This window comes from Lygodium microphyllum, chromosome 17 (assembly GCF_053477565.2).
Source record: "Lygodium microphyllum isolate KBCC chromosome 17, Lygodium_microphyllum_v1.1.10, whole genome shotgun sequence".
NCBI lineage: Eukaryota > Viridiplantae > Streptophyta > Polypodiopsida > Schizaeales > Lygodiaceae > Lygodium > Lygodium microphyllum.
Genome location: NC_141151.1, coordinates 56,862,478 through 57,006,656, shown reverse-complemented (window position 1 = coordinate 57,006,656; position 144,179 = coordinate 56,862,478). Strand labels below are relative to the sequence as shown.

Genomic DNA, 144,179 nt, shown 5'->3' with positions numbered 1-144,179 from the left:
TCTCCACATAGCTTGGAGATTTTGAAAATTCATGTGATTAGAGGTACTTGAGTCTTACGATCATTTTTAGATGAACCATCAATAGTCCTAGTATTCATAAAGTACTACATGACAAGTAGTTGTTCACTTCTATTATTATTGTTTTAGCTACTAGTTGATGCATAATACCTTGTTGCTTTTTTCAATTTCTAATTTTAGCATTCTTTTTGAAGTAGCTCTTAGAAATGTGGCCTTCCTCACCACAATGCTAATATTCCTTGTTATTACGAGAATTTTGTTGTCTATTAGAATCTAAAACTTGCCATCTTTGCAGCCTCCTTTAAGATTGTCCTCCTCTAGTTTCTTTGCATCATAACCTTGATCATGATCACCATCTTGACCTTGACTATGATCTCTATTTGGTGCATAAATCACATGTTGGATGCGTACATAGCGAGTGCCGAAAGGTCCCCAAGAATAAAACTCTACTAAAGCTCATAAAACAAGAATGAAGATTTGCACTACATGAAGAAAAGAGACAAATTGAGTACAATCTTCCCCCATGCCTTGTGTGAGTGCTTTACAAGGCATGTATTTATAAGTTTATTCATCTCAAGCTAAAAAATAGCCCAATTTACAATTAGCACGCTTTGGCTTTTGTGTTTGGTTTTGTCCAAATAAAGAATAAAGCGGTTGGGCGTCCCAAAAGTCAAGCTGTGCCCAAATACAATGTCTAATAATGAAATATTTAAACCGAGCGCCCATGCACATACAAAATAATAAATGTTTGTCAAGAACTTCAATAAATAAGTGACCTAAATAAATATTAGCACCATGCCTTTAATGATAAGACACACGCCCATAAAAATGATAGTTTTTTCTAGATAATTTGAATACATGCTATCGCCCAGTGCTTCCTAACGCTACCACCGCTTGCTCTACACATCAACTGAAGCATTCACAATTGTTAGAAAATAATAAAATTAAATCGACAAAAGTGAATACCTAGTAGTCTTCAGCTACAAAATAAATAAATAGGTTGGAACTCTGTCCTAACCTTAATTTAATACAAGTGCACTCGAAACTTATAAACATCCATTAATTTAAATATGTATTTTGTAGAATCACTCGTTATGGAATCACCTACGTGCACATTAAATTAACATGACACACAAAAAGGATAGTCGTCCCCGTCAACTTCTTGCACAAGGAATCCATCTTGTGTACGAGCCCCGACAAATAAATATAGTTTTACGGAATCCATCGCAAAACCTCACGAAATCCATCGTGAAATAAAAAACTCATGGAATCTACTGTGGTCTCACGCAATCCATCGTGGAATATGCCTCCTGCCATCATATGCCTGGGGTGGGATAGCAATTGTCCTCAATTGCTATTAGCTCAATGTGGAGTGAGCAGTGAGGGGTAAGCACTTAGGTCACGAGCGTGCATTCATTGGGCCTCTTCAACATGATGATTTTTAAACTTAACCAAATATCTAGAGTATCTACGACCAATTCTAGTGGTCATAAAGTCAGTGCTTGCCTAGAATAGTTTTAGGTTCAAGGATTTCAGTTTCTTCTTTTAACAAAGGAGGGTTTTCATAGACAGGGTGAACATGTAATTGGCCTCTAAAAGGTTGTAACAAACTAATATGAAAAGAATTGTGGATTTCTTAGTGTTGGGGTAGTTCTAATTTAAATGCATTGTCATTGACTTTGTGAATGATCTTGAAAGGTTCATAAAATATAGGGGCTAACTTTACAAGAGGGTGTTTCTCAACACTTTGTAATCTTCTCTTTTCAATGCATAACCAAACATAATCATCAACTTTGAAACTCATAGCTTTTCTTTTCTTGTTAGCTTGTTTAGTGTATGATTGTTGGGCTTTCGCAATCATGTATTTTACTTCAGCAAAAATAGTAGCATGCATATTGGCAATATCATCAGTAGCTTTAACTTTGTTTGACAATGATGTAATAGGTGTAGGTTATCTATGTCCATAAATGATTTCAAAAGGTGCCTTTTGTGTAGTTGTATGTGGTGTATTAGTATGCAAATTGAAGTAGATGTAAATGTGTATCCCATGTTTGTGGTTTTGAAATTGTGTATGCACACAACAGATCTAGAATTGTACTGTTAGTAGCTTCAGTTTGCCCATCTGTTTCAGGATGAAATACATATGAAAAATAAATCTTAGTACCTAAATCAGCAAACATAGTAGTCCAAAAATTATTACAGAATCTAGAATCACGATTTGAAATAATAACTTTTGGCAAACCATGGTTAGTGATAACAGTCTTAAAAAATAATTGTGCAGCTTGAGATACAGTTAATGTTTTCTTGCATGGAATGAAATATGCTTGTTTGCTAAATCGATCTACAATAGTCCAAATCATATCATGATTAGCTTGGGTTTTAGGCTTAACTCTTTGAATAAGATTCCATTTAACTATTTGAGTTAAGCCTAACACCCAATTGTGTCACTTAATTCAGAAACAAAGTTAGAAACATCAGATTCCATTTAAGTCTTTGAGTTAAGCCTAACACCCAATTGTGTCACTTAACTCTTTGATAAATTTAACATTCAGAAACAAAGTTAGAAACATCAGATTCCATTTGTAGCCAGTACAAATCTTCAACCAATGTACGTAAAGTAGAAATAATACCTCTATGGCCTTGATATGGGGGACAATGAATTTCGTGCAACACAAATGATCTAAATGGAACAGTTACACACAACCTTTTCTCATAAAACATAAATCCATAAGAATAAGACAATGAATCAATTGAAATCCAATTATTAGTAACTAATTTATTCCAATTAGCTTGAAAACTGGGGTCTTGGTCCTATCTTTCATAGGGATAAGGGAATCAAAAGATATAACAGAGATATTATGGATACTTGGTCTTCTACTTAAGGCATCGGCAACAACATTCTCTTTTCTAGGTTGATATTGGATAAGTGGATGAAAACTTTGAATAAAAGTATCCTATTTGATATGATGGTCAGAGATTTGTGTGGCTAACTAAGGAGATGTTTAATACTTTTTTGGTCAGTTTTGATCATGAATTCAGATCCCATTAGATAGTGTTTCCATTAACGTAAGGCCTATACTATAGCTAGCAATTCCTTATCATAGGTAGAATACTTCAGTTCAGAGGGTTTAAGTTTGCAGCTAGAATAGGCTATGGGATATGAATCTTGCATAAGGGCAGCTCCTATTCCTGATCCGCTAGCATTAGTGACTACTAGAAAGAATGATCGATTAAAATCAGGTAATTACAAAATAGGTGCATGTGTTAAAGCATGTTTCAATAAATCAAAAGACTTTTGCTAATTATCAAACCAATGACACGCAACACCTTTCTTTAACATTTTTGTCAAAAGCAATGCAAGTAATGAAAAATTTCTCACAAATTTTCTGTAAAAGCTAGCAAGACCTAAGAAAGAACATAATTCATGCACATTTCTAGGAATCGGCCAATTCAAAATTGCTTCTATCTTTTTAGGATCAACTTGAATATCATTAGATGAGACAATATGTCATAAGTATTCAATTTGGATTTGGAAAAATTCACTCTTTTGAGGATTAGCATATAATTGATTCTCTTTCAATAATTTGAAGACCAAAGATAAATGTTCATAATTACTAAAAACCAATATGTCATCAAAGAAAATAATTACGCAATACTGATGCTTTAAAAATATGCGATTCATCATTTGGCTAAATGTAGCTGGTGCATTAGTCAAATCAAAAGGCATAACAAGGAATTCATGAGGAATTCATAATGACCAAATTGAGTTCTAAATGTAGTTTTGAAAATGTCTAGTGTATCCAATCGTACTTGATGATATCCAAATTTGAGATCTATTTTGCTAAAATTAGTGGCTCCTTGTAGTTTATCCATGAGGTCGTCTACCCTAGGGATCAGATATCTATTTTTGATAGTGATTTTATTTAGGGCACGATAGTCAATGCACATCCTATAGGTATTATTTTTCTTCTTAACTAATATGACAGGTGTACCAAAAGAAGAACTACTGAGCCTAATGAGTCCTCGGGTTAACAATTCTTCAACTTGGGCTTGGATTTCTTTCTGTTCAATTTGATTGTGTCTATAAGGTGCTTTACATGGTGGTTGAGAACCATGAATTAAATCTATTTTATGATCTTCAGGATGATATGTAGGTGATAAACCATGTGGTAAGTCAGCAGGAAAACAATCTTTAAATTGTGAAATAAATTGTGCGTGCCTAAGATGCATCTGATTTTTCTTAGCTTCAATTTCATTCACCCATATTAAGTATGATTTGATACCTTTTCTTAATGCACGTTTAGCCTGTGTGTGACTAAGCAATGGAAAATTATCAAAGGCGTACATACCATGTAATGTGATTTGTTTTCTGTTAGAATGAATTTTCATTGAATGTGTGGAATAATCTATATCGGGATTATATTTGTGATGCCAAGGCATTCCTAAGATAATGTTACTAGCTTGCAAAGGTAAAACTAAGAAGTTTTTGCAATCAATATGACCACCAATTTTAATTTTTAAATCATGAACTTCTTGTGTACCATTATATCTAGTGCCTAAGAATGCAGCTTTTATGTAATAATGAGTTGGAACAGTATGTAAATTCAATTATGTGACCAATTTTACAGAAATAAAATCACATGCACTCCCATCATCATGTAAAACAATCTTTTCTTTACCATGTACAAGACATTTCATTGTTAATAATGAATGAGGATTTGGCATACTTGGTAGAGTATCTGAAGTAGTATCGATATCATCATCATCTTTAAAAATTTTGGCATTTATTCATGGTCTTCGTCTTCAGTCACTCCCAAGTAGTTGATGTGAACAATTGGCTTTTTGGATTGACAATTCATTGCTAGGTGTCTAGGTTGGTAGCACTTGTAGCAATTTATAGACTTAGCTTTGGAAACATTATTGGTAATAGCTGGGAGTTTAGGCATGTTGGGATTTGGTTGGAAATATGGCTTAGGATTTGAATTTGTGTTTGATGGTAAAGCAAGAGGTCGTGTTTAGGATTTACGAAAAGAAGAAGGAACAAAACAAATTTGATTGAATCTTCAAAAGTTAGAATTGAATTGCTTTATACCGAAGTTACCGTTAGTTGGAAATTGTTGTGGTCGCTTCTCTTGTCCACAAATTTTGTCTTCAGCATCATGGGCCAAAGAAATCGCATCCTCTAGAGTCGTTGGCTTGAACATGTTCACTTCCGCATAGAAGTGACCAAGCAAACTAGACATATACTTGCACTTGTGGATCGCCTCATGTACATCTTGAAGCATTTAAAGTTGCAATAAGGCGTTCTAGAAACGCTCAATGTATTGTGGAATAGGCTCACGATCTCTTTGTTGTAGAAGATCCCACTATTGAGTATACCCAAGTTGTACTTGTAAGCAACTTAGTAAACAAGATGTTGTTCTTGTACTTTGAGCTCTCTCCTTCCTCTTGTGCACACATTCCAATGTTGTAACTTTGATTTCTCACATCCTTTAGGTTTATTCTAGCAACCTTCCCCCTGGCATCTTGGCTTTGCATGTGAAACTGACCTTGGTGGATGTTTGGGCTAAGATTCGGGCATTGGCTCTTGAAATGTCCTGGTTCCTTGCAATAGAAGCACCTTGGAGTCTCATTGCTCTTTCATATGGGTACAAAGTTTCCCAATGCATTTGATTTGGCTTTCTTTATCCTGTTTGGTTGGTACTGTGCCCTTGGGCTCTTTTTGCATAACCTTGAAAGTTGCCCTTATTCTGAATGTTTTTGTTCCAAATTTTGCATTTCTTGGCCTTTGTTCGATCTCTTGAACTATTGGAATACATTATTTGAGTAGTTCGGGAGCTCATATTATTCTTGGTAAAGATTTTTCTACCACAAGCTAGGCATGGTATTGCGATACATCCATTGCATAGTAATTAGGATTTTGGGAATGGATATCCAGAAATCTGTATTTTAGGGAAAGATCAGGTAATCTATCTTCCTTGTAGTTGCGGCAACTAGAGAGATCTTACAACCATGACTCGATTAGCTGGTAGAACCTTTGTAGCCTCCTCATAGATGTACCGGTTTAATTTGACCTGTCCTCCTCTAATGAGCATGTTTGAGTTTACTCTAGCCTCATAGAAGAGATAAATCTTGGCAACCTAAAGGTTTTCCATCTACCTTAGCCTCTTTAAATTATTCTGGAGGTAAGCAAGATGGTTTGCATCAATGTAATAATACCCTCTGCTTAACATCCATCATCTTTCGTAATACAAAGGTGAAGGATTGTATATCATCTGGTTTCTCTAGCTAAAATTAGAGGAGTGCATTGCTGACATAAATATAACTTGGAAAATCAAGAATCATTTCCCAAGTTTGTCTTTCTGCTAGAAATCAAGAACATATATAAAAAAGAGAAGATTTTCACTACTTAAGGGAAAGATATTTTATGTTGTAATTATAACTAGTTTTATTTACTTGTGTCATGTCCAATATCAATGTACGCTTTGATACCAACTGTAATGTGCCTGCCCGAGCTGCTTCCTTGGCAGTACATTCTTAGTATCCCATCAAGAGATGTCTTAGAAAATGCCATCCGAAACTTTTGATGAGAACCCTCGAAGTTTGCTAACTAGGCTTGCTTGAGTCTACCCCATAGTGGAAGTTTCGGCTGTTATCACAAGGATCAACATGAGTCTTTTTGGTCAAATTAAGTACTAATAATTGATTAGTGTCAGTGGTCCGAGTTTCCATTATTTATTGAGTGTTGAAATGACTTGTTTTTTGGCTGATTTTTGTTGTTTTTGAGAGCTGAATGGTTGATTTTATGAGATGATTGATTGGTTTGGAAGTGGTTTGAGAGTGTTTTGGATGATATTGATGGTGTTTTGGAAGTTCATGATGTTTATTGGTGGTTCTGTGATGTTCTGATAGGTTCTGATTGGTTCTGTATACCTTCTGTTTTGCTCTGTTTTGGTCTGTTTTGTTCTGATTGTCTTCTGTAAAGAGGGATGGAGTATTGATTGATGAAGATTGAGATATTGAGAAAGCTTATTGAATGGTTTGTGAGAGTTTGGAATGATTTGAGAGTGAGTTATGTGGTTTTGATGACCTTCTGTAACCTTCTGTAGGTCTTCTGTAGAGCTTCTGTCTCTGTTCTGTTCTGTTCTGTACTGTAGCTGTTCTGGTACTGTTCTGTAACTGTTCTGTATGCTTCTGTATGTGTTCTGATGGATGAGAGTGTAGCTTGGGAAAGTTTTCTAGCCTTGGAAAGAGGTGAATACAAGTGCAAAAGAGCTGAAAGAAGTAGCTGCTGAAGACTCAAGTGAAGACTAGAGTGAAGTGACAGTAGTGAGCTATGAAAGGACACTGTAGTGGCTCTGGTGACTCTTCATATCAGACATACCTCTTGGGAGGGGTATCCACGACCTAAGAGGGATTATTGAGAGTGATTTTGAGAGATTGTAGTGAGGATATGATGTATTATTGATGGAGAGAGAGAGAGAGAGTCAGAGATAGCCAATTCTACTGAAACAGAGTGATTGTATATGAGAGATTGAGAGAGAAGACTATGAAGATATTGAAGATGAATACTATGTGATGTATTTCCATTCAAAGATGGTGTATTCTTTTGCTTTCTTTGTTCTATCGATGGATTTTGTGAAGATATTGAAGAATATGGTTGATTCTATCAAATCCGTGGGAGATCTACATGATGCTGCATGAAGATTTGTTGTGCCTGGCGTTCTTTTCTTCATTGTGATCATATGAAACATGATAAACAAGCTTGTTGATGTTACAAGATAGATTTTCTTGCAAGAGAATTCCCTTTTCCTTGGTGTTTCTCTTGGGGCTCCATTATTTATAAAAATTACTGACTGAAATGGGCTTGCGTTGTGCTAGGTTCAAAGAGAACCACAGATGAAGGGGAGTCTTGCACTTTGATCCCTTCTGCCCATGGTTCTAAAGTGATGCAAGTCAGGCTTACTGATCTCTAACGGTCCATAAAAAATGTGATTTTTATTTCTTCTTAGGAAAGCTCTTGGGTTACTGAGACCACTCAATAGGTCTAGATCTATTAAGGGTCCATCCTCCCCCTTCCCTTGACAGAATATTTTTAATTACCTAATTACCTACCACCTTAGATTCAACATATATAAAAAACTTCTTTGACTAGGTATTTCCACTGTAATGAGTCGGACCACTTTAAAAGACAATGCCCAAGCTTGGCCAAATTCCTCACCAAGGACAATACAACCAAGCTTCAATTGCAAAAGGAAATGCATCAACTGTAATTCTTAAAGAGCTTGAAGAAGAGGGAAACCCAACTATGGAAGCTGGTAAGGAGAGTGCATCAGTTCACGCCACCCTCCATATGAAAGGCCCAAATTGCTAGTTTTCAGTGATTCAAACACCAATAGAATATCAGGGTAAGTCCTTTAAAATTTTGATTGACTATGGAAGCACACACTTGTTCATGTCACCAAAGTGTGCCAAGAAGTTAGGTATAGATACTATAAAGGGAGCTCTTGCTCAACCACCAAGACCCATGGACCGCTTATTCCTTCAAGCGTTTCAAGTGAGCACTAATGGCTACCTCTCACATAGTCGATGTGCTATCCCTCTCTATGAATGTATTGAGCTTACCTTGATGCCTGATTGAGTTGCTTTCTCTCTCAAGCACTTTGATAGCTCCATGATTCGTGATGCAAGCTTAAGCATCCTCAATCCTCTTTCTCAAAGCTCCATCCTCCATAGCCATGTGCAAGACAAGAGAAGAGAAGAGAAGAGAAGAAGAAGAGAGGAAATGGTAGAGGGCTTCATCTCCAAGATCCCTCACCCTCACACACACACACTCCCTCACTCACTCACACTTTCTCCCTCAAGCACTCACAAGCAAGCAAGCAAGAGAAGAGAAGGAGAGAAGAAGAAGAGTCCACTTTGCCACACATCAAAGAATGAGCTCTTCATTCACTTTTCAACTTTATATACAAAACCCTAAATCCCTTTTGGTGGGGAGTCATCCCCTTATCCCCTTTTTTACATGATCGACCATTGTGGCAAGGTCCTTTTTCCATTTCCTTCTATGTGCCTTCTATTTTCCTTCTTTCTTACCTATGCCCACCTACCTTTTACAATTTGCACAGGAGGAAGCCTGGCACTCTTTTACAACTGTTTTAGGGACACCTTGCATTTAAAAATGCAATTTTGCCTTTGACTTGATTTTAGAGACTGCCCTTGCACTTTTAGTCATTTTTCATCCTACCTCTTCCATTGCATCTGGGCTACCTCTTTTAGGTGACCCAACTTGTACTTTCCACTTTTTCCACTTTCTTCTTGTGCTGAGGTTAATACTACCCCCTCCTAGTTTAGTGCTAGTTCCATGGCAATGATGTGTAGTGGTTGGAAGGTGGGATGGATATAGCTGGAGGGCTTTTTTGAGTTTGTATACAAGCTATTGTGGGGGTTGGGGTTGGATGGACTGACCTTTGAAATTTGAGATGGTGTGGGGGATAGTCCTATTTGTGACACTGACAATGGGTGGACATGTCCTTTGAAATCCAATATCATATTGGATGGATTCCTACTTGGAGAATGGCGGGTGGACAGATCTGTCCTTGAAATTGATGATGGTGTTGGACGGATCTATCTTTCTACCCTCTGTGATTGTTTTCTCATGTACTGTCCCCCAAATGAGCTTCTTCATTTACTTTTGATTGGGGTTACCTAGGTTTGCCCTTGTCTTGTTTTGTCTACTTGGTGACATTGTCACATGAGATGAACTCTTTCTTAGGCAGGGGCTAATTCTAGGGCACTTGTGATTTTGAGTTGATGAAGGTTTGATGATTTAAAAGGGCGGATGTGTGAGTGTAAGATGATGGGGTCTTGGGGGAATTGGTCTTGGGAAGAAATGGATCACTCAGTTAAGGTGGTGGAGGCTAGGAGCACATTGCATGGATGATGGGGCCTTCGAAGTTGGGAGTTGGAGTCTTTGTTTGTACCTAAAAAGAAAAGAAGGTGCACTACCTGGGGGTGTATTGGCTTTGCCGTGTGGTGCATTGTGCTTGCGCTAGTGGGAAGACTGGGAGTTGGGTCTTGGGGGTGTTGCCCCACACTTGAGGACCCAGTTTGTGCATAAGGGAGGTGCGGTGCGTGTAGCTTAGGGTGACAGGTCTAACCATAGGTGACTGTTACCTCCCTAGGTATGTTTGGCCTTGACGTGTTCGAAGCATGACGTGGGGAATCAAAATGAGGCTATGGGTTTAGGGATGGAGCCAACTGATCGAAGTCCCTTGGGTGCACCTAACTTGAGAACCCCTAGGTGCAGTGGTTGTGACCTATGTAGAGTTAAGTACTTTTCTTGTGTTTGCATCTCTTTCATCCAAATTAGTTTCTTCCTTTTCTTTCTCTCTCTTTTTATTTTATTTTTCTTCATTTATTTTCTTTTCTTTTCTCCTTTTATTTTGTTGGATTCTTTCTTTGTTTTGGATTTACATAGTTATGACGGAAGCTAAGCTTTATCCTCAGAGTTATGATGAGGTGGAGGAGGAGGGACTAAGAGATTTATTGAGGAATGGGTGGCCTTGGATATATCCCTTCACATTGAGGCGGACTTGGAGAGTGGTGGTGGAGAGGAATGGATGATTGCAGTGGGTGAACTGGTTATTATTCATGTCCTCCAAGAGAGCTAAGCAAAATGAAGGAAGTAGTGTAGCTCGCATCATTAATCGAGCCATTGCATAGCTATCTTGTAGGGTCAAATAGAGGGTCGGAAGACCGCACTCTTGTGGGGTGGGGGCTTGCCTAAGTAGTATTCTAAGTAATCTAATATAATTACAAGTGGTGATAAAGGCGAGGTCGGGGCATGAAGAGAATTCTTCATGGAAGCAGACTAAGGAATCATAGAGGTCTTTTGAGGTGAAGATAAGGGCGTCTTCAGGCTTAGTGCAATACACATTGTAGATTACAGGGAAGTTGTATCGGATGTGGACATTGGGGTCGAAATCCACTCCTATCCTTCAAGGGTATGGCATGAATGTATGATTATTTTGCTCTTAGGGCATGATGTGACAAAAAGCTATCCAAGTGTCCATATTTACATCACAAATATGCCTTCTCCACGTAGGCTATGGCACTGATCTTAGGACTTCAAAAACCTTGTTTTGCCAAAATTCCACATCCTCAGTGCCTTAGAGGATGGGGTTCTTCTCTCTCTCCATTAGCCATTTGTCTCCTAGCCTGCTTCCAATGGCAATTACCTCTTCCACCACCTTAATGGATAGGACTCGGCGCAAGTTGGTGGGGAAGTGGAAATTAAGATCAAAGGACTGCCCTGCATTCTCCTGTTGCTCTCAGGTGATGAGATCTGCGTGGAAGCTTACTCGGAGTTTATATGAGGTTGGTGGAATGGGTGCAGTTGGCCCTATTACTGGTCCAGCATTCAATCTTCTCCTAGGTTCCTCCACCATATGTTTCCTCTTTTCTTTTAGTGCTGCTCTCCTCTCGGTGGAGGTGTCCCACTGGTCTTCTGGGGGTGGAGAAGGAGGTGGTGGGACTAATTCCTCTTCATGAGGTCCCATCTCAAAGTTTAGTCTAGACTCTTCCTCTTGCTAGGCTTCCTGCTATGCCCCTTCGGCAAACCCTAATGTGTCCACCTCTTGTGGGGTCATGCCTGCTTGCAACAGATACTTTCTTTGTTCTTCAGAGCTTAGGTGGACTCCCATTGGTTGCATTGGCATCTGCAAGCCTACCTTCAGGGCCCTATGTGCAATCCCAAGCTTCTTTTCCTGATTGTTTCAATGGCCACCCTTTCCTCTGTCTGAGTGACATCAAGTAGCGTATTGAGGAAGGCGCATTGCTGGCCCTTGAAACTCATGTGGATGGCCACTGCTCTACTTTTAGCCAACACTTTATCTTTCTCCACCTGAGCTAGACGGTGCACCAAGGTTTGAACTCTTCTTTTATTCTAATTGGCCCATTCTTTTGCTCTCTTCTTCATGTCTTTGAGGCTTTCCCCTGCCTCTCCGCCAACATTGTGAGCCTTTGCTCCTAATCCTCCATTTCTCTTTTTAGCCTTTATTGCTCCTCCTGCTTCGAGGCTACTTCTTTTTTCAATGTCTCCACCTCTTCTTCATATGTGTGTGCTCTTTCCTCTCTCACAACTTCTAGTTCTTCTAAGGCTTTCTGGAGCTTTTTCGTCTGTGCTTTCAGATCTTCATAGAACCCTATAAGCTCATCATTATGACTTCATAGGATCACTAAGGCTTCCATTTCTTCATCTAATCTTGCCTACCATTCAGCTTATGTCTTCTCTTTAGCCTATAGTTTCTCTTTCATCTCATTAATTTCCCTTTGGGCCATGGCTATTTGGCGTGTTTTCTCCAACTGGAATGTAGCCATGGCCTCCTTTTTAGCTTCCTCGAGCTTTGTTGCTACTATTTTCTTTTCTTCCCTAGCTTTTTCCAACTACAATAGCAGCTATTTTACATATTCATCATACTCCTTTAGCTAGTAGCTCTATCATGGGTACAGAGCTGATAGAGGCTTCCACCTTCTACCTCTTTGAATCTTGCTTGGAATTGGCATCATCTCTTGGTCCCTGTCATTGGGGTACCCTCTTCGGTCCCTTGGGTCATCTTCTTATCTACAAGGTACTGCACCCAAGCTAAGACATTGCTAGAGTCTACTTTTGGCATGGAGCCCTGGGTGGTTGTGACTATGGGCTTGGTTGGCACCAGGAGGGTAGGAATGGACACAATTGGTTCCTTGCCCTTGCCTTCTTTTGGAGGAGGTGGCGTGACTTTCAGCACATGGGTGCTCGAGCCTAGCCCTTCCTCTCTTGGTGGGCTCATGGTATTGAGCTCATCTCTCTTGCTCTGCTACTTTAGTGATGGACGCATAGCTAGAGCCAGATCCTCATCCTCCTTTCTTTTCATTTCTACCTCTTCTTTGGCTACCTTCCTTTTTCTCTCCTCCTTAGACCTTCTCAATTCTTCTCTCAACCTTTCTGCCTCTTCTTCTACTTTCTTCTTCCTTTCTTCTTCGATCTTTTTAGACTCCATGTGAGCCCTATACAAATCTACTTTTTCTTTTTTCCTCCTTTCTTCTTCTATCATTCCCTGTGAAGCTTTCCTCCTTTTCTCCCTATGCCTTTGTCGGCTATAGTCGGCTATAGTCTACCTCTGTAGCTCTCCTTCCCCTTCATCATCAGTCTTCGTCTCCTCACTTGTTTGCACCTACTGCTCTTGTTGAGGAGGTGATGTTAGTGGTGTCTCTCCAACTCCTTCTTCTTCTCCTTCTCTCTGCCCTTGCCCCAAGGCTTCTCTGATAATGGCCATAAGGACCCCACCAAATGTTGAGAAATAAGCCAAAGTCTAAGGCATACTCTAAGCCTTATCATATTGTTGTATGTTGAAAAATAAGCCAAAGTCTAAGGCATAGTCTAATCCTTATCATATTGTTGTATGTAAAGTGTCCTTAAGTTTGGGGTATCTATCTTTTGAGGATACCATTTTAGTGTGTGGACTGTTGGAGATATGGTTGGAGAATAATAGAGAAGAAAGTCGACATTGAGCTCTAAAAATCTGTTCTTGTTTCATCTTAGTCTCCCTCTACTTGCAGTTTTGTCATTTGGTATCAGAGCTCCAGTTTCTATCCTTGCTAGTTTTTTCACCTCCGTTGATGAATGGAGAGGGCTTGGTGCTTGGAGAAGAGGGGTACCACACAAACCACTGTTTCCTTGGAATGATGATATAGAAAAGGATGACAAGGAGCTTGGAATGGGACCTGAAACTTGGTTTCCAGAGACATTGAAATCTTGTAGCTTTGGCAAAGTGAGATTTGGGAGGAGCCCTATGAACCTGTTGTTCTGTAGCTCCAAAGTCAAGAGCTTGGTGATGCGGTTGATTGAAGAGGGAATGAACCCATTGAGCATGTTATTCGATAGATCCAATCTCCATAGACGCTTGAGGGTGGAGATAGAGGCTGGGATTGAACTTGTGAAGTGATTTCCCGACAAATAGAGAGCCTTCATGTATTTCCAATTGGCGAAATTTGGCAGAGAGCCATTGAATGCATTGTTGTCCAAGCTCAAGACCCGCAGTCCATCGAGCTGAGTGAGTAAACCAATGTTGCCCATGGTACATCGAAGTTGGTCGAAGAATTCTTCTACTGGAATGTTCTCTAGATCAATAGTTTCCTTGTTGATGGCATCGAGACTGGCTTGTTTGCCCCCCATTCTGTCAGTGCTTAGAACCATGCTCTGCTGACCCAGCACAGGACGAAGAGAGGAGGTTTGTGGCGCAGCTTCGTGAACTCAGGCGAGCCACTGAGTTGTTGATGGGCAGGCGGTTCCAACTGGCGGAGCTGGATCACAAGTTCCTTCAACAGAGGTTGGGCAGTGTGTATGTGTGTAGGAGAGATCAAGGGAATGAGAGGGATGAGAGAGAGTGCCTCCTTCTTCTTGTGGCCAGTATAGTCATTGTCGTCATCATCATCCTCATTCTAATAGCTCAAACCTGCCACACACCCTCTAGAACAATGTGGGTCACCCTGCCGTTCTCGCATTTCACTCCTTGCCAAGCCCCAAAGCAGTGGTCCATGCCAGTCCAGCTTCCAAGCTTCTGAGACGCATCAATAGAGGACTTGAATGCCAGTAGAGCAATGTGGTCAGTGGTGGCATTCTGAGCTGTAGCGAGAAGTGGCAAACAGAGAAGCAGGGGCAGCCACATTGTGCAGCTACCTGCATCCATAGCCATCGAAACTTAGCCTGCAGAGTTAGCGAAGTTAAGGCGCTCTCTGTTCCAGGGCATGTGAATCAGAGAGACATGCAATGTTAGAGGCTTTACAGCTCAAATTCCTGCAGAGTGCAAGAGTTATGAAAGAGATGGTGTGATTCAAGTGCCATAAATATAGTCCAGGACTCCAGACTATGCCACAATCTACAGGAAAAATCAAATACCTTGCTTGACAGACTTGAGTCAAAAGAAATTTAAAAATTGCAGGAAAAGTGGTCAACTTTAGACCCATGTTTTAATGCATTTTGGGTCATACAGACATTGTGTGGAATCCGATTTGGATGTTTCTTGCTGGGAACTGAATGTATGACATGTTGGCATCATGGATGGATGTATATGATAGTTTTTGGACATATGTATGACAGTCATATTGCTGAATACCATTTCTAGACAAATTGTATCGTTGTTTTCTTCTGAATTTGCAGCAGTCATAATGGCTGACACGGCACAGATCACTCAGATCGTGGGGGACAAATTGACCAAAGACAACTATAGTGTTTGGTCCTACAAGATGGAGAATTTTTTGATGGGTAGAGGTCTATGGGATCTCATAACAGGTGATGATGAATGTCTAGAAGTTCCCGAACATCCAACTAAAGAGCAAAAGAAAGCGTACAAGGATTGGACTGGGAAGAATAGGAAGGTTTTGCATTGGATCTCCATATATATTTCAAAAACATCTATTCCTCATATAAAAAAGGCAAGTACTTGTAAGGAGGCATGGGAAATCATAGAAAAAATGTATTGAACATGCACAGAGGCTCGTAAGATACAACTTAAGCAGAGATTACATGGTGCATGGAGAGGCAATCGCAGTATCAGTGACTATGTGGCAGAAATCAAGCAAATTTCAAAAAGACCTTGCATCCATTAATGCACTTGTTGATGATCATGATTTAGTGTTAGTGACACTAAATGGGCTTCGACTAGCTTTCAAATCTTTGGATACCTCTATTTCCGTTAGGGGAGGCTCTATGCTTGACTTTGAGGAGCTTATTGGATTGCTACTTACAAAAGAAATCAAGTTGGGATTGAATGCATCTAGCAGTGGCAAAAATGCAGGTGGAGATAGTGTTTTCTATCACCAGAGAGGTTGTGGCAGCTCATCTAGAGCTAGAGGCTCTTCACTTGGTCGTAGTAATTATGGTTTTGCTTGTGGAAGAGCCAACTTTGGTCATGGGGACTTCATGCATAGAGGCAGGGGGAGATCTTTCCCTAGAGGTAGAGGACGGTCTAGTCCTTCTTCACAAAGAGATGGCACTTGTCATTATTGTGGGAAGTTTGGTCACTTTGAGAGGGATTGTTATCAGAAATAGAATGCTATGTCTAGGGGTCGTGGAAGGACCCAATATGGCCACTATGCAGGCACTTATGGTGGTACAGGTTATGGACCTAGAGGTGGATCGCCTAGAGGTCACCTATTTGCTATGGAGCATGTGCTTGGGAGCATGACTCATCCTCTTCGTGACAATGACTGGTTTTTGGATTCAGGAGCTACAAACCACATGACTCATCATGCTGAGTGGTTTGATAGCAAGGAGCAAATGCAGAATGATGAATATGTTGCCACTGGTGATGATACTTTACACAAAATTACTCATATTGGTAGTGTGCCACTTGTTACTAAAGATGGGATTGAGAACAAGCTTGCTGATGTACTTTATGTGCCCACAATAACTAAGAACCTAGCATCGGTTGGTGGTCAAATGACAGATCAAGGATTGCAGGTGAGATTCAATAATTTTGGATGTTTTATTGAAGAGTTCCATAATGGGAGAACTGGTAGGGTGATTGCTCATGGTAGAAAGAAAGGGAGATTGTTTGCTTTGGATGCAGGTACCCCAGTGATTCAAAACTCTATGTATGTTGAGAGAGGACATGGGCAAGATAAGGATGTGGAATTATGGCATAGACGGATTGGTCATGTTAATTTGCAAAGATTGAAGCAAATGCAATCAAAACAAATAGTCCGTGGTCTACCGCATTTGGGATATGTGAATTTTGATCATGTATGTGAGGCTTGTCAATTTGGCAAGCAGTCTAGATTGCCATTTCCAAAGAGGGGGAGAATAAGCAGCTATCCTTTGGAAATAATACACTCAGATATCTGGGGCCCATGTCAGAATGTTTCCATGAGTGAAAAATGTAGATTCTATATTACTTTCATTGATGATTTCAGTAGGATGACTTGGGTGTACTTTATGCAACATAAAAGTGAAGCATTTGAAAAGTTTTGCTATGATCCAGTGAGTAAGGAAGTATACATAAGCAGGGATGTCAAATTCAGTGAATATGAATCATGGTACAAGCCCAAAATTGCAGTGGATGTAGATTCCTATGAAAGCAATGATGATAATGGCTATGGAAGGGAAAATTCAGCAAATAGCAAAACTGAAAATCAGCATGTGGAAGATGCTTCAGGACCTCAAGAGAATGTGGAAAGCAGTGGCAGCTACAGTCCATGGAGTGGTAGATTGAGAAATGCACAAAGGAGTGCAAAAGTTGCAAAAGGTAAGGGACCAATGACTGAAAGTTTAGAAGATGAATCTATAGATGACGAGTATGGCATTCCGCATGTTAAAACACCTGGCACTAGAAGTGCAGGAAAGTATGTGCCACCACATGCTAGATCATATGAGACACACGATAGTGCACCTCAATTGAGAAGGTCAGAAAGGGTAAGGTATCCAATTGATAGATTGACTTATAATGGGTTCATGAAGATGCATTATGCATACATGGTTTCTTATGTACAACATGTGGAGCCTACTTGCTTTGAAGAAGTAGTAGAGAGCAAAGAGTGGAGACAAGCAATGGATGAAGAGATGAATGCACTAAGGAAAAACAAGACTTGGGATTTGGTGAAACTACCTTATGGCAAGAAGTCCATTGGATGTAAATGGGTTTACAAGGTCAAATGTAAGTCGGATGGTTCTCTTGAAAGGTATAAAGCAAGGCTAGTTGCAAAAGGATATGCACAAACTTATGGTTTGGACTATGAAGAAACATTCAATCCAGTAGCTAAAATGACGACAGTAAGATCGATAATTGCTTTGGCTTCTATCTATGGTTGGAGGCTTTATCAAATGAATGTGAAAAATGCATTTTTGAATGGCAACTTAGAATAGGAAGTGTACATGGATCAACCAGAGGGCTATGTGGATCCAAAATACCCACATTATGTATGCAGGTTGAAGAAGGCTTTATATGGACTGAAGCAAGCACCAAGAGCATGGTGTGATAGAATCAGCAAATTCTTATGCAGTATGGGATTTCAGTAGAGCAAAGCTGATTATTCACTTTATGTGAGGCATACAGAAGATGGTATGGTTGTTGTGGTCATCTATGTTGATGATCTCATTATTACAGGTACACTTGAGAAGGAGATTACTGAAGTCAAGCATGGGTTACATAAAGAGTTTGATATAAAGTACCTTGGTTTGTTGAGATACTTCTTGGGTATTGAGGTTATTGACACACCTCATGGTATATGGCTGATACAAAGGCAATATGCATTGGAGATGTTGGAAAAATATGGCATGACAGGATGCAAACCGGTTGATACACCATTGGATCAAAATGCTAAGTTGATGGATGATGGATCTTATGTTGAGGATGTTACTATGTTCAGAAAGATGGTTGGTAGTCTTATCTACTTGACCATTACAAGACCAGACTTGAGTTACGTTGTTGGATTGGTAGGTCAATTTATGCAGAAACCATGCAAATCACATTTGGATGTAGTGAGAAGAGTTCTTAGATATGTGAAGAAGACAGCTGGATTTGGGTTGTTTTATGAAAAAGGAATCAAGCCTACATTGTTTGGATACTCAGATGCAGATTGGGCAGGTAGCTCTATGGATAGAAGATCTACTAGTGGCTATGCATTCTCATTTGGATTAGCCATGGTAAGTTGGAGCAATAAGAAGCAACATACAGTTGCTTTATCAAGCACTGAAGCAGAGTATAGAGGCATTGCATTGGCAGCATGTGAGCAGACATGGCTGAGATTGATCTTATATGACATGGGCATAGAGATTGATGGTGGAGTCATTATGTATTGTGATAATGTTAGCAGCATTATGTTGGCGAAGAACCCAATCTACCATGCAAGAACAAAACACATAGAAGTGCACTATCATTTCATTAGAGAAAAAGTCATTGATGGAGAGATTGACTTGGTCCATGTGAAGACCAATGACCAAGTTGCTGATATCTTTACCAAAGCATTAGGTAAAGATAAGTTTGAATACTTCAGGAGTGCACTTGGAGTATTACCTTTGCAAGCTCATTCTGAGCTTGAGGGGGAGTGTTGAGAAATAAGCCAAAGTCTAAGGCATAGTCTAAGCCTTATCATATTGTTGTATGTAAAGTGTCCTTAAGTTTGGGTTATCTATCTTTTGAGGATACCATTTTAGTGTGTGGACTGTTGGAGATATGGTTGGAGAATAATGGAGGAAAAGTCGACATTGAGCTCCAAAAATCTGTGCTTGTTTCATCTTAGTCTCCCTCTACTTGCAGTTTTGTCACCAAATCCAATGGTTGAGGCCTTAGAAGATGAGGCTTTTCTTTTGGCCTTGGTAGCTGGGGACTCTCCTCTTGCTGGCCTTCCTCTTGTTGCCAAGGCCTTAGCCGGTCTTTCTCATGAAACCATTGAGATTCACCTCATCTAGTGATCGTGCTGCGATGCTCTCCAGCAAAGGGACATTAATGTGGCTCTCTAGCCGGTCTTTCTCATGAAACCATTGAGATTCACCTCATCTAGTGATCGTGGTGCGATGCTCTCTAGCAAAGGGACATTAATGCGGCTCATGATGGTGTTGTACCTCTGACTAGAGAACAACACGTGCACTATTTTTGCTTGGAGTTGAATCTTAGGGTCGGGGATGTCTGCCAAGCTGATGCCATCGTTGGTATGGACCTTCACCTTGTCCACTCCCAGCATGGCATACACATCTCTCTTTGGCTTCCGTTCCACCTTATTGGCCAATCCCAGGGCTCTTTCTACTAGGTCTGGGGTTAGCTCAATCTGTACTTGGCGAGTCTCTTCCCCCTCTTGCATGGTGACGGCACCACGGTTCCTATTAAAAGTTCTTAGAAATTATGCACAATGGGTATAATCCACTCTTTGGCTCACTACTTCCATATATTTCTACAAATGGCATTGGTCTATGATCTGCCTCACAACGTGTTACTCGATGGCCATGTCTTCTAGGTTGAAGACATGCCGGAACTTAAACTACCCGTGTTTCCATCAAAAAGCCGTGTTTTACCTGCTCTTCTTCTGAAAAAGGAAAATTGCCAACCTTTTCTTGGCCTGCCATGATGGGTGCCTGTCATGAAGCCATATTCACCATTAGTGTCTTTTAGAACAATTACAAGTAGAAGGAAATGACTACATGCTAAACTAAAATGATTGAGTATAGAAGTAGACTTTTCCTTAAAGTAGTCTATTGATTTCAAATTTTATTGACATTTTCCTCAATTAGAAGTTGTTTCATCCTTTCATTTTTGTTTTTAGGCATTGATTGAGGTTTCTAATGTGTGTTTTTCTTTTATTGTTTTCATTATGTGTTTGGTTTGATTCACCTTATCCCTTTTCCCCTCTAAAATGAGAAGAATCCTTCCTAGGATTAAAGGGTTAGAGGATGAAGGGCCTTCCACACATAATCTTAGTGTTTAACTTTTGCATGAGTCAAGCATAGAAAATCAGATTATATTCTAAATTAACATAGTTGTCCATGTCGAAAGGACAGATGCCTACATGCGTAATGTAAGTGAGGACATCAAGCAAGAAGTCACCAGAGTCCAATTCGCTAGCAATGCGTAGCTCCTCCTCGGTGAAGATGCAATCTAAATAGGGATGTCCCCTAATGTGTTCTTCTAGGGGTCGATTATGGATGGTAGTCAACACCCTATAGGAAGTTGGAGCTACATAGGTTGGGTCGTATTCCGATACCTTGATTGCGCATCACTGCGCAGTGTTGGTCATTATTTGGCATCCCTCTAGCTCCGATTGCAATCAAAGAGTGTCGCATTTCCACAAGAAAGATGAGTTATTGTTGTTACTAAGCTATTTCAACTCCTTGATTTCTTGGTTTGTGGCCATGATTGTGTTCTTGTTGTATGACGTAATGAGACGTTGTTTGATTGTCTGTTCTTTAGATATCTCAGTGGCAATTCACTCCTCAGCTACTTCAAAAGCCTTAACGAATATAAATTCGGACTCCTCCCAAGAGCAAGGGAGTGTATACACTTCTGTTGCTATAGGCTCTTCCAAAAGACCTAAGTCTAGTTGATTGTAGCTTTTAGCTAGTGTCATGAAAGTAGCATCCAAGAATCTAAGGCAAGCAACCAAGTCATCCCTCGTATTTTTAGCTAAGTCTGTGGCCAAGGTTAGAATTGATTGCCACTCATAAGAGGGTCTAAGGCTGGCAGCATGTGGTTGACGTTTGACAGAACTAGAGAGTTCAATAGCACAGTTGATGGTTGTTGCTTGGTTTGCTCTTGAGGTTGTGGCTTGGCCTCATGTTCGATGGGTTTGGTTGGAGCTGTGGGTATCGCACTACTAGGTGCTTTTGAGGTCTGAGGGGCAGTAGCGGGACAAAATTTAGGTGGTTTGTTTAGTAGTAGCAGGCTACGGTTTTGGGTGATAGATTGCTTTAGGCCCTTCTGGTCTAAGCTTTGGAGGTTCTACGGACTTAGCAGCTTGATTCTCTTGTGGCCTGAGTGCTTGACTTTTTTGGATATTTCGTATGGTCAAGTTTGAGGGTGGCTTTTGAGGAGTACCTTTGGCCGTCTTGGCTTAGGTAACCTAGATACGGGTGTTACCCTCATAGTAGCCTTGCGCTTGCAATAAGGTATTTGGGACCCATCGCGGGTTGACCGTTCGTTTGATATCAATAGCTTCTTCTATGCCTCTTAGGTTTCGAGTGTGGATCCTTAGCCTTGCAAGGGTGTGGGTGTCTGCTCCTAGGAGACGATCCTTGATGTTTAGGTACCCATTTGAGCTGGGGTTCATGGGCTTCAACTTTGGGTTCAGCATGTTGTTGACATTGAGGCTTGGCAGGTTGTGATGAGTCATGGCCCCCCTCCTTAGACTTGACGGTGGGTTTCTCTACCGGTGGCTTTGGCAGACTTTGATGGAGTTACGCAGCCCTTGCTAAAAGCTGTGACAATATGTATGTTGCCTATGGCGAGGTGAATTCACTGAGACTTGTAGTCGACATTGCAATGAGCTTTCTTTTTAAAGGCGCATCCTAACACCAATTCCATACCTGCATCTTTAATGTTTGTCAACACATAGAAGATCATTGACATACTTTTAGATTTGCTAGAGATGGAAACCTTGCACTTTCCCAAGAGTGCATATGATCAGCTTCCATACGAGCTGAGTTTGGCATTAGTGGGCTGTAGTTGTGGTTTGCTGATTTGAAGCCAATGATCGTGAGTCAGGACATTAAAGCCAGGACATTGAAGCCAATTGATCAATGCATTGAAGGTGTGTGTTTTCATAGCAGTGACTGTTATGCTTAGGTAGGCTGGTTCTACAACTTCCTCATCCTCATCTCTATCTCGGTGATAGTGGCTACTCATACATTGGCAGGGGACTCTAGCATTGGAGGCTCATATAGCGGGTGCGTGGGAGGGTACTCGACCCTAGCACTTCCTTTCTCTACCATCTTTGGAGTTGACATTTCTGCCTCTGCATCGGCTACTTTCTTTTTAGTAGGCAGTGTCGTGGCACTCTCAGTTTTCAGTGTGACCTTTGTATTTGGTCTCTTCTTTCTTCGTCTCCGACTCTTTTTCCCTATTGAGGCTGTGCCTAAGTTGTTAGGCCCTGGCAATGATATGCTGACCTGCTTGGTTTGTGCGTGGGTCATGACATCGAACAACCCCAATGGAACTGATGGCTCGTTTACCGAAGTAGAAGATAGCTTTCATTTAGGAAAATCAGCAAAGAGATGAGTGATTTTGCATTCAATGCATCTAAGATCAGCCTTGTCTCGACTTGCTTGCTCCCTTTTGGAGCAGCACAAAGAAACATGCCTTAGGTGACCGCAAGTCCAAACACGTGATTGGTTCTTAGATCTTACCCCCTAGGCCTCTACCTAATGCCATCACTGCTACTAGTTGGTAGTCCATAAGGGCTACATTGCCTTCTTCGTCATACGATACGTAAGGGTGCACATAAGGCTCTTCATTGTTCGTCTCATCCACATAGTGGACTGGAGTGTCACTAGGTGGATGGGTCATGTAGGGTCCAGGTGGTCTAGGGATGCCTATAGTAGGGTTTACTTCCATCCTTGGAATGGTTGGCTGGTGTCATTGGGTGTCAGGAGAGCCAATGGGGCTTCCCTTCCAAAGAAGTTTGGCGATATGGGAGTCTCCTCGACAGTCTGCAATGTATGGCATCATGGCTGAACCTACCGCAATTCACGCAAGGTCGAGACCTAGGGTCTTGACACTTAGCTGGCAAGTGGTTTCTGCCACAATACATGCACTGGACATGAGGACGTGTCGGTCATCTCATCATCTCCTGTAATTTGGCTAGCTCTATCTTCATCTCCACTAGCTCTTGACTTGAGTCCATGCCCTTTCCTTTATTCTGAGTACTTGTGCCTCATCTCTCACTCAATGCTGGAGCTCTTTTTGAAGTTCTAGCATTAGGCTTATCTCGATTTGATCTCTTGGAGCTTCGTTTCTTAAGTTGGTCATCCACTTTGATTGCCTCTTCAAAGACCCTAGTCAGTACATCTCGCTGCAAGCTTGAGTTGCCTGCCAAGTAGAGCTCTTCTCTTCATATCCCATTAATGAATACTGTGGATACCACTCTTTCAGTTGGTCGCTCACTAGTTGGGATTCTCTTGAAGAGGTTGTCATGTAATCCTAGATATCTTCCTTCTCTCTGTGTTTGACGTTGATGAGTCGCACTAGTAGGTTGTTGAAGTATCCTGGCTCAAAAAATCTCTTAATGAAGAGACTCTTGAGGTTGTTAAAGCTAGTTTGCTCGGCAACATCTAGAATCGTGTACCAAGTCCTACCCTTATCTCCTAAGTACAGACCAAAAGCTTTTGAGCACAAAGCAAGATCGGTGAGGCCATTGGCCTTGTAGACTTGCTCAAACTGCTTCTTCACGAAGCTATATGGGTCATCGTTAGGCTGGTACTTGTCTAGTTGCTTCATGATTATTGAGATTTTAGACTGGCTCTTGGGGCCCTGAGTAAGTCCTAATCCTACAAGCAACGAGGTTGCCATTGCAATGGCACTTTACTCGGCGAAAGCGTTGTCTAACATGAGAAGCTCACTTAGCATAAGATCTCCCTCTAGCGCTCTTTCCCTCTCGACATCATGACCCATCCTATTTTGCTTGCTAGTGCTAGCATCTGTTGAATTTCACGCACTTCCATGTTTTGTTGCAAGCTCCTGGCTTGCTATTTCTGATTGTAGGTCACTAGGCTTTGCAAAGCTTTGTGTGCTAGTCTCCTCTCCTCTCCTAGATATGCTATGACATCCTCAAAAATCTTGTCGTGGTGGTCTATTCGGGCCTGTAGGTCATAATTGGAGACCAGCCCATTGAATTTTCGTCGCGTGAGACTTCCTAGGTTGAGCTCCTTATGGTTAGTGCTTGTCTCTTCCATGTCCGCGGTTTTGTGCTCCACCAAGTTATTGATGAGATTGACTAGATCGGGTAGATCCACGTCTCTGATGGGATCTATCCTTGTTGCTCTTGCCTTCTTTTTTGTGTTTTCAGCTGGGTTCTACACTTGGGGTTTCAATCACCCAGCCAAGTCTCAGGGTCCTTTCCTATTGGTGGGTTCCTTCAGGTTATTGCATTTGAGTGTGTTCCTTGTTACTTACAAGCAATTCTCAATTTACAGTCACTTAGTGCATGTGTGTGTACTCTTTTCCGTGCACTATGCGCAATCATGCTTTCAACTCTTATTAAGTGTACTTCAGGTGTGCTGGAAAATAGTACAAGTGCGAAGACAACATGACTATTTAGCTTCCACACTCTTGCTTGTGCTTGTGGCCTGATGGGGCTCTAAGCTCCATTCATGGATTTCCTTACCGCTTGTTAGGGTGGTCTACATTGTGTCGTTCAGCTTGTTCAGGGTCAATTTGGGATCTTACAATTAGCCTACATCACACTAAGCATGTCAAGTTTATTGAAATGTGTGTCAACATGGTTCCTAGTTGTTCGGCTATGATCTTAGGTCTGTAAACTATCTGTAAGGTGTTTGGTGAGTTCTCCTAGTGCAGGTCATGCACATCGTCGATTGGGGTTTGTTAAATTTCTAGATTTTGTCTCTCAAGCTGTGTTCGATTTACCAGAGTCCAATTTTGAGAATTGGACGTTTGAATTACCAGTGTTCGATTTAGGATGTGTCTGATTTTAGGAATCGGATAGGGGCACTTGGTCTGATTCGGGTTGGTGTCCGATTGGACATGTCATTGGGTCCGATTCTATGGTTTGATTATCACAATCAGACGGGATTGAATGAGGTGGTGTGTCTGATTCCTGCCTATCCGATTCTCAAGATCAGATAGGGGTGGGTTGTCCAAGTGGTGTCATGGCATGTCCAATCCTAATTTTGAAAATCGGACAAGGTGGTCCAAGTGTTTGATTCTAGGAATCGGACACTATTACAACCATTTGATTTTGACGGCTAAAATGACATACTCCAGTATGTTCAATTAAAAGCTAGTGATACAAGTAATGCTAGCACTCTAGGTTTTCCATAATACAACTACAGATGTAGAGGAAGGGTTTGATATACTTGGATGTCACAAAAACCTCTAATCTAGCTTGATTGATCGGTTGCTACAAGTAAGGGCCTTCAAGCTCTCTCTCTTTCTCTCCTGCACACACACACTCTCTCTCAATGCCAGGTCACGAATGAGGCTTTCCCTTGCCTCTCAGGGTCTTAAACCCTTGTTGGGCACAACCTTAAGCTCACCGATCACTCCCCTTGCTATTCCAACACATCTAATCACACATTTTTTCCATGTTTATGCCCTATTTGGGCTTGTTTTATAGCAGCAAACCACCCTAAGCTTTTCGCTTTGATTTCTCGATCCTAACCTACTCTAAATGCAACAAAAATCAAAAGCAAAGTATTGAAATGATTTCTCCTACTCAACTAATAATCAAAAATCAAAAATACTTGTAGCACGGATTAAAAACCCAAAACCTCCTATCTATCTCAAGCTCTATTTCGGGGATGAAACTCTTACTTTAATGCTTGATTTGAGGCGCACAAGCGCACAAGCTTGAATCTGTTGGTCCCGACAATGGAACCAAAATGTAAAGAGAGCTCTTGCTCAACCGCCAAGACCCACAGACTACTTATTCCTTTAAGCATTTCAAGTGAGCACTAATGGCTACCTCTCACATAGTTGACACACTGTCCCTCTCTATGAGTGTAGTGAGCTTACCTTGATGCCCGATTGAGTTGCTTCCTCTCTCAAGCACTGCGATAGCTCCACGATTCGTAATACAAGCTCAAGCATCCTCTAGCCTCTTTCTCCAAGCTCCATCCTCCATAGCCACGTGTGAGACGAGAGAAGAGAAGAGAAGAGAAGAAGAAGAGAGGAGATGGTGGCGGGCTTCACCTCTAAGATCCCTCACCCTCACACACACACTCCCTCACTCACTCACACACCCTTCCTCAAACACTCACAAGAAAGCAAGAAAGAGAAGAGAAGGAGAGAATAAGAAGAGTCCACTTTGCCACACACCAAAGAATGAGTTCTTTATTCACATTTCAACTTTATATAAAAAAACCCTAAATTCCTTTAGGGCAGTCATCTCCTTATCCCCTTTTTTACATGACCGACTGTTGTGGTAAGGTCCTTTTTCCATTTTCTTCTATGTGCTTTCTATTTTCCTTCTTTCTTACCTATGCCCACCTACCTTTTACAATTTGCACACGAGGGAGCATGGCGCTCTTTTACGACCATTTTAGGGGTGCCTTGCATTTAAAAATGTACTTTTTCCTTTGACTTGATTTTAAAGGCCGCCCTTGTGCTTTTAGTCATTTTCCATCCTGTCTCTTCCGTTGCGTGCAATTCCTTCCTTGGCTACCTCTTTTAGGTGACCCAACTTGCGCTTTTCCACTTTTTCTGCTTTCTTCTTGTGTTGAGGTTAACGGACACAATACCTACATCTAGGTTGGTTGTGGAACTTGCCAATGGAAATGAAACCTTGTCTACTTACCAAACTTGCAAAGTGAAATTTAGCCTGGGAAGCAATCTCTCTTAAATGGGATTTAGGATCATGAATTTAGGGGCGTACGAATGTCTATTAGGTATGACTGGCTAATCTCCAATGATACACATATTCAGAGATCCCCGTCACAACAAAACTAACAGAGATAACATCTCGTTGGTTTGGAAAAATTAATATTTTATGAGCTTATCGCTTTATTTGGCTTTAAACGATTATAAACGCATTCTAATGAAAATGCATATGAACTACTGCTTAGGAAAATAATCTAAGTAATATCATAATTAAATATTCAGTAAAAAGACTCTTTCACTTGGAAAATGATTATATGCCTATCATTAATAAAATATTTTAGTTATGGTTTGTTTTGTGATATTTATTGTTATTTAGTTAAAAACACATGTGATCATAATAATAGAAAAATGGTAGACATTGTTAAGGAAGGGAATATTTTATAATTTCCCCCTGAAAGTGACTATCTCTATTTTATTTTTCTTATGATAAACATACGTATATAAATTTTATAGTAATTTATAAAAATTATTTAGATAATATCGTGAAATAATCAATGCGTTAAATCAACGAAAAACTATATAGGAAAATATATACTAGACACACATAAATTATCTACATGGAAATATAATTTGATGTGTAAAAGATGAAAGAAAAACTGCACTTATGATTTTTGCATTGCTTGGAATAAAATTTTCAGAAAAACAATCAGTATTGCACTTAGGACATGGCTAAAAGAAAATTAATCTTTCTAGATAACGTTGAAAGTTTGGCAAATGGTCAAACATCGTCGATTAAACCATACAATATGAGTAGAATAAAATAAAATTTATTTTCTTGCTGAAGACACATGTAATGTTAATATTAATGATTATACTAGCAAGAGCGTCAATATCATGATTTGACCCACGTATGAATCAGCGCAAGATTACCTAACCTAAAATATCGAGAATGTTGAAGTGAAAACAAGCACACCTTGATATGCCTTGATCCTTCTTAGATTTGATCCCTTTGATGACTCAAGGAATGGCCATTGAGACTAGTGAACAGTATTGGATAGCAATATGTATAGATGATTTCTTCATCTCTAGCCCAGTGGTCCAAACATTAAGGGTTAGAATATATATAAGATAAGGATCATTCACAGAAATGAGAAAGTTTGGGTGAAGCTCAAAGAAGATGGGACCATTGGAAAGAGGAGATATGGTAGCACCAACAATCATATCCTAGAGTTATTTGTGCCTAGTATCCAGAACTCCTATAACACAACACATAGGAAGGCCTTTGCAAAAAAGAGGGACAATGTCAAATGGAAGTATCAAGAACTCCTATAACACAAGACATATGAAGGCCTTTGCAAAAAAAGAGGGACAATGCCAAATGGATGTAAGGGAAACCATTTTTTGGATTTTTGGATTTTATCATAAGGAAGACTAAGGAGAGGGATGAGCTAGTTGTGGGAAGAGTCTCCAATGGAGATACACCCATGGTCTTCAATAAAGATGGTAGAAGCTCATAATTTGAAAAGATAGTGTTTCCCATAAACTTTTGTAGGACTAATGGATGGTAACACTCATTTGCCGGATGGATTAGTTTCATCTACTATGATAGTATAATTAGCTAAAGATTGATACTTTTGGGATAAGTTCCTAGCCAAAGAAGATAATTTGTTCTGGGGGGGATAATAGTGCCATAGCTACTAGCAGAGAGAAATAGAGGGCTTATTGGGGATTTGTATAGCCTCTAACCCCAAATGGTGTATTACCATTTTCCATACTCTCGCTTAATTGAGCGACTTCTCCAGTGGTGGCGAGTACAAACTCTCATTTAGTAGGCTCTAATACCATTAATATTAGGATGTGTAGACTTGAGAGGACTCTGATGGACTTAGGTGGTGGACTAATATCAGGATGTGTAGACTAGAGCCACCTTGGATAGACTTGGATGAATGGATCACTCAAAATCTACAACAAAGGAAAATTAGGTATTACAAATCATTACTATGTTTGGTAATGAAGTAGAGTCCTAAATTGGATGCATTAACATCATAGATAACAAGATAAGTTCTAGTATGATCAATGAAAGAGGATCCAATAATGATCAACATACTTGTTTAGAAGGAAATAACTAAACAATATTAATACAATGTTTGATAAAAGAACTCAAAATGAAAAAATCCTAGATACTCAATTATGATAACATGTGTTACATAGAAGATGTGGATGACTATAAATAGGTGAGTATCAGCTACATCCTCAAGATTAAGTTAATATTGAGGCATAATATAACCAAAATATATCGTCGAAAGAGGTTTTACAGAGAGATAGAGATAGACCGAGGGACTTACTTTGTGTATGGGCTCTTGGGGTGGCAGAGATAGGGAAGTAAGATAAAGGCTAAGTTGAGACTCTCTCTCTTAACTCACTCACTCAAAACTCGATGATCAAAATGAGAGAGTGAACCTCCTTTGATAGATCCAAGGAGGAAGAGATTGTGGAGGATACATCTCTATGAGATATATGAAAAGGAGAAGGCCACATCTCCCTTATTTTTATGGTAGAGAAGAAAATGAGATATGACACGTGTGTATTATTTACAAGAAGGAGAGAAATACATGTCTCCTTTATTTATATGGTAGAGAAGAAAACGAAATAGGACACATATCTATTCTTTATAAGAAGGAGAGAAGGTTTAGGGATGATAGGAAAGGTAATGCATACAAATATTTTCTTTTCCTTTGATATATTGGAATGTGATATCAAGCTTATCAAACTAGATAGCCCATCAAAGAAGTTTTTTGTTTCCAATAGCTTTTCCTTGTAAATAGCTAGTGACATGGTTGAGGTCACTTTTAATAGTGAAGGATACAAATTAGACAAAACACATAAGCTTTGGATGGTTTTTTTAATCAGTAGAATTCTCAATGGGATGAATGATAATTATGTTCAGTGTTAGAAAAGTTCCACTTGTAAATTGGCAAAGTTCATCATGACCATCATCTTGTTGTTCACAAAGGATCACTATCCATCCAAGATCATTGGCATTCATATAGATAATTAGGGGTTTTCTAGTAGGTAGTTGAAATGGAGGTAGATCTTGGATTAACTGATTAAGCCCTTGTATAGCAAGTCTTTGAGGCTCACCTCCCAGTGGAATTTGTCCTTTCAGAGTAGAGGATAAATAAGAGAAGTATAAAAGATCACGTAAGACATAGATTCATAGATCAAGCTTAAACATCTAAGGGATTGTTGGAGTTGGGTTATAGAAGGAAATGCATCTAGAAATGCTTTCAAGCCTTTCAAGTCGTGATCTTATAGCACACAATTTTGCCATTAGTAATTTGCAAGCCTTAAATAATCCAGAGTAAGGGTGAAGAGGGAGCCTTTTAAGAGGAGAGAACCATGCTTGCTTCTTCAATTCAGAAAAGAAAGAGTTGAAGGTGCTTGATGTGTTGCTCCGTAGAGAGAGAGAGAGAGAGAGTGAGTGTGTGTGTGTGTTAGAAATGTGATTACTAATTTAGTTATATATATATATATATATATATATATATATATATAGTTAGTTAGTTAGTTAGTTAGTTGGTTAGTTAGTTAGTTAGTAAATTAGCTCATTGATTAATTAGTAATTTAGATAGTGAGATAGAAGAGAGGGGCTTAGAAATTAGTAGTTTGGTTAGAAGACTTAGTTAGTCATATTAGCTACCAATTTAGTTAGAGAGAGAGAGAGAGAGAGAGAGAGAGAGAGAGAGAGAGAGAGAGAGAGAGAGAGAGAGAGAGAGAGAGAGAGAGAGAGAGAGAGAGAGAGAGAGAGAGAGAGAGAGAGAGAGAGAGAGAGAGAGAGAGAGAGAGAGAGAGAGAGAGAGAGAGAGAGAGAGAAGGAAAGAGAGCGAGCAATCTTTGGAAGGAGAGGAAGGGTGATTCCCTTGACATTGGCATAGGTTAGATGTAACATATGTGTAGAAAGTGAAGGATGTCATATGTTTGAGTATATTAGTGCCAATGATAATATCATAGCATACATTGAGCATTATTTGTGTCTCAATAGGAAGTTTTATATCTCCAAGGTGAAGCCAAGTCTTGACTTTGGTGGTGATAGAGATTTTGTAATTATTCAAGAGCTCTACTAGGAGAGGAGCTCCTTTTTTCTAGCTTGCATGATCGAATAATTCTTATGGGGCAATAGTCATTGTAGAGACTATATCAATAAGTGTGTCAACAAATATCTTGAAGTATCTAGAATCTTTGAAGATTATAGATACAACTGGGATTGGACCATTACTGTTCCAAGGCATTGATTTTGAGAGAGGGAAGGCATTCTTTGCCCTTGATAATAGGTGGTATGGACTCCTTGGTATGGGTCGTCTTCTATTGAATGGAAGTATGTAGGGTAGAATGATTTTTTTTGTACTGTGTCAAATTTTGATGTAGTATAGTCACTAAGGATTGGAGAGCAATAGTGACTTGCTTTATTTCCAAGATAATTTGTTGGAGATGAGTTTCGATAATTTGGAGTTGTTTATGACTTAGCGTCATTGTAGAAGATCGTGGTCTGGTCATCTCATTTAAAATTGGGGAGAGAAACTGATTTCCTCTTCTAAGAGTATTCCTACTCAATGTTCCAAGACTACTTTGTGGTTTTGGCAGGTCATAGGGAGTTTATAAGAATTCTTCTTATAGTTTTTCTCTTTCTTGCCTTTTGTTTTGCTAGTATTCGAAGAGGTATGAAGTATGGTCACATTGGATGAAGTGTTTGATTCTTCAAATGATTGTGGGGAAAAACTAGAAGGTCCAAGGTCTTGGGTGTCAAATCTTTTCTTATAAAATAAGGTTGATGCATTGTGACCAAAGAAGAAAGAGGAGAAACCACGATCTCGTTCGAGGCAAGGGAAATGGTGAGCATTGAGATTATATTGGCCAAGAGAAGAAGAAGAAGAAAAAGAAGATTGGAGGTATTTTGATTTAGAATCTAAATCATAAGAATTATTCTTAGAGTAGTTAGCCTCAATATCAGAAAAGTGAGAAAGAGACCTTTTGGATTTGTGAACTTGATGATCACTAAGTTTCTTTCGACGAGAATGAGGGCATTGGTTGTCTAGATAGTGAGAGCTTCTACATATATAGTATTTCAGTATTCTCTTTTTCTAGGAGTGAGTCTTTTTGTGGGTTGGCTTCTTCTTATGGTGAGAAGAATGGCTTTTATAATGGGCATAAGAATGTGGACAAGAGCAATGATTATATCTCTCGTAGCCAAAATCTTTTTGAAATTTTCATTCATACTTATATATGGAATCATGGATTTGGTGATGCAACTTGGCCGCCATTTATTGATTGCAAACATCATTGATCACCTTTTCCATAATCTAACTAGGCTGCTCAAAATTGTCAAAGTAGTAATAACCTTCTTTATTCATTTCGCTTTTGCCCAATGCAAGGAAAGGATCAATTCACAAAATGCTCTTTTTAAGTGTGGTATCATGTGTCCCCTAACATTCATACAATAGGTCTCTCATATAAATTAGGTATTCTCGGTATCTTTTGAGATCACAAAGCTAAGCTGCTTAGAATGTTGAGATTTGGAGCTCTACATGGGCTCGCATCAACTATACACCTTGGTGATGTGGCAAGTTATTATTCATTGGCATGTTAGGTGATCAATATGAGGATATGCTAGTGATTTTACAATTGGACTACACGCAGTAGTCCATCCTTGGTTATGGCATATCCATTATACCACGCCTTCTTTCCTTATTGAGTTCACAATTAGATACTTGTATACATATGTTGTGGTACTTTTATATTAGTCTTTTATCATATTGTAGATTTAGTTCTTTTGTGTGGAAGGAGAAAAAGAAAGAAGAAGAAGAAGATTTCAGCCCTATCTCTTTGTGTGCTGAAGTCTCCATTATTTTGTCTGTGTGCTCTTGGTTTCTTCATCTCTCTTCCCTCTTATATGTTTTCATGGTATTAGAGCCACCCCAAGGTTATATGGATCACGATTGAAGGCTGAGGTGAAGGCATTGGAGCACAAAAGCAAGAAAGGGGCAGGTTCTTATGCGTTACTCACCCGTCCGCCACAAGAAATGGGTAAGAAACTCTTTTACCTTGCTCAAATTTCCTTAAGTTATAGCCATAGGAGGCTCTTGAGAGGGTAGTAGGGCTATAGTTTCTGATTGCAGTGAAACTTGATGAGTAGGAATAATAGTATATGCACTATAGCTAAACCATTTTTGGCTTATCACCACTATGATTTTTGAAATTTGAGGTCATTTCGGCCTCCATTCTAAATTTGCAAGTGGTCTCGATAGCTTGATGAGTAGGAATAATAGTATATGTACTATAGCTAAGCCCTTTTGGGCTTATGACCACTATGATTTTTGAAATTTGAGGTCATTTCGGCCTTCGTTCTAGACTTACAAGTGGTCTCGATAGCATTTTTTGGATAAATTGTAGTTTCAATTATGTCGATAGCCATTTACTGATGGATAGGTTACAAATTTTGAATCCGTAAGGTTTTGGATCTTGCTAGATTAGAGACATAGAAGGCATCTGCATATAAATTGCAAATTGTGGTTATTGTTACGCAGTTAGTGAAAAAGGTTGCGTGTTTAGTTATTGTGGTTATTGTTACGCAGTTAGTGAAAAAGGTTGCTTGTACATTGTAGTTTTTGCAAGTTATTTGTTTTGTCAAAATATCCAACAACTTCAACGAGATTGTCAGCGAGAAGCTTGATAAGAACAATTATCATGCATGGAAGTTTAGGATGAAAAATTTCTTGAAGGGCAAATGTGTTTGGACTTATATTGAAGGAGACATGGTAGTAGCACATGCAAAATTGTAATATTTCCATGCAATTAAACGTTAGTTGGTTCGTTCAAAAGTTAGTTAGTCAATTAATAAGTTAGTAAGGTTACTAACTAAAGCGTAACTAAAGTAAAAACTAACTAACATTAATAACTAATAATTTTTATTTAATTAAAAATATATTTTGAAAAAGCTGAGAGTCGTAATCTGACATTTTTCTTAGATTGACAAGGGCCTTAGACACCCTTCACGGAAGTTACAATGTGAATGAGAGTTATGAGCCATATTAATTAGTGTTAATGTGTATAGTATGGATGGCCCAAAAATATTAGATTTTTGGGTAAAACTAGCATATCTTAGATATTTTAGATATTACTTATTGTAAATATCCTAAAGAGATATGAAAATTTCTAGAACTAGATGTCGTGTAAAAAAAAAATTGTGTGTTTTTTTAGCTACTTTTGGAGATTTAATACAAAAAACGAAGGATTGGCGAAATCGCGCGTACCATGATCACAGTTTAAGGCAATAAACAACACTTCGAACATGGAGAAAAAGGAGTGATCTGAAAGATTTCTAACCAAGTGTCTCAAGTGTCTTAGGGTTTTACCCCCTTTCGGAGCCAATGGAACCATCCAATATATGATTTGGGCATCAGATCATTGATTTTTCCAAGATTCTCTCCACAAAGAGCTCTTCTTCTCAGCTATAATCCCTCTTCTCTAATTCACTATAAATAAGAGACAAGGGGAGCAATTTAGGGAACACAAAGAAGCACAAGGAGACCCCAAGAGGTTGAGAGAGAGAGAGAGAGAGAGAGAGAGAGAGAGAGAGAGAGAGAGAGAGAGAGAGAGAGAGAGAGGAGTTATCCCGAGAGGCTGCGAGGGAGAGAGTTAGCTCAATTCCCCTATCTCGATCAGTCTTCGACTAAGCCATCTTCTTACGCTCTCCCATCTCGAATCTATTCCGCCTTCTTTATCTCTCAAATCTACTTGTGGACAATGGCTCCCAAGCAAAGAATATCGCATGTGGATGGCAATCCCACAACCAACAACAAAGCTTCAAACGAGGGTATCATCGCCAATACAACTATGGTATCGGATATAAATAATACATTTCTAAGTTGTTAAGCTGCTTGCTTTAGTTTCGCATGAGACACATCAGGCCCGTACTATGCCGCACAAGAATGGGTTATTGAAAATGATAAATTCATCTCAAATATTCGAAAGATGGAGTTTGTGAAGTGCATGTATCAAGGAAAGTTAATTGCACCTAGTTGTATATGGCTTATTCGTTGAAAGAGCAATTACAACAAAGAATCGGTCAGGGGTTGTGAATGGCTTAATCGTAAAAAGAATAACATTAACAATTGTGCATAGAAATGTTAAGTAAAATTTGCATAGAATCACTCTTTGATCCCAAGGGGGAGAGCAAATATGTGATGGAATTGTTATCACGTCTATTCTTGTATTGTTTGGGAAAAATACAATTGGTTTTGTTGGTTGATCGAACAACACCCTAAATGCTTTTACATTCAATTGATTGTTGGATTGTGGTTTGGATGATTATTCCAAATGCTTGTAATTGATAGTAAATTCATGGCAGGGGTCTATGATGACAAATTTCTATGAGGATAAATGAATGTTTTCCTAGAAGATGATAATAGGGCTGATTGCCTTGACTGTGCTTGATTCTTAAATGAATTAATTAAGGAAATGATATTTTGCGTGGGTGGATCATCTCCAAGATCACACCATGGATTAACATGAGAAGGGCACTACTTGATTCATGGGCCGAAGGTCGAGTGGTGAAAAGGCCAACCATAGAAATGATGTTTCACTCCTAGGCAGCTTGTGGGTCAGGTGGGGCCCTTGGCACCCCTTGCCTGTCCAGAAACGGAGTTGAGGATTCCCGTGGCCCCAACGTCTGTGGCATTGGAAGACCCTATTCTAGATAAAAGATGAAAATTATGGTGCCATGTGATTTGGATCGGGTACTTCTGTAGGGCAGAAGGGACATATAATTTCTCCTATATGGGCAGGAGACAAAGATTAGCTTGAAGATAAGTTAAGAAACTTGTTTGTCAAAAGGATTGCTTGCTCTATTTTCATGTTTGTGCCGTAAATTACGTGAACGAACCCTGTCTCTAAAAGGTTTAATAGAGAAAACTGATTTTAAATGTCACATATAAATGTGATAGGACCTAATTAGATAACTAAAGAACATCCATTGAGGGAAGTAGGTGGGTGGAACCTCCCACGGGTCTGTTCTATGGCAGGGTGGTTCGAGAGAACTGTGAGGCTTCTCGCAAGGTTTACCATCGTTCGACCCTTAGGTATTGTTAGGTTAGAACCTTGATTCATGCTGTTTTAGGGGACCGAAATAGGACTATGCCCTATGGGTAGAGAGGTTGAGCGGTGCATCCCTCTCATTCCCCATTCTCTTTGAACCAAGTGCGATATGGATCTGCTTCGGCTTGGTATCTTTGCATAAAGTAGGATGTCCAAGACTGATACTAGAATGTTTTCAGGAGACCTTAATCACTAGGAACCCAAATTTCAGGTCGATCCTAGTGGGTTCAGCTTGTGAACGTTCCGTTGAATGGTCAAACTCGAGAATCCCTAGGTGAAAAACCCCATAACATTCCATGGGAGTGCTAGGTAGCATCGCTTAGATTCATCTCTCGATGGACCACTAAAAACGTGCCTAGACAGCCATGCACGTTACAAAATACTACTGTAGAACATATAAAGGCTAGGAAAGATTAAGAACAAACACAGAGTAAATTCATGTATTGGTTGTATGTCAGTATCACAGATATCATGAATTCGATATCCTCACTATTAGCAATAATTTGATACCCTCCCTATTGCATGGAAGAATTTTTCAAGGCTATTTGAAGTAAACGCACATGCCAAAAAGCTACAACTCAAGTCAAATCTGAACCAAGTGAAAAGGGAGAACATGTCCATTAATGATTATGCCTTGATCACAGATTCAAGCGACAACTTACAAAGACACATGGATGTTGAGATATCGAGCTCCACTCGTGATACGCTAGGGTGACGGTTGTGTATTTATGTCACCGACTTATCAGTTGCAAATGCGGTTGGTACACCGCCCATGAATAATAGCTAGATGACAGCTATTCTTATCTACTCTAGTTCGTGGCTCAGTTAGCATGCCACCTTAGTTAGTTGAGTTTGGTTTGAGACCCATATATAGGATTATTCTATTTTCTTTGTATGAGAGTTCTTTTTGGCTTACACAACTAAGAAGAGGAAAATTGTTTTCAGCCTCCACCTCTGTGTGTATTCCCCCATTGTGCAAGCAAGAAAGCTACAAGTGAGACTCCTTCCTTCTCTCCCACAATCTTGACATGGTATCAGAGCCTTGTTCGTGGTAAGGAGCTCAAGAAAGCAAGCCAAGCTCGCGGTGTTCTGGTAAGAGGAGCAGTGTTGCTTTCATTTTCTGTTTTGGGAGCAGATCTCTGCAGGTAGCACAGCCGGAAAGTGCAGGAGCGCATTGTCTCAGGTTGAGACGCCCTTCGCGGTGAAGCAAGAGGGCAGTATATGCTGTGGGGAAGGCCTTTAGCCCTCCGTGACCTTGTTTTTTTTATTTGAGGCCATTTCGGGGCCTGTTTTGGAGGCGGAAATTTTCTGCACGCACTCAGGAAAAGGCCCAATTTTATGCTGTGCAGGCACTATTCTACAGGTCGGTGAAAAGTTACTGTAGAAATTGCATCGTATGCTTATGCGCAGAGACATTGGGAGTTACAAAATCATCACTGTTGCCTGTTGATGCAAAATCGTCACTAGGAAGTGACTGTGTGGTCAAATACCACTCTCGTCAGCTTTGCAGATTTGCCTTTGTGAGGCTGAAGCTGTGTTTTTTGTAGTGACAGAATTTTTTGCAGTGTTCTGTAATGGCATCTGATTCTCTTTCACAGATTGTCACTGAAAAGCTTGACAAGAACAACTTCCAAGCATGGAAGTTTAGAATGACGAATTTCCTTATGGGAAAAGGATATTGGGAATTTGTTGCAGAAATGAAGAAGAACCAGTTCTTCCTGATGTTCCCAATCAACAGCAAATGCAGGCATTTAAAGCATGACATGAGAGAGCCAGGAAAGTTATGTACTGGCTATCTATCAGCATTTCAGACTCTATGATTGTGCATATTCAAGATGCAAGTACGCCAAAGGAGGCATGGGATACTTTGTCAAAAATATATAGCACAAATACGCAAGCCAGGAAAATGCAGCTCAAGCAAGAGTTGCACAATGTGCAAAGAGAAAGTATGAGCATCAATGACTACCACATGAAGGTGAAGAAGATTATAGATGCACTTGCTTCCATTGGGTCGCCAGTGGAAGATGATGATTTAGTCTCAGTGACCTTGAATGGTCTAGGAAAGGATTATGCACAGTTCCGAACATCCATTTCCATCCGTGAAAGATTTCCTGATTTTGAGGAGTTGATTGCTCTTCTAATTTCTGAGGAGCAGAGAAATGGTGGTGCATCTTCTTCAGGAGGAACTTCAAAAGAAGCTGTCTTTTACTCAAATGCTGGAAGAGGTAGAGGCAGAGGTAGAGGAGGCCGATATGGAGGCCGTGGTAGAAATCAGAATATGTAGCAAACTCAAGAAAACCAGTCCTATGGAGAAGGACGTGGTAACTCTAGAGGCAGGGGGAGCCAAAGAGGTCGTGGTGGATGGCAAAGAGGCCAAAATACAAACAGTAATGTTGAATGCTACTACTGTGGTAAAATGGGTCATATGGCTAAAGACTGCTATAAAAAGCAGAATGACATCATGAATGGAAAACTGCAACAAGGGAATTATGCATCTTCTAGTAGACAGGGTGATGACAGAAATGAGCATTTGTTTATGGTGCAGCACATGAACAATTCTGTGACAAGTACAAAAGAAAGCAATGATGTATGGTATGTTGACTCAGGTGCATCAAACCACATGACAAGTCACAAAGAATGGATGGAGGATGCAAGGAAAATGGAAAAACCAGGATTTGTGGAGACTGGTGATGATACTGCACATCCTATTGTGCAGATTGGAAAAATTCCTTTGTCTATGCAGGATGGGAAAAAGAAATACCTGTCCAATGTATTTCATGTCCCGAATATCACCAAGAATCTGGTTTCTGTTGGTCAAATGGTTGAGCAGGGCTTGCAGGTCAGATTTAATCCTCATGGATGCTTTGTTGAGGATATGAAAAATAAAGGTCGCTTGATAGCAAAAGGAAAGAAGAAGGGCAGAATGTTTACGTAGGATGCAGACATGCCTGAATTGAGTGCAGCAATGTTTGCACATGGGACCGGTGTAGTTGCAGATATTGATATCTGGCATAAACGCATTGGTCATGTTAATGTACAGTGACTTAAATCAATGCAGGCCCAAAATATTGTTGCAGGATTGCCCAAATTCAAGGTTGCAGAAATACATAAGGTATGTGAAGCCTGTCAGTTTGGAAAACAGGCAAGGAAACCATTTCCTAGACATGTTCAAGAGAGTGAGAAGCCATTGGAATTAATCCACTCTGATGTGTGGACTACTAAAGCTGCATCTCTTGGAGGCTGTCATTATTTTGTCACTTTTATTGATGACTATAGTAGAAAAGTTTGGGTGTATTTTATGAAAAAGAAAAGTGAAGTTTTTGGGCATTTCAAAACTCTTAAAGCTATGGTTGAAAAAGAAACAGGCCTGCAAATAAAATGCCTAAGGTCAGATGGAGGGGGAGAGTACCTCTCAAATGAGTTTGCAAGGTTCCTACAGGAGCATGGCATAAAGCAGCAATATTCATGCAGTCATACCCCACAACAAAATGGAATTGCAGAAAGGAAAAACAGGCATATTGCAGAGGTATCTCGTGCCATGCTCAACGAAAAAGACCTGCCAGATTTTTATTGGGCTGAAGCAGTTGCTACAGCAGTCTACATAATGAACAGGACTCCCACTGCAGTAATACATGGGATGACTCCAGAGGAGAGGTATACTGGTAGGAAACCAGATATTTCTCATTTGAAATTTTTTGGTTGCATTGCCTATGTACATGTGCCAGATGAGTTGAGATCCAAGTTGGATCCAAAAGCTGAGAAGTGCATCTTTATTGGTTATTCTCTGCAGCAAAAAGGGTATAGATGCTATAACCCTTCTACTCGTAAGTTTACAGTGAGTAGAGATGTTGTTTTTGATGAGATGAGTAGCTGGTATAAACCAGTAAATGTGATTGATAATGTAGATGCACAAAATGGTAATGTTGCACAGAATTCACAGCAGCAGTCACAAGATATTAGTGGACCTGGAGCGTCCTCTAGCAGTGGTTCACATTCTTCGCCATGGACAGGCAGATTGAGATCAGGAGAATCTTCTGAAGGCAGTGCAAATAGTGGTATGAAGGTATCACAAAAAGGAAAAGAGAAGGTAGATCAGCCCATGTTTGATGTGAATGCAGGTCACTCTTATGTGGATGGTGAATCCAGTGGCTCAGAACAGAGCATTGATGATGAGTTGGGTATTCCTTCTATTGTTACACCTGGAGTAAGGAAGACTAGGGATGTTTTGAGAGCACCTGGGAGTAAACCTATTTTGCGTAGGTCTACGAGAGCTAGGTATCCTGTGGATAGGCTGAAATATGATGGATTTACAGCCATTCACTATGCATATATGGTCAAAGTGATACAAGAACCAGAACCCACTTCTTTTGAGCAAGCCATGGGAAAAGAAAAATGGGAGAAAGCCATGGATGAAGAAATGGATGACTTGGAAGCAAATGCTACATGGGAATTGGTACCTTTTCCTAAAGGTAAGAATGCAATTGGTTGTAAGTGGGTTTATAAGGTGAAGCACAATGCAGATGGTTCTGTGAACAGATACAAGGCAAGATTAGTAGTCAAGGGGTATGCACAAACATATGGCATTGACTATGATGAAACATTCAGTCCGGTTGCAAGGATGGCACCGTAAGAGCAGTCATTGCTATGGCTGCATCAAAGGGATGGTCTTTACATCAGATGGATGTAAAGAATGCCTTCTTGCATGGTGATTTGCAAGAAGAGGTCTATATGGAGCAGCCACCAGGTTATGTGCATGCTGTTCATCCTGAGTTTGTTTGCAGGTTGAAGAAAGCCTTATATGGCTTGAAGCAAGCACCTAGAGCATGGTCTGACAAGATAGGACAGTATCTTGTCACTATTGGCTTTTGGATTTCCAAGGCAGATTTCTCACTTTATGTGAGAAAAACAGAGAAAGGTATTATGCTACTTGTCATTTATGTTGATGATTTGATTATGACAGGTGACAGTGATGAAGATATCCTTCATGTGAAAATGCTATTGAAGCAGAAGTTTGAGATGAAGGATTTGGGAGAGCTGCGTTATTTCTTGGGCATTGAGGTGATTAGATCACCAAGTGGGATACAGCTCTTGCAGAGGCAGTATGGATTGGACATGCTGTCCAAATATGGGATGACAGGCTGTAAGCCTATTTCAGTTCCTTTGGAGCAGAATGTGAAGCTGAGCACAGATGCAGGTGAGCTTCTGGAAGATCCTACTATGTACAGACGCATAGTAGGAAGTTTGATTTATATGACTATTACCAGGCCAGATTTGAGCTATGCTATTGGATTGGTAAGTCAGCTTATGCAGGCTCCAAGGAAACCGCATTTGGATGCGGCTAGATGCATACTCAGGTATGTGAAGTCCACATTGCAGTATGGACTATTTTATGAGACTGGGGTTCAGATACAGTTGCATGGATACACTGATGCTGATTGGGCTAGTAGCATTTCTGATAGACGATCTACCAGTGGATATGTGTTCTCTTTTGGGAGTGCTACAGTCACTTGGAGCAGCAAGAAACAGCCTACAGTTGCCTTGTCCAGCACAGAGGCTGAGTACAGGGGTGCAGCAATGGCTGCATGTGATGTAGCTTGGTTGCATAAGCTACTTTATGATATGCATCAGCCTATAGATGGGCCAGTTGTCATTTATTGTGACAACATGAGTAGTATACACTTGGCAAATAATCTAGTCTATCATGCTAGAACAAAGCACATTGAGGTGCATTATCACTATGTGCGGGAGAGGGTTTTACTAGGTCTTATTGATCTAGTTTATGTCAGCACAGAGGATCATGTAGCTGACATATTTATGAAGGCATTGGGAGCAGAGAAGCTGCGCAAGTTCAGAGACCTGCTTGGTGTGCAGGAATTGGGATTGAGCTTGAGGGGGAGTGTTGAGATATCGAGCTCCACTCGTGATACGCCAGGGTGACCGTTGTGTATTTATGTCACCGACTTGTCAGTTGCAAATGCGGTTGGTACACCGCCCATGAATGATAGCTAGATGACAGCTATTTTTATCTACTCTAGTTCGTGGCTCAGTTAGCATGCCACCTTAGTTAGTTGAGTTTGGTTTGAGACCCATATATAGGGTTATTCTATTTTCTTTGTATGAGAGTTCTTTTTGGCTTACACAACTAAGAAGAGGAAAACTATTTTCAGCCTCCACCTCTGTGTGTATTCCCCCATTGTGCAAGCAAGAAAGCTACAAGTGAGACTCCTTCCTTCTCTCCCACAATCTTGACAATGGATACATTGCAAGCAGTTTGCAAGTAAGGGATTGGCAATGAACCTTTGGAAGACAAAGGTGATTGATTGTGTAACCCTAAGCACGACATTGATATACACTTGGTAAGAATATGGATTAGTATGCTAGATTCTAGGTATTTCTTGGAGTCACATTTATGTGATCTATATTTTCATTGCAATATGTAGTAACTGCTAGTTTTGATAGAGGTTATATATCACTTGCAACATATGTTTAATTTCACTAATTATGGCTATTTGATTCATTGATTACCTTGGCCTTGCATATGCGCCTCAATATGGAGACCAAGTCTTTTTCCAAAAAGACTTGTCGGTGTATCAAGAGGCCACTAGTGACGTTTGTTGGCATGATATGAAGCAAATCATTAGTATTTCATGAGATTATTAGAGCAAAGATTGGAGCAACACTTATGGTGAGGCAATCTTTCACGATGTGCCTTACAAAGATTACGAAGCTTCCTAGATATAGATATTTGTGATTGGCGTTCTCTTTCTCCAAATGGTTAACATAGATTGGGGATACACATTGTTGGTATGGAGAGGTAGTCATTGTTTAGGACACATCGATTAAAGATTGATGTACTCTCACCACTCCTGTGCACATGGATTAGAGATGAATGTACTCCTATCACTCAAGTACATATGGATTAGAGATGGATATACACATGGGCTTTCCATACTCAGATATTATGTGTATAGAGTGAAATGAAGTTATCATGGTAGATATTGTGAAGATTGGTACAAATCATACAATGGTGCATTCCCAAGAGCCTCTTGGTATAAAGATGATGGTTTGGATTATTCTCAAGCATATAGAGTGGAATCAAGTTATCAAGTCATATATAGTGAATATTGATATAAATCATATATGGGTGCATATCTTGAAGCCCCTTAGTAGGAAGAGGGCACACCATCAATGTCATTTTCTACATGTGTCAACAAAAGATTTCATTTTCAAGCCAATATACATGGACATCCATCTCTCTCATGGGAGATGCAGTGCTATTGGATGGATATGAATATTATCACACTAGATTAGGATTGTGACATGATGATGTGTGTATTAACATGTTTGAGGATGCATATATTTGAAAGTTATGCCACTAGGTTGTCTAAGAAGCACTTTGCTTGCATATGTATATTATGATATCAAAGAATGATTTGATTACCTTTTATAGGAGAGGTTTGGGCCTAGGAGTATTCTTATTAGAGATTTGTGCATACAAAGAGAAGCTTTTGAGGAGTAAGACAAAAATAACAGTAGAGTCAATGAGATAGTAGATTCTTACAGAGTTTTTCAATACTAGCTTCAAAAGCTAGCTCACTACATGCTACTATTATAAATGCTCCTGTTACAGCAGCACTATCACCTTGTCTTTGTGCTCACATCCTTACCTCTAAAAGATCCATGAAGGAGAGATGTCACAACACACAAGGCAACCACACTCCATAAAGAATAACACCCAAGACCTTGTTGACCTACTTGACATCCTTACCTTTGAAAGATTTAGGCCGTCATCGGTCACCATTAGATGACGAGTACGTCCCCTTAGTGGATTTCATATGTTGGACCACCCTATGGTAGATGGTTTTACCTGGAAGAGAATACATTGTCTCTAGAGAGTTGTATCGATTAGGGTGGGATCCTATAGATTGGATGAAATATCATTGAGAGATTGGTTTATACATGATGGTAGCCTATACTTGTTGTAGTCATGGTTACTTGTCTTTTATCTTGTTATTCTCTAATCAAGATGATATGGTTAGATGTACTCGTTTCTTTGTGTCATAGGACATTTTGGCTTTTTGGAGACAAATACATCTTTCTTTTTTTCTTCTCTTTCTTTCTCTCTTATTATATACACATGGTAGGACCATAGCCAATTCTTAGCTCTACATATGTGGGATTGAATGATTAATGTTATATAATGCAAGGATAAGAGAAAAATGTAGTTAATGCTTGAGCATGTGTACGTCCAACAAAGTGATGTAAAAAAGTAATGGCTTCCTAAGTGGAATTGATGTTGAAGCTTCCTACTTAGTTTCAAGAAACGCATCCTCATTAACTTTATTCAACAAGGCAATATATGAATTTTGTTTTGAATGCTATGACTATGGATATGTTTTCTATAAAGTAAGCCCCATAGATAAAATTTTATAATTACCAAACTTGGTTCTAATACATGTGCCATGGGGATGTCATTGTAATTGTAATATTGTTTGTTTGTTTAATCCACTTATCACCTATTGCTTTACAAACTCCAAAGATAGAATGGTTCAAGAAGTGGCCTTATTATAGTGATACTTTTGGGTAGGATCATCTTAAAGTGGTAGTGGATACAAAAACACAAAAATTTTCCAACGAAAGAAGGAGGTGTGATTGGATTTACAAATTGTTCACTTTCTTTTGGAATGCCATACTTGGAAAATCAGTGCTACTTGGTAACTATGAATTAATCAAGCTCTTCTCAGTTTCATTATGGTCTCATTTACGTTCTTCTTCTTGCCTCCTTAATCTCCTATTTCTCTTGTGCTCTACCATGTTTTGTAACTTGGTATCAAAGCCTCTCTCCAAAAGGTTGTGAGGTTGTGGGAAGTTTCCATAACTGCATCTCAAGGTTCATGAGTCCAAGTATTGGAGATTCTACTAGCCTTTGGAGTGGATTTTGAAGCTTGGTTCACATTGAAGGCCTTAACTATTAACTAAAAAGAGGTTTCTTAAGGGCCTTGATTGTGGCCAAGAGCTAGGGGCTTGCTTGCATCAAGCACAGGGGTAGCTTGAAGCTATAAGATGAGGAATTGCTCTCTTGAGAAGCTCAAGGGGCAACTTCCAAAAGCTTGAGTGGGCTAGAGAAGAGAAAAAAGAAAGCTGATTGGCCTTAAGGAAGATCTTGGCTAGGCTAGAGAAGAGAAGAAATCGGTCACACGTTGTGGAAGGACATGTTGCCCACAATCGATGCCGTCACGACACATTTGAAACTTGGCGCATTTAACGCCATCCAACGATGGCTTGCACCACAATTTTCTTCTTTTCTTAATCTTCATAAAGGTTTTATTTTAAACCTTAGCTTTCATTTAACCCCTTTTACATCTTCCTTTTTAAACTGGTTCAATGTAAAGCCATGTTCACACATACTCCTTTGAACTAGCTCACTTAAGTCCTAGTTCACACTAGTTGACTGGACTAAATTAGAAAATTTGGAAATTGTACGTCCGTTGCAAATGTGTTGAGCCAACCTATGTATAAAAGACCGTTTGCAGTATCTAAGGTCAAATTTGAGTAGCAAAAATACAAAAATGTATTCCTTTGTGAGATTTTTGAAATTGATAAATTCCATTATTCTTTGTAAGGAGTTAGATATTATCGTGTGAGTCATTGGTAAGACCTCTCCATTCCCAAAAGGTTTGAAATTGAAATAATGGAAAAATTCAATGGTAATGGTTTCCACACCCAGAAAATGAAAACCATGTATCATCTAATGAGGAAAGACCTTTGGGAGCCAATGTGGAAGAGGGAAAATAATAAGGCCCTAAGGATAATATATTGGGGTTTATCTCATGATGTTCTACACCACATTTCTAGGTTTAAAAGTGCAAAGGAGGCTTGGAAAGAGCTTGATAAGATCTTCAACTCTCAAGTAAAGAACTCTAAAATCAATCTATTAACGAAAATTTTAGGCTTAGTCTAAACTAGTATGATTCCTTGACATGTTTAAAAAACAAATTTAAAAGTCTGAAAGTGCAGTTGTCTTCAATAAGCCAAGATATAGAAGAGGATGAAGCAATCACATTATTACTCAACATTGTGAATAAATCTAACAAATGCTTTGGACAGGTGGTAGCAACACTAAGAAATGTACCTAATAGAAAACTCAATGCACTTGAAGTTGCCTTACATGAACAAGAAGGTAAACTTAAGGAGAAATCCCAAGACTCTACACCAAGCTCTGTAGCAAGTGCATGAACTAGAGGCCTTGCAAGAATTCAGGGGAGGAACCTGCATCCATAGGTGTAATTATTTAGAGGGTAAGCTATCATTGTAGGGAGGGGTGTTAAAATGCATGTGGTACTAGAGGGCACATATGCTATAGACACATGTAACCAAATCCTATAAGCAAAGAGAGCGGTGTGTACCCAATGTGAAAACCTATAAAGAGATGTAGTTGCTCAACTATGAATCAATGAAGTTCTTCTCCATTTTATTATGGTCTCATTTCCATTCTTCTTCTTTCCTCCTTAATCTCTTATTTTTCTTGTGCTCTACCATATTTTGAAACAAATATGATGATAAAATTAAAGTTAAAGAAGTAGTCAATGAAAACAGACAAGAGTGGAGAGAGGTGACGAAACCAAGAGCACATACACAAAACAATGGAGACTTGAGTACAAAGAGATAGGGTTGAAATCTTCTTTTCTTCTTTCTTATTCTTCTTCCATACAAAATAACTAAGTCTATAACATAAGAAAATACTAATATGAAAGTACCATGATGTATATATACGTAGTCACTAAGTGTGAACCCACTAAGGAAAAAAGATGTGGTACGTTTAATATGCCATGACCAAGCATGGATACATGGGTGTAGTCCAGCTATAGAATCATTGGCATATCCTCATGTCACAATCACCTAACAAGCTAGTGAATAATATCCTGCCATATTACCAAGGCATGTAATGGATGATAGCTCATGTGGAGCTCAACATATGAACACTCCCCTTGAGCTAAATATGAGCTCGTGAACTTCAAGCATAGCTTTAAGGGTTAAAGCTTCTTAGCTCCCAAGGCCTTGGTGAAAATTTCAGCAACTTAATCCTTTGTGCTAATGTAGACCAAATCAATATCACCTGTTAGAACCTACTCCCAAAGAAAACGATGATGGACCTCTATGTGTTTGGTCTGCGTGTGATACACTAGGTTTAGTAGCTTATGTAACCAAGCTACTAAGGTTATCCTAGTAGATGATAACCTTCTTATTCACATGTATCCCTAAATCACCAAGTAGCTTGTGTAACCAAGCTATCTCACTTAGTGCAATTTTAGCACCTCTGTACTAGACAAGGGAGCTATCAGTTGTTTCTTGTTGCTCCAAGTAACAACAACACTGCCACAATGGAAAACATAAAATCACTAGTGACACAGATGCTAGAGACACATGTAACCAAATCCTATAAGCAAAGAGAGCGGTTTGTACCCAAGGTGAAAACCTATAAAGAGATGTACTTGCTCAAATATGAATCAATGAAGTTCTTCTCCATTTTATTATGGTCTCATTTCGATTCTTCTTCTTTCCTCCTTGATCTCTTATTTTTCTTGTTCTCTACCATATTTTGTAACAAATATGATGATAAAATTAAAGTTAAAGACGCAGTCCATGAAAATAGACAAGAGTGGAGAGAGGTGAAGAAACTAAGAGCACACACACAAAACAATGGAGACTTGAGTACAAACAGATAGGATTGAAATCTTCTTTTTCTTCTTTCTTCTTCTTCTTCTTTCTTCTTCTTCTTCTTCCATAAAAAATAACTAAGTCTATAACATAAGAAAATACTAATATGAAAGTACCATAATGTATGTATACGTAGTCGCTATGTGTGAACCCACTAAGGAAAAAATACATGATACAATGAATATGCCATGACCAAGCATGGATACATGGGTGTAGTCCAGCTATAGAATCATTGGCATATCCTCATGTCACAATCACCTAACATGCTAGTGAATAATGTCCTGCCATATTATCAAGGCATGTAGTGGATGATAGTTCATGTGGAGCTCAACATATGAACACTCCCCTTTGAGCTAAATATGAGCTCATGAACTTCAAGCATAGCTTGAAGGGTTAAAGCTTCTCAGCTCCCAAGTCCTTGGTGAAAATTTCAAAAAATTAATCCTCTGTGCTACTGTAGACCAAGTCAATATCACTTGTTAGAACCTACTCCCAAAGAAAATGATGATGGACCTCTATGTGTTTGGTCTGCATGTGATACACTAGGTTTAGTAGCTTATGTAACCAAGCTACTAAGGTTATCATAGTAGATGATAACCTTCTTATTCACATGTATCCTTAAATCACCAAGTAGCTTGTGTAACCAAGCTATCTCACATAGTGCAATTTCAGCACCTCTCTACTAGACAAGGGAGCTATCAATTGTTTCTTGTTGCTCTAAGTAACAACATTGCCACAATGGAAAACATAAAATCACTAGTAGACCTCCTATATGATATATTACTAACGCAATTTGCAATTGTGTAAGCATGTAAGTCGAATGGTATGTCTACACCATAGAATAAGGCATAATCCAATGTGGACTTGAGATAGCACAATGTGTATCTCATTGCATCCAAATGTGGCGTACATGGAAGTTGCATAAAATGACTCTCTAAACCAACTATGTGGTTTAGGTTTGCCCTAGTGATCACCAAATAGATAAGGTTGCACATAAGCTTCCAATACATAATGACATCTTTAATCAAGTCACCCTCTTACTTTTAGGTAAAGCCACCAACTCCCATGTGTCACTATCCCTAATGTAGCAATTTTTTCATCCATAGTATGACCCCAATACTCATAACCTATTGCATCCTCAAAACAAGTGGGTTTCACATTCTACACAATCTGAGCCTTGTATGCATAGTGATGAGCTACATAGCTATCATGTGTCAACTATTGCATTGTTTTTCTTACTCTACTTGACCTACGTGGACATAAATCATTACCAAGTGCTTTAATATTGTATTATGCCTTTCGCATACAAGGTGTCTTAATAGAAAGAATCCCAAAATCCTCATCCAAGCTCTACTTACAGCCACATGAATCAATATCAATGTGATAGAAACCTAATGATAGGTCTATCACATAGGTGAGTCCCCAACTTTCTCTTTATCTTTTCTTGATCTATGATGTACTTGGTGGTAACTTATTACCTCAATCTACCACTCCAAGGTTTATCAATAGAACGATGACTAAGAGAATCTTGTGGTCCACTCAATGTATGTGACTATTGACCTATGTTGTGGACAACCACACTCTCATGCTCATCAACCCCACACTACATTCTACAAATTACTATCACAGCTACTCAGTTCATCAAAAATAATATCCCTACTAAGTCTTCACTCACATGTAACAGGGTTATAACATCAATATCCCTTTTGTTGAAGAGAATATCCCACCAATACATATTTTTTTATTTTGGGTTTCAATTTATTGCACAACTCATTAGGAATATGCATATAAGCAATACATCCAAATACTTTTAGATGGGATAGATTTGGCTTTCTACCTATAAAATTTTCTTCGAGTGACATACTATGTACATTAGTAGTGGTTGTCATGTTCATAATATATATACCATAAGCAAATGTTTTCGCCAAATATTAATGAGGCAAGTTTCTTTCTAACATCAATGTATGAGCCACCTCTACAATATACATGTTTTTCCACTCAGCAACTCCATTTTTCTATGGAGTATATCTACATGTGGTACTACCTCTGTATACCATGTTTTGGCAAAAATTTAGAAAAACTCATTGGAGATATATGTTTTCTCCTATTCGACCTTAGGCATTTAAAATGAAACCATGTCTCCTTCTCAACCAAAGCATTTTAAAGTCAGTAAACACTTTACTTTTCTCATGCAAAAAAATGTAAACCCATACTTTGCACAAGTATGACCATCAATGAAGGAAAAATAATACTTGGAGTCACTCAAAGTTGTAGTCTTTGTAGGACCCCACACATCAAAATGTATCAATTCAAGTGGCTTCTTACATACATACTTTTCATGTGGAAATGCATGCCATGCTTTCTTTTCAAATTGATATGCTTCATATACTTTATGTATTCCATCAACTCTAAACTAAGGCAAACCATCCACAACATGTTTTGAGTGCATATATTTCAGTTGTTGCAACACATTAACATGACCAATTCTCTTATGCCAAATTTCAATATCAACCACAATGCTTGCACCTTGTGCAAACATAGTAGCATCCATTTTAGGTAGACTTATGTCAAGAGTAAACAATATTCCAATATGTTTTTCTTTTGCAATCAACTTACAATTGTTTTTTAGGTCTTCTACATAGTAACCATCAAACATCAACCAAACTTGTAATCCGTGTTCTACCATCTAACCAATAGAAACTAAGTTTTTTATAATATTTAGTACATGTAGCACATCAACCAAGTACTTAGTTTGACCATCTTGCATACTCAAAGGAACATTATCTGGAGACTCTAAACTAGACATCTCTCTAAACCACTCTCTCTGAGAAGTCATGTGGTTAGAGACACGTGAGTTTACATACCATACATCATTCTTTGATGAACCCTCAATAATCAAAGTATTCATAAAGTTTTGCATAACAAACAATTGTTCACTTCTATCATCACATTGTTTTGCTACTAGATGCATAATTACCTTACTTCTTTTTTCCATTTCTAATGTTTGCCTTCTTTTTAAAGCACTTATTAGAAATGTGACCTTTCTGACCACAATGTTAGCACTCCTTGCTATCACCAAAATTCCATTGCCTATTAGAATCTACGACTTGGTCTCTTTGACTCCCCCTTCCTCCTTGGGACTATCCTCTATTTTGTTGTGCATCATAAGTTTGACCACAACCACCACCTTGGCCTCTTCCATGACCTCTAGCTCTGCTAGTAGAGTAAAACACTTATTCATAGTTGTTCTTGCTTTGAAAAGAAGAGAAATCCAAGCCAAGGTTCTTCTTCTCAAGTATCAACATAGAAATCAAGTTTGCAAAATCAGGGATATCATCCCTCATATCCATAGATGACCTAAAGATCTTATGTTCATCTCCAAGTTCATCTAAGCATGCACACACCTAATCCCCCTAATCCATCCATATGATCTAAGAGCTTATCTACATAAACACCAAAGAGAGTAGATGAAAGTGGGCTTTCTTGCTTCACCCTCATGATATTGCCCATCACATAAAAAAGACCTCCTAGATCCCACCCCCTCCCTGTCACTCACTCATACCAACCATATACATTGCCCAAGTTGGAACAATCATGGTTGCCTATAATTCTTTGGTATAATAGGTTTCATGCTTTTAAAGAATGATACAATTGTAAACTTAACCCAACTAACCAAAAATCCCTCATACAAGGCTTGAATGAAAATGTGCATCGACAAGGGAGCAAGAACTTTATATGCATGTATCAAATGTCTCTCAACAAGGCCATTATAGCCTTGTGCCTTTGCATTCTCCAATCTACAAATTGTGTATATGACCATCCCTATAGTAAAGTATGAATTGCAAGTGGATGAGGCCCTTGCACGAAGGACATAGGGGATTGACTTTCTACATCATAGAAATTCTTTGAATACCCATACCATGCCTCTAGTGATGTGATCATCATGTTGAGTTCCCTTTCTTGGAACATCTCCCAAGCCCTCTTGATATCTCACCCCAAAAATAACAGATATATTTCTACCTCCAATTTAGCTAAATATGCTTGTTTCTTTCTTGGTACTAAGTCGTTGAAATATCAATCAAGCTTTTCTGTGTAGTGTCTTTGATAGCTATTTCATGCTTTAACTTTGTACTAATTGTTTTTTGGAAAGAGAGAGAGAGAGAGAGAGAGAGAGAGAGAGAGAGAGAGAGTATTATTTCAATGACCCTTCCAAAAACAAGAAGTCAAAAGTAGAATGTAAGTAGTAAAAATTAGTAAATGTCGAATGTAAGAGAAGTAAAAAGCATCGAATGAAAAATAAAATTAAGAAAAAATTATCAAAGCCTTACATGTAAGAGTAATCATTACAATTCTACATGTAAAAGCATTCAATGATAAACCATACATATAAGTGTAATAATTACCATATTATTAATTATGTAGGGATTTACCATTGGATGATTACAACACTCTAAGGTCTGTAAGACCATTCACACAGTCTAAAGTCACCAACTGATTTAATGTTCCACACTTGCTGATACAACTAGATATAGCTAAGACTCTATCAGTAACACATACGAGCTTGAAGTCTCAACACTCCCCCTTAAGCTCAAGACAGCCTCTACACACCAAGTAGCTATAGAAAAACACTGAACTTATTCTTACCCAAAGACTTGGTAAAGATATCTGCAACTTGCTCATCCGTCTTCATATGCATAAGGTCTACTTTCCCTGCAAGAACCATCTCTCTAATAAAATGGTAGTGTACTTCAATGTGTTTAGTCCTGGCATGATACACTGGATTTTTTGCTAGTAGTACATTACTAAGATTATCGCATAACAAGGTCACTAGAGCATCCACCTAAATGTCCAAATCAGTCATAAGCTTGAGAAGCCATGCAATCTCACATGCTACTAGTGCAACACCTCTATACTCTGTCTCAGTGCTAGACAATGCAATTGTTGGTTGTTTCTTGCTGCTCCAGCTGATTGTTCCACTTCCAAAGCCAAAAGCATAACCACTCGTAGATCTGTGATCATATGAGCATCCTGCCCAATTTGCATCTATGTATCCAACTAGTGTCAAAAGGGCTTATCTTTCACATAGAACAACCCATAATATACAGAGAGGACTTAACATATCTCATAATCTGCCTAACATCATCCAAATGTGGCTTTTTGGGCTTCTTCATGAACTAACTTATAAGCCCAATAGCATAACTCAAGTCTGGCCTAGTGATAGTCAAGTAGATCAGACTACCAACCATCTGCATGTACATAATCACATCATCAATTTTAGCTCTAGTGCTAATGGCCAACTTGACATTCTGATCAAGAGGTGTATCGAGTGGTTTACATTCAACCATGCTATATTTCTTTAGCATTTTCATGGCATAGTATTTCTACATTAGCCATAAATCATTTTCAGCTTTGATCACCTCAATACCCAAGAAATACTTCAATTCACCCAAGTCTTTCATGTCAAATTTAGATTTCAGCATCTGCATAACATGCTGTATCCCCAAGTCATCATCACCTATGATTATCAAGTCATCAGCATAGATGACCAACACTACCAAGCCTTTGTCTGTCTTTTTTGTAAATAGACTGTGATCAGCCCTACTAACAGTAAATCCCAAACTCCACAAGTAATTATTGATCCTTGCATGCCAGGCTCTCAGAGCCTACTTCAGCCCATATAATGCTTTTTTCATCTTATATACATAATGCTGAAAATCATGTGTACATACCCTTCAGGATGATCCATATAAACATCCTTTGCCAAATCATCATTGAGAAATGCATTCTTAACATCCATCTGCTACAATTTCTAGCCTTTAGCAGCAACCAATGCGATCACTGTTCTTATGGTTGCCATCTTGGCAATAAGATTGAATGTTTCCTCATATTCTAACTCATACTGCTAAGCATATCCTTTAGCAACTAGCCTGGCTTTGTACCTCTCTACACTGCCATCTAACTTGCATTTAATCTTATAGACCCATTTGTAGCCAATGGTCTTCTTTCCTTCTGGCAATGGCACAAGATCCCAAGTACTATTTTCAGCTAAGGCATCTATCTCCTCATCCATAGCTATGCACCAATTTTTATCCATCATTGCTTCAGCAAATGTAGCTGGCTCTTTGACCTCTGTCACCAAATATATCATCAATGAATTTTTCTTTTCCTTTGCTGTCCACCACATCATATCTCCCCCTCATTGATATAGTGGTGTCAGTGTGGACGGTGAGCCAGAGCTCCGCAATCTCCCTATCCATGGAGATATCGTCATACCACTAGGGCCTGTCACTGCAGTACTATGCTGCGAATCAATTGTAGAAACATGTGTACAAGGCGTATCCGATGGCACTGTAGCTGATGATGCATACCAAGAGGCCATATCATCAAAGATGACATCTCTACTCACTAATGTATCCCGAGTAGAGGGATCATAACATTTGTATGCCTTCTTCTCCTGCGAATATCCAATAAAGATACACTTATGTGCTTTTGAATCTAGCTTCTTACTCTTCTCATTAGGTATATGCACATAAGCAAGACAACCAAATTCTTTCACGTGATTGACATCAGGCTTGTAGTCATACAGTTTCTCAAATGGTGTCATCTCATGAATACCTGCAGTGGGAGTCTTGTTCAAGATATACATGGCTGTCATAACAGCCTCAACCCAATAATAGAGCGGCATACTCTTCTCATTCATCATTACCCGAGCAGCTTCCATCAATACCCTATTCTTCCATTCAGCTACCCCATTTTGCTGAGGAGTGGAGTTGTAGCAGGTAAGCTACCTATGTATGCCATTTTCAGCCAAAGAATTGTCAAACTCAAACTCATTTGACACATACTCCCCACCACTGTTAGATCTCAAGCAAGAGATGTAACAATCAAATTTCTTTTCAACCTGCTTCTTGAATTGCTAAAAAACAACAAACACCTCATCTCTGTTTTTAGTATATAAACCCAAGCATAGCGACTGTAATCATCAATAAATGTCACATAGTACCTCGAGCCTCCCGTGGATGCATTATGGGTTGGCCCCCACATGAAGGGGAGCTACGAAGCTCTACCTCGAGACCTACGGACCACTTATTGATCAAGCGTTTCAAGCCGAATGGCCATGGCTACCTCTCACATAGCCGACGCGCAATGCCTACCTTACGGGTGTAGTGAGCTTACCTTGATGCTCGATCGAGTTTCCTCCTCTCTGTTGCACTCTAGTAGCTCCACGATCCTTGCGGCAAGCTCAAGAAACCTCAAGCCCTCTCACTCAAGCTCCATCCTCCATAGCCGTGTGAGAAAAGAGAAGAGAAGAGAAGAAGAGAAGATGGGGAGCTTCTTCTCCACGATCCCTCACTCTCACACACTCACTCCCTCACTCCCTCACACTCCCTCAATCCCTCACTCAAGCACAAGCAAGAAGGCAAGAAACAAGAGAAGAAGAAGAAGAAGAAGCTTTGGCCACACACAAGAATGATCTTCTCATTCACTTTTGAACTTTATATACATGCCCTATTTTTTGGGCGGTCATCCCCACTTTTTACATGGCCGGCCATTAGCCTAGGCCCTCTTTTCCTATTTCCCACCGTTCTAACTTATCCCATTTTCCAACTAGTGTATAGAATTTGCACAGGAGTGAGCCTAGCACTCTTTTACAAGGATTTGGGAGTGCTTTCACAAATAATGGCGCGCTTTTACTATTTTCTTTTCTCGTGGAGACATTGAGGCCTTCTGGAGAGGTCGTCATTCAAAATTTTCAGGGTGTGACTTCCATCCGGGGTGCCTTTTCCTTCCTTTGTCCTGTGCCCTTTTGGTTATCTCCTTTTTCCATTTTCCTGCTCCTCTACTCCATTTTCTCGCTCCTCTGTGCTGCGGTAAACATTACCCCCCTCCTAGCTGAGTGCCAGTCCCATGGCGCTGTGGTGGGGAGTAGTGGGGTAGTTGGGGTTGTTGCTAAGTGGAATGGGTAGATGACCACAATCAAAAGGTGTTGTTATGAATGAGAGGTGATGGATTTTGATTAACGATGATCGGGAGAGATTTCGGCATGCTTTAGACTTCATGAAGATGCTCAGCATTTCTCACACAGTTGTAGCTCCCATTCTGCGACGGCTGATAAAGGTTTTGCATGGGCATCTCTAATCATTTGGAGAATATGAGGTTCCAAAATCTATGCCAATGGTGGGTCCATCACAGAGTTTTCCTTCTGCTTGATTTGGTTCAGTCACGGTAGCCATCAATAGGCAGATGGTCGGCTACATCAAGCATGTTGGTCCATCCAACCATTGGAGTATGCAAAAGCTCCTGAAGCTGCTGTAGTAGTATCCTGTTCCACTCAGGAAAAAATTCATGGTTATTAGCGGATGTCGTGGATGATCTTCTTTAGCTGGGTAGCCATTCACTGAGTCATGATCATAGCCTGCAAGAGAAAGTTGTGCACTCCCTAAGGGGTGTGTCTGTCTCACGGTGTGGTGTAAGTGCATGTGTAGTGGAACTGGGAGATGTGTCTAACCTTGGGTAAGCCCTTGGTAATGTCCCACACTTGAGGACCCAGTTCGTGTGTTGTTGGAGGTGCAGTGCAAAACTTAGGGCGACAAGTCTGAAAGTCCTGCCCTTGATGTGCCCTAAGCGTGAAGTGGGGGAGGGGCTAGGTGTAAACCCTAGGTGTAGTGAGTGAAGTGAGCCCTCGTGCTTTTTTCTTTTCTCTTTTTCTTTTTCTTCTCTTTTTTTTTTGAAGAATTGCATACAAGAAAGATGTCTTGGCTAATGCCTATCACCTTCAGCTGGATTACGAGGCAATCGCAAGCATTGGGATAGGAATGCGTAACTTTGTAGATATTCTTTAATACTAGTTCGGGCCTTCAGAGGTGTGGATGACAAGAAATGATGATTGCACCTCGTGAAGCGGGTATCACTCATATCCTCTAATATTTCTAGGCAAAAGGAGGGAAGTAGGGTTGCCCTCATCATTAGTCTAGTCATGGCTCTATTATCTATCCCTAGGTTGATGTTAAAAAAGAGTGGAAGGAGGTGGGCTTTCTGAGCTGTGGGTCTCTGCATTAGTAGGAACTTGATAAGCCCAAGATAATTATAGGTAGTTAAGAAGGATGGATATGGGCAAGAAGAAAAATCTGCGACGAGGAAGCGGTTGATAGATGGGAGGAGATCCTCTAACCTAAAGACTAGGCATTCCTTGGGGCTCCGGGCATTAACATTATATATCTTAAGAAAGTCAAAATCCCCATGAATATTTCGATCATAGTCAACTCCATGCCTACGGGGTAGGGCATGGAGATGGGGTCGTTGCGTTCATAAGGGAGGAGTGACCTGTAGAAGGCAGTCCAAGCATCAAAATTGGTATCCCAAATCCTTCTCCGCCACTTCGGCTGTGCCTCGCAGCCTTGGACGATTTTGGGAACCCTGTTTACCTCAGCATCCTGCTCAAAGTCTCGACCCTCTTCGATATTCTGCTCGACAACACTGGAGAGGATGGCACGACGTAGGTAGTGAAATTGCTGCTCTTTTGTGATTCCTATGCATGTTGGAAGCTCCCGTTCTTGAAGGCCATACTTTAGTGCTCGGGTGGTCAGTTCTAGCTTCCTTCTTACCTTCTCCACTGAATCATTGCCCTCCGCCTGGGTGACGTGTAGTACTGTGCTAAGGAAGGCTTGCCTTTGTGTGTTGGCACATAAATTAGTAGCTTCTGCCCTGGACTTCGCAAGCACTCTCTCGTACTCAGCCACTACCAAGTGTTCTGTTAAATTCCTAACTCTTTCAAAATTGTTTCTTTCCCACTCACTAGCTCTCTCGTCCATCTTCTTTCTTCCCTCCTCCAGCTCACTTGCCAAGGTTGTCACAACCTGCTACTGCTCATTCAGAGTTGGTTCCTTTCCCTAGATTTTCAAGCCAACTATTCTTCAGCAATTTATTTTACTTGATTTGCAATGTTGAATCTTTCTTTTGCCTCAGCAAATAGCTTTGACTTTTCTTGCACAAGTTGCTCATGACTTTGGATCTCTGTGAAGTGCAATCTTCTTTGGGTGAAGGCCATGGCCATGAGGGCCTCTATGTCTCCCTTCGTAATCTTTAGTGCATCTTGTAGTCATTGTATCTCATTCTACAGCCTTTGTGCTTCTGCTACAGGAACTCCCGGCCTTTCCCGTTCTAGGACCTCTATTTCCCTCTCCAATCCGTCCTGTTCTTCAAGTTCATACCATAGCCGGAAAGCTATGGCATCTTCTTGTTTCTCATTTGGCTCGCTCTCCTGAGCTTCTATCTATCTATAGCTTTCCACCAGTTCGGCAACTCTCTATTGCAAGTCAGCATACTGCTGCACTAGTAACTTCAAGCTTCGTTATTCTGCCACTAGGTTTTGCTCTTCATCTTCCAACCTTTGTCTTAGGCGGCTCTCATTGTCTTGGGCTTCCTTGGTCTTTGCTTCCAGCTGATCTTGTAGAGTTTTCACTTCCCCTTCGATCGGCTCCTTGCTTTGAAACTTCCATCCTTAAGGCTATCAAAGTTTCCTTTTCTTTCTCTAACTCCACCAGGGCTATCTTCTTTTCTTATTTTGCCTTGTCCAATTGTGCTAGAAGCTCAGTCACATAAGCATCATAGTTGGCACCAAATGGCATGGGAGTAGGGGCTGTAGTGGTTGATGCCTCTAGCTTATGTCCTTTTGGATCTTGCCTAGACTCGGCATCTGCGGCAGTGGGCCCTTTTGCTTCGGCTTTTGGTACAATTTTAGCCACTTTACTGACAAGTAGCTGCATCATGTTCATCAATTGGGCCGTCTCTAGAGAGGGCGTGGGTTGCGGGGTGGTTGTGGTTGTAGTGTCGGTTGGTATTGGCACAAAGGAGGAAGGCAGGGGGTGCAGTAGGGACTTACCCTTACCTACAACTACTGGGGCCGTTTCCACACTGCTACTTGCTTCAGCTTCATGGCGGGGACTCAAAGGATCGATCTCTCCTCCCCCATGGGTTTCTTTGATAGATCTATGAGTGGCCTCTGCCAACTAAGCAAGTTCTTTCATTCTTAGTTCTTCGGCTTCCTCATCTACCCTTCTTTGCCTCTCTTCTTCTCCCCTCTTTGATTCTTCTCTAATTTTTTTGAGTTCTTCCTCTTCTTTTTTCCTTCGTTCCTCCTCCACCCTTCTTGACTCTCTTTGGGCCCTCTTCATCTTGGCTCGCTCTTCTTTGCTCAATATTTCTTTCTTCTCCTTTTGGCTCTTGTCACTCTTATTTTGCTCCCGTGGTTTAGCCACTTGAGTAGGTGGTACCTCTGGCTCTCCTTTGTCACTTATTGTCCTTTCACTTGAGCCTTCTTTCTCGCGGTGAGGTGAGCTTTGATGCACAACTTGCTCTTCATCTACACCAGCATCCTTGATAGCCTCATGGACGATTGCCGTCAGGACACCGTCATATCTGATTATGGAGGCTTTTGAGGTGCGCTTTTTCCTTGTGGATCGTGCAGTAGAAGCAGGAGACTCCCCACCGGCTGGTGCTACGTTGGAGCCAGGAGCGTAGCTGAACTCTTGATAGTTTTCTGCACAAAACCGTTCCAATCCACCTCCTCTGGAACTCCTACAGTGATGCTCTCTAGTAATGGCACCCTAATTCTGTTCATTAAAGCGTTGTATCTCTGTCCTGAGAAAAGGGCGTGGACCATTTTAGCTTGCATCTTTGTTGCGGGGTCTGGAATATCAGCCAAACTGATTGCATCCACTGTGTGCACGTCATCTTTTTTTACTTTCATCATGGTATATACATCTCTTCTTGGGCGCCTCTCCTTCTTGGACACAAGCCCCAGGGCTTTCTCGATGATAACTGCATTAAGGGGCACTTGCATCCTTCTTTCCCGGTCACCAGTCCTTACTGTGACTGTGCCACAACTCCTACCTTCATCAAAGCTCCTTAAAAAGTCAGCGCACATGCTGTAATCTACAGCCTATCCAACCAGGTTGCATTTATCCACCAATTCCTTCACTGCCGGCTCTTCCAGGATGGCATCATCTAAATTCAGGGTATGTTTGAACGTGAACTGGCTAAATCCATGTGTCTCAGCACTGACCCATACTTTGTCATCTCCTCTTCAGTGAATAGAAGTTTACCCCCCTTTTCTTGTCTTGCCATGGTAGGTGCATGTCATTACACCATGCCAATATTAGCGTTATGAATTGACTCATCACTAACAAAAACCCAAGAAAGAATGCGTGTGACAATTTGCCGTGATGCTTCAAAGGTATGAAACTTGGAAATAATTCAAAAGCAACATCTATTTCCTCCTTGCTTTCTTTCCTATTTAAATTTAGTTGCTCATTTTCATCCATCAGTACACCTTGCTACATCACTTGGCTCTCACTTTGCTCCACTCCCCCTCCCCCCTTCCTTAATTTTTAAAGGAATCCTTCCTAGGATTAGCAAGGGAAGAAGGAATCACATGGACTTTGTGGGGCGAGTTACTTGGCCAACAGCTAAGTATAGATTTTAGGGTCATATTCAAGTTGGGCATGATGATCAAGTTCACATGGTCGTATGGACGCTTGGGTGATATAGGTCAAGACATCATGAAAGATGTCCCCGGAGTTGAGGCGGCTAGCAACGTGCAGTTCCTCTTCCATAAGGAATTGATCAATGCAAGGGTGGGCTAACACATGGTCATCTAAGTGTATGTTGCATGTAATGGCCAAAACCCTAAATGAAAGAGGTGCCACATAAGTAGGGTCGTCTTCAATTGTTTTGATTGCCCTTCTTTGCTCGGCATTGGTCATGATGCGGCAGCCTTTTTTCTCCCATTGGAGTTGCAAGACATGCCACAGTTGTAAGAATGAAGAATCAGAGCTGGCAAGCTATGTGAGCTCCTCCAGTTCTTGTTCAGGTGCAGAGCGAGCATGCTTGCAGTACGAGGTAATTAGTCTTCTTAGAATGGCTTGCTCCTTTGAGATTTCTCCATTAGCGATTAATTTGGCGGCAATTTTGAAGAATTTGACGGTCATAAATTCATAGTCTTCCCAAGTGCATGGCAACGCACGAACATCAGAAGCAAGGGGTTCATTGAGAAGTCCTAGGTCAAGCCTCTCATAGCTCGTAGCGAATGTGGTGAAGGTGTTATCTAACACCTTGATGCATGACACTACATCATCTCCTGAGGTCTCAGCAAGATCCTTGGCCACTGAAAGGAAAGATCGTCTTTCATACGAAGGCCTAAGACCTGCTGGTGGTGATGGTGCAATTGGACTGGATAGTGGTGACTCCATTGATGGCATCACAGATGGAACTTGCACTTAGAAGCACTTTGAGATGTTGTAGGGGGCTCCAGTGGCATAGGAGGTGTGTTGCATTCTATCTGAGCCAGCATGGGGGTGCTCAACTTCTCTGACTTGGATAATTCTGGGGCATCTAGTTTTGGACGATAAATGCGTTGGGATTCATTAATCACAATCGGTGCTAGTCCAGCTTGCTTTGTAGCCTGGGCTCCGTATGTGCAAGCCTCTCTAGCTGGAGTAAGATTGCTTAGAGTTGAGCCTCTTGAATGTCCACTCTTAGGCACCCATATCCAGGGGTTTCCCTCATAGTATCCTTGGGCTGCAAGAGATCTTTGGGGATCCATCGTGGCATGGTCGTGCTCCTATGTCGATAGTGTTTGAGCTGCCTCTTAGGCTGTGACTGATAGTTTTTGCATTTAGAAGTACGTTTCTACGGTTTACAAGGAGGTGGCCCTTGTCATTTTGGCACCCATATGAGCGTGGACTCCTTGGCCTTGTGAATGGTCTTGGTGGGCTTGGTTCTAGCAGTTTGAGCATGGGGTGAGATATCACATCCCTTCTCCCTAGGCTTGGTCATAGGCATGGTCGTAGGGGTCTCTATCGGTGGCTTTGCAATTGTAGAAGGATCAAGATAACCCTTGCTGAAAGTAGTCACTAAGCGCACATTGCCTATGGCAAGATGGATGTGATCTAGGTTATAGTCCATATTGCAGTTCGTCTACTTTTTAAAAGTACGACCTAGTAGTGACTTATTACCGGCCCCTTTAGTGTTTGGCAACACATAAAAGAAGACTGGTATACTTTTAGACTCGATAGAGACAGCCACTTGCATTTTCCTAAGAGTGAGTAAGTGTTGCCTCCAAATGGGCTGAGTTTAGCGTTTGTGGGCTGTAATTTAGGTTGACCAATGCGTGTCCAATGGTCATGCATCAAGATATTATAGTCGGCACCTTCGTCGATCAAGGCATCAAAAGAATACGTCCGTTCTGCAATGACCGTGATTCCTAGGTAGGCAGGTGCCACTGCTTCTTCATCTTGATCTGTCAGTTCAGTAATAGTGGCCACACAGATGTTGATAGGGGCTTCAAGCATAGGTGGCTCGTGCAATGGATGGGAAGGAGGATAGTACTTTTTCATGCGACTGCCACCATTGAAAAAGCCTATTCCTTCACCTTCAAGCATCTCCAATTCAACATTGCCTGTTCTACTAATTGTACATACTCGGAAAGATCCTAGTCCTCGAAATTTCATTTTCTGTTTGTGACCCTTCACATACTATAGTAGAACGAGGTCCCCCTAATCAAAGTTACACTGTTTGACATGCTTGTCAAACCACATCTTTCTTCGTACCTTCTCGCAAATCAGAGAGTGGGTGGCTAAGAGTCGAGTCTCTGTGAGACGCTCTAACTCCACTAAGTGGTTGGTCCAAGCCTCTCTTCCCTCCCAACGCTCCTGGGCTGCTATCCTTAAGCTAGGGACAAAGAACTCTAAGGGTAGAATGGCCTCCGTTCCATAAGTCAGCCTAAAGGGCGTCTGTCCTATAATCGTCTTATAAGCTGTACGATAGGCCCACAAGGCTACCATTAATTTGTTATCCCAGTCACTTCGTGATGTGGATACCACCTTCGTAAGCACGTTGACTAGGATTTTATTTGTGGATTCTACTTGGCCATTTGCTTGAGGGTAGTAGGGCGAGGACCTTCTATGAATGATTAGGAAGGTTGAGAGCAGGTGGGATATCACTTCATTAATGAAGTGCGTGCCCTAATCACTTACTAGTTCCATTGGACAACCAAAACGTGAAAGGACCTACTCCCACAAGAACTTCGCAGTGGTTCTAGCATCATTCTTCCTAGTGGCTCTTGCCTCTACCCACTTCGTCAGGTAATCAGTTGCCACAATGATGTAGCATGCCTAGAGTATTGTGCCGCGGGACTGATATCCTTGCGCACAGGCATCTTAGTCCTCTGGCACTCATCATAGTGTTTTACAAATTTAGCAGCATCACGGAATAGGGTGGGCCACCATAGTTGGGATTGTAGCACCTTACGAGCTATTGTATCCCCACTAAAGTGTCCTCCAGCTATTCCACCATGCGCTTCTCTCAATACATCCTGCATCTTGTGCTCACACACACATCTACGCAACAAACTGTCTTATCCTAGCCTATAGAGTTGGCCGACGATCAGTTGGTATGGTTGGATCTTTAAGATAAGTCTCCTTAGCCTGGCTTTCTTAATAGGTCTCTCAGGTAGACCATTCTCTAGCACTTGAACTACATCATCGGCCCAATATGGCATCAGATCGGCTCTAAACAAGTCTCTTTTGCTAGACAGGGCCAAAGAGATGAGTGTCCGATAGGTCGTCAGGTATGCCTTGTCCAGCAGCTTCTCCTATGGGTATGCGGGACATGTGATCAGCCATGTAGTGCTGCTTTCCCTTACGTACAACCACAAAGAAATCGAATTTCAACAAGAGAAGTAACCATCAAGCTATGTGACCTGTAGCGCACGGCTTGTTCACGAGATAAAGCAAGGCTTGATGGTCAACGGATGGTCAACGAAAAAAACGAAGGGGGTGGCAAACGCATAATCCCTAAATTTCTTTACAGCAAACACCATGGCTAACCCTTCCCTTTCTGTAGTGGAATAGTTCATCTCTGTTTCAATGAGCTGCCTGTTGGCAAAACTCACAGGGTAATCTACATTATGTTCACCAGGCTGGCATAGAACAGCTCCAATAGCAAACTTAGAGGCATCTATGTATACATGAAACATTATGCTCCAGTCTGGGGCTCGTAAGATTGGTGCAATGGTGAGAGCCTTCTTCAACACTTCATATGCATGTTGGCATTCCTCAGTCCACTTGAATACGATCAGCAGCTTGTACAATGGTCTAGCAATCAGTGCGTAATTCAGTACAAAGCGTTGATAGTATCCCGTATGGCCTAAGAAACACTGAATGCCCTTGTATTTAATGGGTGGTGGTAGGTCGATAATGACCCAGACTTTTGAGAAGTCAGTGGCAATGCCGTTCCTTGACACTACGTGCCCTAGGATACATCCATGCTTCACCCAGAACTGGCACTTTAAGGGGTTCAACGAGAGGTTGTATAACCGACACCATTCAAAGATAGCTCTCAACTTTTCTAAGTGTTCGGCCCAACTAGAGTGTACGCATAAGTCGTCTACGAACACCTCTAGCTCGCGTCTAAGCATATCCTTGAAGATGGTGCACATTAATCATTGAAAGGTCACAGGCGCATTCATTAGCCCAAAGGGCATAAAGATGTAGGCAAATACATCCCACTCCATGGCGAAGGCAGTCTTGTGCCTGTCGTCAGGGTGCACTTGCACTTGATTATAGCTAGAGAAGCCATCCAAGAAGCTGTAGGCTTCTTTGCCTGCTACCCTTTCCAGCATGTGCTCGGTATACGGTAAGGGGTAGTTGTCCCTCTTCGTAGCGGCATTAACTTTCTTGTAATTCATGCACACTTGAATTTTACCATTCTTTTTCATAATGATCACTATAGGTGATACCCAATCCGTGTGCTCAATCTCATATATAAATCCCGCCTTCAGGAGCTTATTGATTTCCTCCTTCACTGCATAGGCGTGTTTGGGATTCATAGGGTAAGGTTGTTGCTTTGTTGGCACCGCATCTAGAACCATTGGGATATAATGGGTCACAACCCTAGGATCGACTCCTTTAAGTTCCTCCAAGGACCAGGCAAACACGTCGACATACTCTCGTAGAAGAGCAACAAGTTGATCCTCCTCATCCTTGGTCAAGTCGTCAGCAATGAACACAAGTCGAGGCTTCTTGCCTTCCCCTGCCAAGTTGACTTCCTTGACCTTGGCAGTCCCTCAATTGGCTCACTGGTTTGCCCTTGTCTCTTTGCTCCTAGCAGAATCACCACTCTATCACCCTTCTTAAACTTTGTGAAGCATTTGGGGAGATCCTGCAGCTTCATTTGCCTCTTTGCTTATGAGTCCTTATTTCACTTCATGGCCTACTCCTTTAGCTGTCTATGCCTTAGGTGGACTGGCAAGTCCCCTTTGGTGCGTCTAACATTAGAGGGTTGGGATATTTCGGGATCACTCTTCGTACGGACTTCTGACTCCGAGTTAAACTCACATCCCTCGCTTGAGGAAGGATTTTCGCCAGGGGGTCATAATTCAGTAGGTGTATCTATCTTAAGCACTGGAACTACCAATGGTTGTGCCACTCCTACCTACTCGTAATCCATGGCTCCTATGTGCTCCAACTAGGATCTATCGCACTCCATCTGCATGACTCCTCTTTCATTCCAGCTTGCCCTTTCTCTTCTAGGCCTAGATTCTGCCTTGATCTGTTCGATTATTCTCCCTTCAGTGTCATATTCTATCGTGTCTAACTCTTCTTCACTCTCATCTCCAATAGAGCGGCAGCCCTCATACTCCTCATCAGAGTCTTGCCCCTTTGACTGCTCGTCATCCCCCAGGCTTTTCTCTCCAATCTCCTTTTCGTCAGTGACTAAAGCCCAATTGTATAATAGGTTCACATCGTGAATTTTGGTCCATTTCCACTCAGGCTTAGCCAAAAGATCACTTAGGGGTTTTAGATTGGCAGCCATGTTGCCCTTCAGTTTATCGGTCAGGTACTCTATGATTTTCTGAAGCTCGAGCTTGTTGGTGGGGATATGGAACGAGACTGGTTTCCCTCGGTTACGTGAGCTTCCTGCCATCATGCAGAGTGGCACGATGGGCTTCCTTGCTAGCATGCTTGGGGATTTAGCAGCTTGTCTATATAGCTCTTCCTCATCTGAGAATGGTAGGTCAATGGTTGCTAAGACGTGCATCCAATCCCACTCGTCCTCAGGGCAAGGGATGTACTTGGTCAATGACCCATAGGGTTTGCTTGCCTGTGCATCACCTTTTAGCATGGTTGAGATAGCATCAAGGTCGGATGGGATAGTCTTCCAAGTATCCATCTCAACCCTTACCGCTTCTGTTCTATTCCCCAAGAAGATGAGATTGTTACCCCAATCTTCAATAACTCGAGTCGGCCTAGCAGTATGTCGTAGTCCACTCCCTTCATGACAATGAAGTTCACGGAAAACTACACCCCAGCGACCTTCACTGGCCAGCTCTTTAGGACCCCGAATGGTCTGACCTTCATTCCATTGGCCAATGTGACATTGAGCCTAGCCGTTTCCACGGGTGGGTTTCCCCAGGCCTGTAGAACTATGTGGCTCAAGACACTAACACCGGTGCTTGTGTCTACGATTCCTTTTCGTGTTACATCCCCCAAGGCTAAGAAGGTAAGACTGCATGCATCTCAGTGCCTTCCCAGAAAGCATTGACGTGTAGTGACCTTGGAACTGAGTGTAGCGTTAGGCTTGGAATCTGCATGACTACGTCCTGCTCTTGCAAGTCAGCGGCAGTGTGCTCCTCTTTTTTCTCCACCTAGTGCTTTAATTCTTGCCATAAGGAAGCATGTTGTCGAAGCAGATCTCCTAGGCTCAAGGTTACTGGCGTGGTTACTAAAGTGGTGAGGAGGTTGCTGGGTGGTTGCCTTTCTCCTTGGTCAGCACTCTTTGGCCATATGTCTTGGTTAGCTTGCTGACATGCTTCTTCCTGGTCTTGCTTCTGTGGCATCTCATGTGGTGTGGGTGCGTTCCCTGATTGAGGTCGCAATGGTGAAACGGGTGTACTCACACTAGAGAAGTCTTCAATTTGGTCTTCCAGTATGGGCTCTACATCCTTAAGGTGTTCCTAGGCATCCTTGATCCACTCCTTGACTTTGGCTATATCCTCAAGTTGCCGTTTGGGGTGGGGGTATTCCCCTACCTTGGCACTCCCTAGTTCTGCTGTCTTAGGACCTGAGGTCTCTGCCTCTACATTAGTGACCCTCTTTCCTGTCACTAGCGTTGTAGCTTCCTCAGTCTTAAGGGTAATCTTTGCATCTGTTCTCTTTCTCCTTCTCCTCCGGCTTTTCTTTCCCAATGAGGTTGCATCCAAGTTACTTGGTCCACGCAATGAGATGCCTACCTGTTTTGTCTGTGCTCGCATCATGACATGTAGTGGGATGGGCGTATCCTCAATGTCAAAGGTCTCCACACCGAACAGCCCCAAGGATACTGAGGGCACATTGGCAGAACTAGTTGATGGCTTCTTTCTAGGACAGTCAGGAAATAGGTGTGTGATTCCACACTTGGTGCATCAAAGGTCAGCTTTGTCCTTGTTTGCCTGTTTCCTTTCCGGCTAGCGTGATGAAATATGGCCTGGATGACTGCAAGTCCAGCATGAGATTGGATCTTGGCTTGGTCCTCCAAAGCCTCTGCCTCTTCCTCTACCTAGTGCCATCACCGCTACTAGTCGGTAGCCCATCAGGACTGGATTGCCTTCCTCATCATAGGATATGTATGGGTTCACATAGGTCTCCTCTTCACTAGGTTCTTCCACATAGTGAACAGGAGCGTCACTCGGTGGATGGGTTACATAGGGCCCTAGTGGTCAGGGTATGCATGTTGGGTTCATCTCTAGCCTAGAAATGGCCGATCTTGCGTCATTTGGTGCTGGAAGCACCAACTGGGCTCCCATGCCAAATAGGTTAGGTGGCCTGTTGCCTAAGTATGGAGGGTTGTATTGCTGCACATATGGGAATCTCCTTGGAAATCTGCAATGTAATGCGTCATGACCAAACCTACCACAGTTTGAGCACGGCCTAGATCTAGGATCTTGGCACTCGGCTGGGAGGTGGTTACCGCCACAGTGTATACACTGCACATGCGACCACACAGGTTTCCTCATTTGGTCTTGCAATCGTGCAAGCTCCATTCTCACCTTAGCCAGCTCCTGGCCTTGGTCAACACTCTTTCCCTTATCCTGTATGCTAGAGTTCTCTCTCTCTGTTGAAACTGTTGACCGCTCTGGAGCTCTCTAACTTGTACTGTCCCGACTAGTGTTCCTCATGCTTCGCTCCCTAAGCTGATCGTCCACCCTTATTGCCTCTTCAAAGACTCTAGCTAGCACGTCTCAGTGTAGAGTGGAGTTACTAGCCAAAGCCTTGTAGAGCTCCTCGCTTTGAATTCCATTTATAAATACGGTAGACACAGCCTTCTCGTTAGGTCGCTCATTTGCAGGGATCTTCTTGAAGAGGCTATGCACATGAGTGACATAGTCCCTTACGTCTTCCTTTTCCCTCTAATTGGCATTCATCAAACGGACAATGAGATTGTCAGAGTACCTTGCCTCAGAGAATCTCTTGATAAAGAGATCCTTAAGACGGGCAAAGTTTGTACGCTCAGCTGCATCTAGACTAGTGTACCAAATTCTCCCCTTATCACCTAAGCACAGACCGAAAGCTTGAGAGCGTTGTGCAAGGTCTGTGAGACCGTTTGCTTTGCAAACTTGTTCAAATTTCTCCACAAAGCTATATGGGTCATTGCTAGGTTCATACTTGTCTAGCTGCTTTGCTACAATAGGGATTCTAGATTGCCCCTTGCGTGACCCCTAATTCCGAGAGTAATGCAGTGGCTAAGGTTGTTGCGCTCTGCTCGGTGGACGTATTGTCAATGAGCCCTTGGCTACGAGTTCACTCAACGATAAGTCAGCCTCTGCCGCTCGTTCTCTCTCTGCATTTGGCCCTGCTTTGGCTGCACCAGCCAAGGCACACACACTGGGCCTCGTACATGTCTACATCTTGTTGGAGTTTCCTAGCCTTTTGCTCGTGGTTATAGGCAATTATGCTCTCTAGCGCCTTTCTAATCGCCTTTCTTTCCTCTTCTAGGCTTGCTACCACTTCCTCTACTAGTCTGCCTTGAACTACCGTCCTAGTCAACAAGTCGTACTCATTGACTAACTCCTGCACTAAGACTGGGAATTCTCCCAAGTCTAGTCGGTCCTCTCCTTGTCTGCCTCGTAATCCTGACATTGCTCCCACTTCTAGCTCCACAAGGTCGTCGATCAATTTGAGTAGCTCCGGCAGCGTCCGATCCTCTATGTTGTCGCCTTCTGGATATTCAAGGTCCTACTGATGGGGCTCTCAGGCACCCAACTATGGTTTGGGATCTTCTGCTAATAGTGGGTTCCTTGATGTTATTATATCTCTTGATGAGTTCCTTGTTATTGAAAGCAATTGTCAATCTTATTCACAAGTTGTGCTTCGTGCTTTCTAGTGCTCAGTGGGAAAACAGGCTTTTTCTTTTCTTGTAGTGCACCTTTGGTGAAAAAATCAAAAGTGAGGTGCAGATGCAGGAAATGCTCAATGCAAACTTCACTCTTTCCCTCACGTTTGTAGCCTGATATGGCTCTAAGCATAGGTTCTGGTTGATCTAAGGTCTTACTGAAAGTCCATGCTGCGTTCTCTATTCTGCTTCAGGGTTGGTTGGTTGGTTACCGAAAGTCAAGTCAAGTTTTAAATTTGGTCCGCTTAGTGTCTAGTTGTTTGGGGTGAATCCTCAATTATCCTGTCTGGTCTGTGGCTTCTAAGGGCTAAATTGGGTTTCCAGGGGGGGTCAGAGATGTGAACAGGGTGGTTAGGACTGTCAGACAGGTTCAAAAACCCTCTATTTTAAGTTCTGGTGAAGTGGTCCGATCCTCAGAATCAGACCGTTCGATTCTAGGAATCGGACGAGCTGGTCCGATTTTGAGACTCGGACAGGGTAGTCCGATTGTGGTGCTAGGATCAATGGTCCGATTCGCACACTAGGAAAAGTGGTCCAATCCTTGCAATTGGTCCGATTTTTAAGACTAGAACACGTGGTCTGATTTTGGCACTGGGTCTGATTCTCGCAGTCGGACGATCTGACTCCAGAAATCGGGTGGTCCGATTCTCACAGTCGAACAGGATGGTCCAATTCTCGCAATCAGACGGAGTGGTCTAATTCTCGTAGTCGAACGGTCCGACTCCAGAAATCGGGTGGTCCAATTCTCGTAGTCGGACGAGGTGGTCCGAATCTCATAGTCGGACGAAGTGGTCCGAATCTCATAGTCGGACGAAGTGGTCCGATTCTCACAGTTGGACGGTCTAACTCCAAAAATTGGGTGGTCCGATTCTGGGAATCGGACGGGCTGGTCCGACTGCACAGACGACAGTCCGCAGATTGCATGCGATGACTCAAGCTCAACGCCTACTCCATGGAATCATCCAGTGCCTTCTAGATAGGTGCAAAACACTACAAGGAAATACCAAACATACCTGGAATCACTGTGGTGCTCGAATCGAATGGCACTTCCAAGGATCTCCCTGCAGCTCTCTCTCTCTCCCTGGCTCTCAAACTCACTCTCTTTCACAAAGTAGAATGTCAAGTGTGGTCTTTCCTGGTTCCCTGGCCCTCTTATTGCCCCATCCCAGCCTGCTATAACCTCAGAAGCTAATTCCTCATACTCTTCCAACCAGAAATTTGAATTTATGTCTCTATTTCCCTGTTTCCAGCAACAGCTGAACCCTTTCTGTTTTCCTTCTTTTTCCTCTCCTAATCTTAACCTAATGCAACAAAAATAAAAAACAGAGATGGAGATGGATTGTCCTACTCTAATATTCAACAACAAATCAAAATACTTCCTCACACTCTTCCAACCAGAAATTTGAATTTGTACCCCTATTTCCCTGTTTCCAATAGCAGCTGAACCCTTTCTGTTTTCCTTCTTTTTCCTCTCCTAATCTTAACCTAATGCAACAAAAATAAAAAACAAAGATGGAGATTTATGGTCCTACTCTAATATTCAATAACAAATCAAAATACTTACTTGCTCCAAGGATTAAAACCTCTTAAATCTCCGAACTATCTCGAGCACCGGTTCGGGCTGCAAACCTTACTTCTATGCTCGATTTGATGTGCACGACGCTCGAGGCTCGATTCTGTCGGTCCCGGCAACGGAACCAAAATGAAGGGAAGCTACGGAGCTCTACCCCGAGACCTACGGACCGCTTATTGATCAAGCATTTCAAGCCGAGCGGCCATGGCTACCTCTCACATAGCCGATGCGCAATGCCTACCTTATGGGTATAGTGAGCTTACCTTGATGCTCGATCGAGTTCCCTCCTCTCTCTTGCACTCCGGTAGCTCCACAATCCTTGCGGCAAGCTCAAGCAACCTCAAGCCCTCTCCGTCAAGCTCCATCCTCCATAGCCGAGCGAGAAAAGAGAAGAGAATAGAAGAAGAGAAGATGAAGAGAGAAGATGGGGAGCTTCTTCTCCACGATCCCTCACTCTTACACACTCACTCCCTTACACTCCCTCAATCCCTCACTCAAGCACAAGCAAGAAGGTAAGAAACAAGAGAAGAAGAAGAAGAAGCTTTGGCCACACACAAGAATGATCTTCTCATTCACTTTTGAGCTTTATATACATGCCCTACTTTTTAGGCGGTCATCCCCACTTTTTACATGGCCGACCATTAGCCTAGGCTCTCTTTTCCTATTTCCCACCGTTCTAACTTATCCCATTCTCAACTAGTGCATACAATTTGCACAGGAATGAGCCTGGCACTCTTTTACAACTATCTCATTGACTCTACCGCTATTTTTGTCTTACTCCTCAAAAGCTTCTATTTGTATGCACAAATCTCCAATAAGAATACTCCTAGGCCCAAACCTCTCCTATAAAAGGTAATCAAATCATTCTTTAATCTCATAATATACATGTACAAGCAAAGTACTTCTTAGACAACCTAACGACATAACTTTCAAATGTATGCATATCCTCAAACATGTTTGTACACACATCATGATGTCACAATCCTAATCGAGTGTGATAATATTCATATCCATCCAATAGCACTACATCTCCCATGAGAGAGATGGATGTCCATGTATGTTGGCTTGAAAATGGAATCTTTTGTTGACTCATGTAGAAAATGACATTGATGTTGTCTCCTCTTTCTACTAAGGGGCTTCAAGATATACACCCCTATATGATTTATACCAATATTCACTATATATGCCTTGATAACTTGATTCCAGTCTACACGCTTCAAAATAATCCAAACCATCATCTTTATACCAAGAGGCTCTAGGGAATGCACCATTGTATGATTTGTACCAATCTTCACAATATCCACCATGATAACTTCATTTCACTCTATGCATAATATTTGAGTATGGAAAACCAATGTGTATATCCATCTCTAATCCATATGTACTTGAGTGATAGGAGTACATTCATCTCTAATCCATGTGCACAAGAGTGGTGAAAGTCCATCAATCTTTAATCGATGTGTCCTAAACAATGACTACCTCTCCATACCAACAATGTGTATCCCCAATCTATGTCAACCATTTGGAGAAAGAGAATGCCAATCACAAATATCTATATCCCAGAAGCCTCGTAATCTTTGTAAGGCACATCGTGAAAGAATGCCTCACCATAGCTGTTGCTCCAATCTTTGCTCTAATAATCTCACGAAATACTAATGATTTGCTTCATATCATGCCAACAAGCATCACTAATAACCTCTTAATACACCGACAAGTCTTTTTGGAAAAAGACTCGATCTCCATATTGAGGTGCATATGCAAGGCCAAGGTAATCAATGAATCAAATAGCCATAATTAGTATAAGGTTCTTGAAATTAAACATATGTTGCAAGTGTTATATAACCTCTATCAAACCTAGCAATTACTACATATTGCAATGAAAATGTAGATCACATAAATGTCACTCCGAGATATACTTGGAATCTAGCAAACTAATCCACATTCCTAACAAGAGTATATCAATGTCATGCTTAGGGTTACACACAATCAATCACCTTGGTATTCCAAAGGTTCCCTATCACTCACTCATACCAACCATATACATTGGCCAAGTTGGACCAATCACAGTTGCCTATAATTCTCTGGTATAATAGGCTCCGTGCTCTTAAAGAATGATACAATTGTACACTTTACCCAACTAACCGAAAACCCTTAATACAAGGCTCGAACGAAAATGTGCATTGACAAGGGAGCAAGAACTTTATATGCATGTGTCAAATGTCTCCCAACAAGGCCATTATAGCCTTGTGCCTTTGCATTCTCCAATCTACAAATTGTGTCTATGGCCATCCCTATAGTAAAGTATGAATTGGAAGTGGATGAGGCCCTTGCAAGAGGGACATAGGGGATTGACTTTCTACGTCATAGAAATTCTTCACATACCCATACCATGCCTCTAGTGCTATGATCATCATGCTGAGTTCCCTTTCTTGGAATAACTCCTAGGCCCTCTTACTGTCTTACCCCAGAAATAACAAATATATATCTACTTCCAATTTAGCTAAATATGCTTGTTTCTTTCTTGGTACCAAGTCGTTGAAATATCAATCAAGCTTTTCTATGTGTAGTGTCTTTGATAGCTATTTCATGCTTTAACTTTGTACCAATTGTTTTGTGGAGAGAGAGAGAGAGAGAGAGAGAGAGAGAGAGAAAGAGATTATTATGTCAACAAGCAATATGACCCTTCCAAAAACAAGAAATTAAAAGTAGAATGTAAGTAGTAAAAATTAGTAAACGTCGAATGTAAGATTAGTAAAAAGCATTGAATGAAAAAGAAAAATAAGAAAACATTATCAAAGCCTTACAAGTAAGAGTAATGATTACAATTCTACATGTAAAAGCATTCAATGATAAACCATACATATAAGTGTAATAATTACCATATTCTTAATTATGTAAGGATTTACCATTGGATGATAAGACATTTAAGGCCTCTACTTGTAGCAGCATCTAATGGTAAATCCTTACATGTAAGAGCAATCATTGCAATTCTCTTAAATATTCAACATAAAAATTTCAAAACTCAAGCAATAACCCGCAAAAGGACCAATAATATTAAGAATGTTAATATTTGTCATACAATTAACCAAATATTGCCATGATGAGTGTTGAAAGGCTAATTTCTATTAGTGTTAATGACTGGATTATTAAAAGGCATATTGTGCCTCTGTCCTGCCTTTTTGGACAGGGCCAAGAATGATAGCTTTCCAGGCTATGCTTTGCTTTTATGGCAAATCTTCAGAGCTTAAGCGATTTCAGGATTCATGTGCATTCCATGCATGTGAGATGTGAGATAATCAGCCAAGCCAGAGGGGACCAGCCTTCCCAATAGTGAGCAGAGACCACCTTGCAGAACATTTGCACAGAGGGACCCTTGCATCAATAGGGATGTGCAGGCATCTGAACCTGAGATACACACAAATGAAACTGCAGCATTCATAGACCACTGCTTCGCAAACTAGTACAGGATGCCTTTAAATTGGAGAGAGCTGCTGGGTGGTTGCGGAGTCCCTTAAGAAGCTATTTTCAGAGGTCAGCCGGGAAAAGGCTAGAAAGAACCGTATCTGCGAACAGCATGATATTAAGATCTATATATATTGAGTAATAGAAAACAAAATTTAAAATTAACACACGCAAAGTCCCTCACTGTCTGAAAGAGAGCCATCGTGCACCAGATCCCCAGAAGGCCAAAACCCACCTTCGTACACGTCTGTCCCATGAAAACATCAAAATATTAGGGAATATCTCACAAACAACACTCAAAACGTGAGAGGTCATACTGGTAGTAGCAGACCATCAGTAAAGTCGAACCGCATAAAAAGCAAAGGACCATGCTCAGACTAAGGAACTTCAGGTCCCTCCCTGCCTGCACAATCACACGTCTCGAGACAGTTGGATTTTTCTTGTGACACATTTGTGGTTTATAAGCTAAATTAAGAACGGCTTTCATATTTGCCAACGTAGAAACCCCAAAAGCTGCATTGATTGTATTCTATTCTTCCATAAACACTATTTATCATTTGATTACTAATGTTCTACAGGTAAGGCATCCAAACCACTTGTTGCCTAGTCACATGTCCCACTAATCAGAAACTTGATTCCACGAGTTTAAGATATACTCCTACTAACATTGTGTCTCGCAATCAAAAACTTTAGGACATATTGTGCCATGTATGTAACACCTACTAAGATTGTATGAACCATCTTTTGGGCTGGAATAATGTCACCCTTAACATCTCATTGCATTATATGTAGGTCAAGATGTTAAGATTTGACATTTGACCTATTTAAGGTCTTAGCTTGTGCTTTGAGACGTCAGTCTACTGTCTCTCCCTTTCAGACGCTAGAAGAAAAAACATTGACTTTGCATCGGGCATTATGGCCAACCAACTAAAGTCAAAGAGACAACTAGAAAACAACCTAAGAAGCCACACAGCTACTATAAAAGAGAACACTCACAACGGATGCACAATCACAGTGGAGATGATCTCCATCCATGGAGCAGCTACCTCATGCTGGAGTCAATGGCATTTCACCTAAGACCCATGAACACTGGGTGGTGTGTTTTGTCACAGGAGTCCACATGCAAGAAATAAGCCCCAACAAGCCACTCAATGGGAAATAAAAACATAAAGAGTCTCCTTTCTTCAGCATTCAATCTGTTTTGCATAGCAACCTCCCTAGTTCTCTTATTAGTAAGTTATCCACTTGCTTGCCATCAATTAATATGCCCTGGACCTGATTCCCTGCTCCATTACCTCAAGTGTTGTCAGGGCAATAGCAACCTCTTTCTCTACATATTCCACAAAGGATACATAAATCCCCTCTCAGATTCAATGTGATCACTTTTCTCCACAAGTGAAACAAAACCATGAGGCCGCCTTGGTCTTCTACAACACCTGCATGACATCCCTATCCATAAGACCAATCTTCAACTGCTATAGGTGATGAGTAAGTGTTTCCCTCAAACGAGCTCAAGGCACAATGGGACTAGATGGGACAGTTATTCCTTCAAGCGCTCCAGGATCAAAGACTCAAGCTAGCTCCCACCTAGCCAGCTCCTACTCGTATGCTTTCAACCCACTAGTGCACACCCTATTCTCTACCAAGCTATGGGTGCACACAAGAAAGCTCAATGAGCAATGTGTACTAGACTTACCATTCTCTCCTCTTTTGTTGTATTCAAGGCTACCAAGATGAAGTAAGGAGTGGTCTCACAATCCTTTGGTAGACTCCTTGAATGCAGTAGCCTCCTATCTTTCAATCCAGCAGCAGTTAGTCACCACAAGCAAAACGAGGAAAGGAAAAAGAATGAAGCAAGAAGAGCAGGGAATCCTCTTTTTTTCTTTTCTTTCATGATGAAGTTTAAATTTATGTCTAGAAATATTTAGATCAGGCCTTCAGGCCAGCCAAGCCCACCAACAAAAGATTGGCAGCAAACACTCATGAATCCTCTCTTTCTTTCCATAATGAGTAGTTATATTATATCAAAAGACTAAAAAAGAACAAAATTCACATGACTAAAAGACCACAAAATTCACAGCAAAGAAGTAGCAGAAATCACCATATCCCATAGCTTTTTCGAATGCATACACATATGGGTGCAAGTATAAAAAAAGTATGTTTCACTGGTACTGTTTGAACCATACGTGACCTGAAAATTTAACATACTTTTCTACTAGTACACATTTAATTAACCACATTTTCCCATGACACACATTTTAAAACACACTTTGTAATGTGAAAACTTGACAAAATTTGAACCATACATGACCTGAAATTTTAACATACTTTTCTACTAGCATACATTCAATTAACCACATTTTCCCATGACACATCTACATTTTAACACACACATTACAATGTGAAAACTTGACATACCTGAGCCACATTGTGTAGACATTGTGTAAGCCTATAGACTCACCGTAGACATCAGATCCTAAGAACAGAGAAAAATTAACCTAAAACAGTCCAAAACAGTATGTTGATCCAGAGAAGTGGGCTGAAGTACTCAACAAAGTCTTAAGTACACCAAAAGGGTTGCTAGATAAGAAGTCGATTTTGCTAGATAACAAGTCGCCTGGGCCCTATGAACTTAAATCGCAGCAGATTCGGGGACACCAAGATATAATCATTAAATTTTGGGCACTTCGGACTGTTTTCTTGAAACATTTTGAGACAAGTATGTTATTCAGGACATACTTTCATACTTTTCATATGTTTGCAAAGTATGTTATCCGCAACATCCTTGGCAAGTTTTTAAAGACGTTTGCAAATGTTTGTTTGCTCAAACATACAAGTATGAAAAAAACTATGTTGTATGCCAAGGAGCCAAACCCGGTCTTCTAGGAACAAGTGAGCAATAAAGACCTTGGGGTGCCGATCAATGCACATAGCACCACACTTGTCTCAGTATGTAGAACGGACTGCTCCCTATGGTACCATATGTTATGTATCAATACGATTTGGTATGAAAAAATAGGGCATTTTGATTGTTAGCTTTCCTATTTTCCTCAATATTGTAAAGACAAACAAGAAATCATTTATTATCGAGTCAGGAGCATTCCCATTGTTTGTAGCTAATGCAGATAGGAAGTTCGCCACAATTAAGGCCATATTGAGTTGACATTTGCGCACAAAATGGTATTTCCAAAACTCTTTGACACTCTACCATATGAATGTTGATTATTCCATAAATGTAACCACATTCAATTTTGCTTTTGGTAAAACACCGTGAGATACATGGACTACCACCTTTCACATTCTCTAAGTGGCTTGAGTATCAATACTGCTTGACTTGGTCGCTCTTAATAAACAAAGTAATTCAACAGAAATGCCTAACTTGTTGCTTCAAAATATAGTCCAGGATCGTGGAGACAATAATAAATCGAGATGTGTGTACGCACGCGCACGCGCGTGTGCGCATGCGTGCACACTTAAGCCTTTTCCTAGAACCACTTGGGGTGGATCCACACATAGCCTGATTAGACATCTAGAAGTGCACCTCTTGAACACGAACCTAGTCTCTTGGACAGCAGTGCTAAGAACTCTTCTTCACCCGACTTGGCTCCATGTACTTAATGTTCATCATCTCATGCGCTCGTGCAATAGGTGCAGCAATCATCTCCTCTTCTTCTTCACATCATCCTGCTATATCCTCTCTGCTTGGCTGTCCAAAGAACAGCCCCTTAGGCCTGGTAAAACAGTCCTATAAAGGACTAAATAGTTATGATGGAAAATTTGATGTGTACAATCACAGTGGCACAGGCGGTCAGCGCGCTGGGCTCATAACCTAGAGACCCATGATCAAAACCTGGCTCTGATCATGAGCGTGATCATCCGAATGGAAGCAGTTACAAGGTACTGTCTTAAATAGTACTGCGGTAAGCCAATAATTTAAAGGAATCTGTTTTTCCTTTTCCTTTTTTCTCCCCCACGAAATCCAATGGCTTTGTTGTGGGCCGGTTTTTCTACCCAATTTGTAGCTCCAATTAACATTCGGAGAAGTCATATTAAGTGCATGCCTTTGCAGCGCTTCGATTTAAAAATATTGGGTGCTATACATCCCAGTAACATAAACGCATCGCATTATGAAAGCAGAGGAGTATTGTTAGCTGCAAAAACTTCACATATAAGCATCATATATCATTTCCTCTCGTATAGGTTGTTACTCACGTAGTATCGTTACGTATTACTATTCTTATCTTTTATTAATAATATTAATATGATATGTTGTAAATGTGATAATGTATTAATAGTAATAGATATATATTCTTATATTACGTTCTTAATTTCACCTCTAGTTAGCAGTAGTTCATTCACAGCTGGGGTAGGCATGGCCTGTTTTCCATGTTACAGGTGCGCTGCCCTTGGTGGTGCTACATTCTCCCCTCTACGACTTCTATCCCCCATCCCCACCAGATTTCCTTGATAGGCCTGCATATAAGAGTAATTTCTGATTTACAGACAGCTCCAGCTAGACTGTTAAGCACATGTACTTTGTAAAACTTCACATTTTAGTCCTCATCCACTTACACCTCCAGTCTTGCATGGCTCCATGGCCACCTATCCACTCTTATCCCTTCATGAAGGTTAACCTCACACTCATCTCTTTCGCTTAAGGCCCTCTAAGGTATGTGTTACTGACTTACACCTACCTTGGTCTATTCTAGGCATCATAGACCCTACTACTAGCAAGGTTTGTTTTGGCTCCATCAAGGGCACTCAAGAAGACGACCTTCCATCTACACAATTTTCCATGATTTAGGACCCCAAACCACCAAAACCACCAAACTGATGATTTTGCTACCCCATGCAATAGGCATTCTCCGTGAGATTGGCCAAACTGGCAGATGTCTATTCCCTATGCTTATGCTTGTCTAATGTATCTGGATTTTGTATTATTTTTATCTTATTGATGATTATTGCTTAGAGTTTTTTCATAAATTCCCTTTTCTGGAAGAAAAAGCCCTTCATTTAAAGTGATTGTGGGCTGTAGTAATTTGTCTAGCAACCTCTAAAACAGCCGAGTTGCTAAATTATAAATATATGGTGGTACATCTCAAACAGTTTTAACATTTATGCTGACTCATGGATCTAAATGTTTTGTGTTTCTCCATTTCGTGCAGTGTATAACCTTTTTGGCTGCAACCCCTTTTTCATTCAAAGCTGTAGCACAACTATCTATATTTAAGGCATGCAACAGTTCTAAGAATGCAATGACATTAATTAAGAACAGACTGTAAATAAGGGTAGTCAATTTTCATTGCTGATCACATTCTACAGCATCCAAATGTTCTAAGAACACAAGACATGGATCCCTAGGTAGACATAATTAGCCTATGAGACTTCAGTGCTTCTCCTTCACTCACACTGTAGTTTTTCTCAAAATCAAGCCTTATAAGCTTTTCACTTTGATAAGCATGCCTTACCAGTAAAGTTCCTTCGAGGGAAAGCAAAGGTGGACTAGCTACGAGACCCCAAAAAAGTGGCATGCTGACAGTCCGCATCTGAAATTTTGAGATAAATCAGTATGACATTGACAAAGCCTTTATTCACACATTCTAGATGCAACTGCACATCTAAGATCTAGAAATATTTTAAACTGCAAAAAGCTACATCAACATGCAACCATTTCCTCTTGATTGATTGATAGTTATCAGCATGACATTGAAAAAGTCTTTATTCACACATTCTGGGTGGAAATGCATATCTGCAGGTCTATAAATATTCCAAACAGGAAACAACTTCCTCAACATGCAATCATTTCCTCAAGTCCATTAATCAACCTTTTAGTTTCCCTCTATGAAATCCCCCTTCAAAGGAAGAAAAGCCAAGTTATACTGTATCATGGATTTTTTGTGAATACTCCAAACAGCATCCTTCAAGTAATAAATGTGAAGCATGCTAGAGGTAAGTTACCTGACTGACAACTGCTCTGTCATTCGTAAAGAGTTGAGGAAGAAACCAGGGAAAACACATTCCAAAACATGCCAGCAACAATCCAGACACAGCTCCTATCAAGAGAAGTGACCGTAAGAGTGTTTGAGCCTAAAATAATGCCACATGAGAGCTTTAGAATGTAGATCTAAGAAAACAAGCGTTTTCAAACTGTAGTATACTCTTAGCAATCTATCTTACTGTATCCAACTAAATATGGTAATCTGCACTTTAGCTTCCTTGCTGCTATTAATGGTCTATGTTCTATTGTCAAGTAAGCAACATTTTACCTTTCTTAAATTTCGAGTAGGCCCTTGAATAAGTGAGGGCATGAATGACTGAGCAGTTTGTGCCAGTGGTTCTGCAGCAACAGAGCATGTTGCATATAGTCCTAGCATGACCTGATGTTGACAATCACTCGAGATTACATGCAACACATTGCCATAGTCTTTCACAGGCTTCTGACAGTGCAAATACCTGATGAGCAGCTAGAGTCACAGTGCCCAAGGACGTTGACAGGTATGTAGCAAAAGAATAAAATAATACCTGCCAATATATAGCAGGTATGTTTGGTTTTGCAAATAATGAATGAAAGTATTACAGTCTTCAACCTATGCTCACACCTTGAGGAGTCTCAGCAGGTTCATACCTTTGAAAGCATTGTTAGGAGAACCGGACCAGCTAGATTTATCATGTACACTAACTCTTTAAATGATGGAACAGCCAATGCAAGTCCATTGTAACCTTTTGCGTTCAGTGACCTCAGCATTAAATACCCACCAATGTACTGGAGTAAAGACCAAAATTTTAGTAGGCAAATCTAGTTTATCAATAATACACAACTTTAGCCATGACAATTATGATGGTATTTGAAGTTGCAGCACTTTATTATGACTACTTCAGAGCACAGACAATAATTCTTTAATGTATCCTTTGCTAACACTGTTATCCCTCCAAAAGCTGTGAACTCAAAATGTATACCTGAGAGATTGTCGTTGCCCAAGCAGCACCAGCTATACCATACTTAAAGACAGAACAAAGCAAAATATCCCCTGACGCATTCACAAAACTTGCCACAGCTAGAACTTTCAAAGGACTCCATGAGTCCTGCATGCCAAGGCTGCAAGCAACAAAAAACAAGAAATCAGCAAAAACAATGAAGTACTTGAAAAATGATGATGATAATAGTACTATACTACATTTCCTCCACATGGCCTTTAGCATTATCTTGAAACATATGTACAAAATCAGAATTCAGATCACTTCATGGAAAGGAATTCTGATCCACACAGCCACATTCCAGTAGCAAACTATTGTCACCCACCTTTGCCCATGATATGTCAAATTATTAGTTGTCAATTGTTTTCCTTGAAGAACTCATTTATTAGCTTTTCTTTTTTCTTTTTGTAATTGCTGTGTCTGAGTCTGATGCAAATAGCTGTCAATTCTTCAACTTACCACACTTTTAAACCTCCCACCATTTGACCTTTTCTCTGGCCACTAGCATCAACAACCAGCTGACAGCATCATAAATGTATAAAATAATCAGCGCTGACTAGCCTGCCTGCCACATGGCATAGTCACTTGCCCGAAAAAGGTGCCAGTACACTGACTGCTAGTAATGCCCTCCAAGAATACCTTTGAGAGAACTAACTGCACCAATAGTAACCTGAGAAATGCTAGTCGAGGAGATGACTAATCTCTAAAACCCCTCTCAGATCATCCTCGACACGACATAAGGCTCAAGGATCTAGAGTGCTATCAGAGAACAACCTAGGGAAGCGTCTTTGTAAACAAATCTACAAGATTATCCTCTGTCTTCTAGTAAACCACATCAACGGTCTCATCCAAGATCTTCTCACAAATAAAATGGTACTAAAACTCAATGTGCTTCAACCTAGCATGAAACACACGATCCAATGCCAAAGCAATGCAACTCTCATTGTCCCAATGAAGTATCATAGGACCTGTATGTGAATAGCCCAGCTCTCCTAGTAACCTCCAAGGCTACACCAACTCACATGTGGTAGAAGACACCGCTCTATACTCTGCCTCTATGGAAGAAGGGAAATAGTGAGTTGCTTCTTGCTACTCCACGAGATAACACCTACACCCAAAGTAAAGCAATATCCTGCCATTGACTTCTAGTGGTCAACATCTCCGACTCAATCTAAATCCGTCTAGCCTATAAGAACCAAAGGTGAATCTCTACTACCTATCAGATGATGAATACCAAGATCGGGGACCCCCTTAAGAACCACAAAATTCTCATCGCATCCTTCCAATGTACCATCTTGGATTCAGTCATGAACCTAGGCAATAAACCTATAGGAAAGCACAAATCAACAAGAGTGTTAAGAAGCCAAATCAAGGACCCAATCAACTACCTAGTAGGTAGCATCCCCCGCCAAAGAATCTACATGAGTTGTAGCCTTCGAATTTGGATCCATAGGAGTAGAAATCGCCTTACATTCTGCCATCTCAAACGTGGCTAAAAGCTCTTGCACATATTGCTACTAGGAGATAAAAATCCCCCTCGAAGTCTAGTATATCTCATGGCCTAAAAAGAAATGGAGAAGGCCCATATCCATCATCTCGAACACCTCATGTGGTGCCGCCTTACTCTCCTTGACCTTCTCGGCATGGGCACTTGTCAAAATAAGATCATCCACACAAGGCACGAACAATGCATGCCCTCCAGATTTAGAAACACACACCTCACATCAAGCTAATAAACCATCCATCTCCTATAGCTACCTAAGGCAAGAATTGTTCTAATGGTGGCCATCCGAGCTATAGGTGCAAAGGTGTCATGGAAATCCACCCCTGACCGTTATGCTAAGTCCTTTACACCAAGCCATATCTTGTGTTTATCCGAAGTACCATCATTGTGATATTTGGTCTTAAAGACCCATTTGACACCAATCACCTTCTTATGAACGCACCTAGCCACAAGATCCCAAGTGCCATTCCGCTCAATAGCATTCAACTCTTGCCCCATAGCTTTCTTCCAATGCTATGACTGGCAGAGGTAAGCTCTATATCCTATATGGCACAGGTTATCAAACAATAGATAGTACAAATAAGCTCAATGGTATGTGTCTGGTTTCTCCAAGACCACCACTAACCATCTTGCGGCTCCCACTCCTCACAAACTCCCTTGATCCCTAAATCACGAAGTGTGTCTTGTGCCCAACGAGGAGGCGGCCGATACTCCCTCCACTACTCATCAACATTTGCTAAACTCTTTGAAATATCCATCCAGGCCAACTTAACGGGTGTATTCAGTGGTGAAGCAATCTTCTCCAAGCTTCTCCACTGAGAGTGGAGCCTCAATAGGCAAAGGCTCCATAGGTACCCGAGCAGGTGCCCAACTATCACCTAGATCTCCAAGAATGAGATGCTCAACACTCCCCTCTACAACTAGAAACTCCATGAACCAAACATCTCAACTCATGTACATGGGAAACATAATCATAAAGCTGATACCCTTAGGACTTTGAGCTATTTCCCACGAACACCTCTCTCTTGGAAGCCAGCTCAAACTTGACTCTCTTCTTCAAGTCGTGAATATAAGCATCACACCTAAACACCCTAAAATAAGAGACATCTGGCTTCTCTCCAAAATAAGCCTCAAAGGAGCCACACCAACCACGGCCGAAGTAGAAATTGATCAAGAATGTGCACAGCGGTGGTCATTGCTTCAGCCCAAAGGCATTGAGTCTAGCGATGCTCTTGTCAAAAGATGACGTACTAGCGAGACAGTAGGGTTTGCTGGGAGGAACACAGAGTGAACTCAGCAAACACTGAGAAGAGAAGAGAAGAGAGAAGAAACTTTGATTAATGGAATGATGAAGATCTCAATCATGGAGTGAATGTGATACAAGGGAATAAGGGTGCCGTAGCACAAGGAAAATGATGAAGACAGCCACAAACCACGAGCTGCAATGTCCTCCTGAACGGATGTAAGGGTAGTGGAGATGCTGGAGAGAAGAGGTGACAGACTGAATGAATCAACCGTAAAGAATGAGTGACAGAGGCAGTCTATAAATAGGCAAGAGACTGTCTAGGGTGGCCCCCGGAGGGAGGGGGCCGACTGTCTAGGATGGCGCCCCACTCTGGGTGCCCAGCCCATTTTTGGGACTGTCCACTGTGAAATCCTAAGCGCAAAATGCAAAACACAAAACTGCAAGTGAAGGGTTTCTCAGGTCAGCTAAGAAAAACAGAACAAACACAAATCAAGGCGAAAGGCTACCAAGACCCTAACACACAAATATCACACAAAAAAAACAACTAGAGTGAAGCAAACAATATCCAGCCAAGAAGCAACAATGTTAGGAAGAACCAAATCAGCTAAAACCATAGAGGAGATCTGCCATAACACTAAACCACGAACACGGGCCACATGACCATGGATGAATGAGGCAAAATAAAAAATAAACGCATTCCGAGTACGCCAAATATGCCACAGAGCTGTCTATGCAAGGCAAACATAGAAGGGATCCTTCCCATAATCCACAAGCGAGCTGATATCCATTGCTAAGTCGCCGAGGACCACACATAGGAAACAAAACTCCAAATCTATTGAGCAACAATGCAAAAGACAAAGAGATGAAACAATGTCTCATCACATGTAGTCCAAAATACACAACGACCATGGGAGATCTTGCGAGCATGTAACAAATCCCCAGTTGAAAGACCCCCAATAAGCAACCTCCACAGAACACTTTGAACCAGTTCCAAAAGAGATTTCTTAGTCCAAGGAAGTAAGGGTAGAAAAAACGAGACCATACTGATCATGATGCATTGAGCACCTTTAAGTCTGACATGAAGAGGCCAGCCTTGAGATTTCCAATAGATGAACCGATCATGTATATAGGATGACATCCAATCAAGCAAGCCACACGGAGCTACATCCACACCAATAGGATAACCCAAGTGACGGGTAATATCTCCTTTAGAAATCACAACTCCTTACCAATCCAAAGCTTGCAAATCACTCTCCGTACAAGAAATTAGGGTAGATGTCTAAGCATTAACATGAAGCCCCAACGCTAAAGCAAAAAGATTCCACATAACCATTTCCCTATTAATATTAGTGCGATCAGCCTCAAGAAACATAAAGAAATCATCAGCCAAACATTGACCCAAAAGATGGGCACCACTGGCAAGAGACAAACCAACAATCTCGCCTTGATCAACCAACTTATCCAACAATGAGAGCATTGGGTGAGTGACCAAAGCAAATAGCGAAAAACTAAGAGGGCAACCTTGCCGAAGAGAACAAGACAAGGCAATTTCATATGTGATTCCCCCCATTAATTGCAATACGAGCCACAGCACCCTGACTAATGGTATCAACAAGAGAAGGCATGCGAGGATCAAATCCCATGGTAGACATCACCTGCCGCAAGAAAGACCAGCTGACATGATCAAATACCTTTTCAAGATCAAGCTGAAGCATAACAACCTGCTCGCCTGAGGCTTTGGCATAATCAATCCCCAGTTGAACATTCAAAATGCTATGCATTATATTCCGTCCCTTACTGAAACTATATTGACGTGGATGAACCAAGTGTGGGAATACTTTCTACAATCTATTGCAATGATTTTAGAAAAGATTTTATACAAATAACTTATAACAAAAATGGGTCTCCATTGTTTCAAAGAAGTCGGAGAAGGAACCTTAGGCAACAACCGAATCACAATAATCTTCCAATATGAAGGCATCCTACTAGAATTCCAAACTTGCTGACACAAGCAAGTTAATGGGTCCTTAAGCTGCTCAACATGGGCAAAAAACAGCTCATTAGGAAGCCTATCCTAGCCAAGGCTTTTCCTTCAAGACAAATGGAATAGTACATCTTCCACTTCATCCTCTGCAATATCAGCCTCCATCAAATCAACTCATTCTGGCTTAACCTAAGTACTAACCAAATCACAAATGTATCAGCAAGTAGAGTGAACTGTGAACCCAACAAAGATTTATAAAAGTCAACACACATGTAAATCATGGAAGCAAGTTTGGTCACCATAACACCTTGCTCATCCATCAAACGCACAATATTTTCCCGGGCATATTTCTAGTGTAAACGACCAAAGAATTAATGAGATTGACAGTTATTATCATGTAAAGATGCCGCTCTGGCTAGCAATTTGTATTTAGCATATTCCTCTTCTTGAAGAGATTGAACTCTACATTTCAACCATTCAATGCATGTAAGTAAGTCATCAGTAGTATCCCCTGATAGATACAGAGACAACGAGTGAGCCAACAAAGTTTGTGAATGCTGCTATTCAGCTCAAAAAGAAAAAGCATGCTAAATACCATACTCTCTACACAAAGCTTGTGCATTATCCCTAAACACAAACCATGCTTCCATCCCTCCAAATAGGACCCTCGAGCTAAAAGAAGCAATCAATTGTTGAATACATTCCAAAAACTCATTTTGCAGAAGAAAAGATTGGTTGAAATGAAGAGGCAAATGAGCACGGAGAGCCTTAAAGGCATGAACAAGTCTATGGGTCAATTCCAAAACCAAAGGATAGTCATCTGGCAAGACATGCTGTCGCTCCACTCATATATCATTCACTGCAAGAATAAAGAATTGCTCTAACAAATGTAGATCCTATCAAATCTGACCCAGGTGTTTGGATGCTGAAGAGAACAATAAGTATATCCAAACTATGAAGGATGCATCCAAGGCCACGTGCCTTGTTTCAAAGACACAGCTGCCAATGCATCCCAAGCCTGCCGCTCAGGACCATCCATGACCAAGTGCAGTAAAGTCGCCTAATCCGCAGATACACACGCATTTAAATCACCCATAACAAAACCTTGACAAACAAGGCAGTGCAAGTAATCCCAAAGCTGACGGCATTCTCGATCAATAGAAGAAGCATACACGCCCACCAGTCACAAAACCTCACTCTCATATATGATTTCTAGCATCAAAACTCTACCGCAAGGGTCCTGAGAAACCAAGGATTTTGCAAGGAAGATCTAACAACCAACATAACTCCAAATTTATGTGGACCCTAACCACTAAAAAACATTGTATAATCCTTGTATACATAAGAAGAACCTACCAAAGCATGTTGTTTGTGCTCCACAGCACAAAAAACATCAAAATTACCAACTAACACAATTTTTCACAACCGATACTGCTTACTGCCAAAAGAAATGCCTTTAACATTCCATAAAGCAAGTCTCATGATAAACCACAAGAGAGAAAACGATTGAATCACCACTTTCCCTTTCCCTTTAACATTCGTAGCTTTAGAAGCTTGAAATCTCTCCATCTCACTATGGATCACATCTACAAATCTGTCCTTTGCAAACTAGCAATCGAAGCACAAGAAGGGAACTGTTGTTGCTGAGAACTGAAAACATTCCAACCAAGGAAAAGCCTCCCACACGCATCAAAGTGCAAAGCAGAATGAGAAGCACTTTTATCATCCACACCAACTGTAGGCACGCACGAAGATTGAGGTTTCGCATAAAAACCACTACCTCTAAGTTGAAAAGTCTAAGTAATAGAGTGAGGAAATGGGTGAGCAGGAATCGAACGAGATTCCTATCTAGCACTACGCCTAACCACAGTGATCCAAGAATCATCCTAAGGAGGCAAATCCTAACCAACTGAATGCAATACACGCTCAATACCAACTTGGGAAACATCCTTATTTCTATCATCATGTCCATGCCAAGAGGCACAAGAGTAGCATCTTGTTGCTGAGTCATCAACTAGCGATCATGTTCTTGCATATCCATGTTAGGATCGAAAGACCATTGCAATACCTCAAGGCTTCTATCACATTCGGAAATAAAATGGCCCAATTGGCCACATCTAAAGCAGTGTCCAGCAAATGTGCCCCATTTAAGCTCAAAAACCAATGTTTGCAACCCAAGGACGACAAAGCGAATTTTGGTTGGCTGAGATTTCCCTATGTCCCTAAATATACAAGCCATGTTCCTATTGCAGGATGGCAAACCGGGCTCCACCAACACCTCACCAAGGGTTCTCAAAACCAAAGAAAGAAGTCGCCAAAGATGTGCAGTAAAATAAAGTATGGCTGCCCTCTCATGAAAGGCAGCAATCTGCTGTTAAACCAGGTCAGTTCCCATGACAGTAACCACATGATCCCCTTTTGGTAAAGAGCTCGCTTTCCCCTCATTGGCATGAACATAATTTGGCATAAGATTGTTGGCAGTGGCAAGCATAAACTGAAAAGACCCATCAGTCTGTGAGCAAGAAACACGAACATCTTGCTAAGGCAAATTCAAAGCACATAAAACCGGTTCATCAACCATCATCTTACAACGTTTTCCCATCTCATCCCCTTCCATCAACTTCCCAGAATCCTCGGCCAAAGAGTCACCATCCAACTCCACCGAATCTTTCTCATCCCCATTCCCAATATGCCGGTCAAGAAAAGCCACATCAATACCATTTCACGCCTGCATATTCCCCAAATCAAAGCTCATTGTTGGGATAAAGGTAAAGGCCCGGTTTTAACCCCCCCTGTATAGTACATGTGAATGCACCCTTTACATGCCCTAAGTATCAATACAATTTATTCTTTGTGTAGCAACACATTGTTGGTACACTCTTATCAACTTCGTACTTTCACTTTGCTCACTCACTCTTCAACCGTCAAACTCTCTCTCGCTCACGCTTGCTCAACCTTCATCTCTCTCAGTTGTGCTCTTCACTTTGTTCCCCACTCAACAACTAGTATTAGAGCTTAAGGTTTTGTGCACGCTTCCCAATGTCTTACCGGTCGAACACGACCAACAAGCAGGTGACCTTCAGCAGGCAAGCAACAAGCAGAGTCGATTGGTAGCAAACATGCAGACAACAAGCAAGTGATAGGCAGGCGACTTTCTGTAACTGACGACCAGAGCAATAGTTCCAGCAGACGCGCGTGACGGTTCCTACAGGCGGGCGACTGGGTAACGGCTACAACACAACGGGTATGCATTGACTAACCAGCGGATCATGTCAATCGTCATGCGACAGTCAACGACCTCCCGTCAGTCTTCTAAAATCAAAAAAAAAATTAATTTTTCAATTACTTGCCTTGGTGGGTGTTCACACGCCGGAGGCACAAATCTCAAATCTGTGAAGATTCGAGCAAGAAATTTGGGGCTTTTCCTAGATTTGACATCATTCATGCTTATCAATGATTTTCGAGTCAGAAATTGCACATATTGCGAGTGGTGACCTCAATTAAATTGGGCATTTTGCCAAATTTGTCGAAATTTTGCTCTTTTGAGTAAAACTTCCTGACATTGGATCCCAGAAATTTAGGGCTTTTCATGTATTGACAAAGTTTTGCTCAGCTAGGTCAGATTGACTGACATTTATGTAATTTTGGACTTGAAATTTTGGGGATTTACGCAAAATTTGATAAATTTCTGCATTTTTGCCCGTGTGGTGGTTGTTTCATGTACAAACAGCAAAGATTTATTTTTGGTTGAGAAAGAACAGTAGTGTATTTTGCTGGTTCAGCTTGTGCTTCTGCAGATTAGTGCATTTACTCTTGTGTTCGTGATATAATGGTTGCAACTTCTTCCAGTTCACACATCAAGAGTTTGATAGAGATCAAACGGTTTGATGGACATGGCTTTGACCTTTGGAAAGACAATATGCAAGGCATTTTGTTCCTAAAGGATTGTGAGGATGCTTTGCAGGAAGATAAACCCGCACTAATGTCTGATGCAAATTGGGCCAGAGTAAATAAAAAGGTTGTGGCTTACATAAATATCAGTGTCACTGATGACATTCTGACAAACATTAAGGGTTTAGATACAGGTTATGCAATATGGGAGAAGCTGAAAACCACTTATGAGATCACCACACCTGTTAATCAAGTGCATTTAATGCGCAAGTTTGTGAATATGCGACTGGATGAGTCAAAGCCTGCAGCTAAGCACTTGACTACATTTACAGGGATTCTAAATCAGCTCAAAGATGCAAATTTGGACTTTGATGATAAGTTGAGGGCGATCTTTTTGATCATGACACTGCCTAACTCTTGGGAGACCTTGGTGGTTTCACTCAGCAATAACCCCAATCTCTAACATGATGGAGTGAGGGGTTCTATCTTGAATGAAGAAATTAGACGTATGTCTATTGAAGAAGGCAGCAACTCATCTTACAATGTAAGAGGCAGGACTGAAAAGAAAAATGCAAATGCAGGACACAGAAACAGGAGCAAGAGCAAAGGAAAGGAAAAGAGTGACATTACTTGCTATCACTGTGGTCGGAAGGGCCACAAGAAACCTGATTGCAAGTATTACAAGAAGGAACAAGAGAGAAAGAAAAATGCAGGAGATAAAAAGAAGAAGGAAGAAAAGACAGATGCATCTGAGACAACCAAAGGCAAGGAAAAGGCCAATGTGGCCTCTAGTGTAGTCATAGAGGAGCTTTCAGATACAGAGGCCGGTGTATTATGTGCACTTGATTATGATGCCCTTATATGTCACATGCAAGATATGCAGATTACCAAGGCTAATGTGATTGATGCACTCTTGTCAGTTGATGATGGTGTCACTCAGACTTGGATTATAGACTCTAGTGCCTCTTTCCATGTGACTCCTTGCTTGGAGTGTTTTGCTATGTTCAATGCAGACAGTTATGGAAAGGTGTATCTTGGAAATAAACATGCTTGCAGTATTGATGGGATTGGCACAATATACTTGTCTTTAGGCAATGGTCAAGAGCTTGTGCTAAAAGATGTCAGATATGTGCCTGGCATTAAACAGAGTTTACTATCTGTTGATCAGCTTGACTTGCATGACTACACCACATTGGTTGGTGGTGGTTTGTGGAAAGTGAAAAAGGGATCCATGCTGATTGCAAAAGGAACCAAGAAGGGCACATTGTATTGTTTGCACTGCAAAGCCTTAAATGGCAAGTTTCTTGCAGTTGCTGAAATTTGCAGCACCTTGGAGTTATGGCATAAGAGATTAGGCCATATGAACCAAAAAGGACTTGATGTTGTCATGAGGACATGTATTTTTGAAACCTCACTTAACATGTGGATTAATTTTTAATCACATGATTAAGTAAATGATACACATGTGAGGTGCAACTGGGGTTAAAGTAAATTTACGAGCCCGAGTCTCGAAGAAATCACGGGATATCAAAGGAAAAAGTTGTTATAAGTTATGCCGCACAAGTACTTGGTGGTATCTGGTACCAATTGTTGGCCTAGGTCATCCATTTGGCCATAAGTGTCAGTTGGTGACACTAGACAAGTGGTGTTTAATGATACCTAACGCCAATCTAATGGTCAAAGATGGTGTAGAGACACTCAGGAATGGAAGTTGCCTAGCCAATTTAATTATTGGGCAGTCAGATTATTTTTTAGGACGACGAAATAATTATTAGATTAATTTTCAGTATTTTAAGGCTGAAAATTAATATTTAATTATGAAAAATGTTGGAAAAACCATTTGAGAAGGTTGCCACTTATGAAAAATGCCCATGCAAGACTGAAAAATGTCTTTAGAGCTTGGAGAGAGACATTTCTATAAATTCAGCCTGCAAGAGAGAGAGAGAGAGAGAGGAGGCTGCTCGTCTGATTTGCAGCCATTGGAGGACCTTCTGAGGTAGCCAAGGGACAAAAGAAGACCAATCAACAGCAGGAAACAGCATCTACAGGCTGTTGAGGCAGGGCAGCAACAGTAAATGACTGATTTTATTCAAATCTTTGCATCTACATGCTGTTGTGGCATGGCAACAGTTGCACTTGACTGATTTTCAGCCATTCTTTGCAACAAAACTCTGAATTGTCTCTCTCTACAGCTTTCCCTCTCATCTCCCAACTATTTCACAGCCTCGCTCCAAAGATCTCAACATTTGGACCCTTGGAGATTGAGAAATTACAAATTTCTCTGCTTTAAACCCTAGTTTGCAATAGAAATTAGGGTTTAGCAACAGCCTTGGGAAGCGTGCCAAAAATTGGAAGCTCCAAAACTTGGATTCAACAAGGCTGAAGGTGAATTTCACTTGAATTCAGATGGAGGACTATACCACCCTATCCAAGGAGAAAGCCTGGTTTCAGATCTCCTTACCTCTCTGAAGAGGATTGATGGAAAAGACTCTAAACTTGACTTTTGTAATGAGTGTCAGTTTGGAAAGCAAATAAAAATTTCCTTTTACTCTCATGTTTCTCACAAGTCCACTGTCTTCGACTTAGTGCATTCTGATATATATAGTATACCCGTGAAATCGTTGGGTGGTGCTGCATATTTTGTCTCCTTTATTGATGACTGTTCCAAGAAGATTTGGGTATACTTTCTGAAAAAGAAAAGTGAAGTGTTTGTTGTTTTTAAAACTTTTCATGCATTTGTGACCACTAAGACAGGTAGAAAGTTGAAATGCTTGAGAACTGATAATGGGGGTGAGTTCACATTGACTGAATTCAAGTCCTTTTCTGACTTGCATGGTATTAAGAGGGAGCTTACAACCCCTCACATCCCTTCTTCAATTGGGATGGCTGAAAGATATAACAGGACTTTATGTGAAAGAGTGTGATGCATGTTGTCCACTGCTAGTCTCCCTCATGCATTTTGGGGAGAGGCAATCAAAACCACGGTTCACATTTGCAACCGCTCTCGAAATAGGTCCTTAAATAATGGCGTCCCTGAGGAGGTTTGGTCTGGCGAATCGGCCTCATATGACCATTTACACATATTTAGCTATGATGCTTCTGTGCATGTTAGGGATGAGCTGAGGAACAAACTTGACCCAAAATCCACCAAAAGCATTTTCATGGGCTATGGTGATGAGGATGAATTTGGCTACAAAGTGTGGTTATCTCAGTCCAAGAAAATTATTCGCAACCATAATGTTGTGTTTAATGAGGCAAAATTGCTACAAGGCACTTTAGCCTCTAATGAAGATCTGAAAAAAGTGAAATTTCAGAGTTTGCAGCCACCTATTACTTCAAAAAATGAGCTTCATGGTGCTGTACCATAGGCTAAAACTAATGATCAACCGGTTATTTTTGAGCCAGATGATGATGGACAGCAAATAGAAGCACAAGGAGGTCATGGCAGCAAGATAGACTTGTTGATTATGCAAATGCAGGAGCTAGAAATGAAAACAAAGGTGTTGTATAGCATGAACAGCATGCTGGAAATGGTTTATAGCAATCAATAAATGCTGAAAATAATATATCTCTAGATGTAGACCCAATTCCTGAAAATGTTGATCATTGGGTATGCATGTCTATGCACGTAAGAAGGCAACCACGTAGATTTAACCCCTCCTTGCATTATGTGATGCTTACATATGAGGGTGAGCCTCTTACATACAAAAAGGCTAAGTCATGTGAGTTCAGCAGTAAGTGGGAGCTAGCTATGCAGGAAGAGATTAAATCTCTATATGCAAATGATACTTGGGATCTTGTGTCATTGCCCAAGGGAAGGAAGCCACTTCTAAACAAATGGGTGTACAAAGTAAAGACAGTTGATGGGAAACCCAAGTACAAGGCAAGGCTAGTTGGCCAAAGGGTACACACAAAAGAAAGGATTGACTTCCAAGAGGTCTTCTCACATGTTGTGAACATGGCCACTTTACGTGCACTTTTTGCTCTTACTGTTGTTTTGGATTTAGAGCTGTATCAAATGGATGTAAAAACAGCTTTCTTGCATGATGACATTGATGAGGAAATCTACATGAAACAGCCCGAGGGCTTTGTAGTTCCTGGAAAAGAGCAGATGGTGTGTAAGCTAAAACGCAGCCTGTATGTGCTGAAGCAAGCACCACGGCAATGGTACAAAAAGTTTGACACTTTTATGCTAGCTCATGAGTTTACACACAGCCATGCAGATCATTGCTTGTACATGAAAAAGGATACAAATGGCAGCCCCATCATACTTGTTTTGTATGTGCATGATATGTTACTAGCTAGGAAAATAAAGACTAGCTTGGATGCTCTCAAAAATCAGCTGAAATCAGCTTTCTCCATGAAAGATGTGGGGAATGTAGAGCGCATTTTGGGCATAATGATTTGTAGAGATAGAATGCAGAAATTGTTGTTTTTATCTCAAGAAAAGTACATTGGAAAGGTACTGGGCAGATTTAACATGGCTGAAGTTAAGCCTTTTGGGATACCTTTACCTCCTCCTTATCTCAAGCTCAGTAAAGCCAACAGCCCAAAAGATGACATGGAAGCAAATGCTATGAAGGGGGTTCCTTATGCATCAGCTTGTGGCTCTCTTATGTATGCTATGGTTGCTACTTGTCCAAACATTGCTCATGCATTGGGAGTTGTTAGTGGATTTATATCAAATCCTAGCAAAGCGCATTGGGAGGCTATCAAGTGTATTCTTCGATACCTTAAGGATACACAAAGAAAAAGTATTTGCTATGGGCAGGGTGCACTTAGTTTGCATGGTTATTGTGATGCAGACATGGCAGGTGACTTGGACACTCGTAGGTCCACCAGCAGGTATGTCTTTACAGTTGCTAGTGGGGCTGTTTCTTGGTGTTCAAGGTTACAGAACATTGTTGCACTGAGTACCACTGAAGTTGAATACATATCAACTACTACTGAAGCTTCTAAGGAAGCTATCTGGTTTAGCAGACTTGCAGATGATCTCGGCATATCTATGGGTACTGCAGTTTTGGGATGTGATAGCCAGAGTGTTGTGTATCTGGCTAAGAATGCCATGTATCATTCACGCACAAAGCATATAGATGTGCAATATCACTTCATCAGACACATTCTGGAAGATGGTCAAATCACATTGACCAAGATTAAAACACAAGATAACCTTGCAGATGTTCTCACTAAAAGTCTAAGCAAAGCTCAGCACGAGCATTGCATTCGACTAGTGGGAGTTGGTTAGCTAGAGGTTCACATCAGACCTTTAAGTGGGAGGTTATTGGGATAAAGGTAAAGGCCCGGTTTAAACCCCCCCCCCCCCCCCCTTTTTAGTACTTGTGAATGCACCCTTTACATGCCCCAAGTATAAATACAATTTATTCTTTGTGTACCAACACATTGTTGGTACACTCTTATCGACTTCGTACTTTCACTCTGCTCACTGACTCTTCAGCCGTCACACTCTCTCACTCACGATTGCTCAACCTCCATCTCTCTCAGCTGTGCTCTTCGCTCTACTCCCCGCTCAACAAGCTCAACCTTTGAGTGCTGCGCTCTCTCTTTTTTTTCGTAAAAGGTAATTGTATTAATTACGAAAAAGAGGTACAAGTTTACATGATTACAAGATACACGATGGCTCTAAGCCATCGTGAGTCAAATCTCAGTACCAGACAAACCAAAAGTTACAAATCTCTCTCTCTCTCTCTCTCTCTCTCTCTCTCGCTGAACTCAGTCTTCCCAGAGTTTGTGCCCTGGTTTAGGCCTCAACCTGCAAGCCTGTTTCTTTTCACTCACAGGGAATCTACCCTGATGCAGAGCACTACATGGACTGCATCCATGCCTTCATATCTCCAGCCTGTTCTTGCAACCTGCCTGAGTGAAATAGGGCTGTGCAAACCCTGACTGAGTAGCGCGATAGTCTACCTGTTTTGTGGCTCCTGTCTGCTGAGTACTGACTCCTGCCTGCTGTATACTGACTGTCTGCCCAGGTTAAAGAACCCTGCCCTTGACTGCGTACTGACTGACCGTTATAGAACAGCTCGCCTGACTGTAAGCATGAACCTGGACCTGAATTGCTGCTGCTGCATCACTCCACAACAGTTCAGAGTCTGTAGCACCTGTCCCTGACTGTGGATGGGCAGATCGCACAGGTCACTTAGTGTTGCAGCTGACAGTCGAATGCACTAAGACCATTCTCTCTCTCTCTCTCTCTCTCTCTCTCTCTCTCTCTCTCTCTCTCTCTCTGCGTGAGCGCGTGCACACATGCCGATAAACATTCATGTTATTAATTACCAAAACGTGATCTCAAAATAATGCATAGAAATATTTGCATCCAGCCTTCAGGCCAACCAAGCACAATCATAGCCTTCTTGGAATACATCATGCCTTCAAGCCAACAAGACAAAATGGTAAAAGTTGTCACGAAGCCAAAAGGCTAACAAAAGAACACAATGCATGAACAAAACTCTCTAAAAAGCTATCAAGCAAAGATCTACAGGAGCGAAGGAAGGGGATCATGAAGATGGTACAACAAGGCTGGAGTGAATAGTGTCCATGCATGGAGTAGCCACCTCTCCAATAATGAGGCCAGCTAAAACTCAAAGGGCACCCCTGTCTGACAGAGCGGGCAAGGACAATTGGCTTGGTAACTCCTCCATTCAACATGACCCGCGAAGATGCTGCAACACTAATAGTATAGATCAGACGAGACATCCGGGCACCAAAGCCCATAGCAGACATAAGTTCTGCAATGAAAGACCCGTCCAGATAATCAAAAGCCTTTTCCAGGTCCAATTGAACCAGTACGACCTCCTGATTTGAATGCCTTGCATAATCAATTGCCAGTTGCACATTTAAGACATTGTGCAAAATGTTTTTGCCCTTAATAAAACCATATTGGAGAGGATGCACAATGGCAGGAAGATGCTTATGGAGGCGATTCGCCATAACTTTTGAAAAGATTTTATACATAGAACCCATCAAAGAAATTGGGCGCCACTGTTTCAACATGGATGGCGACGGAACTTCTGGAAGCAGTTTAATAAGACCGTCTTTCCAAGAGGAAGGCATAATCCCCGTTTCCCATACGCGCTGAAACAAAGCCGTCAAAGGTTTCGCGAGCTGGGTGGCAAAAAACTCAAAGAACTCATTGGTAAGACCATCCCAGCAAGGACTTTTATCCTTAGGCAAGTGTAGCAGAACATCCATGACCTCCGACTCACAAATATCTGCCTCCAGAGTAGATTGCATGTCCTGAGGAACCTGATTGCGGACCAAATCATAAAAAACTGAACGGGCATGAGTAATTTGGCCTGAAGGCGGAGAAGTAGAACCAAGAAGGTTGAGGAAATAATTTCTACACATATTCACAATCATCTGCGGATCAAGAACCATTTGACCTTCTTCATCCTGGAGCCTCGTCATATTCTCTCGAGCAGGAGACGCATGGAGAGCTCGAAAAAACTTATGGGTCTGACAAGCACTGTCTTGCAAAGTGCCCATCAGCTGTTGCAATTTGACCTGCTGATAGGATTTCAACTGAAACTCTTTAATAAGATCAGCCAGACGCGTTGCCAGTGATAGCAGAAATGCGTCATCGGGAGTGTCCACCAGCAAAGAACGAACCAAAGCCAGCAGTTCCTCGGCTGCTTGTCGGCGCCGCCGACAAAGAGAGGCATGATGGATCCCATACTGGCGAGCAACCCGCTGCACATTGGAGAGCAATCGTTGAAAGGAAGCAGTGCCCTGGGATGAGAAATCCAATAAGAACCGATCAATCAATTGCTGCATATAGCCCTGGAAGATTGCATGCTTCAAATAAGACGAGTTGAAACGCAACAGGAGTCTATCCAGAAATTGCTTGAAAGGAGCAATTGGTTGTGCAAGGAGCTCAAGCTGCAGAGGGAAATGATCCGACAATGCATATTGTTGTAACACTTTCATTTCGAGCATCTCAGGAAGGAAATCATCATCCTGCATGATGTAAATGCGGTCTAACCGCAACCATGTTGTGGCATACTGGGCAGAATGGAAGGTAAACCCTGTAGAAGAAGGATACAGCCAAGACCAGAGATCTTGCTTAAGAACGGCAAAATTCAACTGCTGCCACGTACGTCTTTCCGGCGCATCCATGATTGAATGTTCTGATGTGGACTGTAAAGAATCAACACACATATTAAAATCCCCCATCAAAAAACCCCGTCTGCCAAGGGACAAGGAACTCTGCAAGGTATGCCAAAGCTCCCGACGAGAGAGAGGATCATTCGGAGCATAGAGGCCAAGTAACCATAAGATCTCTCCTTCGAATAAAATTTCAATCACCACAAAGCGGCCATGTACATCATTCTTGATAAGAACCGGCTGATATTTTTCATGTACAATCATAAGCACACCAAAATATTGCCTGGTATGTGTCCCTGCATAGAACAAACGAAAACCATGGCAATCCACAACTTTACCCGCTTCACTATGACTCTTGTGTTCAACAGGACACAAGACATCCCACTGATTCTCATGCAATATTGTCCACATGGCATGTTGCTTGTGGCGAGAACAAATTCCTCGCACATTCCACGTAGCTATCTTCATGTGGATGCAAAAGAGGATCGGGTACGAGGCACAGCTTGCCTCGATGAGACCTTTTCGGCGAGAATGTCTAGTACACCCTCATCCAAGAAATCAGCTAACACGGCAAAAGAGTTCTGACGACCAGATTTGGAAGTGGATGGCATATCCGCTGACTTGGGGATGGAGCGGGGATAACGACGATCCCATGGGGTAATGACATTACCTCGAGTATCAAAAGCCAACTTAGCGGGTGGACCCTTAGGACCATTTGAAGACACTCTCCTAGCTGTCTGTTGATGGGGAGCAGAGGAAACCATAGCAGGAGCAGAGTGCTCTGAAGACATCATTTCTCTCCTGCGCATATACGTACCAATGGAATCTGGTGAGGCAACAGGCACAGTATCCATCATGCCAACAGCATGCTTGTTGCCTTTTTTCGCGTGTACATCTACCCAGTCATTGCCACCAGAATCCAAACCCAAGACCTGTTGTTTACCTTTATTCAAAACTTTAGGTGGCTGGGTGGCATCTTGCAATGGCGCATCACACATCATATCTTCCATGGGCTGCGCAACATGCTCGGCATCTGAAGTGTGGTGCTTCTCCGGGCATTCAACCATAAAATGCCCCAATTTTCCACATGAAAAGCAATGTCCTGCAAAGTTGCCCCATTTCAAACAAAAATGTAAAGGATGCATGCCAGAGCAGTTAATGCATAACCAAGCAGGCCTTTTTCGAGCAGTGTCCCATAACATACACAAGCGGTTGCAATTCATGGCCCTTAGGCTTGGGGGGACCAGAACAGTGCCCACAGCAGCCATGGCGTCTTTTAACAGTGGCCAATAAACAGTCGGACAGTTTTCCACTTCAACCCACACAGGGCATTCACGTTGCAGCAGACACTGAAAATCTGCCATGGGGCGCCATGGCACCACATGGACCAGACGGCGATCAACGAACAATGGCAGTTTAGACAGAAGAGCAGCACGGTGTATCTCTGATTTCAACAGCACCTCAAAAAAACCCCGGGGGCCAACAAAAATCTCTTCAACACATTCCTCTTGTAGCAGACTGTGCAGCCACTGGCGAATACGGGAAAGCAGCGGGATCCTACCAGTGAAAAAAAGTATCACAGCACGTTCATAGAACACTGAAAAGGAACGCAAGACATATTTCGGATCCACAGTGGCTTCCAGAACATCTTCCGTTGCAAAGTCCGAAAAGACTTCCTGATTATGTTGAACATAATCGCCCAGCAAAGTGTTAGCAAACTCCAACAGGTGCTCCCAATCAACCTCCTGGGCGTCCACAGAATCAGAAGCAACCTGAGCATCTCTCTCTCTCTCTCTCTCTCTCTCTCTCTCTCTCTCTCTCTCTCTCTCTCTCTCTCTCTCTCTCTCTCTCTCTCTCTCTCTCTCTCTCTCTCTCTCTCTCTCTCTCTCAGATAATTGAATTAAGTGGCAATATTTACATCAGACCATCAAGTCAACTAAGAAAAACAAAACAAACACAAATCAAGCCGAAAGGCCTCTTAAGACCATAACGCACAAATATCACACACAAAGGACAGCCAGCCTAGAGCGAACAATATCCAACCAAGGAGCATCAATGTCAAGAAGAACCAAGTCGGCTAAAACCATAGAGGAGATCTACCATAACAATAAACCACGAACACGGGCCACATGACCATGGATACCCGAGGCAAAATCAAAAATGAAGGCATTTCGAGCATGCTAAATATGCCTTCTATGTCCGCCTTGCAATGAGATCATTGCTGCCTTTTCCATTTTCTTAGATGGATAGCTCTCTGGCATCTCTCTCTCTCTCTCTCTCTCTCTCTCTCTCTCTCTCTCTCTCTCTCTCTCTCTCTCTCTCTCTCTCTCTCTCTCTCTCTCTCTCTCTATATATATATATATATATATATATATATACACACACTCAATGCGCTAGTTAGTCCTGAACCTCTTAAGAGTGAAGCTCTCTCTCTCTAACCCTAAGCTCAAGCTTTCTTGAGGCTTCCCTCATTTTTCAAGCTGAACCTCAATGTCATATATATATATATATATGACACTCAATGCACTAGTTAGCCCTGAACCTCTTAAGAGTGAAGCTCTCTCTCTCTAACTCCTAAGCTCTCAAGCTTTCTTGAGGCTTCCCTCATTTTTCAAGCTCCCAAGTTTTGTCCTACCCCTCACAAGAGGGGGGTAGGACTCTCTCTCTCTCTCTCTCTCTCTCTCTCTCTCTCTCTCTCTCTCATGCACTAGTAAGTCCTGAACCTCTTAAGCCTGAAGCTCTCTCTCTCTAACACCTAAGCTCTCAAGCTTTCTTGAGGCTTCCCTCATTTTTCAAGCTCTCTCCTCTCAAGTTTTGTCCTACCCCCTACAAGAGGGAGACGTAGATTGTAGCCTCTAGATACTTGCTCCTATGTCTTGTCTCTACTCTTTTCTACAAAATACTTTTGGCATGAGATCATTAATTTCAGATCATTATCTACTTGGTATCTAAACTCTCATTTCAGCTCTCCTTTGCACATCTGTTTTAAGTAGACTCTAAATGTATTAATGGTATTGTTATTAGTCTCAACCTTAAAGACGGGCCTTAAAGTTGTGTGTATAATTTTTTTGCATCAGCCATACATTCAAGATTTTTTAAGTTTAATTAGTGACATACTGAGCCTCATATAATACTAACAGACAACATAAGACATGATAATCTATCATACATCAGAGCTTATTACAGTGTAAAAACAATCCATTCAAACATCAGACCCTTGTATCGTGCACTCTTGACAAAGGAAGCCTACTGCATAGCTGCTTTATTGACGATAAAACATCAACAATTGCTGTCTTAACCTGTGTGCCTAGACCATGCTTTCTAGGCTTGCAAAAAAGGAAGCCTACTGCATAGCTTATTTATTGACCATAAAAATCCACGGTTGCTTGTCTTAACCTGTGTCCCTCGGCCATGTATTCTAGGCTTGCAAAACCTAGTCTCTAAAACCCCAGTGCTAGCTTACTCAGCAGTACATGCAAATTTTAGCACCAACTGCTAAGTACCTATTGCATTCATATGCCTTTACAAACTTAGCTACCAAACCCTAAACCTATTTGTTATTGTGTCAGACTACTTAAGAGGTGACATTATTCCTTGCTTCAACCATTTACTCAAGTCTAAACGGAAAGATCCTCACTAAAACTTTGCCCTTGAATAACATATACTTAGAGTCAACAAATCTCTCACACACACCATCAGCACAAGCACTCATTTTACCATTCTAGCTCTCATCTTTCAGCACTAGCTATGCCCTCAAGCAACCAAAATTGCTTGATCACTCAACAGACCATCAATCCCAATCACAGATATCCCAGCCTGAACTGGAAAGAGAACATGAACATGAATACTTACTTCCGAGCAAGTCAACTAAGCATATTGATTGAACATATCATCCTCGGAGATCATCCATATGTACAGCTCTGAAGGTCTGATTCTCTTCTTTTTACCTATCAATGCAACCTGCTTGCCTATATGAGACATTTTGAGAAACCATACCATGAATATGTATATCTCAGACCATCAGTCATCTGAGTGGGACACATCCATCAAAGTACACAAAAACCATAACATCTTAAGGATTTGAAAATATTTGATCATGCCAAAGAGATGATGATTGCACACTGTTGGATTAATTTCAGATTTTTACTACTCATGGCAGCTCATAACAGTGACCCTTTACCACCAACTACTTCTCATGGCATCTCATGGGTCATAACGGTGACCCTTTACCACCAACTTTTTCACCAAGTTGTTGAACATGAGACCCCAGAAAGGAGCTCCAAAACCCCAAAAAGTAATTGCAGATTTTGCAGATAACCACATAACTTTGCATGATCAATCGTACCCAGGCAGACAACCATGAGCTCCAGCATCAACTTGGAAATTACAAAGCACATTCACTCAAGTTTCACATAGGATCAACTTTTTTAGTTCTTATTATCTTTTACTTTAAAGCAAGGTTGTCAGGTACGAAAGGTACAATACGGTACGGTACGATAAAATACGGTACTAATTGGTACCTTATGATTTTATAAGGTACGATACGATATTAGTACGAAAAAAAAAACTCAGTTATTTTGGTTTATAGATAATAGAACACATGTTTAGAGCTCAAATAGCAATGTCACTGGAGTTAATAGGATGAATACATGAGGGTAACAAGGTAAAACCTCATGCACAACATGCACAATGCGCTACTAGAAGACGGATGGGAGTGTATATGTAATAAATACATCATACAACAATGCAAAGTGTAGGGTGGATAGATAAAGGGGCTCTTTATTCTTTTTGTGTGTGTGTGTGTGAGAGAGAGAGAGGGAGGCTTGGCAGTTTGGGGGAAGAGAGAGAGAGAGAGAGGGGGGGGGGGGGGGGGGGGGGAGGGATGCTCTTGGAATTGCATACTCATCTTGGAAGTTGGGGGAGAGAGAGTGAGTGAGAGAGACTTGAAATTCTGATAAGAAACATAAGGCTTAGAGATATTGTGTGGTCTAGTCTTCATAGGCAAAAAATAGCTTGTTTTTTGGTACGAATTGGTACGGATACGTGCCATACAGTACGATACGAACCGTACGGAATGAACTAGTCCGTACGTAGTACGAATGCAACTATGCTTTAAAGTTATATCATAAACGAATCACATGGCATGTCATGGTTTTCTTCTTGCTGCCCACTTTGTCATTGCCATTGCCAAAACCATAGACTTGCATCTTTTTGTGTGGCTTGTTTGCCTAATAAGATTGTCATTAAGAGTTACATCTCACAACTGCAAGCAGAGTTGACTTTAAATCAGTACAATTACTATGAATTCTGTGATGTCAGTATACAAATAACAGTGACATTCTAATCAGATAGTGTATCTTGTTGTGCTTATAATCAAGTAACTTTTCCCAGTTCTTATTTGGCACAAGCTTCTTGTCATTACCTTGCCTATTATAAACGAAATTTACAACTCAGACCATCAATCACCATATAGAATCAGACCTCTGATTACTGACCAACCTTCTACATGAATCGACCCTCTATTAGGTGCTTCACCACAAAAACTTTATCTTATATCTTCAATTAGAAATGGAATATCATTCCCATGTGTTCCAGGTCAGTAAGAAAAATCTACATATCCCTTTCTTCTTTTAGTTGCAGTACAGATTTAGAGCTCAAACGCAAGCATCCTTATAACGCTACCTTGCACTCTGTGCGACAAGTCCAACCAACACAATAGGCCATGCCAAGCCCCTAATCTGCATGAAACAAAATGGGAAAAGAGAAGATACAATATTTCAGGTATAGTAGAAAAAACTTATTAGCATACAATACCACATGCCATCCATGTTTGGTGTGCAGATTATAAACAATTCGTGAACAGTAGCTTTTGTGCATTGACTAGTGTAGATATATAGCATTTTAAAAGACTATAATATTAGCTCATGCTCAGCAGGTCTGAAGTAGGCATACATGCATTTGATCTAATCATCCCATAGGTAAGATTGAGGCAAGACATAAGGCCATAATGATTTTCAATCAGGCTCAAAATATGTACTGAGATGCAATTTTGTATTTTCCCTTTCTGATATTTTAGAAAATTTCCCTCATGAGAGAAAATGTGATGTTGAAATGCCCAATCAACCCTCTGGATTATCAAGACCTCAGGCTATATTAATCTTTGAACAGAGTAACTAAGATGCATAATGCCACCTAAAGTACCAATAGCTGAGGTAGAGATGGAGAAAGTAGGAAAGAGGGTGACACATTGGAAGACATGGGCAGCACTTCCATTCACCATGTAATGATCCTCCTATTAGGTGCCATTGATTCAATAGCCTAGGAACCAAAAACTTCATCCATATAAGACGAGTGCTCAAGGCAATCCAACCTTCACTCCATGCACCTCCTACAGTTGGCAACCTCCCCCTGAAGTTGGGAGGCCTCAAGCATGATAAAGACATCTAGCTTACTGGAACAGTGACCACTTGACAAAGGACTGCCACCGCCACTAAAAACTTCATCCATAAATACAACCAAATGCTTGAGGCCATCAAACACTCATTCCAGACACCTCCCCATTTCTGCCAACGTTCCCCAAAGTTGGGAGACCATCAAGCATGATGAAGGCATCTAGGTTTGTTAAAGAATGACCACTTGACAAAGGACTGCCACCACCATGTTTGTTACCTCCACTTGTGAGACAAGCTCTTCAAACAAGGCCTTTTTCATGAAGAAGCAAACTATAAACCCTCATACTACTGCTGTGAACAAGAAGTGAGATTTTGAATCCTCCAAACTCAATTTGCCACACGAAAGCTTTAACAAAGCACTAAACTATGGCATGACGACATGACCCATTTGACCTGATGCATGATGATGTATCAGTGGGTGTGAGTATTGATGGTGAATCATTAGTATGAGATTTTGGTCCTTGTACAAAATGTAAATTTTCTGTGCACAAATTTACATTGGCTTGTCAATCTTGGGCTCTTCAGTTTTTCACTTGGTCAAAGTGTTGATTCTGATATAGAGAAAGAACATTAGTATCCCCAAACTCAAATAACTAAAAATAAGAAACCTAAGGGTGGAAAATATCATGCTGCTCATATATTAGAGCAGTGATTACAAGGTATAGAAAGGGAAAATCCAAATACCATTCCAAAAACATAACATGCTGAAAGAACTCAGCATAAGTAACTTGTAAGGATGAAGAAGAGACCATATTTATGTCATGTGACCAAATAACTTTGCAAGAATGGTCAACCAATGCTTTGCTCTATCAAGAAAGCCTTGGGCACAACTCCCTCCCACCTAGTTCCCCTTAGATATGTCAACATCAATGGTCAACGGGATAAAGTACAATCATTTTACATGCAAGATTTTTCCTATAGGTTATGCCAAGATAGATCATCTTCTGCAATTAGTTACCTGCCTTGGGTTCTTAACAAGTCCAAGAATCTTGCTTGAAAATAACCTAGCCAATAGAAGCACTAGCCACATCAAAAAGCGCATTACAAAAGCAAATTACGAGTATCATAATTACATCAAAATCATATGATGGATGCATTGTTCCAAGAAAATCAATCTTCCAAGTTGAGAACAACCAATGTAGTGGATAGGCTTGTGGGGCAATCACTATTAAGAAAGTAGCTCTAGCACAAGATAATTTCCTTGAAGCTCCTAGGGCCTCCTAACATGAGATGCAACTTGCCTTTGACCTCCCATACATCCCCATAAGATTTCCATGATGGGGATTGTTTCATAGCTCATGACTTGCATCTTCAGCCCTCAAATGTGCCAAAATCATCCATGGTGTAGTCCAACCCATCTATCTTGAACTCCTATATTCCATATCCACTAGGGACAAAGATGGCTTTCTACCATGAGCATCTTTTCCCTATCTAGCTTTGTCATTCACTTGAGATACATTGATAAACACCTCTCTCACAGAGTACAATGTGCCATTGGTTGGCCAAATTTTCACCTCTTCACACTAATTTTAATTAGGCACATCACTATGGAGCACATTCCCTCCCTTTTTTGCATTCGCCAAGACTGCCAACTTGAGCTAGACACTTAGAGCTACATAGGAGGTGCCCAATGTACTATGAGATTAAACAATGCTTCCATTGCCTATTTCAATAAGAATTTCAACCACTGTCCATGGCCCAATGGTCCATGTCCCTACCTGGGTACTATTAGAGGATCCAAATGATACCGGCACGTCATCTAGCTGACCAGCCCAACATTTAAGCCCATACATGCTAGATAGAACCATGCCAAATATCCTAGGATTATAATAATCCTCTTCTTTCTCCTAGCTACTCAAATAATTAGCTTTACAATATCTAGCAAATATATTAAGTCCCTAATTATGGTTTGTATCCTTGCTTGAGATACTGTTGGAGAATCAAAATGATACTTTCACACATTGAGCTTCCCAACCCTAACACTTAAGCCCAACATCATTTGAGAAGTTGTATCTATATTGCACACTAGAAGTACTCCCTTTCTCACATCCTCTATTATAGTTCTCATGCCCCTAAGGCACTATAGTCTCTCCCTCTCAATCTCCAATGGTACCTCCTAGAATGCATACCAATCTCCAACTAAGGCAGCAACCTATCTAGAGAACCTCAACCAAAAAAGAGTAAGTCTTTTTTCCAAATAGTGTGGTCCAACTCTCATCCAAAATACTAATTGAAGAGAACAGCCCACCTCCTCTTCTCTTCTGCTATGGTTGGTGGTAGTTGGTGGAGCCCAAATGAAACCAATGTCCATGCTCTGGTAAAAGTAGCTGCAAATTTAGTCTCAAAACTCCTCCCTAAGTCACTAGTTTGAATCTTCTGCAAGATCCAATGAATGCTAGGCTGCCATGGTCCTCCATGTGTAGGTGTTATAGACTGAAGAGCGCATAGCAAAAGTTGCTTCCAAGGCTCCTTCTATGGAAGCAAACCCCTAACAATTAGCTTAACCAATAAGGCTTTGATCTCTCTCTTTGGATCTATGTAGCCTCTTGTAGAGCTAGGCCGTACAATAATAGCCCAATCCGCCTATGTCCTACCAAGGCTCCCATCTCCTCCTCACCAAATGATGTGTCCTAGCTAGGCTCCCATTTCCTCCTCACCAAATAATGTTCCTAATGAGACACTTCACTTCGCCAACGCATGACATAAAGAATGCCAAGCCATAATTGATGTGCCACATGGTCACAATAACAATATGTTTGGCAAGTACCAGTGTCCTTGCTAATCAAGGCCCACTAGAGCTCCAATAAAAGAGCTTATGTCGAATGCACAAAAAGGAGGTACTAATTGCTGCTCTAAAGTAATGCAATCCCCACATGGCATCCAAGACATCTCACAAGCACCCCAACATAGAACCCATGTGAAATCTGTTGAGCTAAAACACGCTTTATAGCTGATAAGCATGTTTAAACAGACCCAAAACACGCTTAATTAATGAAAAACGCAAATTTGGTGCATGATTCAAAAGAGTTTCAGTGGTCCCCCAAAACTCTAATTTTGTGGGGCACCCTTCAAAATCTATAAATAGGCTAGCTGCCCACCATTCAGCCTCATCCTTTGGTGCAGGTTTCTCACTCTACCCTATAGATTTTAGGCATCAACCACCTACCATTTAGTGTCATCACTGACTGCAGCCCATCACTATCCAACTCTAGGCAGCCTATTTTCAGCATCGCCCTGCTATTTGGAGGTCTCCATCTACTACATCATTATAGCACCTGATCAGCCTCCCTTTTCAGCATCTAGTACCAAGTGACAAACTTCTGCCATCTCTTGGTCCAAAGCAATTTCTACAACACATGCGTTTTTGTTGTCCAGTAGGCCATCTACATCAACAAACACCTCTCCTATTGTCGCCTCAGTTCCCTGACACTCTTGTGATCAGCGTTTGGTGTTCTCGCACTCCAACAATCCGATTAGTGGTCACAGCACTTGGGATCTGTCTCCAATGGATATCACTCTCCGATAATGCATTGCTTTGCCCTTGGGCATTCTGTACACTCTTACATTCATTACAGCATTCATTCACTTCTGAGTTTCTTCTCTGTGTTTGAGTTTTGAGATTTTTCATTTTGCGTTTTGCATTTAGGGTTTGAGTTTTTGCTTGTCTCTATCTAAGACTTTGTGTTTCTGTGTTTCCTCAGCGGAAACCCTAACATATCTTCACTTGGTATCAAAGCCAATGCTCTTCTAAAGAGTATCCTCCGGCGATTGTGGAGGCTAGTCTTTATGCAAGACTCTCTTTATGCAACTCGATTTTGACTCGTAATGTCTCAAGCATCTTCTTCTTCCAATCGTATGACGCCCTATCAAGCTTCTCCATAATTGGAGGCTTTGAGAACGATTATGGTCTCGAGAAGAAGGTAGACACACCTTTACCATTACCATCTTCTTTTTTTCGTTTTAGTCATCTTGCAAATGAAGAGTTTGAGGAGTACATATGCATCACCTCTAGTTCACTTTATACTCCTCCAGCAGGTACTACTATTCTGTTTGGACAAATTGGTAAGACTAGCTATCTATTGGTCTTGGAGGGACCACAACATTCGGCACGTGTGGCAATCCATCTCCTTTATCTCAGTCAGGCCTTATGTTAGCTCAAGGTTGTCACATTCGATAGCATCCAATTAGTATAATTTGATACTAGTACAATACTAATCGGACTAATAAATCTTGGACCTACATTCAATGTTACATCCGATGAAAAAAAAATACATATAATTTTAAGTCTATGCTTAATGCTTAGACTTAACATAAACTTGGAGATTCAAGTCAAAAGAAAGTGCAAAAGAGAGTTGAAACAAGTCTCAGGAGTCAAGACCCAAGAGTATAGTATAAATAATAAAACCAACAACTTTAGTATCAATCAAATGTACAATCTTATACAAAAAGTATACAAAAATGGATTGAGATAAAAGCCATCATCCACTGCCCAATCTAAATCAAGATACATAATTACTCTAAGTGCATATATCACTCTTAACATTGAAGGTGGAAGCATCCTCATCGCCGCTTGAAGAGTCATCATCCTCCTCTACAAAATCACCCTCACTAATGACATTGTCCTTATCATCATACTCGATCTCTCTAAGCTCTATGTGAGGGACGGTGATAGGTGTATCCACTTGGGCCGAACTAGAAGTATTTCTCGAGCCACTCCCACATCTCGTGTAGCATCTAAGGGCCCCATGAGCATCATAGACAACCGATTTAGATATCGAAGAGTAAGCTCCATCACTACCGGCGCAAGGAAAAATAACAACACGGGCATCGCATGCACAAGTACAAGAGACCCACCGGTCTATCTCCTCGAGCTCCAAGTAAAGCTCCCTAAATATTTGATTCTCCTCCAAGTCTCTCTCGCGAGTCACACTTTTAAGTATGATAAAGGAGAGCCTAAGTGAATCCACATTCACATATACATTTAAAAATAAAAAACTTAGATTAAATAAATGAAACTTCTCTAAACATATTTTATAATTTATTGATAAAGTTATAAACTAAAAAGTAGAAAAAATAAATATACGATACTTGCCTTACTATAGACATCTCGTGCATATTGCGTAGCATGTGTAAACTGATGCAACAATCAATTAGACATTCCAATTGCTATGTACTAAGCTTATTACGAATTTTGGTGTGCAGGGAATATGCGGATCAATTCCTATCACATGCATCCAATAAACAATCCTAAACCATGTGAAGAGAAAATAAGTTTAAACTTCAAACTTACAAGTTGTAACTAGAATCAAATCAAAAAAGAGAAGAGATTTTCAAACTTGTGCAAGAATGCATAAGGCCAATGTTTGAAGGTAGGGCAATTGGTAGACAAATGCTCTCCAACAAATGGTAGATGCGAAAGCAGCGTCCCTTTGATCGCTATAATTGATGAGCTCTTGGAGAAAGGCACCATGGTGCTCTTCCGCCAAAGCCTTTGGAAGAAATGCATCATGATTAGCAAGGACATTGTAATCCATGAAGAGAGAGGGTTTTTAAAAGCGGAATACAAGAGTACTGCGAATCCATATATGGATCGCTTCATCCACTCCCATCTCTTCTTTGTTAAAAAGAGAATATCATCTCTTTTAGAGATAGTATCCAAGATGTCACTACAATAGGTGTAAAAGAATAGAGATTCAGAGGGAGATTTAGAGGTGAAATTTAAAAACAAAAAGAGTGAGACAATGTGAATTATAAATTCTAAAACTAAAAATAAATATGAATTATTTTTTTAAAGAAAATAAAAAGAATGCCATGAAAAAGATACCTCCCCATCCAAGATAGTCAATCATTGTATCTCCTCCATCGCATTTGCCATGAGATGATAGAGGAGGCCAATAGTAGTCCCCTCCATATCGGCCATGCAAAGCACCTTGTAGATGGGAGTAACGGCAATGACAATGGCTCTCACATCCATCCAAAATTCCTCCTTTAAGCAAAGCCTTTGAACAACATTTAATTCCACTTGGCTTGATGTGGACTCCCCTTTAAGCCACTCCTAAAACTCATCCAATACAATCATTTTTTGTAGCTTATTGTAAATGTCATAGAGACGCTCAAGGAAAAGCCACATGGCCGCAAACCGAGCCTTCAAAGGCTTCTATCCATCAGATAAGATAGAGCATCCATACTTCGCCCAACTTCATCCTCTCTCTCTCTCCTCATCAAGTTTCTCGATACACGTGTCATTATATATGACACCGCACTATCCCTTATATGGGCCAACGGCGTGCAATCTCTATTTTTGCTTGCCTTTGCCTCTTCTTGAGAAAGGAGAGAGGACCCAAAACTTGCTCCGTTCTTTGGGTAAGAGTGCACCGCTTGAAAGGCTTTTTCTAGTCAAGATAGAAGAGGCCTCTCCAACGAAGAAAACCGAGACGCTTGCAAAGGAATCTTCTTCCACATCTGAGACCTCATGATCAAGAGAGGCCACCTCCTCACTTGCCCTTGAAAGGCCTTTCCGCCACTTCAATGGCAAGTATTTCCAACAACACTCTTTATAGACATCTTCGGGAATACTGAGACATGGTGTGGCCTCCCCTCCTAATTTCCAAAGGTGGATGACAAGGCAAGTGACGAATGAGATTTGGAGCTTTGGGCAATACTTGCATTGCCACTTGCAAGTGTTGGATTTCTCCTTCACTTGATGGAATTAGGCACAATACAAACGAAAAGCCTCATGAAGAGGGCGTGCCATTGGTTATGTATAGAGGGCCTAGAAGGTCAAGGGTGGAGCATGAGATGATTGAAGAAAGAAGTGAAAAGGGTAGAGAGCTTGAAGGAGTAGAGCACTTGAGGGAGTAGAGAGAGGCTAGAGTTTGATGAAGGAGTAAGTTAAAAGGGTTGAGAAGTTAAGGGAGGAGAGAGCTTGAGAGAGTAGGAGGAATGGAGAACTTGAAAGGAGTAGGAGAGGTGGAGAACTTGAAAGGATGAATGAGATGGAGAAAGAGGGGGGAAAGAGATGTTTATAGAAAGGGAGAGTGCTTTAGGGTTTAGGGTTTTTTTTTTTTGTTTGTGGGGGGTGGGGGGGGGGGGGGGGAGAGAGAGAGAGATTTTTCAAATTCTGAAATTTGAATGGTGGCCCATGGGAGAGGATGTGTGTATATGAGAGAAAGAGACGGATGAATCATGAGAGAGGGAGAGGTAAGAAGAGAGAGTTTTTAAGCTTGTTAGTTTAAGCTTTAAACTTTTCTCTGGAGTCTTTGTGTGAGAAAAAGAAAACCTAGAAAGAAAGAAAAGAACGAAAAGAATAGAGAGAAATAAAATAAGAGAGAAGAGAGAGAGAAGGAGAAGAAAGAAAAGAAGAAAAGAAAGCGCAGAAAAAAAGGGGGGGAAATGATCACAAAAGTGACCGTTTGACGTACGGGAGGCAAGGCGCAATCGGGCCGCGAACAGGACTAGACATGTTTAATGGGACTAGACGGGTCGAGCGGGGATCTAGGCCACATGGGACCACACATGTTAGACACGACTGGATCAGACAAGTTAACCTGTCCATCACACGTGGACAATCCTGCTTGTCCCTTCCAATTAGGCTGGTTAGAGAGACAGCAATATCACAATAATCCTTGATAAAGATTCGATACAAATTTGCAAATCCCAAAAAGCATTGAACATCTTTCATAAATGAACAAGTCTCCTATTCAAAAATAGTTTCTACCTTCTTAGGGTCCATAGAAATTCCCTTCTCAAAAATGACATATCCCAAAAACTCGACTTTATTTTAATGGAAAGAACACTTTTCCAGCTTTGTATATAAGCCTACTTTCCGCAATTTATTTAAGACTATTTTGACAAATGCTCATGCTCCTCAAAGCGGTCTTTCATTCATCACTTTCCTTTATCCTCACACAAGATCACAAGCACCACCAAGATCTATCTTGGTGAAAACTTTGGCTTTTCCAAGTCGTTCAAGGAGTTTGGAATCAAGGGAAGAGTGTAGCCATTCTTGCTAGTAATCTTATTGAGCCCTCTACAATCTAACACATATGGAGGGATCCATTTTTTTCTTGACAAATAGAATTGGAGCACCCGTTGGAGATTTTGAACAACGTATGAATCCCTTGGCAAGATTATCATCAATATATTTCCTGAGCTCTGTTGATTTATCTTGGGATAGCTTATAGATGGGCCAAAAGAAGATTGAGCCCCTTTTTAAAAATCTATTGCACAATCATAGTTGCCTCCGTACAACATACGCTATTGTTCGTACGGTACATATCCGTACAAATTCGTACATGATTTTGGGCCTATTTGGGCCACCTTGACTGCGCATCCTACGTCCCGTGTCCAATGTTTCCTACGCCCTCGCCTTTACTCCTGCACGTTCCGCCTGCCTGTGTGGCACTTTTTGGGGAGGTGGGAAGCCTTGGATACCTCATCCCACCCCCTTTTCCAGCCATGCACTCCCCCAACCCTCTTTGGATTCCTTCCAGCAGGCAACCCTCTCTTTGACCGTTGACCCCTCTTCGACTATATGAACTTTGACCCTTCTCTCGTCTACAAAAGGTGCACCTCTCCTCTATGATTCCACACCAATTTAGCAAGCACTTACCATTGTCATCTTCCTCTCTTGGATCTTGATTCTTGAATGGACTTGTGATTTGTCATTCTCAAATCTCATCTCCCATCCCCTCTTTCCCGCACCCTATCGAAGCATTTGCCATTCTCAAATCTCATCTCCCATCTCCCATCCCCTCTATCTTGCACCCTATCAAAGCATTTGCCATTCTCATCTCCCATCCCCTCTCTCTCACTCTTGCTCTTTCAACTTTACCCGAACCCTTGGGCCTCTGGAGTCTCCCTTCCTTTCAATTTTCAAGACTCAAGTTTCAAGAGTTGAGACTCAAGCATCTCTCTCTCTCTCTCTCTCTCTCTCTCTCTCTCTCTCTCTCTCTCTCGCCACTATCTGTCATCGGCACCATGACTCATGAGAAACACAAGGCCTTCAATTTACATGCGATCCATGTGGAAAGGGACACAAAGAAGTCCAACTCCCAAAATTGGACATGCAAGTATTGTGGGAAGCGCTATATAAGTGATGCAACTCAGCTTCTCCAACATCTTTCCAAGACGGAGGGGCAAGTTGCTCCATGCAAGGAGATCCCTCAAAACATTGCGGAGGAGATTCTCGCCAAGATGAGAGGGTGATCCACAAGAGGAGGAAGTGGCTTATCGGCACCAACTCCTATGCCTACTAACGACGAAGCATCAAATGTGGGCATATCTTCAACCGATGCAGGAGAGGCCTCTATATAAAATGATATGAGGACGAAAAAGATTAACGAAGAGAGGAGAGGATTGATAGAGCCCTTGATCCTATTCGGGCCGCATGGATAAAATATGGTTGCTCCATTCTCACTAACGGAAGGAGTGATCGTAAGAAACGGGGCATCATCAACATACTCGTCTCATGTTCTCATGTCCACTTGGCACTTACTTTTTATGAGTCGTAGATACCGGCAAGAGGGGGAGGAAAACGATAGGCGCATTCATCTACCGCCACATTCGACAAGCTATCATTGAGGTATACATTGCAATTTGCCTTTTAAATTTGTTTCGCTTTCTTTCATTATGATAATTGAAATTTGATTTATGCATAACTATCTATCTCCCTATTCTAATAATTAGTTTCTCTCTAGTATCTACGATCTATCTCGATTCTCTCTTTCCCTCCGGGCCGCAAGGCCCCCAACCCCCATCTCTCTTCATTCTTGAATCTTGAAAGTTGAAACTTGAAAGGTTCAAGTTTCAACTCTCTCTAGACTCTAGTCTCTTTCTCTCTCTAACCTCCAACTTCCAAGTATTGTTAGTAATAAGTATACTTACTTGTAATTTGTAAATTGTGGTTGTAGGTGGGCCCCTCAAATGTGGTGTCGAATTCTCAGTGCATGGGCTGTTTGCTTGAGGCCACGTTCCCTACGATTGTGTGGACTCCATGTGCAAGTCATTGTTTGGACTTGCTCATGGAGGACATTGGGAAGCTCAAGTGGGTGAAGAGGGTGGTCCGCAAAGCTACATCAATTGTCACATTCTTCACGGTAAAGGTAAAGGTGCTTGCGATGTATCGTGAGCATAGCACACTAGAGTTGAAGAAGCCTTCTTCAACTCGCTTTGCTTACATGCGGTTATTGCTAGAGCACCTTTATGAGGTGCGGCAATGGTGTCCACTCTATGGAATGAGTGGGATGAGTATGAGATGGAGGAGACCAAAGCCATGCAGTGCTTGTGCCTTAATGAGCAATTTTGGCAAAAAGTCTATGCCATTGTCATTGTCGTGACTTCCTTTTATAGGGTGTTACGTATGAGTGATTGCAAGGGGTCCACCATGAGCCTTCTTGTTCACTTCTTTAGAGCGGCATTGGTGGAGGCACGTGCTTATGCAGTGACCATAGAGACACAGCATGCACATGTTTTAGAGATAGCAGAGAGGAGATGGGCATGGATGCATAAGCCCATCCATGTTTTGCCGCATTGGTACATCCGGCCTACAAGTCACCGGCGGTCATGGATAATAGAGAGTTCCGTTCGAACCAGCTTGCTTATTTGACTCATGTGGTCCCTATGAATGACCACAATGCAGTACTGGAGGAGCTACGATGCTCTGCAGATCAGAGAGGGCATGTGGCTTTTGCTTCTCCCACTTGTTCGAGGAGAATGTCACTTGTGAAGCCTTTATTTTGGTGGCAAAACTTTGGATATGCCCTAGCCATGAGGGTTCTTGCCCTAGATTAGATTGCTCTTACGGTGTATATGAGAGAAACTAGAGTGTCTATTCTCTCATTCACACAAAGATTCGCAATCGGCTTTAGCACATGACAGTTAGAGCGGCTAGTCTATTGCCGCACTAACTTACGCATGATGAGGGCTATGAAGAGCATGGGTAGTCCAAAGCAAATAAAGTTTAAACACTTAACCATAACATTTAAAATTTATTGTTTTAAACTTTGAACTTTGAAGTTTATACTTTACAATTTAGACTTTAGCATTTACAATGATCAATCTTACCTACATCACTCCATTGTGTAGGTGAATGTTGATACATTTAAGTTGACGGACGACGCTCTTCTGGGTATACACAGGAGGTGGACAAGGAGGAGGAGATGATTTTTACAAAGCTCTATAGAGAGCTTATAGCAGCAGATACTCGTGACACTCGCAGTCAACGTGCTCGTGGGCGAGGAGTTCGAGTAGGTAGTAGCAAGGGCATGGTCATTCGACACCCTCCATCATCAAGGAGGGGTGGTTTAAGTGGCTTGCAGACATATGTAAGGCGGGGCTCTAGTAGCTCACATCTTGTGCCTCATGATGGCATCCCCCCCTTGCCTACACAGCCGCCACCTAGAGAGCCATCATTTGATGATGATGGTAACCTGATTACTGAGGATGAGTATGAGTGTGTCTCATCAACCAATGCCGAGAAGTCATCTTCAAACTCTCTTAATGAGCACTCCAATGATTCTGATAATGATGATGATGATGATAGTGATGCCTCATCATAGATTCATAGGTCTCTCTTTTTTGTATCAGATATACTAGACTGTTTTGCGCAGCCCATGCAACCGCGATGGTCATCCTCATGTATTCATCTTATTCTGTAATGAATGGCTATTTCCACTTTAAACATGTATTCTATGATCTATCATTTATTTGATTTACAGTTTTAGCAATTTTAAAAATCATCTTAATTTTTTTTCATACTAATATCGTATCGTGCCTTATAAAATCGTAAGGTACCATTAAGTACCATATTTTCTAGTACCGTACCGTTTCGTACCTTTCATACCTGGTTGGTATTCCAATACATATCCACATTCTTCTTTTCAAATACATCCTTGAACTCTAGATATTGAGTCAAAGCTTTCATCCTTTGGCTTCTCCATTGGAATTGCATAAATCAAAAAGGATGGATTCTTTGCTTAATGCATGAACACCCTTGCCCCAATGTATATTGGTCAAGAATTCTTCCTTTTATTATTTAGCACTAGCCTTACTTCAATCTTTCTAGACCTCCAATTGATGTTGGGGTTATGGATTTCTAGCCAAGGTAGCCCAGTAACAAGGAGACTATTTGGGGAACGGATGATATTGAAGACTATATCTAATACAAGACTCCTTACCATAACTTTATGGATTGTCTCATACCTAACATCTCTTGAAGCAAGAGGTCAACCATCAATTGTTTCTGCATATACCAGCTTTGCTTTCCTTAGAAGTTGTATATCATGTTGCTCTACAACTTTCTTGTCCATGAAGCATGTTGTGGCTCCAGACTCTTAACAAAGCTTGTTCGTTTATATCTCTTCCCTCCATGTGAATCTTTATTAGTAACATAAAGCTAAACATTGAATATGCAGATAGAAGGAGACCTACTTTTATGTTTCTTGGAGCTTTGTATAGGCACATGGTCTCTACTGAGGCTCAGTGATGTAGTAATGGCGCCATGAATTCTCGTTCTTCTTTTGTTAGAACAATATTTAGCCATGTGTCCTAACTGGCCGCAATACATGCATAATCCATTAATTCGTCACCTTTGTATTTCTTGACCTATCAATGGCTTGAACCACATCATATCAATTTTCATAGGCTCTACCACAAATACTTGGTCTTCTTGGGTGGTCCCGTCTTCAAAAGTCTTCATCACGCTTGAATTCAAAGTGGCTTCTCGACGTATTTCCTCTCAAACAAGAGCTTGTCACATTCAATGGGTTGAAAGATAAATTCACTTAAGTGTATATACCTTTTGCATAGTGAGCAAAAGATCTTTAACATCGTCTTTCAATCCCCGATAGAATCGACTAATAAAATAATCCTAATGCCATTTTAAATCGCATGTGAGTTGCTGAAATTCTAATGCATATACACAGGTAGGTCTCTGCCCTTGGCGTAGAGCTACTCTTTGTTTTAGCTACTCTTGCTCTGTCTACTTCTCCAAATGTGGCATAGAACTCTCGTATGAAGGCCTCAAAATTATAGAGCAATAGAGATTCCTTCTCAAGCAAGGGGACAAACCAAGAGAGAGTTGTGCCTAAGAGAAGAGTTCCTACAAGGCCAACCCGAGAAGCATCATTTGGGTAACGATCTGGCTGCATACATATAAGCAATCATACCTACTAGAGAAAACCTTTGAATTTTCACATTCTGCCATCAAATTTCTCTAAAAGACTCACCTTTGGTTCTTTCCTATGTTGATTGTAAAGGTTGCCAATAGGTAGCTAAAGGACCTCTGACTTGATGTAGACTTGTCTCTTGAATTTCTTGAAGTCATCGTCTTAGATCTTGCACAGTTACCCAAAGCTTATAATTGCTCTGCTTGTAGATTTGCATTACTTTTTTGAAGCCCTTGGATTTGCTACTGGATGCTTTGTAAAAAAGCAACAATATCTTCCATCATGACTAGGCAAGATCATGGTAGAAGAGTTTTGCCAAACTATTATGACCAAGGCAAGTTCTCTTTGAGAGCAAGGATATCGCTCTCATAACTTACAAGAGAAAAACTTGAAAGAGATATAAAACTAGAGCTTGATTGCAAGATAACTCGATCACGAGAGAACTTGATTACAAGAGAATGCTCATCACAAGAGCATGGCTAGATCATAAGATAAGACTCATCAAGACAAGACTAGAACAAGAGAAGAACTGAAAGAGGACTTACCTCACAGGATCATCAGAACTAGTATTAGAAAGATTGAAGAGCTTGTAGCCCATGGCCCATATTTATACTATAGGCCAGGAAGGTTAAGGGAAACATGTATCGTTACAAGAGGATGGCACATGGCATGACATGCATATCCACACATGGGATGGCATGCATACTGACACATGCCATGTTGACATTCGCAACGACATAAACAATGATACATATGTCTTACAATGTTCTAGAATCCTTTAGAAACTTCATGGAACCAAGGGCTATTACAGCTTGCATACAAACCAAGGGCTGTCCTTGCATGAGCATTTGTTATAGAGCCAAGGCCTCTCTATAGTAGCCAAGGAAAAAGGCTCCATCTCGTGGATATGAAGAAATATAGACTTATGGGTAACAACTGTAGAAGTAGAGGAGGGCTCAAATGTTTTAGCTCCATCCTTTGCTCCCAAACGAAGGTGAGGGTTCTTTTTCCAATAGTTCTCCTCAAGATAAGTGCCTTTCCCACAATGTCGGCATTTTCTCTGAATCTATGTCCATACCCAAGAAGACTCTGAAATTTTAATCATCTTCTTCTTCTTTTTCTTCTTCTTCTTCTTCTTCTTCTTCTTCTTCCTTGTCATCTTCTTCCTCCTCTTCTTCTTCTTCTTAGCATTCCTATCCTTCTTATTGCCCCCTCTCAAACATGCAATAAAAGCCTTAGTAAGGTTGGATCCACAAGTACCTTAACCAACCTTCCTTCCGTGGATGGGTGGTAAATCCCTTATTACAACTTAATTACAATAGCAAACAATTAGTGCAAATCTAAAAATACAAATTTACCTGTTGATCTCGGACAAAGCGCACCCGATTGGTCCCAAAATTGGTGCCCCTTTCGGTATTTCTTTAGCTTTATTGAAGAAGAAGTTGATTTACAATGGGATTCTCCCAATCCCTTTTGATATTCCAACTCCCCGTGATGTGATGAATCACCAGCAAGTCTTTAATCCGATTTGCCCCTTGATTCGGGTAATCAATTGGTATTCACCCGCTTTGATGGAGATGGAAAATGCCCCAAATTCAATTATTTGCTGGTCCCTCCACTTGAATAGGCTAAAAACAACTTCAGTCCTGTTGAATCCAAGTCTTGGAGATTCCAATTTCTCACAAACTTTCCGAGGCTGCTGCTAAACCCTAATTTCTACTGCAGATTCAGGTTTCCAGCAAAGAAATCTGAAATTTCTCAGCCTCCAAGGGTCCAAATGCTGAGATCTTTGGAGCAAGGCTTTGAAATGGCTGGGAGATGAGATGGAAAGTTGTAGAGAGAGAAAATTCAGAGTTTTGTCACGAAGAATGACTGAAAATCAGTCAAATGCAGCTGCTGTCCTGCCACCACAGCTTATAGATGCAAAGAACTGAAGAAAATCAATCATTTACTGCTACTACCCTGTCTCAACAACCTGTAGATGCTATCTCCTGCTGTTGATTGGTCTTCTCCTGCCCTTGGCAGCCTCAAAAGGTCCTCCAATGGCTGCAAATCAAACCAATAGCCTCTCCTCCCTCTCTCTTGTAGGCTGAATTTATAAAAAATGTCTCTCTCTAGCTTCTAAAGACGTTTTTCAATCTTGCAAGGGCATTTTTGACAAGTGACAACCTTCCCAAATGGTTTTTTCAATATTTTTCATAATTAAATATTAATTTTCAATCTTTAAATACTGAAAATTAATCTAATAATTATTTCGGTACACTGAAAAATAATCTGACTCGTCAATAATTAAATTGACTAGGCAACTTCCATTCCCAAGTGTCTCTGCACTATCTTAGACAATTAGATTGGCGTTAGGTACCATTAAACGTAAATTTACTTTAACCCTAGTTGTACCTCACATGTGCAATGTTTACTTAATCATGTGATTAAAAATTAATCCGCATGTTAAGTGAGGTTTCAAAAATACATGTCCTCGTGATAGCCCTCCCCCTTGAAATCCTTGCAATCATCCTTGATTGCACTGCCAAATGCATCAAAAGCAAAGTACTATACTGAAATTTCCATAGGGCATCATAGTCAAGCTAATATTGCGCACTGTTGTTCAACCATTTCTATGCCCAACATACGCTAAAAATTACCAGCCAACATAACATAGCATAAGACTCACAAAGAATCTCAAAAACATTACTAGATTATCATGTGACATGTTCATTTATCATGAGCTCAACTCATCTTGCAAAACCAAACCATAGTATAGCGAAAACCAAGCATAAACCATGGTTAAAACATCAATGGCATCATAGCATATGCTATTGTCCATGAAACTAGACGTTAACCATTGAAAACTAAGCATAATCTGATCATAAACTGATCACCTACTACTGCTCTGAGAACTGATCACAAACTCCTACAAATGTGACCCAAACTGATCACAAACTCATTGCAAAAATTGACCAGCAATCAGTGCAAAAACTGATGCATAACTGATCCAAAAAGAGACCATAAATAGTTCTCAAGCTGATCAAAAACCGAGCTGAAACTGATCAGAATTTCTATCTCAAAATTGAGGCGAAATTCATGCTAAATTGATCATAAGCTAATCCAAAAGTATAGTTCCATTGCCCGAGTGAAACTCATACTCATTTGCATACATCTCACAGTGACTAGTATACTAAGTAGTGATCTCATGGCAAACATACTATCAGTGCAGTACCTTGGATCCATGCTAAATACATTCGAGATCCACTACATACGAGAGCTGTCCATAGCTAGAGAAGGGGAAGTGCTACCTCCCCCTTGAGCATCAGGCAATACTCCGGACCCTTGCTCTGCTGAACCTGACGGAGCCTGAACTAAAGTCGGCTCTAACTAAAAGTCATCTAGATAAAGCTGCAACAACTGAGGATGGTCTGCCAAGTCATCCTCTTCCATCCATTTGGCATCCATTGGTGAATAATTCTGAAATTTCACCAAGTATCTCTTGAAAACTTTATCTTTGACCTTTCCTTCCTTGTGTGCCAAAATTTGCTTGGGTATCAAAATCTCATCTAGCTCCTCAACCTCAAGCTGAATTTCAGCAGACATATCCTCTGGCACATCACCATGAAAAGGCCTCAACAAACCAACATGAAAGGCATTGTGTATCTGCCAATGTGGAGATAATTTCAGCCGACATGCCATATCGTTGATCTTCTCCAACACCTGGAAGAGCCCATAGTATCTCATACTCAACTTTGGATACAATCTTTCTCTTCCTTTCATCTTTTTCAGCCTTGCCTTTTCAAAACGCAGCAATACATAATCACCCTCTGCAAACTGCAAAGCACGTCTGTGGTGATCAACTTCCCTCTTTTGCTTTTCTTGCGATATCTGAAGTGCATATTTTATCTTTGCATAGGTTACATCCAAGTTTTCCACATAACGATCAGCCTCAAAGATCTTATCCTTAGTTTACTGAATAGGTGGTACCTTCTTGCCACCCTCAACCACTTCAAATGGAGCTTTGCCAGTAGAACTATGCACTATGTTGTTGTAAGCAAACTCAACCAAGGCCAAATATTGCTCCCATTGTGTCTTGTGGTCTGAAACATAGCACCTCAAAAGATCTAACACTGGAATTTGCTTCCTCAGACTGAGCATCTATCTACGGATGGAAGGATGATGAGAATTTCAGTGTGGTACCCATATCCTCAAACAAGTCCTTCCAAAATAAACAGGTCATCTGGGGGTCTCAATCACTAATAATCGACTCTGGCATACCATGATACTTAAAGATGTGCTGCAAAAACAATCATGCCATATGATCAGCCTTTATTTTCTTCCTCACCGGAATGAAATTGGCTTATTTGCTAAATCTGCAAATGATAATCCATATCCCATCATTCCCTGTAGGTGTCTTATCCGGTTGGTCATTAAGCCACTTATGCTTTCATGATCCGACAAGATCAGAAGTTTGGCACCGTACAAATAGTGCCTCCATTTCTTCATTGCATGTACTATTGCATACAGCTCCCTCTCATAAACAGAATAATTCCGTTTTGCACGGTTTAATTTCTTGCTTTCGAAAGCAACTCGTCGACCTTCTTGTAATAAAACCGCGCCTACTGCCCTATTACTGGCATCACCTTCAACCATGAATGGTTTATTGGGATCCACAATCAATAGTACTGGAGCTGTAGCAATAGCTACCTTAAGTTTTTGAAAACTTTCATTTTGGTCTGTTTCCCAATTAAAACTCTTCCCTTTCCCTTTAAGTTGGTATGTCATTGGAACAGCTATCTTGGCATAATCTCGAATGAATCTACAATAGAATCCAAATAAACCTAGGAAGATCTGCAGCTTTTCCAGGTTCCTTGGAGATGGCCATTCAATAATTGCCCTTACTTTTTCTGGATCCATCTTGATTTCCTTTTTCGAGATAATATGCCCCAAATATTTGACCTCTTGTGCGAAGAATTCACATTTAGTTTTCTTCACATAAAGGGAATGGGTTCTTAACAATTGGAATACTAACCGTAAGTGTTCCAAATGTTCTTCTCTTGATTTACTAAAGATCAAGATATCATCCAAGAAGACTACTACAAAGTGTCCTAGATAGGGCCGTAACACACTATTCATCAGCTTTATAAAAGTAGTTGGTGCATTAGTGAGGCCAAAAGGCATCACCAAAAAATCAAAATGCCCATATCTAGTACGAAATGCCGTCTTAGGAACATCCTGGGCCTTAATTCTTACTTGGTAATAGCCTGATCTTAAATCAATCTTTGTGAAAAATTTTGCCCCTTGTCATTGATCAAAAAGATTTTCCATTCTGGGTATAGGAAATTTATTCTTCACCGTTATTTTATTAAGTGCTCTATAATCAACACAAAGTCGCATAGAACCATCTTTTTTCTTCACCGATAAAATTAGTGAAGCCCAAGGTGAATTGTTGGGTTGTATAAACCCTTTATCAAGGTAATCCTTAATTTGTCTTTCGACTTCTTGGTGTTGTGTTTCACTTAGCTTATAAGGTGGTTTAGAAAGAGGATGTGTATCCCTATCTATATCAATTGGGTGATTTACTCACCCCTATCTGGTGGAAGCCCACTTGGTAAATCAAAAGGAAACACATCTTTGAATTCATCTAACATACCACTTAATTCATTATTTACATTCGACTCACAAACATAAGAAAATTGTTGCTTAATATTACAAAAAGTAAAAGTGTTCTGTACAGGAAGGGACCATAACATATATACCTCACAAGCTTCCTTTTTTATCAGCTTCTGAACTTCAAGGAAACACATCAAAGGGTTATCAGATACTTCATGTTCACCTTGAATCACAAAAGACTTACCATCCCTTTCAAATTCCAAGGTCTGCACTACATGGATTTGTTTCTCTTTTCCCTTGCCCTTGTCCTTATCCTTTCCTTTATCTTCCCCATTTTTCCTTTAAGGGCAATTCCAGGTAGCCAGCATGGTTAGGAGATAGGCAGTTGAAACACAACCTTTCTTTTTTGGCCTTATCAAAGTCATCTCGACTTAACTTTGGCCTTACATATTGTTTCCTTTCAAAGGGTTGTTTCTTACCCTTAAGGAATGGCATTTTCCTTTTAGATTTGCCTACAAATTTTGAGGCTTTAAATTCCCTAGTCTTAGACTCCGTATTAGTGAGACTAGTAAGTGCACCTGGACACATATTATCTTCATTGATTAATGCAAATTTAATTGCCTCTTCAAGCGTCTTAGGAGAACTCCTTTTTACTTCCTTTTTACAGGCCTTATCTAGTCCCCTTATGAAACCTCTTATCTTTTGAAATTCATCTATTCCTTCCAATTTAAGGATTATCTCACGATACTCCTCGAGACATGTCAACAAAGGTCTTCCCTTTTGTCTGACAAAATCCCAATCTTCCCCATTTCTTTCCATTTCATTTTCAAGAAGGAATTCTTTCAAAAAGACTGATTCAAATTGAGCCCAAGATTCAGGTATTTTATTTGCCTCCTTTAAAGTTCTCCACCATTTATATGCTTTCGGCCCCAAGGTTAGACTGGCCTCCAGCGCTTGGAGATGTGGTGGAGTATTCTTTAATTTGTGCAAATCTTTCCATTTTTGGAGGAAATTAAAGATAGTATCTTTATTTCTGTCTTTTTCCTCCCCATGAAACTGAGGGGGTTTCATATCATTTAACACTAGGTTATCCCTCAGCTTTTGGTGGAGTTCCCTAGAGTCTCGCATGTTCACATCTAGATCTTTCGATGAAGATGGAATATCTGAGGTCTCTAGCTTACCTTTATCCCTTTCTAATAATAAGGCTAATTGGGATTTTATTTCAGTGAGTACTTGAGTTAGTAACTCCATTTGAACCCCCTATGCTTGCACACGAGCAGTTAGATCATCAAATTGCTCTCCTATAGCAAAAAATTATTCCCATTGTTCTTCTTGTATTTCCGTTTCATAGGGATCCACCATAGGGTGGTCCCCGGAACTAGAGCCTTCGGTCACCCCCTCTTTCTCTTTTCCCTCCATTAATACACTGGAATTTAGAAAGCAAATATAAGAAATTTGTGTACAAAGAAGAGGTACTTCCCTGATTACAGAGGGGCACGAAGAACGGTGAAGCTTTTCTCAAATCTACGCTAATTGTTTGCAGATTATGCAAGAACAAAGCCTGTCAGGCAAGAATGTTGGGTAAGGATGTGATTAAACACCCTCCCCTCCCCCCCGCCAGGTCACGTGGGAACTATCTGTGACCAAGTTATAACTGGAAGCAGGATTTTGCCCGACTTGCACCGTCCCAACGGACTTCGCCTGACTTGTGCTGTCCCACCGTACTCGCCAACACGGAAATGATCATGTGGACTCCGCCCGCGCAGGTTTGAATCCTGCCATCTATGCCAACACGGAAGTGTGTGACGCTTCCACGTGCCAACACGGAAGCGTCTAAAGGTGGGACCCGTTCATGCTTCGACGGGAATTTGGAAGCGGCTGAAGACGAAGACGAAAACCCTTTCGACAAGACGTGGCCCGACGGCTCTAATACAAGTATTAGATGGCTCTACATAAGCATATCATTTGATCAGATCTATCTTCTGCTGATGAACAACTCTGTTACGGGAAAACAAGCTCGAGAGACCTCTCTCTCTCCTTCCGACCACGCTTAGGAAGTTCTCCCAGTGTCACCCTGTCGTGACCCATCTACCAACTGTCATTACCTGGTGAGTTCTACTATTTTAGTATTACTCACTCACTTCCTAAGCTCCCCTTAACCCCGTACAGGTGCCCAAAGTCTCCTAGACGGTCATCCCTCGCGCTTGTCTCCCCATATATTACATTTATTAATGTAACACAAACCGTTCTACATCATGCCTCAAAGCTGACCCATAAAAGAAATGCTCCACTGCCTTGACCGTGGCATCAATACCTATGTGTCCCGCATACAGAGGAACATGACTTTCAGTGATAACTCTAAGCCTTAACTGCTTTGTGCACATAGTCGTCCATGCATCATCAAAAATCCATCTCTTAGTACAAAGCCAACAAACCACTTTCAGCTCGCTATCCATAATCTGAGGCTTGTCCAAGGTCAAGCATTGCATTTTCTTCATTCCCAAGTGAATGTTCATACTGAGAGACATCATCATTGCTTGAGTCCATCTCACTATATGAAGACATTGCTATAATTTCTCAGCTGAGAGTAAAAATCAGCACTAGCACAAAGCTTTAGCTGGCAATCAGGTACCTTGGGCCCACCAAATCAAGGGATTGAATGGTATCCCGACAATAGAACTATGTAACCAGCCTTCCTTCCGTGGATGGGTGGTAAATCCCTTATTACAACTTAATTACAATAGCAAACAATTAGTGCAAATCTAAAAATACAAATTTACCTACTGATCTTGGACCATGCACACCCGATTGGCCCCAAAATTGGCGCCCCTTTCGGTATTTCTTTAGCTTTATTGAAGAAGAAGTTGATTTACAATGGGATTCTTCCAATCCCTTTTGATATTCCAACTCCCCGTGCTGTGATGAATCACCAGCAAGTCTTTAATCCGATTTGCCCCTTGATTCGGGCAATCAATTGGCATTCACCCGCTTTGATGGAGATGGAAAATGCCCCAAATTCAATTATTTGCTGGTCCCCCCCACTTGAATAGGCTAAAAACAACTTCAGCCCTGTTAAATCCAAGTCTTGGAGATTCCAATTTCTCGCACACTTCCCGAGGCTGCTGCTAAACCCTACTTTTCTGCTACAGATTAGGGTTTCCAGCAGAGAAATCTGAAATTTCTCAGCCTCCAAGGGTCCAAATGCTGAGATCTTCGCAGCAAGGCTTTGAAATGGCTAGGAGATGAGATGGAAAGCTGTAGAGAGAGAAAATTCAGAGTTTTGTCACGAAGAATGGCTGAAAATCAGTCAAATGCAGCTCTGTTGTCCTGCCACAACAACTTGTAGATGCAAAGAACTGAAGAAAATCAGTCATTTACTGCTCATGCCCTGTCTCAACAGCCTATAGATGCTATCTCCTGCTGTTGATTGGTCTTCTCCTACCCTTGGCCCTTGGCTCCCTCGGAAGGTCCCCCAATGGCTGAAAATCAGACCAACAAACTCTCCTCCCTCTCTCTTGCAGGCTGAATTTATAAAAAATATGCCTCGCTCCAGCCTCTAAAGGCGTTTTCCAATCTTGCATGGGCATTTCTGACAAGTGGCAACCTTCCCAAATGGTCTTTCCAGCATTTTTTATAATTAAATATTGATTTTCAATCTTTAAATACTGATAATTAATCTAATAATTATTTTGGTATCCGAAAAATAATTTAACTGACCAATAATTAAATTGGCTAGGCAACTTCCATTCGAGAGTATCTTTGCGTCATCTTTGACCATCAGATTGGCGTTAGGTACCATTAAACGCCACTTCTCTAGTGTCATTTGTTGGATGTAAAGACCCTCTACGCGCTCTCCCATATATATATTACTTCACACATGTGAACCCACCCTAACGAGTGTAGGTATACTGTACCCTAAGTATAAATATATTATTTCATTCTTTGTGTTTACCACACAAGTACACACCCATCCGATGGCTCACCTCTATCACTATCAACACTCTTTAGCTCTGAGTCCTTGAACTCCTTGATTACTGTGCCTGCTCTCAGCTCTCTTTCTCGATCTACTTCCGATTCGACGCAACAAACTGGTATCAGAGCCAATGGCTCACGCAAGCAGGCAATCGGTCTATCAGGCTATTGAGGAGTAGACGAGCAGATACCAAGTGACTGACCATAGGCAGTTGTAACAAACGTCAGTCGCAGTGTCAACAGTCAGGCCAAGTGACTAGGCGTAGGCAGTTGTAACAAACGTCAGTCACAGCGTCAACAATCGAGCCACGCGACTGATTGTGGGTAGGTGTAACATCAGTCGCAGACTGACGACGACTGACGGATTGCGAGAAGAGGAAGACCTGCGCGACGGGGCTGGCAAGACCGCGTGACAGAGCAATCTGCGCGACGGGATTGCAAGTGTGCGACACAATGAACAGACTGCACGGGGCTGCACGATCGACGGGCACAAGATCAATGATACTTTTTGTTTAATTTTTCATCAACTCGTTTTCTGCCCCCCCCCCCCCCCCCCCCCCCCCTTCTACCAAGTGTTCACACCTATAAGCACAGAGTGCAAATATATGCAAGTCTGGGTCTTAAAATTTGGGGCTTTTCCCAAATCTGGTGCCTGACACATATTCTAGTGATCTCTGGACCATAAATTGCAGACATTGAGTGCACATGTCTCATAAATTTTTTGGGGATTCTCAAATGTAAGTGAAATTTTTGCTTGGATGAGCCAATTTCTTAAAAATTGTGCACTGTTGGACCCCGAAATTTGGGAATTTTGCAGAAATCGTAAAATTCCTGAAACATTAGCCCACACTTGATGCTCGGGATGATGTATTTATGCAATTGGAGCAGATTCATTGCAGAAATCTTGGGGCTTTTCACATCGATGATGTATTTTTGAGTCGTGTTGAGACTCGACAGTGAAATTTGCAGCAGATTCACTGCTGAGTGGGAGTCTTTATAGTTTTGGATGCTTCAATGTTGAAAAAGGGCAGTTTCTCTTGGTACATGCATTGTTGAATACTCATTATGCAGTGAAACAGTGGTAAATACAGCATTTAGGTCATTGCATTTAGGAATTTTGGTGATGTACTACTGAAGTGGGAGCTATCCTTAATGCAAATGTATCAGATTTGATTCATGCACATGTTGTAATCAGTACTTGAGACTGAAATTTGCAGCTAAACATCTGCTTCTTGGACACTTTGAAAGTACAAGAGTGTGTACTTGCTGTTACAATTCAAAAACCTTGCTATTGGCTGAAAGCATTCAGCCCGTTATTGCAGTTGTGTATTGCTGAAAATGGCTGGCAGTGCATCTACATTTGACACAAAGAATCTATTTGAGATTCGTAAAATTGACGGAAATGGTTTTGATCTTTGGAAAGATCATATGCAGGGTATACTCTTTCTAAAGGATTGTGATGATGCTTTAGAAGAACATAAGCCTGTTGCTTTGTCAAATGAGGATTGGGCTAAAATGAATAAAAATGCCATTACCTACATTAAAATAGCTGTCACAGATGACATCTTGGTTGATATAAAGAGGTTTGATACTGCCTATGTAGTCTGGGAAAAGCTTAAGGCTACTTATGAGAATACAACTCCTATCAATCAGGTACATCTCATGCAAAAGTTGGTCAACTTGAAGCTTGATGAGTCCAAACTTGCTTCAGAGCATTTGAATGCTTTCATTGGTATTTTGAGTAAGTTACACGATGCAAGTTTGCCAACTTTTGATCCTAAATTGAGGACTATCTTCTTGCTCATGACTTTGCCCGATTGATGGAAAGCATTGGTTGTGTCATTGAGCAATAACCCCAACTTGACATTGATGGCGTGTGTGGTTCTATTCTGAATGAAGAGATTAGACACAAGGCAAGTGGGGGGAAACAGTGGATCAACCTACAATGTAAGAGGAAGACCTGAAAAAATGTATAATGCTGCAAATAAAAATAAAAATCACAGCAAAAGCAAGGAAAAATAGCAAGATGTAACTTGTTATCAATGTGGTCGCAAAAGCCATAAAACGCTTGATTACAGGTACTTTAAAAAGGAACAAGAACGTAAAAAGCAGGCTAATATAAAAGGCAAAAAGAATGATAAGGATGGCAGCTCTTTCCCTAAAGAGATAGAAAAAGTAAATGTGGTATCTAGTGTTGTTATTGAGGAGATAGAAGATGATAAAGACGCTAATTTACTGTTTACATTTTCAAATCTGCTTGCTATGATAGCGGAGGACATGTATATCACTAAAACAGATGTAATAAATGCTTTGTTGTCAGCTCATGATGGTTTGTTACAATCGTGGATTGTTAACAGCGGTGCTTCTTTTCATGTAACTCCATCTCTGGAGTGTTTTTCTACTTATGCGAAAGGTAATCTTGGAAAAGTTTACCTTGGCAACAATCATGCATGTGATATTGAAGGAATGGGCACCATACGCTTGGCTCTAGAAAATGGTTAGGAATTGATTCTTCATGATGTTGGGTATGTTCCTGATATCAAGAAGAGCTTGCTTTCTATTGGGCAGCTTGACAGCAAAGGTTACTTCACTACTTTTGGTGGTGGTATATGGAAAATACAAAAAGGATCTATGCTAGTCACTAGAGATGGTAAAAAGGAGACTCTGTATTATCTCTACTGCAAGGCACTTCCTGGAAAATTTATTGCAGTTGCTGAGGTACAGTCACACATGGAGTTATGGCACAAGCATCTTAGACATATGAGCCAAAAGGGTTTGCGGGCACTCTCTTCACTTGGAAGAGTTGATGTGAAAAGTTCAAAGCTTCACTTTTGTGATGATTGTATTTTTGGTAAACAAGTAAACAGTCCCTACTTTCATGGAGCCTCTAGGAAGGCATGTATCTTGGATGTAGTCCATTCTGATGTTTGCACCATGCAAATAAAAACTCATAGTGGTTTCCGTTATTTTTTGCCTTTTATTGATAACCACTCTAGGAAGCTATGGGTCTACTAACTTAAGCAGAAAAGTGAGGCATTGGATGCTTTTAAAAGGTTTTATGCATTGGTTAATACTTAAAAAGGCCTAAAGTTAAAATGCATAAGAACAGATAATGGGGAAGAGTATGTATCTAAAGAATTCAATAAGTTTTGTGTTGACAATGGGATTAAACGAGAGCTTACAGCTCCTTACAATCCATCTTCTAATGGTGTGGCTGAGCGAATGAATCGCACATTATGTGAGAAGATTCGGTGCATGTTGTCCACAGCTAATCTCTCACAATCATTTTGGGGAGAGGCACTTAAAACCGTTGTGCATATTTGCAACCGATCTCCACATCGTGCACTTGATAGTGGCATTCCTGAAGAGGTTTGGTCTGGCAAACCTGCTTCATATGACCACTTAAGAGTCTTTGGCTGCGAATGCTATGTACATGTACCTATTGATAGCAAAACCAAACTTGATATGAAATCTCATAGAGGCATCTTTATGGGTTATGGAGATGAAGGGGAATGGGCTATCCAGTTTGGGTTCCAAGCATAAAAAAAGTGCTGCGCAGCCGAGATGTGATATTCAATGAGTCAAAGCTGCTTCAAAATGTCACATCTAATGACTCAGACAAAAAGAGAGTTGAATTTCAGCATGATCAGTTACTAGAGCAGCCATCAGCCACTAAAAATTCAGCTCCTTTTGATGTTGATCATGACAATCAGCGTATCATCATTGAGCCAGATGAAAATGGGCAGCAAGGGGAGGCTGAACATCAGCTTGAGCACCAAAATCAACATGCTGAAAATGAATTACCGCAGCCTGAAATTATATTACAGCAACTTGAACATACAGTTCAACAGCCAAACAATGAGGTCATTGACATTCCCATGGATGTGGATCCACTACCTGATAACCCAGATTATTGGGTAAGAAGGTCTACACATGTTAGAAGACCTATAGAAAGATTTGATCCTTCTTTAGACTGCATTTTACTCACAGATGAAGGTGAGCCTCTTACGTATAAAGAGGCTTTATCATATGAGTTAAAGAAAAAATGGGAGCTAGCTATGCAAGAAGAAATGAAGTCATTGTATCAGAATGATACTTGGGATTTGGTTACATTGCCCAAAGATAGAAAAGCCATTCCTAACAAATGGGAAATAAAATGTGTGGATGGCAAACCCAAATACAAAGCCACACTTGTGGCTAAGGGCTATACACAAAAAGAGGGCATTGATTTTCAAGAAGTGTTTTCTCCTATTGTCAAAATGGCCAATCTTCGAGTGTTATTTGCCTTTGTAGCATCTATGGATCTTGAACTTGATCACATGGATGTTAGAACTACTTTTTTGCATGGTGATCTAGAAGAAAAACTGTACATGAAACAGCCTAAAGGCTTTGTTATACATGGAAAGGAGCATTCGGTATGTAAGCTTAAGAGAAGCTTGTATGGTTTGAAACAGGCTCCTAGACAATGGTACAAAAAGTTTGATGCCTTCATGCTCTCACATGGTTTTAAAAGGAGTAGTGCAAATCATTGGTTATATATTAAGAAGGCTGATGATGAAAGCCTTATTATACTCGTGCTTTATGTGGATGATATGCTTATTGCTGGTAAGCATAAAAGCCAGATTAATGCATTGAAAAGGCAGCTGAATTCAGCCTTTTCTATGAAGGATTTGGGTGCAACTGATCATATTTTGGGCATGCGTGTCACACGAGATAGAGAGCAACAACTCTTATTTCTCTCACAAGAAAAGTAGATCAGCAAAGTACTTCATTGTTTTTCTATGTCTGATGCTAAGTCTCTTGGTGTACCTTTTCCACCATACCTTAAGCTTAGCAAAGCAAATTGCCCAAAAGATGACAAGGCAGCCAATACCATGAAGGGTGTTCCTTATGCTTCAGCTTGTGGTTCACTCATGTATGCTATGGTTGCTACTAGACCTGACATTGCTTATGCAATGGGAGTTGTTATGTATTTGCTATGGCAAGGGTACATTGGATCTGCAGGGGTATTGTGATGCAGACATGGCAAGTGACTTGGATACTCGCAAATCTACTAGCGGGTATATCTTTACCTTGACAGGTGCGGCGGTTTCTTGCTGCTCTAGATTGCAAAAAATAGTAGCACTCTCTACCACTGAAGCTGAATATATTTCAGCCACTGAGGCTTCAAAAGAAGCAGTTTGGCTTGGTCGTTTGGTCAAGGATTTTGGGCTGCCCACCAAAACACCTGTACTTAGATGTGATAGCCAGAGCGCTGTATGCCTGACTAAGAATGCCATGTTTCATGCACGTACCAAACATATTGATGTTCGGTATCATTTTATCAGACAGGTTCTGGATGATGGTCTACTCACCCTAACTATGATCAAATCACAAAATAACCCTACAAATGTTCTCACTAAAAGTCTTACAAAGGCTCCACATGAGCATTGCATTAGACTTGTGGAAGTTGGTTAAAGGTTCGCTTAGGACCTTTAAGTGGGAGGTTGTTGGGTGTAAAGGCCCTCTACGCACTCTCCCGTGTATATATTACTTCACACATGTGAACCCACCCTAACAGGTGTAAGTGTACCATACCCTAGGTATAAATATATTCTTTCATTCTTTGTGTGTACCACATTGGTACACACCCATCCGACGACTCACACTCCATCAATGTCAAACACTCTTTAGCTCTGAGTCCTTGAACTCCTCGATTACTATGCCTGCTCTCAACTCTCTTTCTCAATCTGCTTCGACTCAACATCACCAACTGACACTTATGGCCAAATGGATGACCTAGGCCAACGATTAGCACCAGATACCACCAAGTACCTCTACGGCATAACTTATAGCAACTTTTTCCTTTGACATCCCGTGATTTCTTTGGGTCCCGAGCTCGTAAATTTACTTTAACCCCAGTTGCACCTCACATGTGCAACATTTACTTAATCATGTGATTAAAAATTAATCTAGACGTTAAGTGAGGTTTCAAAAATACATGTCCTCATGACAGTACCAATCTCTTTGAGTCGCTCTTCGTGCTCCAAAACAAGCACAGCCAGCTCTTTCCATACAAGAGTCTCCTGAACCCTGGAGACATCATACTTGGGAGATGGAAACTGAGTAATTAGAATCATTGTTATGTCCTCCTATAAGATTGTCATGCCAAGGGATGCAAACTCATCCTGCATACCCTTCATCTTGTTGATATGATCTTGCAAAGAATGGGAATCATCAACAGAAACCATTCGGGATTTCTTCTCTATGTGGTGATACAATGGGCAAACGTCTTCTAATGGTATAGAGAAAAAAGCTTCATCCACACAACTCCACTGTGGTCTGAAGCCTATGCACATGCACAAGGATAGAATCCTGCAAACTCATAAAGAGAAAACATCACACTCTAGAATTGAGTCAATCCCAAAGGGTTGCTTCCTCCATTGTAGAACCAACAATGGGATCCTCCATTGGACGGGGGATTGGGGTAGTAGCAAAGTCCCATAAGTCAAAGGTGCCAAGGATATACTCCACTTTGCAAGACCAAAGGACAGCAATCCACACCATCAAGTCGATCTTCTTTAGGGAGAGAAGGAAGCATAGGGGCCTAAACAAAAGGGCAACTATAGCTATATGAGGACATGTAGTATGGGCCATTGTGGGCACTCCTACATTCAATTGAAAAAGAAATGTATGCTCTAAATAGAGCTACCTCTCCATCAAAACACATGGTAGACTGAGTGTCGAAGCTCCTAACATGTCTATCTGACCCGGACTAAGGTATTATGTACTCATGAGTGGAATTAATTATTATTTTTGTAAACTTTGCAATGCTTTTCATGATTCTTTAGCATAAATGTTAAGAAATACAAATCTATAAATACATGCATGAGGGAGCTGCTCACTCATGTACGTCAAGAGATTGTAGCCTTTCTCTTGTCGTGCACTTTTGTCTCTATCCTCTCTTGTTCAATTTGTATTCTATCAATCTTTAGTTAATAATTGGTTATTGTATAGTGAAGCGTGCAACGGAACCAAAGGGCAATTGCTCTAATCTTGCTATATGCCTTCCAATTTTTCCATGCATTTCGAGCCATAGAAGGCTGCAATCTCACTTTCTTGGTGATTAAAATGTCCAAGGATGCTTTCAACTATGAAACAGCTGAGAAAAGAGAAGGAATTCGAAAATTGACTGTTTACAACCAATTCAAATTGCTGTATTGTTTATACAACAACCACATGCTGAACTACTGCTATCCAAAGCTATTGAATGATTTTAAAATGTGAAGAGCTACAATGAAGAGCTGATTAGAATTATTTATATAGGATGATTCTCAGCAGTTTCACGCAACACAAATGATCTAGGAATGCTCAAGGACCCTGTCACTCTTGTTGATTGACTCCAATCAACCCCAAGTCTTTCCACACATCCAAGGGCTTTGTCACCTTCATTGTTGGACTCAAACCAACTCTAAGCTATTCAAATGTCCATCTGTAGACTTCAGCCTGTCCAAAACCCTCGAAAGCATGGCCATCATTGAGCTTAAATTCACAGAGCAATGTTCCAAATGAACTTGCGCAACAGAGTTCCTATGCAATCCCACACCATTCCTCTCACAATTAGAGCAATTTCTTACAGCAACATAGTGAGAAAATCGCTTTCTTCATGACACAATTGTCCAAAAATTTGTAGAAGGCTCAACAACTCAAAGAAGAAGAGAGGATCTTAGCCCATAGTGTGGTAATAAAACGCTTCAATGAGAATCAAGTCAAAAACAGCAGCAATACCAGCTTGTTATGGAATTTTGGAGTTTCCTTATTGACTCCCCATGCCAAGAGAAGAAGAATGGTTGCTGCCCCAACTCACATTTGCTGAAATTGCATTCTTATTGTTGGAAGAGAGAAAAACAGCAGCACATTGAAGCAGGATGCCAAGAAACTAGGTGCGGGCTGCCAAGACGGAAGAAAGATCAAATGGCAATGCATGCCTTTCTATATGCATTTTCCTCTCTAAAATCCACACGCTGCATTTACTAACAAGAGGGTTGCTTGGCACTTAACGGCTTCTTACTAGGTGCAACTTTTGATGTAACTTAATCCTAAGGTCCAAACTTTCAATTTAATGATAGTTGCATATTAAACCTTGTTCTACTTGCCCTAAACTTGTACCACATAGCCCGCACACTTACTCACTACATACCCAGTGTCAAATACTTCACCATCCATGTAGGGATACCAAAACCACAATTCATTTTAACTAAAAGTATTAGGTGGATTTTAATTTAAACATTGAGAGTTCTTTCACATTTCTCAATCTAGTGACACAAAGAAAGAGCGTGAATGAATTACCAACAAGATACAATGATGATACAATGACCTCAAAGCGAAAGCCATGTCCTTATATAGGGGGGTTTTGGGCATTTTTCCTATTAAATAAAATAAACGCCCTTTCATAAACAAATATTTCTGGGGCAGTAAAATGCATCATAATTTTTTGCTAATACAAGCCTTGAATTTTAGTGACTCAACCCCAGTTTCACTTCCAGCTGATTGCATAGAACTTTCCCACCAAGCCATGGAATTGCAGATTCACAACAGAATTCAGTCTCTTTATAGCAGTATCATCAGATCCACACAGTGATTTTCAGAAAAACCCCACAGAACAGTAGATTTGCTGAACTCAAGCCTCCCTACGGCAGGACCATCAGCCTCACATGACAACGTCAGCAGCCACAGCTGGACCCTGGTCATATTAATGATAAAGAGCAGTCAAACCAGCTTAAGCAGGGCTAACTGGACACAAGTTTCATTTACCAATAGCAGTCATTGACTGGGTGGCCAGCAGTGATTACTTAATATATCCAGCAATTCAGCCGGCTCTATAAAAACCCATCCAGGATCGTGAATATCCTAAGCCATTGAAATATGTGTGTATCTAACTTTTGTACTTAGCACAGATACCCTCTGGGCATTAAAAGAATGTATATCATGCACCTTGCTACATTCTTTCCATACAATGTTATCTGAAGTAGTATTGCTTCTGCTCCTTTAGATCTCTAACCTTACCCTCTTTGAAGGAACAAGATATGTGTATGCATGTGTGCATGCAAACCTCTATGTAATCTGCCTGGGGGCAGCGCAAAAGTGTAACATGTTTTTCTGGCTTGCAAAAACTTAGAACATTCCTACTATCATGTGTACTCACAACAAGAACACCTCCTGTATTCCACATCAATTCAGAAGACATTACTTTTTCATCCTCAAGCTGTATATATGATATTACAGGAAATCAGCTAATGATATATACCCCAAGGTGGTACACCTATAAACATTACTTTTGTATGCATTTCTCGAACAAATGCTACCTATCATTAATACAGAGGCTCAACACCAAAACGTCAACTTTAAAGTTTTCGCGCAGCACAACTGTTAAAAACTGAGAACGAGAAAGAGACTCAACTTGAAATCAAAGATTCAAAGAGAATGAGCTTACATTATACCTGCACATATGAACCTGCAGCAGAAACCATGCTTGCATTTTGAGGCCCAACAAATGCTGACACCAGTGACAAAAGCTTATCAGCATGCATGCCGTTTTCCCATAGAGGTAAACTGCTCAAATTGAGATATTTTACATATTCCACCCACCTTTTAGGAGTGGAGAGCAAAATGCTCTAGTTAATACCAGCATCCCTATACCAGCAGCCAATCCCACAAACAGAAGTCTGGATAAATGATGGGCTGCTTCTTCTTTAGACTGCATATTCAAATGGAAAGCATTTTGTAATATGAATCAATCCTTAAAGCACAAAAAAATGTACATTACAGTCAGATCAGCTGAATTTGGCCAAAGCCATGGACATGTCATCCTTCCACATCTGTTAAGCATATGCCATAAAAACTCACAAAAACTAAAGGTATCAAATTTTCAAGATAATAAGAGTACTTAGCACTAATGAACTTCACCTTTGTTTATGTATATCTAAGAGAACCACCTTAATACACAGAATGTGAACCAACACAACTTAAAATCAAGTGCTTTCTCAAGCACTGTAGTAAATCAGCATGCCATGTAGAGTGACGTAGGACCATATCACAAGGAAAGGATTTGGGATGGGGATGGGGTGGGGGATGGCAATGAATCACCATCTCTAATGCATGTATAGTCTCTGAAGCATGGACAGGAACTGTAAGAATCTAACATTCTCAATATCTGAGAATGGCCATCCCCAAACTGACCACTAAAAGCATGAGCAGAATTGGAATGGGGACGGGGTGGGGGATGAAAATGAATCACCATCTCTTGTGCATATATAGTCTCTGAACCATGGGCGGCACTGTAAGAAGCTAACATTCTCAATATCTGAGAATAGCCATCCTCAAACTGACCACCAAGGATGTGAGCATCTGAGTGTGAATGCAGCTGTCTTCTTGATCTAGCCAGCCTGCCGATATCCTTCCGCCATCCCATGCCAAGCAGCACCAGCTGCCTGTTTCCTGCTGCACCATCTATTCCTCCTGCCACAACCTCCCACCATCTCCTTTTTCAGCTACAGCTGCACCTCACCCAACCTCCAGTCTCAGCTCCCTGCCACCGCCATCCTGTCTCTGACCCACCACAGCCTCCCACCTCCACCCCTGCTGCCAGCACCCAGTTCCCCTCCTGCCTCTGCTCCCTGCAGCCAGCAGCTCACTCAGCCTACTATCCACCTTCACCCTGTCTGTCCAGTTCACATCAGCAGCAGCCTTTCCTCACAGAATCAATGGAAACATCTGGCCCCACAAGCCTGCACAAGCCAAATAAATTCAGCAAACCAAACTGAAGGAGTGAGGGAGACTCACAAGGTAGCAGCCAGACCTCCACCATCACCAAGGGACTCCTGTGCAGCCCCCCGCACAACCTCAACCAATGTTTTCCCACCTATCGGCTTTGCTCCAAACACATAACTTTCCCTCCAGAACAAAGTGATGGTCCTTGAGAAGCCATCTTAGGCCTGCCAGTTGGTTGGAGATCATCCTTCCTTGCACAACCTAAAAGACTCGATTCTGAGAAGCCAAAGTGCCCACATAGTGGGAAGGGGACACATCCTGAGGAGAAATGCTGGAAGAAGTACCCTCACCTTTGTCCGGGAGCGAAGGGTGGATCTCCATCGGAGTCCTTAACTACCTCTTCCCCCACTGTTACATATGAGTCAGTGTTCCTTCGTATCCATGCTTTGGAGAAGGAGCCTTCTTCCGTGGCTGCCATGTCTTCTAAGCGGCCCTAATTAGTGGACAATGGTGCTTTGAGTCATATGATTCCACGAGGTGATTTGTTTTGGATTGCAGTAATGCAAGCTGAATTTGATTCTATCATAAAGAATCAAACATGGGATTTAGTGACATTGCCTCTTGGAAAGAAAGCCATTGGTACAAAGTGGGTCTATAAGTTGAAAAGAAATATAGATGGATCCATTGATACGTATAAAGCTAGGCTTGTGGCCAAAGGCTACTTACAAAAGAAAGACATTGACTATGAGGAGACATTTGCTCCTACATCCGGCATGACTACCTGTGGCTGCCCATCATGGTTGTGCTATGCACCTACTTGATATTAAGACTGCATTTTTACATGGGGAACTTCAAGAAGAAGTGTATGTACAGGAGGACATTGGTTTTGCAGTTGAGGGATCCGAACACTTGGTATGTAAGCTAAAAAAGGCTTTGTATGGTTTAAAGCAAGCTCCATGAGCTTGGTATGCAAAAATTGATGCCTTTTTACTCAACCAAGGGTTCATTAACAGCTCATCAAAATCTACTCTTTACGTATGCAAAGAGGGGGGATCCTTGCTGGTCATATGTCTTTATTGAGATGATCTTTTGCTCACAGGAACACATGCTGATCAGATTTCGGCATTCAAGAAAAATTTACAGCAAACTTTTGAGATGTCAGACTTTCTATTTGGGCATTCAGTTCATTCATGATGCTAGAGACATTGGATTGCCACAATCCAGATATATTGGTAGAGTCCTTGAGAGGTTTGGCTTATAGGATTGCAAACTAGTTTGCACACCAATGGAGACTGGACTCTAGTTGTCCTGCATGATGACAGTGATTTGTTTGACATCCATACATATGCTCTAGCAGTTGGATGTCTCATTTATTTATGCAACACAAGGCCAGATATTCAATTCGCAGTTTCAACCTTGAGCAAATATATGTACAGCCCATGCATGTCACATTGGCAAGCTGAGAAGTATGTTTTTCATTACTTGTAGAGTACTAGGACTCTTGGATTGCTTTATGCCAAGGGGGGATCATTGCAACTACATGCTTACAGTGATTCAAATTAGGCTGGTCCTTTTGATTCACGTCACTCTACAAGTGGAAACTGTTTCTTTCTTGGCTCATCTTGCATCTCTTGGCTTAACAAGAAACAATTCATTGTTGCCACATCGTCTTGTGATATTGAATACAAGGCAGCTTTCACTACCACAATTGAATGTGTATGGTTGAGACGTTTGTTGGCTCATCTTGATGTATCTGTCATGGAACCTACTCCTTTATTTACTAATAATCAGAGTACCATTGCAGTGGCACGGAACCCAATGTTTCATACACGCACGAAACACACAAAGATCCACTATCACTTTGTCAGAGAGAGGCTACATGCACGAGATATCAGCCTTGTCTACTATCCCACCAACAGTAATGTGGCAGACATCTTCACCAAAGCTCTTCCTCGTGACAAATTTGAAGCATTTCGCAATGCTTTAAATTTGATCTTCTTTGGTGGATGATCCTTGTATGCTGATCACTTTTTCCTCCAAGGGGGTTTGTTGGGTATGACTTACACCTACACTCACAGAGGATTGTCGGTGATCCGCAATGGGACATTGGGCACTTTTTACTCTCCTTATGAGAGGGTTTTCCCCCCAGTTATATTCTCCATTATTTTATGTGCTTATGTTACACAGTTTAGGCACTTATTGCATTTTACACCTTTGCGGTGTGAATGCACATTAACAACCCTAAGGTTTAAGGGTTATACTTTGTACTTGCCTTACTCTCTCTTGGTAATTGCATTGCGAGTTGTCTTCACTTTCTCTCTTCACTGTCAACTGCATACTCTCAACTGAGCTTCAATCTTCCGGATCTCACACGAGCAATGAGGTCAATGTTGCCCAAGCGATGCCAACACTGCCAAAACAATCAGTTGCTTTCGTTGCACAATTTGTTTAGCCTGTGCCAAAGCCACCAGGGCCACCCGCCACTTGCTCCACCTACTTGCAACGCCTACGCCACCTGGTTCGTTGCCTGTGCTTGCGAGTGCTTGCGCTAGTCAGCTTTGTTGCCTGGTTGCCTTGCCTACAGTGCTGGCCTCGCCAACCAACTCTAGCAGTGTCCAACTTGCTGCACCCGCTCGCCAATGGCCACAATTCACCCTCTTGCGTAGCACCTATTCACCGCCATCTGCTTCCTTTTGCACTAGCGCTGCATCTTGCCACCAACATCTTTCCCCGTAGCTGCTGCCCATCTGAAGCGCCACCGTCAATGGCTGTCTTATACGATAGCTGTTGCAACTATCCTATGGCTGCTCAACTACAGCACCAACGCCGCCTATTCAACCAAAACAACAACTATCACTAAAATCAGTCTTCCTTCTCGGATATGGTGGTAAAGCCTGATCAAGCACTTCATTATAACAACCAATAACTGAGCATAAACTGAAATGCATACATCACCTTAACAATCTTGGATAATAGATACTCGGTTGGCCCCAAAACTAGTGCCCCTTTCTGTATTTCTTTATCTTTAATTGCTAATGGACAATGTAGAAGTTGAGATTTCATAATCTCCTTTGCTGATCCAAAAGCCTCTTGTTGTATATACAATCAGCAAGCAAGTTGGGCCAATTGCCCCTTGATTTTTACCCAAGAATTGCACAAATGGAACCACCAATTGGCCAAATGTTGATCCAATTTACATTGGATGACCTAGCATCTAAAATCCTTGTTGATTCCACGAATTTTAGGTGTTGATTCCAGCATGGGATGCCTATTCTTGTTGGCACGGGTCACAAGGTGACTATCAAATCCTAATTTCAGCCCTTCCGACCCTATCCAAAATTAAATATGCCTATTCATAATTAAATTGACTAGGCCATTTGCAACCTAGAATGGTCCACAACCTCTGTTGACCGTTAGATTGGTATTAATTAATTAATTAATGCTAGTCCCTAGTGTTACCATTGATACTTATTTGCTAAACAATTGTGCTAGGGTCAAAACTGATACCAACGGACTCCCAAGGCCTAGTTGGCATAGCTTATCACAACTTTTGCCTTTGATTCCCATTGTATCCTCAGGGTCCTTGGCCTGTTACTGTGAAAGAACTGCCATGTGCACCACATGTGCTAAACAACCTTACACATTTGATTAATAACTTAATCAAATGTTATCGGCAAGACTAAAGCATCTTAAAATTTCACGACTTGGTGATAGACCTCCCCTTAGAAATCCCTCCAATCATTCTCGATCGCACTGCATGTGTGCTTAGCCCTAGTCGGGGAGGCAAACAACATCCGGTTGTGCTGATCATGGAGGAGCGTCAATGAGAACCAAATTTTTGCCTTGGAGGTGGGATTCTACAGTCCACAATTGTGGCTGTCTATTCAAAGCTAACCTCAGCAAGATGCACATGTGGTTTGTCAATTGGGTGGCTTCCAATTGGTGTTTTAGAGGATTGTTTGCTGCGTGTGTTTATTGATGTCACATGGATGGAGTTCTCCAATTTTAAAGACATTGGACGAGTACAAGCACAAGAGTGGCTTACTTGGAGCAAATGGGCACTATGGCTAGTAAGTGGGTCATGGTGAATATGTATGGTGGCTATGATAGGTACTAGGCATCGAGGACACATCCAAAACAAAGACAACCATAAAAGTCAAAGTACCCGTTTCCATGGTCTAGATGCTCTAGGGATGTGCATCTGACCATGTAATTGCATGATCCAGAAGTTCCACGAGAAATCTGGTTCTCCATAGCAAATTTCATTGCTTTGATTCCAGGCACAGATTATACTACAGCAAAACTAAGACAAAACAAGTGTAGGTTCTAGAAAGTACTTGAACACCATGGGATCCCAATACCCACTGAAAGCCCTCTCTCTTTCATATACACATAAGTTTGAAGAAAGTAACAAGTAGTTATTCTTGATTACCCCTTATCCTTTTACTAGAGATCCTTCAAACTAATCATATATTAATTACAAGGCTACAAACAGGAAATTGGCACAGATGAGTTAGGTTTATTATTATTGAATCATCAAGCCGAAATACATTAACCTTTGTTTGACAGAAGAGTGCTTCTTTTTAGGATAGCCAAGCATGAAATTATTATTTGAACTCATTTTAGAATACTCCCGACCTGTTTTGCAAGAGATGTGGCAATCAGATTTGAAGTTGCCACTGAAAGGAACATAAATACATAGCCAACTTGGTCGCAAAAGACTGTCCCTGGACCTAAAATGCGCATAAAAGCCAGTTAGATCATTAGTAGCCACAGCAATTTGAAGATGTATAGATTGTTGTATTAAAGTAGAAAGGAGAGGCAGTGACACACCCAAAGCAGCAAGTTCGAGTGAGCTACTGTTCCCCACCACCGCCGTATCAATTAAACTCATAAGTGGCCCAGATAGCCAGATTCCAAGGGCGGGGCCAGCAAAGAATATAATGTCACGCATCTGTTGCAACAAGCCTTTGCCAAATTGATCTTCTTGCTGAAGGGATTGCAATCCTTCCTGACTAGTTCCCCCGTGAACAAGTGAATCATCAGCTCTTTGTCCTCTCTCTGAAGGCATGCAATCAACAGCTGAAACGGACTCTGTTGTTGCTGAGTCACGTTCCACCGGAATGTGGACAAGTGGATCTGTGGCCTCTCTGTCAAGGGGACGGGTGGCATAAGCGCCATGTTTAAAGCTGTCTCCTGCAGGTTCTGATTCTTTGGTGTCAAGAGGAAAAGGAGCACCTGCAGTTCCTGCTTCACAGCACCTCCATTGTGGAGCTTGCTTGTTCTTCCTCCTTCGCGTGGCAGAGTACGATAACAATGAATGTCTTACTGGATTGTGCAAAAAAGGAATCGTGGCAAAATGACCTTTGAAAGCACGCGTGCTGCTGCTGGTGAGTTCGGCTGAGATATGGTGGTGGCTATGGCGCAAATGGCCACCACGGCAAGTCAGGTGGTGGAATGAGCTTCCCATAACATCTGTGGAGGATTCTGTGTGTGTGTGTGTATGTGTGTGTGTGTGTGTGTGTGTGTGTGAGACGTGGCAGTTTGCCGAGCTGAACAAGTCACTTCAATGAGAGCCACTGAAGAGTCACGGACGATAAAGCAATGCAGGAAAAGCAAGCGAATGTTCCCCTGATGGCCGCGCCTACTCGATATTTGTTTGTTCTACAGGCTTGGATCTACGGAATCGTCAATCATTCGGCCTGCGACAGCGGCGAATGGCAAGCGTTGCTGCCAAAGAGAAAAAAGGACTCAGAGTTTGTATTGGAAAAGGAAGGTCCTTCTGGCCGACATTGTTCGTTTTCGAGACGCCGAGGAGTCAGGACCAGTGGTTCCTTTTATCACAACGGCTTGAGCTTGGAGCTTTGCCTTCAAGAGTTTAACATGGCAACGTAAGAGCTCCGTCACGCATAACTTTGAATGGCATAGCATTGGACTAAGTCACAATTAGGTGTGTGTGGCTATGGCACTTTAACTTGGACCCAAAAAAGTGGGAATGATACCTCACAATCTTCTCTCTCCTCCCTTTCATGCCCGCCGACTCTTTCTCTCTCATCTACCCCCATTGGCTAAGTAGGGTCAAAGTGTTCTCGCAATTGGTCAGGCAAGTGTTGCTTCAAAGTACTTGAGTCCCTCCTTATCCAAGTCTATTTAC

At 41.1% G+C, this 144,179-nt stretch overlaps 1 protein-coding gene across 6 annotated transcripts; it reads right to left on the bottom strand.

The window, feature by feature from the left end:
- Nucleotides 1–73,935: 73,935 nt before the first annotated feature.
- Nucleotides 73,936–143,870, bottom strand: LOC148021917 (protein DETOXIFICATION 46, chloroplastic-like). 6 transcript variants are annotated; one of them, XM_087697445.1, is made up of 14 exons: nucleotides 142,859–143,866; nucleotides 142,664–142,758; nucleotides 136,904–137,012; nucleotides 136,756–136,811; nucleotides 103,771–103,826; nucleotides 81,325–81,463; nucleotides 80,993–81,130; nucleotides 80,821–80,889; nucleotides 80,634–80,744; nucleotides 80,326–80,454; nucleotides 79,836–79,913; nucleotides 74,699–74,770; nucleotides 74,552–74,614; nucleotides 73,936–74,468 (listed from the first exon to the last, which is right to left on the bottom strand). In XM_087697445.1, exons 1-14 carry the CDS (start codon nucleotides 143,493–143,495, stop codon nucleotides 74,379–74,381), a joined length of 1,842 nt encoding a protein of 613 aa, XP_087553571.1. In that variant the 5' UTR covers nucleotides 143,496–143,866; the 3' UTR covers nucleotides 73,936–74,378. The 6 variants fall into 6 exon arrangements, 4 of the variants coding, with proteins under 4 accessions (XP_087553571.1, XP_087553572.1, XP_087553574.1 ...); XM_087697446.1 differs by lacking the exon at nucleotides 74,699–74,770 and having other exon boundaries at nucleotides 142,859–143,868; XR_015694419.1 differs by lacking the exon at nucleotides 74,699–74,770 and having other exon boundaries at nucleotides 74,394–74,468; nucleotides 80,326–80,420; nucleotides 142,859–143,870.
- Between the last annotated feature and the right edge of the window lie 309 nt (nucleotides 143,871–144,179).

Excerpts from the sequence above, each read along its gene's own strand:
- LOC148021917 (XM_087697445.1), bottom strand. The coding sequence starts at position 143,495 with ATGGGAAGCTCATTCCACCACCTGACTTGCCGTGGTGGCCATTTGCGC. Across the intron at positions 137,013-142,663 it reads CCACATCTCTTGCAAAACAG|TCTAAAGAAGAAGCAGCCCA; the intron begins GTCGGGAGTATT and ends TTGAATATGCAG. Across the intron at positions 81,131-81,324 it reads GGGCAACGACAATCTCTCAG|TACATTGGTGGGTATTTAAT; the intron begins GTATACATTTTG and ends TCTTTACTCCAG.